We start from the raw sequence: 144,179 nt of genomic DNA on the forward strand, positions 1-144,179 counted from the left end.
TAATGTTGATCCTACATTGTTATTTTCTTGTGATGGTCTTGACGAATCACAAACAAACACTTGGTATTTCGACACCGGTGCAAGTAATCATATTTGTGGAAAAAGAGAATTGTTTGTTGAAGTGAATGAAAGTGTGAAAGGGTGTGTAAAGTTTGGTGACTCCTCAAAGATACCGGTGCTAGGGAAGGTAATATCCTCATTCAACTAAAAAATGGAAAACATAACTACATTTCCGTTGTCTATTATGTTCCCGCAATGAAAAATAATATTTTGAGTTTGGGACAACTTTTAGAAAAAGGTTATGATATAGGATTGAAGGATCTTCATCTCACATTAAGAGATAGAAGTGGAACCCTAATTGCTAAGGTAAAGATGGCAAAGAATAGATTATTTCCCTTGAACATTCAACATGGTGATGCAAAATGCTTAAACTCTATTGTGAAAGATGAATCTTGGTTGTGGCACTTGAGACTTGGGCATCTAAACTTTGATGGGATGAAGACCTTGGCAAGCAAGAATATGGTAAGGGGTTTACCATATATTGATCACCCAAACAAAGTGTGTGAAGGGTGTATCTTTGGCAAGCATCATCGCACAAGTTTTTCTAAAGAAGGGAGGTGGAGAGCATCTAATATATTGGAGCTTGTGCATACCGATGTTTGTGGTCCATTGAAGCCAATGACAAATGGAGGTAACAATTACTTTCTCACTTTTATTGATGATTTTAGTAGAAAAACATGGGTTTATTTCTTAAAAAATAAATCCGAAGTATTTGAGGCATTCAAAGAGTTCAAGAACATGGTTGAGAAATAAAGTGGTTTTATGATAAAGAAACTAAGGTCCGATAGAGGTGGAGAATATACATCAAGAGCATTTGATATGTTTTGTAGAGAACATGGGATTGTTCATGAACTTACTCCGTCATACACACCACAACTAAATGGAGTTGCCGAAAGGAAAAATCGCACCATATTAGACATGGCAAGAAGCATGTTAAAAGAAAAAAGTTTGCCTAGAGAATTTTGGGGTGAAGCCGTTGCATGTGCCGTATACTTGTTAAATAGATGTCCCACTAAAAGTGTCTATATGAAGACCCCACAAGAGGCATGGGGTTATTACAAGCCTAGTGTATCTCATTTAAAGATATTTGGATGTATTGCTTATGCAAAGATACCGGAAGCAAGAAGAACAAAACTTGATGACAAAGGTGAGAAATGTATCTTTCTTGGGTATAATGAGCAAATGAAATGTTACAAGTTGTTTAATCCAATTGTCAATAAAGTTCTATTTAGTAGGGATGTGGTATTTGAAGAAGATTTGGCATGGGAATGGAAAGGAAAAGAAATTGTTCAAGTTGAACTTAGACTTGAAGGAGAAGAAGAAGAAGATTTGTCACAAAGAGAATTTCAAAGAGACCCACAAACACCATCGTCCTCATCTCCATCATCCTCATCTTCGGGGGGAAGTTCTAATGAAGGGCCAATGAAAACAAGAAGTTTGAGAGAGATATATGAAGTTGTGGATAATGACGAAGAATTAAACTTGTGTTGTTTTCTCATGGATTGTGATCCTATTAATTATGAAGAAGCCATCCAAGAAGAAAAATGGGAAAATGCTATGAATGAAGAAATTAATGCAATTGAAAAAAATGATACTTGGGAGTTGACAAATTTGCCAAAAGGATACAAACCTATTGGTGTGAAGTGGGTGTATAAGACAAAGAAGAATGCAAGTGGAGAAGTCCAAAGATACAAAGCAAGACTTGTAGCTAAAGGTTACAAGCAAAGAGCCGGCATTGATTATAGTGAGGTATTTTCTCCCGTTGCTCGTATGGAAACAATTAGATTGTTAATCTCTATAGCGGCTCAATATTCATGGAAAATTTATCAACTTGATGTCAAGTCGACATTCTTGAATGGTATCCTTGAGGAGGAGATATATGTTGAACAACCTTTAGGGTATGTTAGAAAGGGCAAAGAAGATAAAGTATATAAGTTGAAGAAGACCCTTTATGGGTTAAAGCAAGCTCCACGTGCATGGAATGCAAGAATTGATAAGTATTTTCAAGAAAATGGATTTGAAAAGTGTCCTCATGAGCACACTTTATATATGAAAGTGAAAGAAGGTGGAGGTATGTTATTTGTTTGTCTCTATGTTGATGATTTGATATTCACCGGTAATGATTCAAGACTATTTGATGAGTTCAAGAAGAGCATGATTAAGGAATTTGATATGACCGATATTGGGTTGATGGGTCATTTCCTTGGTATTGAAGTGAAGCAAATGGAAAATGGCATATTTATTTCTCAAAGTGGATATGCTAAGGAAGTTCTTAAAAGGTTTAAAATGGAGTCATGTAATCCGGTAAACACCCCTCTTGAAAGTGGAGTGGAGTTGAGAAAATGCTCAAGAAGAAGTGATGTCGATCCTACATATTTCAAAAGTTTGATTGGAAGTTTACGTTATCTTACATGTACAAGACCGGATATTCTTTATGGAGTTGGGCTAGTGAGTAGGTACATGGAGACACCGGATGAATCTCATCTTAATGTTGCAAAGAGGCTCCTTCGATATATTAAAGGTACGCTCAATGATGGTTTATTTTTCTCTTGTGAACAAGATTTTAAGCTTATCGGTTATTCCGATAGTGATTGGGGTAGAGACTTAGATGAAAGAAAGAGTACATCGGGGTTTGTATTTTTTATGGGTTACACGGCATTTACTTGGTCTTCTAAAAAACAACCCATTGTGACTTTATCTACTTGTGAGGCGGAATATGTAGCCGCTAGCTCTATGGTTTGTCATGCAATTTGGTTAAGAAATATGTTGAAGCATCTTCAATGCCCTCAAGTTGGTCCAACCGAAGTGTTCCTTGATAACAAATCGGCTATTGCTTTAGCCAAGAATCCCGTTTGTCATGAAAGAAGCAAGCACATTGATACACGCTACCATTTTATTCGTGAACATGTTAAGGAAGGTGATATTGAAGTGATGTATTGCAAGTCTCAAGATCAAATAGCGGATATATTTACGAAGCCCTTGAAGCATGATGTCTTTGAGAGATTGAAGCGGATGTTAGGTATGAGAAGCTATGGAAATTTGGTTTAAGGGGGGATGTTGAAAAGGGGGCTTTTAAACCAAATTTGGGTTTGGGCCCAATATAAAAGTGTGGGTTTGAGTAAATGGTTTACAAAACTAGAAGGGGTAAAAAAGTAAAAGCCTCATGAAATTAATTAAAAGGGTGTAGAGAGTTTTTTTCTTAGTCAAGTTCAAGAACAATCTAGAGAGAGAAAGTAAAAGGAGAATAGTATACAAGAAATTTGAAGAAGAAGACATAGATCTAGTATGAATATTGTGTTTAAGGTAAGAACTAACTTCAATATCTAGTTTAATATTGTGACAAAACTTCGTGTCTCTTGTTTTATGAGTTTGTGTAGATCTAAAGAAGCTTTATTATATGAAAGTATGTTGATGTGAATCTTTTGAGTTTATTTGAGTGTATTGAAGTATCTATACCTCTAATCCTTAACAAAAATCTATGACCACCCTTCATCACGATACCCGCTCACAACCGACAAACCCCTTCACCGTAACAAGCTCGTTTGCACATTAGCTCAATCGTCGTATTATTCTGTTAGGAACGGAATTCTAGAATTAGGATTTTCTGACAATGGTTATAACTATCTTTTTCATATGGGCGAAATTAAGAAGAGTGGAGGTGGTTCTGCATATTATGAGAACAGTAAAACACAGTTTTATCAAGTTCCTCTTGATGTAAAGGCTTATGATGCTTCAAGCGTAAAAGTTTCAGGACTTGTTCATGATTCAAGTGAACACTCAGACTCATGTATAATGCTACTTCTACGATCGTTGCAATAAAAATTCAAAGAGTTGTTGACGAGGAAGTTACGGCTTTGCTTGATGCTGATGAAGATGACTTATTGAGGTTTGGTTCAGATGTTGAAGAAGATTTTGTGGTAATGGCTAATCTGCCTGATGAAGGAGAGGAAGATGAAATTATCAATGATAAGATAAATCAATAACTTGGAGTACTAAATAGTGAGACTTCTGAATCTGATCATATGGATCCTAAAGAAGGTGAGGTTTTTGGAGCTGATGATTTGAAACTGAACCAGACCGAGGAGGAACCACGATCTCGTCGGCGTCTGGATGAGCAATTTGATATGCTTGCGCTTCAGAAGTATGTCAGGAACAGTGAAAGTGAATATTATAGTTTGATATCCGAGGAAGATGTATTTTTAGCAGTAAAACCTAATCAGCCTCTTAAACACCATGAAATCGATGACTTAGAAATCGATGACGGGTATAAAGTTCCTGCGAATTTTATTCATGGCAATGAAACATTGAGTGATGAGAAACTTGTTAACTCGTCTGCTGATTTGATTCCACGATGTGTGGAGTATGGTGAAAAGTATAATGAAACTCCGGATAACGAAGACTTTGTACTAGTAAAGGAAAGTATTGACGAATCGGGTCACTTTAAGTGTGAGACCATTATATCTACGTATTCAAATCTTGAAAATCACCCTAAAAAAATAGAAACTCAGGCTAGTGGACGAAGGAAGAAATTCATGGAAACCATCCTTGAAGTTCCACGCAATGATGGCGATGTGATTTCTCTTCGAGGACGAGAGAAGCTCCAAGTGGACTTCTTACCTCATAGCAACAAAAATGTAGTACAAAAGGTGACTTAAGTATCAGATTTGAAGGTTGGTGTTATGTTGAGTGATGAGAGTGTGGGTTTGAGGTCAGAGATGACGGAACTTCTCTCCGTTAAATTACATAACGTAGGAAGGGAGGTCGACGAGGAATGCCTCCGGTTTATATGCTTTGCCAATAGATTTGACAAGCATATTGATGTTGATCAATCAAATTACATAAGCTTGTTCATTAATGTCCCTAACATGCTCGATACAATGCTTCTTAGAACGATCATTGCGATTGATATTTTTGCTTCGATACCTTCAACAAAAAGAAAACCTTCGGATAACAATATTATTTATGGTGTTACGTTTGTTCGGAAAGTAATTCAATTTTCGGGTATTGATCAAGTTAGAGTCTATAAACTTCATGAAGATGAACGTGGGAAGATTGATTTTCGGTGTCATCTCAACGCTACATGTTTCAATATCGATAACTTTTTGGGAGTTGGCTATGCTTCTACTTTGGCTCTTGACGAAGAATTTTGCAAATTAGCTACAATTACTCTTACTTTAGATTTGCTCGTATTACATATCACTTTCTTGCAAATTTTTAAGTGGTTACGTCTACCGTGGGAAGATGGTGAGATGAACGTTGTTTATTCACTAACACTAAGTGTGCGATGCCCATTGCAATATGAGATTCAAACTAATGATATAGTCCATGTTGGTGTCTTTTGGTTTTCATGCACCTTTCGTGCAAAGTGGGAATTAAGGATCGGTATGGATGAAATCATCGTATGTGGGTGCATCATATTATTTTCTTCATCGAAATGGTTTGGGACGAACCTTCTGGGGAAAGGGGAGCTGATGCAGGAGCATCCGGGTCGGGCCCGCGTATCCGCGCGCCCATGGCCTAGTCGGTCATTCTAGAAGTTTAGGAGAGTCCTAGTTTAGAAGGATTCATAATGAATCTAGGTTTAGGAAGTTTCATTATTTTAGTATTTCTATTATTTAGGAAAGTCCAGTTTGAGTCTATCTAGGAAAGTCTAATATCCTATAAAAGGATGTCCAGTCTGTCTTTATAGATTCATATTGAAGAGAAAACCCCCATTAAAGTTATTCAAGTTTATAGTTTTATTTAGTTATTTACAGTTCTTTATTCGTTCTTCGTTCTATTTTGTTGTTTTCTTTTAATTCCGCTGCGTCTACATCACAGTCACCTCTAACTGCTTCTCTCTATAATCAAAAACTAGAAACCCATTTAAATTGAAAACAATTCTTTATTAGACTTGGACAAACATTAATTGACATTTTTTTTTTGTTGAACTAACATTAATTGACGTTGCGAGCAAAACATTTGAAAATTTTCTTTCCAATTGCAAGTTGAATTAGATACGCATATTCATATCAGATTCAACAACTTTGAGGGATTGAAATAGAAAATTCTTCTCACGATCTTGTCCTTTCGTTCGACTAGTTTTTTGCTTGACGTGTTGTTTTTGGCTTGACTTGCCTGACGTTTAATGGAGTTAAGACAGTGTGAAAGTTCAAATCGGTCACTATATATAGACTCTTTTTTTTATGAAACTATAGACTTTTAAATATCCCAATTTTTTGGTTATATTGTGACAAACAACAATTAAGGTAAGAAAAGTAATAATAGAAGTAAATAAATAAATAAATAAATTTAGTACAAGAGATTTACGTAATTTGGTTAATGAGACTTTCTTTCACAATTATGAATATATTTCATCGTCATAATCCATCCAAACTAATTGAACATTGTCCTATGATTGTGTACTCTTTTGTTTTTTGACAAAGAAACTTTAATTTCATTTAACGAGATCCAAATACAACTGAGATACTACAATACATGGGATGACAGGGTTATTCCAAACATTATCTAAGTTAAAAGTAAGACTATAATGAGTCAAATTATGGGTTAAAACATTTGCATTTCGATAACAAAAACTAAATTGGAATTCCTCGAAAGGATGCCTCAAGCTATGAATATCTCCAATATTGTTTTTGTATTTCCACGGAAATGAATTCGGACCTTCCAGAATCCACTCTAGGATTGCTTTTGTGTCTGATTCGATTTCCACTAGTTTGAAATTTAACGATGTTGCTAACTCGATACCCTAAAATAACCAAATTGATCTCTGCATATCGCCGCACATGAAGCCCGGTCTGAACTTGTATGATTATATTTTTATTTTATTTTTGAATATGAACTACGATGCACGTTAGTCATTACATGGCATAGATACATCATCAAGATATGGATTCCACCTCCTGCGGTACTTGAACCTGTGACCTCAAGGACTTTGGAGGTCAACACAATCAACCACTTGGGCAACCAGTTATGAATGTATGGTTGTATAGTGTACTAGTCTGATCTTATACTGTTGTTATTTTAAAAAAAAAATTAGGGGACGGACAAGTAGGGTCTCAAAGGTACATAAGCAAGAGATACTAGAAGATCATTAGCCAACAACCCTTGGTTGGAGTGGTAAGAGGTATAATCTTCCACCTAGAGGTCAAGGGTTCGAGGCACACGCTTAACAATTCAAAAAAAAGACTAGAGGATCATTAAGGAGTAGTAAGAAAGTAGAGGATCATTGTGGAAATTGTCCAAATTTAAAGGCCCATGAGAGAAGAAGAAGAAGAAAGGGATTGGAGAGAGAAAATGGGAGAGCATGAGAAGGTGAAAGAGGAGGCATTGAAGATAATAGGTCTCTTCCAAACTCTCCCTCGATTGGTCGTCTTTGATCTTGATTATACTCTTTGGCCCATCTATTGGCCAGCTTCCAGGTATATTGAATCATACTTTTATCACATTAATCCCGAAAGTTAAAGCTCCAGAAAGCCCAATCGACTTTAGACCGATATCTTTATGCAATGTGTTGTATCGGATTGTCACCAAAATTCTAACCAATAGAATGAGACCATTGCTTGGGAATCTCATTTCTCAGGTACAAAACGCCTTTGTGCCAGGACGTCAGATCTCTGACAATATTATAGTAGCCCAAGAATTGTTTCACTCTATTGCACAAACTTCGGCGAAAGATGGGTCTTTTGCCTTAAAAGTTGACATGGCAAAAGCATATGATAGAGTAGATTGGAAATTTCTGAGTTCGGTGCTTAGACGATATGGGATTGTTGCAAATACCCATCTACTGATTATGAATTGTGTTTCGACGGCATCTTTTTCGATATTGTTGAATGGGAGGCCGAAAGGGTACTTCTTCAGTGAGAGAGGAATACGCCAAGGTTGTCCACTCAGCCCATATTTATTCATTTTATGTTCAGAAACTCTAACAAAATTGGTGATTCAGGCTGAAAATAATGGGTTGTATAATGGCCTCAAGGTCAACCGATATGCTCCTAGTATTAGTCATCTTATGTTTGCAGATGATCTCTTCTTCTTCGGAAAAGCTGGGGAGAATAATGTATTGCAACTAAAAGGTATTCTAGACTCATATGCAAGGTACTCAGGTCAACTCATTAATTACCAGAAATCTTCAATACATTTCAGTGCGAATTTTCAACCCGATAGAAGAGATAAAATTTTGAGAATACTTGGTGTTAAGGAGATGACGATAGATGATGTATACCTGGGAAATTATTTATTGAAGCCGAAGCATAAGATTTCTTCTTATGAATTCATCGTACAAAAGATTGAGAAAAAATTGATGGGATGGAAAAGGAACACTTTATCTCATGCAGGACGGACAACTCTTCTCAAGAGTGAATTATCGTCGATTCCAATATACTTCTTATCAACAAATATTGCACCAAAAGGAATTATCGATAGGATTGAAAAAAACAACGAAACTTCTGGTGGGGGCACGACACGGAAAAATCCAAGATGCACTATGTAAATTGGAGGAAGTTGCAAGCAAGTCAAAAGGCAGGGGGATTAGGTATTCGAGATATGGGTACAGTTAATAAATCGATGGTAGGAAAGTTGGTTTGGAGGTTTATTTCAGAACCAGAGGCGTTATGGGTTCGTTTATTGAGAGCCAAATATCTAAAAAGTGAAAACTTCTGGAAACATGTGCCAAAGGCCTCAGGTACAGCTACTTGGAGAAGTATGATGGAGATGAGATGCTTTATTGAAGAAGGAATGTGCTACTCGGTCGGGAATGGTCAGACTATCAAAATTTGGGATGATCCGTGGGTACCAAACATTCGAGGGTTTAGACCAGGAAAGAAGGATAATGGAACAAATGTAAACAATTTATTTCTTGTTCGTGATTTATTTGACATTGATGGAAGGTGGAATAAAGTGCTTATACAAACAACTTTTGACTCTTTATCGGCAGCAGCTATTCTACAGATCCCGATTATGTGTAACAACATTGAAGACAAGCTTATTTGGGTGTTCACAGAAAAAGGTGAGTTTACCTCAAAGTCTCTATACAATTTGATGAAACAGAGGGAACCGTCTTCTTCAAATCAAATGGAATTGCCGCAAGGGCTGAACTGGAGAAGAGTATGGACGAGAGTGACTCTTGCTCCACGGGTGCAAATATTTTTGTGGCGAATCTTGCAAAATGCGTTACCAACAAAAAAACGTGCATTAAGATTCAACACACAAGTATCTAAACTATGCTCGGTGTGCAACAATGAAGAGGAAGATGTTGATCACATATTTCGGAAATGTAAAACTGCTAGGGAGACATGGTTAGCTCATCCATTGAAATTACGACTAGAGGGAGATGATGACTTCACAACTATCCTTTGTAGGTGGATCGGAGGAGATGAAGAAGAAGAGGTTATTGCGTTAAGAATTTATATCGCTTGGTTCATGTGGAAAGCCCGTAACAGGTGTATCTTTGAGGGAGTTACTCCTTGTAGTTATTCTATTATCCAAGAAGCAAAGAGAATGTATGAAGACTTTTCTATTTCTGGATCCACATCAGAGATAAAGGTTGAAGAAGAACATTACCCACTTCCATCGATTTGGTTACCGCCCTCTCAAGAGAACTTAAAGATTAATTGTGATGCCGCTTACAAGGATGGGAAGGCGGCGTTAGCTGCTGTGTGCAGAAATGCCAATGGTGAATTCGTGTTGGCATTAACTCAAAAGACAAGTGCATCTTCAGCAATGGAGGCGGAAGCTAAAGCGACACGATTAGCTGTTCAAATTGCTAGAGATCTTCATCATTATGGAAGTACGATAGAGGGAGATGCCTTGACGGTGATAAATGCGTGTCTTGCGAAAGAAGATAGTGGTCCATGGAAGATTAGACCGATTGTGATGGATATTAAGAGGGAGAGTGCTAATATTCAAAATTGTTGTTTCTCTCATTGTGTTCGTGATGCGAACCAAACAGCGCATCTGTTAGCGCATTATGTGTTTAATTTCGAATTAGAAACAACTGAGGAGATACTACAACCTCCAAGTTGTATTGTAAGGCAATTAGCCATTGATAAGGCAAACTTCTCTAAAGAGAGGGAATGCTAATAAAGAAAGGCTGAGACCTATTTCACCAAAAAAAAAAAAAATTTCCTTATACTGAATTTTCATTCGTGAATGTTAGTGACTGTATTTACCCTAGACAGTAGTTTTCATCAATACCCATTATTTTTATTTAGCAAACAAACACTAGTAGTTATCTGTGTGAAATCATGTATAATTCAGCTATCTTGTATTTTAAAATTCCGCAAAGGATTCCAAAAAGTTGATATTTTTCTTAATCAGGATTAGTTGGATTAATTATCTAGGAGTGTTAGGGATCGAATCAAAGAAATAGAAATATTACAACTTTTTTATAAAAGCTAGTTCAATATCTCATTATTTGGACCTTTTGAGATATATGGGATTAAATTTGCATTTCTATTGTTAAGTTTGTGGTACTTAAAATCAATTGGTAATGAGTGGAGAGGAAGTAGACATTATATTATTGGTTGCCAGATTGTCTTTCTCCCACGAGGGACTATTCTCACATATATCTTTCTGATATATAGAATTATAGATTACTAGAAAATATGCAAGTTGGGTTTGTTGATTTAGAAGTAAAGTAGTGATCATGAAGCGCTTTACTTGTTCGAAACTTGGTATGATTAAGTAAGGCTTTCTATGGGCTGTGTAGAATAGTCGAAATAGAGCTATTCCCGAAGGAGATAAGAGTATAGATTCTGGAGATGAAATCTTCTAAGTTTTCGGAAATATAAATAGCCAAATTGTTGTATTATTCCCTTTTAAGGCATGGTTATATGGAAATATAAATAGCCAAATTGTACACCTACTCTAAGATGTCGTTCGGCAACACTAAGGTGTCGTTTGGCAACCAAAAGTAGAAGTCATTTTACTTGTAGTAGAAGTTCTTTTGCTTTAAAAAAGTAAAAAAAATTCAAATATATATTTGGCAAAAATGTTACTTATAAGTAAAAAAGTTAGTTTGGTAACTCAATTTACTTTTGATAATTTTATTTTTCTTTCTCATAGAGATACTTGATTTTAATTGAATTTGTTTATGATTTCCACGATTACTCTCGTGTACGAAGTAGTGGTGATATTAGTGGTAGTGGTGGTGCCATGAAGGTATGGTTATGGGGTGTGGTGGTGGTTGAGGGTTGATGGTGGTGGTGGTAGAGGTATGATGGTGGCAGCGGTGGTGATTGTGGTGGAGGTATGGGTGGTGGTGGAGGTATGATGGTGGCGCTGGTGGTGGAAGTATGGTGGTGGTCGAAGTACGGTGGTGGTGGATAAGGTATGCGAGTGTTATTGACGGAGTTATGATGGTGGATAAGGTATGAGGTGTAACCTAAACAATTGGAGGTAATTTTGAAAAATATAATCTCAATCATTGAAGATAAGTTTGGGAAATGTAATCTCAACTCTTGAAGATTAGTTTGCGAGTTGTAACCTTAGTCTTTGAAGAGAATGTATATTCTAAAAAAAGATACCCTCCCCCTTTATTATAGAGTAAAGAGAGAAATAAAAATACTTTAATTTAAATTCAAACTGGTAATATGAAATCACAGAATTAAAGTTTATAGAAACACAATATATAAGATTAAAAAAACTACCAAAATCTATTGTTTTTTGTTTTTTCTCTGCAGCAGCCAATCCAGCTAGAAAAGTACTCCTGAATATCAACCAAGTTTAACTTATTGAAAAAAATGAGAAAACTTAGATTTCAAATTAGGGTGCCTTTAAAAGAACCGGGCCAAAAGGTTATTAGCGGCGGCCATTTTGTTGACCCGGGTCCATGACCATTGACCCGAGTTCTCTATAAGCACCGGTTTTTAATGTTGGTAATGTTCAACTTCGTTTGCTTCTTTCATCTTCTTCTTACAAAACAAAAGGAAGCCCAATTCATTATTCTTTTAAAACAAAATCCTAGAAAAGAGTGCAACATTCTCCGGCGACGACACTGACACCTACCGGTGGCCACTCTTTCATCATTCAACTGTGTTATACCTCTTTTATATCTTCTTTATATCGTTTTTTTTATTACTTGACTTGCTTGACGTTTAATGGAGTCAAGACAGTATAAGCTCTTAAATATCCCAATTTTTTTCATACTTATGACGAAGAACAGATAAGTTGAGAGTAGTAATAACGGAAGTAAATAAATAATTTAATAAAAGAGATATATGTAGTTTGGTTGATGAGACCTTTACGAAGAATAATGATGCGATAATTTTCACTATAACTGAAGAACAATATTACTGTGTAACTTACCAAAACCTTCGCACTCAACCACCTCTAACTTTCTCTCTCTCTCTCTCCAAAATAAAAATAAAAAATTATTTTGGAGATTTAAATAATTTAATAAAAGAGATTTATGTAGTAATAACGGAAGTATAAGCTCTTAAATATCCCAAATCTTTTTCATACTTATGACAAAGAACAGATAAGTTGAGAGTAGTAATAACTGAAGTAAATAAATAATTTAATAAAAGAGATTTATGTAGTTTGGTTGATGAGACCTTCTTTACGAAGAACAATGATGCGATAGATTTCACTATAACTGAAGAACAAGATTACTGTGTAACTTACTAAAACCTTCAAACTCAACCACCTCTAACTTTCTCCCTCTCTCTCCAAAATAAAAAAAAATTAGAAACTCATTTGCATTGATAACAACCCATATAAGCTAGGACAAACATGAGTAAACGTAGCGACTCGCAAGCCAAAAATTTAAAAATTATTTCTCGGGTTGCAACTTGGATTAGATACCGGCCCATATTCAGAGCAAGTTCGAAATATTTACTAAGCATCTCAATATATAATGAGAGGCATGTGTTAATCGGTTTTTCCTTCAACTAAGTAGGTAAGAGCAAAGACAATGGAGGCTCCCACGGAATAGGCTCCCCGTCTTATTGTAGGAGTTTGAGAAATTTTGAGAGCCTTGTATTTTTCAGTTCGAATAATGAATTTGTTAATAGGTCTAATGTTATGCCCAATCGGGGTTAATGTGAACAATACGAGTAATCCAAGACAAGCAATAGGAATAGTAAAGAACAATCAAGAACAGAACACAGAGATTTACGTGGTTCGGTTGGTGAGACCTACTCCACGGCCACAACGGCGCGATGATTTCCACTATGATAAGCAAACAAGTTTACACAAGAGATTCGTGAGATTGTGTCTTACTGATATCTCCTTAGGGTTTATTTATATAGGCACTAAACCCTAATCCCACCGCCTCACCGACTCTCTCTCTACAACCGACATTATACACGAATAAACACTAATCACCGACATAAGCCTAGCTTCGCATTCCAGCTCTGTCTCGGAGTCCAGCTTTGCCTCAGAGCACTGCTTCGCATACTAGCTCTGTCTCAGTAATCAGCTCCGCTAATGGGTACAAGCTTCGGTAGGTTTAACCGGGTTCGATACTAATCCATATTCGAGTCACTTCTAACATCTAAAATAATATGTAACTCAACCTTTACTCTCCCCTGAATTTTCTTTCACAATTATGAATATATTTTCATCCTTATAGTGCATCTAAAGTAATTGATTAATGTCGCATGATTGTAAATTGTACTTGATGATGCATAAAATGTTCAGACGTTGACTAACTTCTGAAGAGTCAAGATCAGACCTGAAGTCTACTGGGTTAACCCGGCTTAAGGTAGCAGAACAACTGAGCCCCTGATGGTCCACCGAATACTCCTCTAACTGGGAGGTCGGCCAAAAGAAACCAACTTGATGGGCCTAGAAATTTTCCTAAATAGGTCTACACCCGCAAGTATACGGGCGTCAAGTAGTAAAATCCCGGTAAGACCGGGGTCGATCCTCAGAGACTAGTCAAACCTATTCTAAGACTTGGAAGTATCACGGTTTTTCTATTTTTTGTTTGAAAATGGTTTTGGTGATAAAATATTAAAATACTTGAACAAAAAGAGAATAAATACAAATCATACAAGGAACTCAATGGAGGAGAGGGCCTGGGGTTTCGGAATCCACCGTATAACTCACTTTCAAACACACTAAAGTAACTGACTAACTCTCTCTTTTTTATAACTCAGAACTTCGGATAATGAGCTATCCTGATTCCGGAAGATGTTTTCGTTTAAAACCAATAATCAATACAAATGTAATTGTTTTATTTCGAAAACATAAATCTCTAAACTATTATCTATCAATTAATAAGTAAGCATCGTCAAATGATTTAACCTAAGCACGATGCATCAAATCTAAAAGCATAGATAGTGAAAAGAAGATCGATTTAACAAACTAAAACAAATTAAGCTTTAAGGTATAATCAAAGAAATCAATTAAAAATATGTTTCTAAAAGATCGAATATGGTTTCATCCTAGCCCTAGATTAAAGAAAATTAGCTACTCTTGCTGAAAGAGATAAATACTTAAACATATACAAGTAAGAGAGTAAAGAGAATTAACTTTTCTTGCTGCTTTTCAACCAAACAGACCCTAAGGGAAGTGTTTTCCTTCTGTTTTTACGATTTTCCAGGAAAACCGACCAAACAGACCCTAAGGGAAGTCGTTTCTCGTCTTCTTGGTCTCTGTTGGAAAATAATTTTCTCGTCTTCTCCAACTCTTTTTCTCTCCTTCTATAACTCTCTGTTTCTTGATTTCTCTCACAAAATTTCTCTTTTCTTTTATTTCAATCTAAACACAATTAACACCAACAATTAGAAGAAGACGATTGTATTTGATAAATATTTAGAAAACAATCTTCTGTTTCTCTACAAATCACTATGTTTCTCTACTACTCTCTCTCTCTCTCTCTCTCTCTCTCTCTCTCTCTCTCTCTCTCTCTCTCTCTCTCTCTCTCTCTATTCTGTTTTATTTCTCTCTCACACAATAAGAATATACAGAAGAAGAAAGATATGAAGATGATGGTAACTCTCTGTTTTTCTTCTTTCTTTCACAAAAAGAAGAACAAAACCAGAGGAAGAGAAGATCAGATGATAATTAAACTGATGATGGAATGATGATCAAGAGCAATAATCCTCTTTATTCTCTCTAAATTTTTCTCTCTCTACTCTGTGTTCTTCTCTTCTCTCTAATCTTACATTAATGCCCCAAGAAGAAGAAGGAAAACAGAGCAGTTATGAAATCAAAATAAGAAAACTGCTTCCCTCCAAGATGAGATGATCTCTGCCCTCTTCTGATTCTAACATATATAGGGGAAGAAGAAGAGAATAGTAACAGTCCTTTCTCCCTCTAAATCTATCAATAGAATCCTTTCTTTGTATAAAGATACCAATCAAGCTCTTTCCATTTCTGCCGATATCTCCAAGAAAATCCTCCTTCTTCCTTCTCGGTCTACAGCAGCTCCCTTTCTCTATCTTTCCAACCGAGCAAATCAAAGAAATACTTCCATTAAAGCAGCTTCTCTCTCTAGGAAATATCTCCTTCAATTAACCTCTAGCCGAGCTTTCTCTCCAATCATCTCTGTATATACTCTCTAAAGTGAATCAAATCACAACTATCCTTTTCTTTCCTTCTCTCTCTCTCTCTACGAATATCACAGCCGAATCATCAATCCAATCCTCCAGGATCTCTCCATCTTTCCATAATCTCATCTTTCCTTCTTGGTTTGAATAAATCAGAGAAGAGAAAGAAAGAAAATCTCTTCCATTAATCCTCTCTCTCCAGTAATCTTTAGGGTAATATTCCCATTAAAAGAGAGATAGGATTTCTGTTTTCATAATCAATCTCCTTTCCATTTCTAAAAAAAAGAAAAAACCAATTTTCACTTTCTCTCTCTACTGTAACCGTGAGATAGAGAGAAAGATTGAAAGAATGGGTTCCCATTGATTTGGGGAATCACCCAATCGGGTAAGGTCTTGTTGTCAATAGTAACATCCAGTGTAACAAGGCTTACCAACTTAGAGTGCATGAATGTAGCTAGAGACGTCGGATTTAAAGGATACGAGATCTTTGAGTGAGGTGGCACATGGGGGCACAAAAGTTATCTTGGAACCGTTACACTGAATTGTCAGGTTTGAGACCCATTTCGCTGCTAACCTTGTACACGGAACTCGGATAATCCATGCCTCGATTTGCGCCACCCCATCAATATTACCCCGCCAGCCAGAACCTTGCCCAAAGATATCCCGACGGTCAACCTTGTTTCACTTAGGTCAAGTGACTTTGACCCAAACTTTGACTTGGATTATCTTTCACATGCGGACTCCGATTTGACTTTCGTTTTCGCCGTTGGGTTCATCTTGATTTCTTCTTCTCATCCGAATATCAACATTGGTCAGAATTACCAAAATCTTCAATGACCAAAATGCCCTCAAGTGTGTCTTTCTCTTGATTTTAGCTATTTTCACATCGAAATCCGTAAAAGACACCTGAGAAAGAGAAACACACAATTTATCAGAGTAACTGCCCGAAATAGACTAACTAACCCAGATTAAGAGATTCGGATGAGGCATTTTCAAGACTCATCACAGCTCCGCAAAACGCCCTCAGCGTGGACAGATCAGCCGTGGGGTCTTCAAATGAGTAAGGGGGTCCACACAGGTTCGGCCAACGTCTTACGCCCAGAGCTGGGGAGGCAGCAGCGCCAAGCAACCTACCGACTTAATCCCAAAACTTCTAGAAAGATCTCAGTCGGTTACATATCTCGAACTGTTTAAGCCCGTTTGAACTCCACGTATCTAAAGGATGAAACTTCTCCTTTGGAGTCTATCACACCGGCAAGATATCTACGGAGAATCCTTGAACTTAAGAACTTCCACTTATCAAAGATCCGGGATATACTCTGAGAGAAACCCTAGGTACTCAAGAGAGGAAAAATTTCCTTCGGTTTGACGGCAACCGCCTCACCACCGCCACTGATCACAGTCGGCCTAACATCGCCTATAAAAGGCCCCCCACACCGTCCTTCGCAGGACAGGATCTCTTTACCCCAAAAAGACCACTAGAAACTCAGAGTTCTCATAACTCGCCCCCAAAAGGATCAATCAATATTCATTCTTTTACTGCAAAGAGCACCATTACTGGCTTGAGCATCGGAGCGGTTTTCGAACCCTTTGCAGGTCCCCCCCCCCCTCGGGATCAGAGGAACAAGAATAAGGAGCAGGAGCAATGAGCCAGGAGCCAAGAGCGAGGAGCAGGAGAAGCAGAGAACTAGAGCTGAAAGCAGATTCAACCGCTAGAGTCTGACCTGACTTAACAAAACAATCAACTTAACGGAGGTTGTCATGCATCAACTCCCTGTTTCATGCTGATAAAACGGAAAGTCATTTTTTGACATCAGTGTTTGGCGCTAGAAGGAGAGCATCTCTCCAGCAAAATCATCAATTCGGTAAACTCGAATCCTATTCATTAAACTTTTCAGACTAACTACTTCCCTGAGTCCCTCGGGCAGAATCTCTCCAAGCGAGCACACCCCACACGGGTCACCACACAGGCTCCGCAACCCAGTCGAGCTCATGGCCGAGCTGGAACAAGCCAAGGTCGATTACCTCTAAAGGGATGAGGAGGCAAAACAACTGGAGGAAACCCTTTGCAAAGCAGAGATGGCCAGGAAAACCGCGGCACCCGGAGAAAGAGAAGAAGTAATCAGGAGATACGCACGAGACTTTTCTCACCCGGTAATGCATTCTCTTCCGGATATCTAACCTTACAACCCGGCGATCAGATGCATTTGGAGAAAATCCTGGAGGAATACGGAGCACTGGACCCCAACCGACCATACATCCCTAAAAAGAAAGGGGTTGGCAAAGGGTGCACGAACGACCCAACCGTCTGCGAAGTGCTCATACATCAGGTAGCAGAGCTACTCGAGAAAGAGAAAAGGAGAGACTGTGGGGGAAAGCAGTAATCCATCAACCCCCTCTCTGCCGAGAGATATTAGAATCTGAAAAGCCAAAGAACTTCAAGTGCCCAGCACTAGATCATTACCACAGCCTAGAGGACCCAGTGGCGTTCATCAACAACTACACTGCAGTAATGAACTTGTACATGACCAATCAGAATATATGGTGCGTAGTCTTCGCCACCATCCTTAAAGGACCAGCGCATGCATGGTACCAAGCGCTGGCCCCAGGATCAATCAAATCTTTTGTACAACTCGCCCAGGTTTTCTGCGACGCCTTCCGAGGAAGCACCACAATCAACAGAAAGACCGACGAGCTGTTCAACGTGGTTCAAGGAAAAAATGAGACCCTAGCAATTTATTGGCAAAGATTACGCAACCTCATGGTGCAGGTCCCCGACCTGGAGCCAAAGGTTGCTTTCGTCGTCCTGTTAAGAGGCCTCATGTAGGATGATGTCATCATGGACATCTCTGGCAAGGATCCAGATACCCTGGTAGAGCTAATAGAGAGGATGCAACAATTCATCGGGAAGGAAGAAAACTACCAACAAATGAAGGAGGTGGTCAACATCCCGTATGAAAGTGAACCGATCTGAAAGAAAGAACGAGAGGAAGTTAGGCCTCACAGGGAACGAGAACGAAGCAGAAGACTCATATCTGACTTTGCCACCTATACCCCGTTGGTGAAAGGTAGGGAGGAAATTTTACAGATACTCATAGCGAAAGGAAAGGCGGAACTACCCAGACCCAACGATGATAAGGAGGAGTTCAGGTTCAGAAACATGACCGCGTGGTGCGCCTTCCACCGAGGCTACGGTCACAAAACTCAGACATCTCAAGAACCTCCTCGAAGAAATGGTGAGGAAGGGTGAGTTGGACAAATACGGCCAGAAGGGGCAGCGACCCTACGAATACAAGAATAAAAGGTCATCAAACAGAGCAGGAATCGAATCCGGGCTAGATTCTGGCGAACAGAGCCCGACCATCAAGAAAGCAATCAAAAGCCTAGAAGAACCAGCTGGGGTTATGGGAAACATCAACACTATCTCAGGAGGACCGACCCTCGGCAGAGCTACTAAAGGAGAACAACGCAGATATGCCAACGAGGCGAAAAAACCCACAAGTTCTGTTTATCAAACCCAGTGTGGAAACGCCACCCATCGTCTTCACCGACGATGACTTAGTGGGGGGTAATAATCCCACACGTGGACCCACTAGTGATAACGGCACTGGTAGCCAATTGGAGGGATGGGCGCATCCTAGTCGACACGGGAAGCTCGACTGAAGTCATGTGACGAATATGCTTCTAAAAACTAGGGGTAAGTCTTCACCATCTCAAATCATATAAGTCTTGCTTGACAGGGTTTGGCGACAATCAAGTCGAAATCGATGGGACAGCATCTCCACCCGTACTGATAGGAGAAGGAGAAACGAAGAAGGCGATAATGTTAAATTTTGCCATAGTCGACAAGATGCATGCATACAACATCATACGGGGTAGGAACTTCCTGAGAGAGTCAGGGGCGATAATCTCTATGAACCACCTCATGATGAAGTTCCCAATCCCGGGAACGTATCTCATAGGAGCGATCAGAGGGAATCAAGAAGTATCCCGAGAATATTACCTAATCTCCGCCCAGGGTTGTGAAGAAGAAACCACTAACCCAACCACCGTCGGAGGAGACAAAGTGTTCTACGGAGATCCCACGGCAGAGATGCAGGACTAAAAAGCAAGTACCATCACTTCTGATTTCCTTTTAGTTATTTTGCGAATAAAGTCGTTAGGCGGGAGAAGTAGCGCTACAAGAAACATATTTTATGAATAAACAAAATATTTTAGCAAAAAGGCGACACTATAAAAGGAAGAGTCTTAGTCAAACTCACTTTGCTTTGGCAAAACAGGTAGCTATGGCAACGACCAGGAGACTCAAGGAGCAATCCTAGTTAAACTGAAAATTTACTCGAGTAAAACTGATCTTTCACCAAGGTCCCAAGGAGGAGTCCTAGTTAAACTGGTCGTGCTCACGCCGGCAAATTAGGCAGCTCTGGTAGCCACGACAATGACCAGAAACCTTATAAGGAGAAGTCCTACTTAAACTCACTTTACTCGAGTGAAACGCGGTCAACACTAAGGATCCTAAGGAGAAGTCCTAGTTAACCTACAGCCCTGGCAAAGGTGGCCGGATATAAGGAAAAGTCCTTGCGAAATTAGTCATGCTTAGGCAGACAAAACAGCCCCGGTAGCGTAAGCAACGACCGGGGGTACAGGAGGAGTCCCGACGAAAACTAATTGTGCTCATGCCAACGAAACCAGCCCTGGTAGCGAAAGCAACGACCAGGGGCCCAAGGAGAAGTTCTAGTGAAACTAGTTGCGCTCAAGCCAAAAAAACCAGCCCTGGTAGCGAAAGCAACGACCAGGGGTCTAAGGAGAAGTCCTAGCTAAACTAATTGCGCTCAAGGCAACGAAACCAGCCCTGGTAGCGAGAACGATAACCAAGACCCTAAGGAGAAATCCTAGCTAAACTGGATGCCAACGAAAAACAGCCCTGGGAGCAGCTGCCATGATAAGGGGCAAAGTCCAGACCCGAAAAGCATTCAAAGTTACGCAGTTACACTAATTTGGGTTCTATTTTACAGGAGAAATTAGTAAGCCTATGTCATACTAGGATAAATCTAAATTATTCTTTTTGCAGGGCGGTCATTTGGAGCATGCGTAGTAAGATTGGGGAATTGCATTAGTAAGCATAGGATTTATCAAATTGACTGATTATTTTGGTATATTACATATATAAAAAAAACACGAAAACGTCATTCATGAACAACTATTGCACATCGGAAGAAGAGGAAGAAGCAGCAGCAGGACCGCCAACGACCACCGAGGCTTTGATAATCACGGCAAGTAACCGACCACCCCCACAACGGCGAACCAAAAATCCGACGGTCGAAAAAAGAGCAGGTTCAGAGGCACTCGTGACGCCGGTTAATGAATAAACCAGGGGATAAAGAGGATTGGTTACGGGCAACGCCGAAAGATTGTTGTCATCCAACAGGTCCCGAGGACGAAGAACCTCAATAAAACCTTCACCAGCCACTTCCATGCACAAGTTCTCAACAGAGAAATCATCGTCATTCAGAACCATGTAGAAAGAGACCCTCACGTCGCCACCAGGAAGAGTTCCATTAACCATTAGAAGACTCATGGCGAGAATTGCAAGATACTCGTACTGAACTTTCGGGCATATTTATAGCCCGATAGGTAGTTATGAATGGGCACGGTCACCGAAGAGTCACGACGAACATAAGTGAATGTAAGACCAACAGATTGCCGCGCAAAAAGGAAATACCAAGAGAAACAACATAAAGGAAAAATTACTTCCATTAATTCTTAAAACATGACCTATTACAGAAGAAATTGCAGAAAAAGACACAGAAATTACAACGAGCGTTCAGGTCTATTACCGAAGAAATTGCAAAAACAAAATAAAACCCTCGGAAGGAAGTCGATGGCAAGGAAAAAACCAAAGAACGTGGACGGCTAAGAGAGCAGTCACGCAATTAGGTGGAAGGAAAACTAAGAAGATACCAGGTACCCCTTTCCAAAAGAGCTGCCAAGACAAGAAGACAACCAATGAAAAAATAACCCCTTTGTCATCATCACCTTGCCCTGAGTATCCCAACTAGAGGCAGCACTGGTAAGCCTACTTCCTTGTCGAACCTACCCAAATGGGACATGGGATTACCACGACCATTATGGAGGAGTCCACCCTTAACTATCTCCATTGTCGGAAAAATATTCTTCAAGCAGGCAACTAGTATGAAGTCAAACAGAGGCCTCATCTCGGATCTCTGATGAAGACATAAGGTAAGGAGCTCTGCAAAGGAAGGATCTTCTCTTCTCTGACTTTTGATGATGAGGAATTAAAGAACCAAAGTAGGCTATTTATACTGGAAAGGAATAGCCAAGAGACTTCTTGAAAACAGATGAGGGGCCTTTAAAGCAAAGACCGAAAAAAGCCCGGGAACGCTCAAGGGAATAATGACTAAAGAATACGCATAGCTCGAGATGGATCAGAGTCGAGAGAACATCAGCGGGTTTCGAGGAAACACTTCAACTCCCCTGCTAACAAAACGCCATGTATCCATGCATGGTGACGGAACTGTCGTGCGCAGTTACCTAAAGGATTACCGCCGAAAACGCGTGATCAGAAGATCTGATCTATGACGTGACAGAATTACGTATGGAAAGGAAATTAATGGCTTGAGTAGAAGTCTAAACGTGTCTCGGGAGAACAAACCACGCGTCCTGCAATGCAAGACCTGAATCAGTTCTAAGAAAAAAGGTTTTCCCATCAGCAGTTTCTACCAGCTCGGTGCAGATCAGCTCAGGAATAGGCAGCTCTGGGAAACCAAAAGAAAGACCGAGCTTCACAAAACAGCTCTGGTTCAGGTAAAATCCTTGACTTCAAGGTCTTCAATGTTTAAAAACATACGAGTTACTTCTACTCCTCAGTCTCATTACTTTCGACTAAGGAGTGGCGGGACTCATGATGATGCATAAAATGTCGAGACGTTGACTGATGTCTGAAGAGTTAAGATCAGACCTGGAGTCTACTGGGTCAACCCGGCTTAAGGTAGCAGAACAGCTGACCCCCTGATGGTCCACCGAATACTCCTCTAACTGGGAGGTTGGCCATAAGAAACCAGCTCCGCAAAACGCCCTTGGCATGGACAAGTCAGCCCTGGGATCTTCAAAAGAGTAAGGGGGGTCCACACAGGTTCGGCCAGTGTCTTACGTCTAGAACTGGGGAGGCAGCAGCGCCAAGCGACCTACCGACTGAATCCCGAAACTTCTAGAAAGATCTCACACCGGCAAGATATCTACGGAGAATCCTTGAACTTAGGAACTTCCACTTATCAAAGATTCAGGATAGACTCTGAGAGAAACCCTAGATACTCAAGAGAGAAAACTTTCCCTTCGATTTGACGGCAACCGCCTCACCACCGCCACTAATCACAGTCGGCCTAACATCGCCTATAAAAGGCCCCCCACATCGTCCTTCACAGGACACGATCTTTTAATCCCAAAAAGATCACTAGAAACTCAGAGTTCTCATAATTCGCGCCCCCAAAAGGATCAATCAATATTCATTCTTTTACTGCAAAGTGCACCCTGACTGGCTTGAGCGTCAGAGCGGTTTTCAAACCCTTTGTAGGTCTCCCCCCCCCCCCCCGGATCAGACGATCAGGAACAAGGAACAAGAAGCAGGAGCAAGGAGCAGGAGAACCGGAGAACCAGAGCTGAAAGCAGATTCAACCGCTAGAGTCTGACCTAACTTAACAAAACAATTAACTTAACGGAGGCTGTCATGCATCAACTCCCTGTTTCATGCTGATGAAACGGAAAGCCATTTTTTGACATCAGCAGTATTCGTCTAATCTTGTATTGTTGTTATTTAAAATAGTCAGAATATCTCCAAATGCACGACCCAAGTTGAACATTCAAGGTGCCACTTAGGATTTTTGGGGATTTTTTTGTGCAAAACTCTCTCCAATGCAATATTCAATTTAGATATCAAAATTATGTGAATCCATTTAACATTGAGATATCTCAAGAAGAAACTCAATAATTGAGATTCTTTTCGACATTTCTGTCCTTTCTCTTGATTTGTTTTTCGCTTGACTTGTGTTTTTTTTTTTTTGCTTGACCTACTTGAGGTATATTGAGTCATGGAGTCTTTTCAAATTACTATATAACCTGTTAAATATCCTAATTTTGTGATCATGTTTTGACGGAAAACAAATAATAAATTAAGAAAAATAATAATGAAAATAAATAAATATAATCTAGTAGATTAGCATAGTTTAGTTGACAAGACCTGGTTTACGAGGAACAATGATGTCATGATCTTCGTTACAAATGAAAAATAATGTGTAAAAGCTACTAAAATTTTCCCACTCATTCACCTCTAACTGTTTCTCTCTATAATCGAAAACTTGAAACTCATTTAAATTGATAACAATCTTTTATCAGACTGGGCAAACATTAATTAACGTTGGGAGCAAAAAATTTAATCAAATTAGATACCTATATTCCTGTCAGATTCAACAACTTTGGAGGATTGAAATAGAAATTTCTTCTCACATATCTCGTCCTTTCGCTTAATTTGTTTTTTGCTTGACTCGTTCTTTTTTTCTTGACTTACTTGGAGTTTACTCGCGTCAAGACAGTGTGAAGTTCAATTCAGTCACTATATAGGCTTTTAAATAGAGTTAATTCCTATATGGCCCCCTACTTTGTGACCAGCTTCCTTTATGGCCCCCTTTTTTTCGTAAATTCAAATATGGCCCCCTATTTTCATGTAAATGTCCTAATTGTCCTTCCTATTTATAATTTTTCAAAAAAAAATTAAATACATTCCACCTCATTTCCACCTCACCTCTATCTCCACCTCACATGTCTCTCCACCTCACCTCTCTCTCTCTCTCTCCACCTTTCTTTCTCTCTCTCTCCACCTTTCTTTCTCTCTCTCCACCTTTCTTTCTCTCTCTCTCCACTTTTCTTTCTCTCTCTCTCCACCTTTCTTTCTCTGTCTCTCTCTTTCAACCTCTCCCACTTCGTCTTCCCCGGCAAGGTCGCCGGCCGGAATATTTTCCGGCCGGCGACCTTAAAAAAAAAAAAAAAAAAACTCTCATCTCTCTCTCTCTCAAAAGATACCCTTCGCCGGAATCTGTTGAACCAGACCGGTCTGGTTCAACAGCAGACCTTCAGATCTGAAGGTCTGTTCCGAGCAGACCTTCGAAGGGTCTGCTCGAACAGACCTTCGAAGGGTCTGCTCGAATAGACCCTTGAAGGTCTGTTCCGAGCAGACCTTCAAAGGGTCTGCTCGAACAGACCCTTGAAGGTTTGTTCCGAACAGATCTGAAGGTCTGTTCGGAACAGACCTTCAGATCTGTTGAACCAGACCTTCAGGTCTGGTTCAACAGGTTACCCTTCGCCGGAATCTTTTGAGAGAGAGAGAGAGATGAGAGTTTTTTTTTTTTTTTTTAAGGTCGCCGGTCGGAAAATATTCCGGCCGGCGACCTTGCCGGGGAAGACGAAGTGGGAGAGGTTGAAAGAGAGAGACAGAGAAAGAAAGGTGGAGAGAGAGAGAGAAAGAAAAGTGGAGAGAGAGAGAAAGAGAAGTGGAGAGAGAGAGAAAGAAAGGTGGAGAGAGAGAAAGAAAGGTGGAGAGAGAGAGAAAGAAAGGTGGAGAGAGAGAGGTGAGGTGGAGAGACATGTGAGGTGGAGATAGAGGTGAGGTGGAAATGAGGTGGAATGTATTTAATTTTTTTTTGAAAAATTATAAATAGGAAGGACATTTACATGAAAATAGGGGGCCATATTTGAATTTACGAAAAAAAGGGGGTCATAAAGGAAGCTGGTCACAAAGTAGGGGGCCATATAAGAATTAACTCTTTTAAATATCCCAATTTTTCTGTCACATTATGACAAACAACAGTTAAGTTAAGAAAAGTAATGAAGAACGGAGAGTTTTTTGAGGAGAGAGAGGGTCCGCCATGACGTCAGCATAAGCGAATTCCCCCTTTCCTTTTTACTCAAACCCTAGAAATCCTCGACCATAATTTCCTCCAATTCCCTTCATCAAACGAATCTGCATCATAATAGGATTGGAATTGCATCCAAAGATTTCTATCTTTCTTCAACCACCTGAGAAATCTCTTCATAATACTCCAATATCCACAATCAAACACCCCACAACCTAGGTTCTCTTATTACAAACTCAGATCTACAAAATCAGGAAAATTAATGGCAAGAAGGATGATTGACATCCAAATCTCTGATTAACACTTGCAAAGTTTAAGCTTCATCAGCGAATCGAACCGCAGAGTACAAAGAAGCAGCTTGGAGGTGTTAGATCTTTCATTACTCTAATCATCATTATCATCCATCAAGAGGTTCTTTATATTTAGAGAGGAAATTCACAACAGCAAGCACCATCAACTACATGCAAGGTAGTACCTCTAATCCCCTCTTTATCTTTATGCATACTAATAGCTTATATATTTAGCATCTTCATAGGTTAAACTGCTTCTGGTGATCTGAGTTTTTTTACTTGCTTGTGTAATTTCCATTGCTATTCTTGTATAGCTCGAGTTCTCATTTTCCGATCAAACATGTTTTCACTCTACCTCGCTTCAATATATAGTTCGTACATTCAATTTCTTCGCAAAGTTATTATTAGATTTCAGTAGTTGATGTTTTAGAGGGAGCTTAACCTAGGTTTTTGATTAGTTAATATTGGATTTTCAGTAATTTTTAGTTTAGCTCAACCTAGGTTTTAGTTGGCTTGTTTAAAAAAAAAAAAAAAAAATAAAGGGTTTTAGATAGCTGTTTATATTAGTTGTCTCTTTTAGTTCTTGTGCTTTACATTCTAGATTGTTTTAATAATTACTAGTTCTAGCTGTTTAGTCTAGTTTTATTTGATTTATATGATCTATATTTGCTAGCAATGTTATCTATACTGGTCTGGTGGTATGTTCTCAGTTTAATACATATGTTTAGTTCTCTATTTTGATTCTGTGATTAAGATGCAGTCTAGGCCACCTCCACATCATTCATTAGTACCCTAAGTCACTACTTGTTTATTGTTCTCTGTTAATTAGTTAGTTTTTAGTATTAGAAGAAATATTAAAAGTGATTAGTATACATATATATGTTGTTACTTTTCTGTATATTAATAGATAGTCTTCTTCTTTTCTATTTTTAAGGTAATATATTATTAACCATTAGTATTTATAGTCCTCTGTCTTAGTTGCTATCTTGGTTAATTCCTTACAATCTTCACTAGTCTCCTGGCAGACCCCATGAGGTGTCTTTAGCATCTCACTTAGGGCAGTAATTAGGGTAGGGGACCATAAGTACTTTGATTGAGGCCGTAGACATTTGGGCTTTATAAGGGTTAGTCTATCTAGAGTGCGCCCCTATATTTCCTTACATTCTCGAATTCTTTGGCCTCATCCTTAAGTACTTTGATTGAGGCCTAGTCATTTGGGCTTTATTAGGGTTAGTCTATCTAGAGGGTGCCTCTAGAATTCCTCTCAATTTTCACTAGTCTCCTGGCTGACCCCACGAGGTGCCTTTAGCTTCTCACTTAGTTCAGGAGCCGGGTGAGAATTTATAACAGTACAACTACTAGGTAGACTAAGATGATCAATAATTTAGGGCCTAAAGTCCTCAGCTGGAATGTAAGAGGAATCTCTACTTTTAGTACTCGTAAACACCTTATGAGCCTGATTAACAGGCACAACCCGGACATCATCTTCATAGCCGAAACAAAAACAAAATCATATAACATCAAAAAATATTTTAAAATTAACAAACACTATGATCACTTCTTCGTTGAGCCGACCAATAAATCTGGGGGCCTAGCGATGTTTTGGAATCACAACCTTACCCTTAAAATCCTATACTCGGATAATAATATGATCCACACGGAAATCTATAATAGCAATAAAAACCCTGAATATAGTATTACAGGATTTTACGGTAGCCCATACCATAAAAACAAACTTAAACCATGGAAAATTTTAAATAATCTCAAAATTCAGGAGGAGATTCCTTGGGTTGTCATAGGAGACCTTAACGTTATCCTAGACGTCCAGGATAAAGATGGAGGCAAGGCGATCTCGAATTCTAACACTCACATAATTCAATCATATATTAACAACCTTAATTTAACAGATATGGGTTTTAAAGGTTATCCTTATACGTGGAATAATAGACAATTTGGAGAAAACTTTATCCAGGAAAGATTAGATCGAGCCCTAGCCAACCTCCCCTGGCTTCAAAAATTTCATCTATCTAGTATCTCTCACCTGGAATCTGTAGGTTCCGACCACCTACCAATCCTCTTAGCAGACACAGACTTAAGCTGCAACAAACCTAAACCCTTTAAATTTATTCGTACCTGGATGTCCCACCCTGATTGTCACAAGTTTATTTCGGACAAATGGACTAATCATCAGAATATTCAAGTTAACCTTAAAAATCTCAGTAGACACCTAACGAAATGGAACAAAACGGTCTTTGGAAACATAGAGAATAACATTAAAGAATTAATTACAAAGCTTAATAACATAACTACTAAAAAAGAATTCAACGTAATAAATAATCAACTGGAAGACTTGTATAGGCTTCAAGAATCCTTATGGAAAGAAAAATCTAGGAACAACTTTCTCTCAGTAGGAGATAGAAACACCAAATTTTTCCACTCTCAAGCCATACAACGTAATAGGACTAATAAAATTATAGCTATAAAAGATACCAATGGTGAGTGGCAGGAAGGATTAGAAGAAATCCAAGCTATATTTACATCACATCTTCTCAATATTAGTTCTTCTCAGGGCCATAGTGATAACCACTCCATTCTCAATCTTTTCCATCAAACCATCACGCTAGAACAAAACATAGAGCTTAATAGAATCCCTGACCAGGAAGAAATTAATAGTGTTATTAGTAGCCTTAAAAAAGAAGCGGCCCCGGGTCCCGATGGATACCCCCCTACTTCTTTCAATCTAATTGGGAAACTGTTAGTCCCAATATTTACAGATTAGTGCAAGAATTCTTTGAGACAGCTGAGCTTCCACAAGACACTAATCATACTCATATATGCCTCATCCCGAAAACCACAACCCCCCAAACACCAGCCGACTATAGACCCATTAGCCTTTTAAACACCACCTATAAGATTATTACGAAAATATTGGCTAATAGATTCAAACACTCGCTTCATAATATCATCTCCCCTTTCCAGGCGGCTTATGTACCAGGTAGACAAATCTCTGATAATATTATCATGGGGCAGGAAATCATCCATTCTCTCAAAACCATGAAAGGTGCAACGGGTTACTTTGGACTTAAGCTGGACATGTCCAAAGCTTTTGATAGGATAGAATGGAGTTTCCTAACAGAAATCTTGGCTAAATTGGGATATTCGGATCATTGGATCAATATGATTGCCCAATGCATTACAACCTCCTCAATGGCGGTTTTAGTCAATGGGCGTCCTGGTCCCATATTCCACCCCTCTAGAGGTATCAGACAAGGAGATCCCCTATCCCCTTTTTTGTTCACACTAGCAATGGAGGGGCTTAGTCGTCTGCTTAAAGAGGAACAGGATAGAAATAATTTTAAAGGTTTTCCTACAAAAAACCCTAATCTCTCCATCTCTCATCTTCTTTTCGCAGACGACTGCATTATTTTTGGTCGTAACTCTCTAGATAATATACATACACTCAAGACTATTCTTAATACCTTTTGCAAGGAGTCTGGCCAAATGATCAACTACGCAAAATCTAACATTTTTTACTCTAAAAACTCTCATCCTAAATTCAAACGTATGATAATGCGTTCTCTAAAAGTAAAATACGCCTCCACGTCGGAGAAATATCTAGGAACACAATTATTCATTGGTGCTAATAAAAAACAAATTTTTAATGATATTCTTAATAAAATAAAAATGAAATTAGACAAATGGAATCACAGTTTTCTCTCGCAAGCGGGTCGCACTATAGTCATCTCGACTATAGCTGCAGCCGTACCCCGATACCAAATGCAATGCTTCGCCCTTCCCAAGGGCATATGCAAGAGCATTACGACTTTGCAAAAGTCGTTCTGGTGGGGTAAGTCTAAAGGCATATGTACCAAATCTTGGTCTTCGATATGTCTTCCAAAATACCTGGGTGGTCTTGGAATCCACTCCCCAGAGCTGGATAACCAAGCTATGTTGAGTAAATTAGCATGGAGAATTAAAACTGAGCCGGAGTCCATGTGGGTTCAGCTTTTAAAAGCCAAATACTATGATAATACAGATAACCCAGGCCCGGCGAAATCCTATCATTCATGGATTTGGAAGAATATTAATAAATATCTCAATATAATAGGAAATTATACGATGTGGGAAGTACACAACGGTAAAAGTATAAATATTTGGACCGATAATTGGATTCCCACACTCCCATCTATTCCCTATAACCAGAATTCTAACCTAACTAAGGTATCTCAGCTCATTGACCAAGGTAACTGGAATGAAAACATTCTTAACAATGAATTCGATAATGAGACTAAGAATCTTATTCTAGCGATCCCGATCTCTATAGATAGTGAAGATCAAAGGAAATGGACTCTTACCAAATCAGGAAAATTTAGTGTCAAATCCATGTACCAACACCTATGTATCAGTATGCATACACCCCAACCCCAATCACCTAATTGGAACTTCCTTTGGTCCCTTTCGGTTGTTCCTAGGGTAAAAATGTTTTTATGGAAAATTTGTACTAAAGCACTCCCAGTTAGGGATAGGATAGGAAAATATATTGATAACAACAGAATCTGCCCGAATTGTAATGAGATAGAATCTATAGAACATGCTATCCTTCACTGTCCTCTGGCAAAAAATATTTGGTTCTATTTTAACATAATTTCTGAAAATATTACATCTGTTCGAGATTGGATTTTCTCCTGGGAAATAAATGACCAAAAGGCTTACACAATTAACAACATTCATTACGCTACCATTATGTGGAACATATGGAAAATTAGATGTGACCATTGCTTTCAACACGAAATCAACAAGCTAGACACAATTATTACCATCATTACGACTTTCCCACAAATTCAAATAGTGAATGAAACAAAAACCAAAACAGAACAAGGAAAATGGATCCCCCCTGAAACATCATTTTTAAAGATCAATGTAGATGCATCTTTTATAGACACACAAAGTATCACAGGCATCAGCCTGATCGTCCATGACAATGAATCTAAATTGGTCGAAGCTGCATCATACACCTCAAGAAGCAGAAACGCGGAGGAAGGTGAGGCAATTGCGATCCTCAAAGGAATACAATGGGCAGAATCTCATGAATATAAAAAAATCATTATCGAAAGTGACAACATCAATATCATAAAATATCTTCAGAAAGGAAAGAATAATATTCAATGGCAATCCCTAATACACATCAAAAGAATCCAGGAAATAAAAAGGAGGTTGGAAATAGTTAAATTCTCTCATACAAGCAGGAAATTCAATCAAGCAGCGGACAAATTGGCAAAATGGGCAAGAAAGAAAAACAGATCGAAGGTTTGGAAACAAGTACCTTATTTTCTTTGTAAGTTGTATTGTAATAGAACTCTTATTTCTATCTAATATATATTATCTTTCAACAAAAAAAAAAGTTAAGAAAAGTAATAATAGAAGTACATAAATAAATGAGACTTATGTAGTTTGTCTAATGAGACTTTCTTTGTGACAAATAATGATGTGATGATTATAAATGAAGAAGAAGATTGTCGTGTAACTTACGAAAACCTTCGCATTCAGCTACCAGTAATTTTCTCTCTCCAAAATCGAAAATTAGAAAGTCACTTGCATTGATAACAACCCTGTCCCAAACATGGTATTAAAAAGTTTCTCAAACATGGTATTAAAAAGAATACTTTCAATTCCATTAATAACAACCTTGTAGGGCCGAAAATTAGAAAGTCTGGAATTTTAGAAACTTTGAAAGGCCTAGGCAGAGCAAACACAAAGTTTGAGAAACTCCTTCCACTAGGTAGGTAAGAGCAAACACAATTGGGACTCTCACGGGATGGGCCCTATCCCACTGTGAAGTTTGAGAAACTTTGAAAAGCCTAAAATTTTTTAATTCCATTAATAAATTTGTTAATAGGTCTAAAAGAATATGTTACTCAACTTTTACTCTCGCATGGATTTTTCTTTCACCGATATGAATACTTCATCCTTATAACGCATCCAAACTAATTGATCAATGTCCTATGATTGCGCACTTTTTTTTAATAAAGAAACTTTGGTTTCATTTAACGGAATCCAGATATAACTTGGATGCTACAATATTATACGAGGAGTGCTGGAATTATTCCAACCACTATTTAGGTTAAAAGTAAGACTATAATGAGCCAAATTATGGGCTACAACATTTGCATTTCGATAACAAAAACTAAATTGGAAATCATCGAAAGGATTCATCAGGCTATGAATATATACAATAATGTTTTTGTATTTCTGCGGAATTGAATTCGGGCCTTCCTACATCCACTCTAGGATTGCTTTGCGTCTGATTCGATTTCCACTTGTTTGAAATTTAACAATGTCGCTAACTCGACATCCAGTAGGACTACAATCGATTAATTCACTGGATGGATGATTTTTTTGTGCCCGCCTATAAAATAACTAAACAGGTCTCTACATATCGCCACACATGATGCCCGAGTTGAACTTGTATTTTAATTTTATTTTTTTGAATACGGAATATGATGTATGTTAGTCATTAAATGACATTGATACATGGGGTAATTTCTTTATAGGTCAAAATAATATAGAAAAGCACAAAATATTTGAAAATTATTATTCAGGTCAAAAAGTGTGCAAATACTAAAATACCCCTTTTTATCATTCTGTGTAACTAAATTCTTTTATTTTTCTTTAAACTTTAAATCGATATAACTTTTGTTTGAGATGTCGGATTTCTATAAAAATTATATATTTAGAAATGATTTTTCATTAGCTTTTCAACAAGATCCACTTTCAATACTTTTTTTTCAAAAAAAACCTAGAAAAAAACGTTCGGTTTTCTGCAAACGTGTTTGCAACAAGGGAAATTTTAAAAGGCCCCCCCGTTTTTGTTAAAAGGCCTCCCCGCTAAAAGCGCCCCTCATTATAACCCATTTGGTTATAAGGCCCCCTCTACAAAAGAGCACCTCCTTCATCAATATTTGACCTAACGGCAAAGTTAACGCCGTTAGGTCAAACTTAACCCAAGACCAGAGATGTTGACCACGCCACATCATCATCTTCTCCGGTAGGTCGCCGGCCGGCCGGCGACCTTCAAATTTTTTTTTTTTTTTTTTATTCTCTCTCTTCTCTTTCTCTCTCCAAAAAAAAAATTTTTTTTTTTTTTTTAACTCTCTCTCTCTCTAGAGATCTAGAGAGAGAGAGAGAGCAGATCCAATGGATCTGCGAACAGACCTTCAATGGCTGCACTCTCTCTCTCTCTCTAGATCTATAGAGAGAGAGAGAGTTAAAAAAAAAAAAAAAATTTTTTTTTTGGAGAGAGAGAGAGAAGTGAGAGAATAAAAAAAAAAGAAAAAAAATTTGAAGGTCGCCGGCCGGAAGTTTGGCCGGCCGGCGACCTACCGGAGAAGATGATGATGTGGCAGAGAGAGAAAATGAGATGGATGAGAGAAAATGTGGGTGAAATACACCTTTAAAGGGGGTTTTTTTCACCCATTCAAAGAGGGGGGCCCTTTAACCAAGCTAAGTCAAAGGGTTTTTACTAAGTCAACGAAATCATGGGGAGGCCTTTTAACAAAAACGGGGAGGCCTTTTAAAATCTCCCTTGCAACAATCTGTTCTGTAAATGTGTGTTTGCAAAACATAGATTGCAAACATGATATGCAAGCTTTGTAGAATATAATCTTGAGTTGCATATCTTGTCAACTCGATTTGCAAATCGAGAATATAAACTTTAATGGATAAAAAATCCAGAAATCATGGAACCCCAAAACACATTATCCTTTATTATTAACTTATCAAAGATTAAATGAGCAGAATCAACATCCCCTTGCTTTTCAATAATGAGAAATCATAATAGTCTATGAAACAAGTACTATAACCATCTACAAAGTTGTAACCAAGCATTAAGTTTTAGTCAAGCATCATCAACACATGAGAGATGAAATAAAAGTGATGATAACCATGCATCATTCTCAACGATTCACCATGAAACAAGTACTATAATCATCTACAAAGTTGTAACCACCATTATCATCTCTCTCAAGCATTTCACCATACACATCATGTGCAACATTAGTTATACAAAATTTAATTAGGTCATCCAACAATTGACAATCCATTACAAGCAAAAAACTTAATTAGGTTCATTGGCATTTGATTTAGGAACTTTAGGATGCCAAAGCCTTATAATTTTGTTAAACATCTCTCACTTTGTATACGAACCTTGACTCAAAGTCAGAATCCTAAAAAAATCAAAACTTTCTCCTTTTCCCGATCATTCCACCAACTAATCAAGAAAAAAATTAAAAACTGAACCAGTATCTCTACATTGAAATTTACAAGACTAATAGTACCATAAAACAGAAAGCTTTATCTTCTTCTTTCTATCTATTCAATCTCCTTCTCCCTCTAAAATCTAGAAAGAAGTAAAATGTAGTACCTCTTCAGAATCAAATCTTCAAACGGTACAATCAACTTTCAAACAGAAGAGCTCTTGAAAACTTGACAAAATAGAATGTTAAAAAATCTAAATAAACTTAGTCAATTAACCTAAAGCATTTCAATCATAAACCCATAAATGTTAGTTCAAATCTCGTCTCAAAAAGTAATATAAAACTAAGATAAACCATTTGAATCTAGGTTTTCATAACAAAATTGAAACCATATAGTAGTAATAAACCATAGGAGTAGAGGGAAACTTCTTAGATTTCTTCTTCTGCTTCTTCCTCTTCAACAGTAAGGTTTCTGAAAAGGGAAACGAGCTCCACGACCACCAAATTGGCGAACATCAAGCTAGAGTTATGATAAGGTGTTGAAACTTGGATTCAGAAATGGAGATTGAAACAATAGATTCATCATCATCATCAAATGAAAAATACTAACCTAATGAAAAACCTAATCAGAAGAAGAAGATGAAGAACGGCATTAACGTGAAAGATAGAGAGAGAACATCCTTTTATTGCTTTGGGGGGCATTTTTGGGATAATAAAAAATTCAAAATGACCTGATAAATAAATAAGAATATTTTTTCTTCACTGGTCACCAATTTAAATTATTATTATATCACTATTTACTTATTTATAAAAGAACTTGGCTTTTTGAGTTATTAATCAAAATATTCTGACCTGTACGATCATTTTCCCTTGATACATTATCAAGATGTGATAAGCACAATAACCGTCGTAATTAAACTACTAAAGAAAGAGGCCTAAAATCCAACAACATACTAAAGTGACATAAAGCCCAACAAATTTATTATTTATACTTTTAATAACCCAAACTCAATAACCATAGATTCCACCTCCTGTGGTAACTGAACTTGAAACTCAAAGGTTTTAGAGTTTATGTCAACACAATCACCTACTTCAGCAAACTATATCATTGTATAGTGTACTAGTCCAATCTTGTATTTTTTGTTATTTAAAAAAAAGTTGGGGAAGGGACAAGTAGGGTCTAAAAGGTACATAAGCAACAAAGACTAGAGGATCATTAGGGAGTAGTAAGAAAGTAGAGGATTATTCTGGAATTTGCCCAAATTTAAAGGCCCACGACAGAAGAAGAAGAAGAAGAAGAAGAAGAAGAAGAAGAAGAAACGGGTTAGAGAGAGAAAATGGGAGAGCATGAGAAGGTGAAAGAGGAGGCATTGAAGATAATAGGTCTCTTCGAAACTCTCCCTCAATTGGTCGTCTTCGATCTTGATTATACTCTTTGGCCTTTCTATTGGTAAGTGCTAATCTCTCTCTCTTTAAATTAATGGATTTTATGTTTATAATTTTACTACTTATTAGGGTTTCATTTCATTATACTGATTTTTCATTCGTGAATTTATGTTTAAATTCAGCTATCTTGTATTTGAAAAAATTTCGAAGTATTCCAAAAAGTTGACTTTTCTTAGCAAGGATTAGTTCGATTATTGTCTGGAATGTTAGGGGTTGAATCAAAGAAATGGAAATAGTACTACTTTGTTTAAAAGCTAGTTCAATATCTCATTTATTTGGTTCTTTCAATTGACCTCTTGAGATACATGGGATTAAATTTTGATTTCTATTGTTAAGTTTGTAGTCATCGGACTCAAAACCAATTGGCAACTGGCACGAACTGCTTCCTGGATCCTATTGTGAATAGGATAAAACAGAGATTTGATGCAAAACTGAAGATACTTTCTGGTCTAATGGAGGAGACCACTACCTCACTCAAGCTAATGCTTAAAGTTGATAAAAATTCTGATGCTTTATTCCCATCTTCAAGTGCTATTTATACAAGAAATTGGCAACGGAAGGAAACAAACAAATGCTGAACTTTAGTAACCACTCCTAATTCTAAGGAAACCCCTTTGACTCAAACTCCTAACTTATTTGAATTTAAAAATCATAACAGAATTAAAAACTACCTTAAGGACTTAGTCAATTGATACACAATGCTGTGACAACTCCCCCTCTCTTACTATGCTCTTGTCCTCAAGAGCAAAAATCTGGAAATTGCTGATTGAAGTCTTCAAAAACTTCCCATGTGGCATCGGCAGGTGAATAGCCCTTCCAATGCACTAACACCTCCTTCTTTCTTTCATGAGTTCTGTTATCTAGTATGGCTAAAGGAGTTAGCAATCTTGGACCTTCAGCAGGTAGTTGAGTACTAACAGCAATTTTGTCACCAATATGCCTTTTAAGGAGAGATACATGAAATATGGGATGAACCTTAGCTTCAGGTGGCAACTCCAATTTATATGCTACAGCACCCACACGTTGGACTACTTTAAATGGTCCATAGTATTTAGCTGATAGCTTATGTATTCGGCGACTTATAGAATGTTGTCGATAATCCTGGAGTTTTAAGTAAACTATGTCGCCAATTGCAAATTCCCTTTCTTTATGCTTCCCATCGTAGATCTTCTTCATGCGGTTCTGCGCCACGGCGATCTTCTCCTTTACTTCACGAATTATACCATCTCTTTCAATGAGATGGTCCTCAACCGCAGCCACCTTAGCTGTTCCAGCAACATAGGTGAGTAGAGTCGGAGGTTCTCTCCCATATACAACTTCAAAGGGAGTTTTTCTTGTTGAAGAATGCACGCTGGTGTTATAACAAAATTCAGCCCAAGTTAGCCACTTACTCCACTGTTTTGGTTTAGAGCTTGTGAAACAACGCAAATACATCTCCAAGGTTCGATTAACTGCTTCAGTTTGTCCATCAGTTTGTGGATGGTAAGCGGAGCTGAAGTTGAAGCTTGTTCCGTTCAATCGGAACAATTCCTTCCAAAATAAACTAGTGAAGGTGGGATCTCTATCACACACAATGGAACGTGGCATTCCATGCAGCTTAAAGATGTGATCAAAGAAGCATTGCGCCAAACTAGATGCTGTATATGGATGGGAAATAGGAGTAAAATGTGCATACTTAGACAACCTATCCACTACAACAAATATGGTTGTCTTTCCGTTAGAGTTTGGCAGCCCGTCAATGAAGTCCATGGAGATGTCTTCCCAAATTTGAGTAGGAATAGGTAGAGATTGTAACAGTCCAGCAGGAAGTGTTTGTTCTACCTTGTGTTGTTGACAAACTTCACACCTTCGAATAAAATCTTTGATCTTCCCTCTAAGGCCTGGAAAATAAAAATCAGACCTTACCCGTTGGATGGTTTTATAGAAGCCTTCATGTGTGCTATTGTGGAATTGTTGAATAATCGAGTCCACCAAATCTGAATCTTTTTCTAAGTATATTTTGCCTTTAAAGAAAAGAACTCCATCACGGAAATTCCAGGGACCTATGGCTTCTCCTTCCTTCACCCGTTTAATTAATTCTTGGATTCTTGTATTAGTAGAATTTTCATTCCTCACAGTCTCTAGCCAATTAGGAACAGGTGATGAGAAAGTCATTAGAGACTTAGGTTCACCAACATCAACCTTAGTCTTTCTTGAAAGCGCATCAGCAACCACATTCTCCTTCCCCTTCTTATACTCCACAATGAAATCATAGCCCATTAATTTGAATAACCAACGTTGTTGTGCTGGAGTCGTAATTTTTTGGGTCCATAAGTGCTTCAAACTTTCATGATCGGTTTGAACCACAAATTGTCGTCCCAAAAGATATGGTCTCCATTTCTGTACAGCTAACACCAAGGCGAGAATCTCCTTTTCATATGTTGACAGAAGGAGATGTTTCCCTTGTAAGGCCTGGCTAAAAAAAGCTATAGGTCTTTCTTGGCGTAGAACAGCACCAATACCGTAACCTGACGCATCACACTCCACAATAAATGATTTAGAGAAATCTGGAAGTGCGAGAATTGGGGCGTGAGTCATCACCCGCTTTAATTGAGTGAAGGCCTCTTCTGCATTTGTATTCCATGTAAAGTTATTTGTCTTCAACATGCGAGTGAGAGGAGCAGCAATCTTTCCAAAATTCTGAATGAATTTCCTATAATACCCACAAAGACCAAGAAAACCCCTCATAGCCTTCGTAGTTTTTGGCTTTGGCCAATTCATTACAGCTTCCATTTTATCCGGATCTACAGCCACACCTTGGTTAGTAATAACATGACCAAGGTACTTAACTTCCCTTTGGCCGAAATGACATTTCTCAAGTTTTACAAACAACTTATTCTTTTGTAGAATAGAGAGGGCCAGTTCTAAATGTTTTAAATGATCATTCCAATTTTTACTGTAAATTAGAATGTCATCAAAAAAGACTAGTACGAATTTCCGAAGGTAAGGCTGAAATACCTGGTTCATAAGAGACTGAAAAGTTGATGGTGCATTTGTGAGACCAAAGGGCATCACTAAAAATTCATAGTGCCCTTGATGAGTACGAAATGCTGTTTTCTCAACGTCTGAATGATGCACACGTATTTGATGGTAACCTGATCGGAGGTCCAACTTAGAAAAGAATAGTGCTCCCTGCAACTCGTCAAGAAGTTCGTCTATCACTGGTATTGGGAATCTGTCTTTGATTGTGATTTTGTTGAGTGCTCGATAATCGACACACATTCTCCATGAACCGTCTTGTTTCTTTACTAAAATCACAGGTGAAGAGTATGGGCTCGTGCTCGGTCGGATAACTCCAGATTGCAATAATTCTGCGACGATCTTTTCTATCTCCCCTTTTTGATGATGGGGGTAGCGATATGGCCTAACCGAGACAGGTTGCTCCCCTTTATGCAAAGGTATATGATGATCTTGCAGCCGTAAAGGTGGTAAGCCTGATGGTGTTCGAAATATATTCTCATACCTACTTAATAGTTGTTTTATTTCCGGCATGTAGATTGTAGTAGTAGTTATTGATTCACTTTTCTGAATATGAAGGAGAATTCCCTTACCTTTACAAGTGATTTCACCCATTTGGTCACTGTCCACAATCTGATTTGCAGCCTTCTTTAGACCTTGTAGTAATACTTCTTTGCCGTTTAGTTGGAATTTCATTTCTAAGTGTAAAAAGTCCCAAAGAATTGGGCCTAATGTTTGTAACCATTGGGTGCCCAACACTACATCGTACCCTTCAAGAGGTAGGAGATAGAAATCAGTCTGGAAGGTATAACCTTGTAAATACAGACCCACCTGCTTGCACAACCCTGTACTTGTCAATCGTTCTCCTGAAGCCACCATCACCTTAAACCTTTTACTTTGTCCTGCATTCAGTCCCAATTTAAGAGCTAAACGATCATTAACAAAGTTATGAGAGCTACCTGAATCAAGGAGCACCATTACTGACTTTCCCTTCAAATACCCTCTAACTCTCATGGTCTTCGGATCACAAGTTCCGGAAATTGCATGAAGTGATATGGCTGGGACATCAGTTGGTGATGTCGCCTCAATCTCCATTTCCACATCGTCGTCTTCTGCGTCAATCACGGCTTGGATTGAAAACAGCCTCTTGCACCTGTGTCCTGGTCCATATTGCTCATTACAACGAAAGCAAAGACCAAGTCTTCTTCTCTCGTTGAGTTCTTCCACATTCAGTCTCTTAACATGACTTGTGTTGGAAGATGCATTCGTTGGGAGACGTGGTATCTGCTGCATAATAGGTTTAGGAACGATAATCTTCCTTTGAGAATTGACCTTGGTCTCATAGAGGCGCGCAAGATTAATTGCCGATGAAAGTGTCGTTGGTCTGTTTGCTAATACTTCGGTTCGAATGGAGTCTTTGAGCCCGCTGACGAAGCAACTTACTTGTCTCTCAGTAGATAAGAGTCCTACCTTGGCCAAGAGTCGTTCAAATTGAAGTCGATACTCATTAACCGTTCCTTGTTGCTGCAACTTTGTTAGCTCGCCAAAAAAGTCAATGTTTGGTCCGTATCGAGAATGGAGCCCTTGTTTGAAATCCTCCCAAGATATTGTTGTATATTCTTGTTTTAGCAATTGAAACCATAGTTGTGCTTCGTGTTCCAAATGAAAAGAAGCTACTGAAACTCGTTCTGCCATCGGTGTGTTGTGAAACTGAAAAAATTGCTCAGCACGACAGAGCCAGCTAGTTGGGTCTTCATGTCCATTAAATTTTGGGAAGTCAAGCTTCATCTTTGGAACAAAACCCATGATACTGTTGCTGGATATTGGGTTTTCATGAGGTCCTTTATTAGCAGAACCTTCAGCCTCTCTCTTCGAAATCCTGGCGAATTCCTCAAACTTTGAGTTGAACTGCGAAAGCATTTCATTCATTTGGTTAACAATCGACTGCTGGCTGCTAGATAAGCCTTCAATTGTTGCCTCTAATTTCTCTACCCTTTGGTCCATACCTGTGCTCTGGTACCACTTTGGCACGAACTGCTTCCTGGATCCTATTGTGAATAGGATAAAACAGAGATTTGATGCAAAACTGAAGATACTTTCTGGTCTAATGGAGGAGACCACTACCTCACTCAAGCTAATGCTTAAAGTTGATAAAAATTCTGATGCTTTATTCCCATCTTCAAGTGCTATTTATACAAGAAATTGGCAACGGAAGGAAACAAACAAATGCTGAACTTTAGTAACCACTCCTAATTCTAAGGAAACCCCTTTGACTCAAACTCCTAACTTATTTGAATTTAAAAATCATAACAGAATTAAAAACTACCTTCAGGACTTAGTCAATTGATACACAATGCTGTGACAGCAACCAGAGGAGAGGACATAGACATTATATTCTTGGTTGCTAGATTGTCTTTCTCCCATGTGGGGACTATTCTCACATCTGTCTTCCGGTATATAGATTACTAGAAACTATGCAGGTTGGGTTTGTTGACCTAGAAGTGAAGTAGTGTTCATTAGCGCTTTACTTATTCGAAACTTGGTATGATTAACAACGGCTTTCAATGGGCTGTGTAACGAGTCGAAATAAAGCTATTCCCGGAGGAGATGGAGTCTAGATTCTGACAAGATTAAACTATTATTTCTTCATCTTCTTTATTTGTGGGCTAAAAGGAAGAATTAGACACTTCCTTTTCTATATAAGATGGGGAGTTAACTAATAATTGAGAGGCAGTGATGTCTGATATTTTAAAGTTGTAAGGATTTTTCTATAGAATGTTATAATCTATTGGGCCATGTTTGGTGCGTGGAAAAGTAATGTGATTACCAGGAGAAACGAATTGCACCCCACCCACCTCCTAGGTTTGAGATCCCCCTTTAGGAGGATTGTCAATCCCCAACGGGAACGTGATTCCTGGTGCATTTTTGTGCACTGAATCCCATTACGGAATGTGATTCCTAGTAATTGCATTCTATTTCCTGCACGCCACAGACAAAGTCCACTCAGTAAATTGATTGTGCAAATTATACCTTTGATTTTTATAAACCACTGAGATTTAACAACAGGGGAAAAATGTGTCGGGAAGATGCATAAATCAACTACTGAGTCAAACTCCTAGGACGACTCTACAGGAAAGAAAAAAAAACAGCATTTCTATTTAGTTTTTAGTTTTTAGTTTTTAGTTTTTAGTTTTTAGTTTTTAGTTTTTAGTTTTTAGTTTTTAGTTTTTAGTTTTTAGTTTTCTTCTCGTACATTATTAGTGGGTGTCTAGAACAACATTGACTTTGGTTATACTCTTTGTGTACTAATTAAATGGATGCATATCTATCAGTGAATGTCGATCAAAACGAGAAACGCCGAAGCTTTATCCTCATGCCACAGGCATATTATGTGCACTCAAGGACAAAGGCATCAATATGGCTATTGCTTCCAGATCACCAACTCCTGATATAGCAAAGACATTTCTCGGAAAATTGGATATTCAGTCCATGTTTGTTGCTCAGGTGAATATCTCTCCCTTTCCCTCTTCGTGTTTTTATCTATACATTTACACACACTGACACTGGCATAAGAAGCGTCATATTTTGCTTGTCCTTCACCAGGATCGTGTTAAGTTGAGTCTGATCTATTAAAGAATAGAGTGTTTGCTTGCTAGATATACAAAAACAAACACTTGCACTTCTGGGAAGTTATAACTTGGGAGGAGCTTCTCTTGTTCTGTTCCCTGCTCACGTTTCAATTATTCTGTTGATGGTGCAGGAAATTTTTTCAAGTTGGACCCATAAGACGGAGCATTTCCAAAGAATCCATAAGAAAACTGGGGTTCCCTTCAACTGTATGCTTTTCTTTGACGATGAAGATCGAAATATTGATTCGGTAAAGATTACTATTTACTCAATCCTGCTTTGTTTGACTGTTTTTCCAAGTTTTCTTGAAGTTGTCGATAATTTATAGGTATCAAAAATGGGAGTAACAAGCATTTTGGTGGGTGATGGGGTAAACCTTGGATCTTTGAGACAGGGACTGACTTGCTTCACTCAGAATTCAGGTTCATCTAGCAGTACCAGAAGCGAATCAAAATGAGATTTCCTCCTTTTTGGTGTAAAACTAGAACAAGGTTGTCTCTTTGATTTATAGGTATACAAAATATTATACCCTTATGTGCAATTGATGTACTCAATATGTTGCTAATCTACAACATCAATATTTTTGAATAATGAATCAATGATTGTGATTCCGATTAACGTTGTGATAACTGTTGTAAGAAAAAAAAAACGTCGATTGTTTAGCGATGATCCTCAATTCACTGTTACCATTTTTCTTGTACTTCACATACATACATCCATAATATAAGTTCAGAGATTTTTCTAGTAGGTGCATAGGTATAGTGGTCTTTATCGGGCTGGGACAGGTGAGCCTTAAACTTTTTTACTTTTGATCATTAGTTTTTATTTCATATTTCATTTCTCATGCTTAATCCAGTGTTGTTGTCTTTGGATTTTCTTCTGCTGCAAGAAGCAATAAATTTGTGGAAAAGTGGCTCTATTCTCTTGACAAGACAATGCTGAAGAATCTGGCTTGAAGTGCATCTTCTCTTCTTCTATCTCCGGTTTTCGCCGAAAAGTGTAAAATTTGGAATTTGGTATAAGAAGAGGCCGCTCGATTTTCAGCTCATGGAGCATATTGGAGAAGTAGAATTAGTTTCACATACTTTAAGATTTAGCTACAGTTATAGTTCAGGAGAAGACACCAATTCACTTATTTATTTGGTTTTTCTTGTCGTATGTCCAATTTTTCCCTTCTCTAAGTGGGGAGGGACTTAGACAGAGAATTCTTGAAGCAACATGATATTCTAAACGCAACCAACGACTTGACTATAGGGAAGCCTGAGGCACCGAACGCCAAGGACTTGGGTGTATGCGCGGCTCGCGTATCCATGTGAGGAAGACAACCTACTTCACCGAGCTGTCTCATGCCCTGTCTAAATCAACAAATAATTGAAATCGAAATCACTCATGGTGCCTATAGCTAACCAAACGTGCCTACCGAATTTCCCACCTTTAGTTTACCCACCCTGGAGAAAATGAATTCCCATGGGGGTGAACAAGATTTTGGTTTCTTTGTCAAAAACACATTATGTTCTATAATATACTCGTAGTGTTGGGCAATCTTAGGTTTATGGCTGGTTAATTAGTCAAATAAATGAAAAGAAAATCTACTGACATTTTGAAATGATTGTTTGGTCGGAAAAATGTGAAATGACAAGAAAAATCCATATATGTAAGTTATGACCTCATAGTAAATATTTAGCTTCTACAAAACTTAGGTATCTCAAAGTTGCAAGATTGCATATTCATTTAACTTTGGATATGATTAGAATATAGAGCAAACCTAATTTTTGGTACTATGCTAATATCATAAGATGCAGGGAATAGAGATTGCAAACATAAGATAGTTGTATTATTCCCTTTTAAGCCATGGTTATATGGAAACATAATCTAGGAGCTTAACCACAATATCTGCCACTCGTCCTACTACTTTTCAACCTATATATTTATTTGAAGTTCTCAAAATTATCTTACTCAAATACAGATACCAGGTTCTAAAGTAATGTTTAATACATGCATGAGAACACATCAGGAATCACATTTCTAGAACAATAAGATTTTGTCATTAGAAACATAAATCACATCATTTGCAGATAAAATCAATATCTACCAATCTTATCGATTTCGAAATCCAAGTTTAAAATGTTACAAAGTATGTGATTGTTACTCTAATCACATACTATCTTTCCGGCTCGCTAAACATTGCTCGAAGGACCTAGTGAATTTAATGGAGTGAGGCCCACTCATGCAATCCACCCATTACCATACCAACCAGACAACTAAACCGAAACCATGCACCATACATGCATAATGACCAACTATATGGATGCCATACGTAATAAATTATTAATTGATCTTCTTGTTCTTAATTCATTTTTCTTATCAACAAATATATCAAAATTTATGAGCATCTTATCAATAAATATATGAATTATCTCAACAACAAAAAATATATATATATATATATATATATATATATATATATATATATATGAATTAAATTATGAGCATCTTTTATTGATATACCAGTTTGATTGGTAGTTTGGGATCTAAGTTAATGATTGGCAGATTATAATAGGGACAAGGTTAATATAATACATTAATACAGATGATAAAACTTGACAAAACAAATAAAGAAAAAAATGGTCTATAAGTAAACAAAAAATGAAAGAGCAATATGGGTGCATGTGACAGTGTATGCATAAAATTATGTATGTTTAAAAATTAAACATTGAGCTAACAATCAAAGATCAAAAGTTATTTTATTGACCTAGTTTACAATATATCTATATAATTTACATAAAGTTAGCAGAAATAGAAACCCTAAACTACTGCAACAACAATTGATTCTCGAAGATGGATGTTAGCCGTTGGATTTGAAGCTTCTTAGGATCGATTCCTTGAGGTCCTTTGTCGTTGACGTTTGGTGTTATCATCGGTATTGTTTGTGAGAATAGTCCCACATAAACTTAACATTGTTTACCAGTCGTTCGACTTAGATATATAATGCTCATTAGAATAACTTTAAAACAGAAGTTGAAAGTTTTAAACTTAATTAACAACTTCATTATTGTGATGCATGTATATGGCTAATACTAATCTCCATTCTCTTCTTTTTCTCTTTTGTTTTAAGCTCTCAAACTACCCATAAATTTGTAGTTATGGATCAAAACAGAAAAATAATTCTAACTTCATTATACTCTAAATTATTGGACTAGTAAGTCAATTATTATTTTGTCTTCTCTTATAACAGAAAATAACTGACAAAAAGATAGTTTGTTGGCAGAAGGAGGCTGATCTTGGATTCTTAATTGATTAATTTATTAGCTTCATATGATGTTAATAAGTTAGCTTATGGGAATTCCCATGTTAGGTATAATGGTTTAATCAAACTCCTTTTATTAGTTCACATGGGTTTCAAGACAAAATCCATTTTATATTTTTCATGTCATTTTCATCATTTTCCATAACTAACAAAATACTATATATATATATATATATATATATATATATACAATCCCAAATAGAAATTGAAGTATATTGCTACTTGTGAATGTTTAAAAAGTTTGTGGCTAGCAACAAATAACCCAATTGATCAAGAACATTTACTACGAAAAAGAATATACTTATAGATGATTTTACCCTTTGTCCCCGTAAGGATGGGTACTTTTTCTACTTTAAACTAGGTTTTACTCTAAAAGAGACCAGGGCCTTGCACCTTTGCTTAGTTACAATTATCGTTCTTGAAGCGCATGCTAGCTTAAGTTGGAATCACTCTGCCATATTCAATAATCTTACTATGCGAATTTCTACAAATGTTTTAGTCTTTAACTTTTTTAAGACATGCACGAGAAGAACTGAATACGGCAATGCAACATATCCGTCTTTTGTTTACTTCGTATTTTTCGTAAAGGAATTAATTGTAACCCTAAGATATTATGTAATGGAGCTATACATATATCTTAATTTGTCCCTTCATTTAGAAAATCCAAATATAATTTTACAAAATTGAGGTGGTCTATGTATATAATCATCCAAATAACTACTTAGACACACATAACATGCAAGGATTTGAAAAATTAAGTCGGTCCTAATCACAGCCATAAAAAATTTCGACAAAGTAAACATCATATATAGCATGAAAAGAAATATTCTTCCCAAGAATTCAACTTGACAATAAATTTTTTTTCCACCAAATATATGTCATGTGGCATGTCCTAAACGTGGGTCATGTTATCAATCATTATAATATTTATTTTATTTTTATTTGTTTATTATTTCTTTATTTAAGAAAAATAGTAAACCTAGGTTTTTTTTTTTTTGTTGAAAGAAATAGTAAACCTATGTAATGGGTTACCTGGCTAAACCCAATCTGACTCATGAATCACCACTATTGTAACCACCATTGGGAATAAATTAGCTTGTATGGCATTTTATTTGTTTAGTATGTTGCTTAAGTATTACATTTTACATTTTTTTCCTATTTATTTGAGCTAGCTCTGAAAACGAAACTTTGTCTCAAATATACAAGATCTGATTTTATTAGAGACAGAAAAAAAACGTGCATCAAAACATGTTCAAATATATATGTACATGACGCATAATATAGAGTTAGATTAAGACGCTTGAAATGGCGAAAACTACTAATGTTCATCTATTATTGGAAACAAGATATTCTCTGCACAGAAGATATTCTCTGCACAATTCCCTATATATCATTCCTTTTTATTTAGTCTCTATGTTTAGCAACCTTCTATATCATTCCTTTTCATTTAGTCTCTATGTTTAGCAACCTTCTATATTTTGCATTCCCAATTCTGTATTTATTTCCTTGGTCTTGGTATGTTTTGTATCAATCAAAAACATAAACTAAATAACAAGAACTCTTACCATCGAATTCTTGATGGCATTAGAGCAGTACTAAACCGATCCTGACCAGCACCTCCTCGCAATGGCAGGAGACAAGAATGAAGCTAACCCAAAAACAGAAGTCGGTTTGGATGTGAGTTCGCCTCTATACATCCATCCGTCTGACTACCCAAAACAACTTCATGTCAATGACAACCTCACCGACAGCAACTACGTTGATTGGTCCCAAGAGATGCTCAACTTCCTCTTTGCCAAAAACAAAGTAGGACTCATTGACGGTACCCTGAAGAAACCCGACAAGACAGCCCCAAACTACATGGCCTGGATGCGAGCAGACGCCATGGTGAAGGGCTGGTTAACCACAGCCATGGAAAAAGATATCAGAAGCAGTGTGAAGTATGCTAATACCAGTGCTGAGATTTGGAATGACCTTCTTGAGAGATTTGGAAAAGAAAGTGCCCCTAGGGCATATGAATTGAAACAAACGCTTACCGGTGTGAAACAAGACGGTTCCTCTGTCTCCTCATACTACACACGACTCCGTAGCCTATGGGATGAAATACAATCTGTGTTACCTATTCCTCGGTGCACCTGCAACGGTTGTACGTGTGAAGTTGGGAAGAAATTAAGTGAACATTTTGAGAAGGAAAAGCTGTATCAGTTTCTGATGGGGTTAGACAGTGAATTTTCTGTCATAAAAACCCAAATCCTTGCCCTAAAACCCACACCGAATCTGGGAAGTGCCTACCACCTTGTTGCCGAGGATGAGCGACAAAGAATCATATCCGCAGAAAAGAGAGCGACACCTGAGACCATTGCTCTCAAGGCCTACACACCCAACCGGCGCGACACGAATCGGAAGGATAAGGCTGCCTTTAAGGAACCGAAACATGGAGAAGTTGTTGAGCACTGTGATTTCTGTAATAAAGATGGGCACAACAAGAATGGATGCTTCAAGAAGATTGGGTACCCAGATTGGTGGCCAGGTATTAAAGGGAAACGAGAAGAAGCTAAACCGAAGGCATCATGCGTCGTGACCGATTCCAGCCCCATACCAGGTCTGACAAACAATCAATACCAGATTCTTTTGAACCATTTTTCTGATGATGGAGATGGCACTAAAGACAACGCCCCTCACATAGCCAATATGGCAGGTAAGTTTTATCAGAACGACGAATGGGTAGTGGACTCGGGAGCCACCGAACACATTACCCATAAAATTGAAATACTTGAAAACAAAACAATTAGTAGAAAAGAGCAACCTGTCTATATTCCCAATGGGGATGCCGTACCCGTAAAGGGAAAGGGTGATTGCACCTTACAAGATGGGGTTAAAATAAAAGATGTCCTTTATGTTCCTGATTTCAATTGTAATCTTCTTTCGGTTGGACGGTTAACCGACAATCTTCAGTGCTTCGTGACCTTTTTCCCTGGTTTTTGTATCATGCAGAAGCTCAACACGAGGGACTTGATTGGTGCGGGTAAGCGGATAGAGGGTCTATACCGAATGGAGATGGTTGACAATAAAAGACGAGCTATGATGATAACTGGAGACGTTTGGCATAAAAGGTTGGGTCATGCCTCTGCTGAAAAACTCAATGGGATTGATTTTATTGAGCGTATTTCCTTTAATGAATTTTGTGACTCTTGTTCTAAGGCAAAACTTACTAGATGTCCTTTTCCAACTAGTGTTTCAAAGACCAATGAATGTTTTGAATTATTGCATTGCGACATTTGGGGAAGGTATCGCACACCTTCTTTTACAGGAGCACGTTATTTTTTAACTTTGGTTGATGATTATAGTAGAAGTGTTTGGGTGTTCCTTTTAAAGCACAAATATCAAGCAAGTGATAGTTTAAAATCTTTCTGTAATATGGTTAAAACACAATTTGGGAAAACGATCAAGCGGATTAGAAGTGACAACGGGGGTGAGTTCACATCCAATGACATGTCTTTCTTTTACAAGGAACAAGGGATATTACTTGAAACAACTTGCCCCCACACCCCTCAACAAAATGGGGTGGTGGAGCGGAAGCACAGACACTTACTCGAAATCGCTCGAGCATTAAGGTTTGAAGCCTGTCTTCCCAAAAGATTCTGGGGTGAGTGCGTGCTGACAGCCGCGTACATTATAAACCGGCTTCCCTCTAGAGTAACCAACAACAAAACCCCCTATGAGCTTCTATACAATCAAAAACCCGACTATGATCTTATGAGAGTTTTTGGTTGTCTCACATACTATTGGAACACCGATACGAAAGGGGACAAGCTCGAATTGAGGGGGAAGCCCGGCGTGCTTCTAGGATATCCACATGGTACGAAGGGATACAAAGTTCTTGACATCAAAACAGGAAAAATTATTGTCTCTAGAGATGTAAAGTTTTACGAAGACAAATTCCCTTTTAGTGAGTTTAAAAAGGAAAAGGATGAGGTAGATGTCTTTGAATGGCCATACAAACCTTACTGTTCAGAAAATCAAAGGGGTCCATATGAAGAAAATAGAAATGAAGAAGACATTGGGCCAAATGAAGATGAAAGCCCACATGATGAACCGGACCCAGTTTTGCAGGTTGAGCCCGCTGTCATTGATCAAAATACTCAGGCCTCCATTGAGCCGAGTGTTGAGGGCCAACATGAAGCCCCACCGCCTGATCAGTCTAGGCCTGAACTGTCTAGGCCCAAAAGGAACCGATCACAGCCAGCTCGTCTCAGTGATTACAATGTCAACCTCCCTCCATCGGTAGACCATACCATCCCCGCATCAACTCAAGAATCCTCAACGGTACACCCCTTGTCCAACTTTGTTTCTTATTCAAAATTTTCTAATACTCACAAAGCTTTCTTGGCGGCCATCGACTCCAATGATGAGCCAAGAAATTTTAGACAAGCTGTACAGGATAACAGATGGAAGGAAGCCATGATAAAAGAAATCCAAGCTCTTGAAAAGAATGGTACGTGGACTCTTGAAAACTTACCGGAAGGAAAACGGGTCATTGATTCGAAATGGGTTTATAAAGTTAAGTATAAGCCAAGTGGAGAAGTTGAACGATACAAGGCGCGTCTCGTGGCCAAAGGTTTTACCCAAATGGAAGGAGTAGACTACCATGACACTTTTGCCCCAGTTGCCAAGATTGTCACGGTTAGAACACTCCTTGCTGTTGCAGTCAAAAGAAATTGGATGATCCACCAACTCGACGTCAATAACGCCTTTCTTCATGGAGATCTACATGAAGAGGTTTATATGAAGATACCACAGGGTTTTTCAAGGGAAGGAGAAACAAGGGTCTGTAGATTGAGAAAGTCCCTCTACGGGTTGAAGCAAGCCTCCCGAAATTGGTACCAAAGATTCACTAGTTTTCTTCTTGCTCTCGGATTCAAACAATCCAAGGCCGACCACTCACTCTTCACGTTTAAAGAAGGGAACAGCTTCATGGCTGCCTTGATATATGTGGATGATGTTATTGTTGCAGGCAATGACCCTAAAAAAATCAGTGATACCAAAGACAAACTCAATAAAGAGTTCAGTATTAAGGATTTGGGGAATCTAAAATACTTCCTCGGCATTGAGGTTGCTCGCACATCTGAAGGTATTGTTCTAAGTCAACGAAAATATACCTTAGACATACTGGAAGATTGTGGCCTTCAAGGATGCAGACCGAGTGCCTTCCCAATGGAACAGAATCTGAAGTTGGAAAAGGATAGTGTCGAACGTAAAGTGGATGCCAGCCGTTATCGTCGCATAGTGGGAAGATTATTGTACTTGCAAGCTACGAGACCTGACATCGCTTACTCTGTAAATGTCCTAAGTCAATTTGTTGCTGATCCGAGACAAAACCACCTGGACGCTGCATATCGCGTCTTGAGGTACTTAAAGGGGACACCGGGACAAGGCATTCTTCTCCCTCGTGAAGGAGGATACAATCTCACGGCCTACAGTGACTCAGACTGGCTTGGATGTCCTTTCACTAGAAAGTCACGAACAGGGTACCTAGTCCTTCTTGGAGGTGCACCAATTTCCTGGAAAACCAAGAAACAGTCCGTGGTCTCACGCTCTTCCGCAGAAGCAGAATACCGTTCTATGGCAGCTACAGTCAGTGAAGTCTTGTGGTTAAGATGGCTCCTAAGTGAATTGGATATTACATCTAACGGACCAACTCCCCTTTTCTGTGACAATCAGGCGGCTAGACACATTGCTAACAATCCCGTCTTTCATGAAAGAACGAAACACGTCGAAATGGATTGTTATTTTGTTCGAGAACGAGTAGAGTCCAAGGAAGTTCAACCGATGGCCATTAGTACAAAACTACAGATAGCCGATCTTCTCACCAAAGGATTGGGGACACAACAACTCAGATCACTACTTGACAAGCTGGGCGTTAAAGACTTACACGCTCCACCTTGAGGGGGAATATTGGAAACAAGATATTCTCTGCACAGAAGATATTCTCTGCACAATTCCCTATATATCATTCCTTTTTATTTAGTCTCTATGTTTAGCAACCTTCTATATCATTCCTTTTCATTTAGTCTCTATGTTTAGCAACCTTCTATATTTTGCATTCCCAATTCTGTATTTATTTCCTTGGTCTTGGTATGTTTTGTATCAATCAAAAACATAAACTAAATAACAAGAACTCTTACCATCGAATTCTTGATCTATATGTTTTGTTCTAGTCTCTAAGATGCTTTATGTTCGAACAATAGCATTAGTGTGTGTTCATCTTGCTTACGATGGTTAGAAAATTACACGCTAGAGTTGATATTCCACTTATTTACACCGTAAAAATCAAGAACGATGGTGGATTTCTTTGAGAATGAATAACGAGATCATTCTGATTTTACCTGCAGACAAATCACTATGTGTTCTAATTATTGGTCATAAGTAATAGTTCTGGGTCATACCTAACCAGACTCATAAATTCATATGTTAACCTAAAATAGTGAGAGAGGGACAATTTGCATTCTATATATAACAATGCAAGAGTTATGATGGGATATTTGTCCCTGCAGTAATAGTGTTGTATTTTAAAGATAAGGACGATATCATAATGACATTTTCAAATTTTCCGAAATTAGAGTTTTTTTTCGATATAACTATGTCGGTTTCATTTCAACACTTGTGATGGGATTTTTGTCCCTACAATAGTATTCTTGTATGTTAAAGATAAGTACGATAAAGACAAATTCAAATTTTCTGAAATTAGGGTTTTTGCCGATATAACTATGTCGGTTTCAATATAGCAATAGGGCTTATAATGTACAACTTCCAAAACATATTTCTCGGTGCGACGGTGCACAACAATGTATATTCTTGGTGTATGAGTCCAATAGTTTATCTATGAATGTTTTTTAAATTACTCTCCAGTAATTTCAGCTGCGATAACTCTTGGTTAGACCGGGGTTTGAAATACTAACTCGATTAGAAAAATAATAAAATTCAAGCCAAGTCAATGAAATTACCACAGACCCCTTATTAGGTCAATAGTTGTCTTACCCCAAGGTATGAATATATAGTCAAATCATAAATGTACTATTGCCCTGGCTAGAAGAATCCAATGTGAGTAGAAACCTTGAAGCAAATAAGGTTGTAAAATATGCCACATCTAACTGATTTGAACTACAAGCTAAGCACTTAAAGTTGATGAGTTTTAAGGTCTTATATTAAGCCACATTGACCTTGCACAGTCTCACTGGGTCATCCATTGAAATTTATGGTTGTTGGTTTGGAAAGAGTTATATCAATTTTTTCCCTGTAATCGTCGTGGGGTCGTCTTGTTTGGTTTATTCGTTCACAGCACAGCAAAATAGCCGAAATATGCGGAATGCATGACACCTAAATCATCATAGATCTTACTAAGCCTAGAGTTTTAATGTGTGTAGCTTTTGAATTTGATTGGGGATGGAGAGAAGTGGTTATCCTGTTGTTTGTCTTTGCTATGAGAAATGGGTCACTTTCTAAAATCTACATAAACTTCCAATGCCAGACGCATTCGAATTGAAAGCAATGTTGATCCTCAGACAAAGGCACAAGCCTTAGGTTTTTTGGCCCTTGAAGCAACACAACTAGGCGAATGAATAGATACAAGGTTTTCTGAATATTATACGATCAGGACGAGATGTGCAAACAAAGGACTCCAAAGTGATTACCCATATCTACGCTCTATTAATCAACCCGTTAATCAATAAAGCTCGAATTACCAGTATACCTTTGAAGCGGACTTAAATACTACAATTCTCCATTTTTCAGCAAACAATCAAACTTTTCTTTCCCTCACTTTGAAAATGTTTTCTTTGTATTTGGTAATAAACAGGCCATGACAACATTGGTAGGTGCTCTTCAAACCTATATATGAAATTCTATCTTTGTTCTCTCCTAAAAGAGAGAAAGTAGATTAGAAGGGTGGGAAGCATTATTAGTACAAATAAAATAAAATAATATCATTTTTTTATTCATTTACAGTTAGGACATTAAATTCTTATTAAATTATTTAGAAGGACTAAATTAATATTTTATAGGTTGATGGGGACGAGGAAAATAAGCGACAATGTGGGGCCAGTGTTGACCACGTGGCAGACAGCATCGTCTAACGTTCCAAAGGTGGGGCCTAGCCCAATTGGTCAATCAGTCCACGTTGGGCCCATCACATGGGACTTTTACACTCCCATTTTTCATCAACAGGTCCCTGTCCCCTCACCCAACATCAATATTTATATCTCTTTTATTGATTGAAAAATTATATTTTAATTATTTAATTATTAGGACTATGACTTGTAATAATTAAAATAATGGATTTTAAGAGGGTTTGATGTCTCCTTTGGCTGTGGTCAACTTTCGGTTTAGTTTATAAGTGTTGTCATGTAAGTTTTCTCTTTATCTCTTATGTAAGTTTCTTTATTTAAGATGTAGTTTTTAACATAATAACATATTGTTGATGACTTGTTTAATAGTTTCAGACACAAAGGATGTAATTTGCTCCTTTTAATAGGATCTCAAAAATGGTGTCCATTAATGGGATCTCAAAATGTGATGTTCGACCGTATCCAAGGGCGGAGCCAGGATTTGAACCTATACCGGACTAGCCTAAATTTTTTTCGAATCAAATTCTTCTTACAGTAAATATAGGTCGAGTTTTTTCCTTCGTTTGGATACTTAAAGGATCTACGGGCATTCAATTTTTGGAGAAGGCCCAACTTAATTATCTTGACAATACTTAATACTTTATAAGAACACTTCGGATTTGCTGTCTGAACTTAGAATCAAAAGAAACAGACAAAATCGGAACTTTTAGATGAATGCTAGTGTAAGTACTCAAAATGGGTTCAACAAAAAAAAAATACTCAAAATGGTTGAAATTGGGGACAGCCAATACACATTATTAATCACAAAAGTAGTCAAGTATCAGATCACATAGGGTTTTCAAAAGATGATTAGTTATCAGAAAAAGTGTAAAAGAATTCTTACCCAAGTGTTTCTAGATGTAGGGTTTTATTTAAGCAATGAAGAAGATGAGGATTCAATTTGGAGAAGAAGAAATGTTGTCTTTCATGGATTTATTATTAATCAGAAACATATAGAGTTGCTAAAATCCTATATGATCTAATGGTATACTTGAGTGTCAGATTTTCAGCAACTTTCTTTTGATTAACATCACTACATGTACTAATGGCGGTGATGGCACACAAAGTTAGATAAATAGAGAGAGAGAGAAATTTTTCTCACAGATGATAAAAGGCTGGAATCCAAGATCTCAGACTCATCATCAAAATTATAGACATAATAATGCTTAAAGAAACATTGCTTACCTAGATAGTAGATAATCAAGTCTTAATCACTGATTAGTTGATTTATAGGTTTTATTTACAAAATAAAAGATGAAGAACCCTAGATTTCACTTTGAATCTTTAATTTATATAACCATTAGAAAAAGATGATAATGTTAGGGAAGCAGAGAAGGAGAAACTGATGAAGTTGTGAAGATCTCTCGGTCATATTCAAGATTTGATCTCTCTATCTTTCTCTTCGATTGGAATGAAGTCGCCCACGACTCTTTCTCTCTCTTGTTCTTCCTTGTTAGCCGAGATATGTAAAACAGAAAGAAAAAAAAGACCCCTGGCTTGCTTTACTAAATTGACCCTATCCCTTTGACAATTTAACGGAACTACCCCTGGCTTTAGCCAGGGATAGTCTACTAGTGGCTCCGCCCTTGACCGTATCTCTTTTTGCCTTAGACTTTCAGTTTTTGTTTGAATTATAAAAATATAGACACGGTGTTTTACTTCAGAGTTTACTGTAGTCTAATGTGGTAGAAGTTCATCAAGTAAAACACTACATAACTAAAGAACAAAGTACATATAGTGGTTAGTGTTGTCTCTGTACACGCAAACGTTTCATATTTCAATGTAATTTTTTGTTGCCACGTGAAAATGATGGTAAGTGATCACATTCAAACCCCAAATTTTACGTGCAAATTCGAGAGTAAGCCACACAATTTTATTAAAAAATACTATTCTAACATGATTGTAATTATTTTTTATTCAAAAGACAGATTAAAGATACTACAAAAATAGATCTCCTCCGTATAGGAATAAGTAGTTTTTATTTTTATTTTGTTGAAAAAATAAGTTGTTACTCCACAAGATAAAATGTTCATCAAATGAGAGACACAGAGAGGGAGGGGGATCTAAAAGTAAAGACCGATAGTTTTGTTTGGGAACGAAAAAAAATTATTTATTATTTTCTACCATTACTCTCTTTATAAACTAATTTATTCTAGTATTTCACTAATTATTGTTTCTTTTTTGTTGAAAGATCACTAATTGTCGTTTGAGTAGTTAAAGATGAATGACAGTGGGCGTCGATCAAACGTGTCACTAAGAAATTCACTGGCGAAAAGGAAGATGATTATCAACTATTATTTGTGATTAGATAATAATTAAGGAATTATTAGAAGACTTGTTAGGAAAGTTTTAATAGACACGATTCCCTTGACGTGTGTCTTTTTACCCTTGGCTTTTTTCAACTCCCCAAAAGAGAGAGTCAGCCTAGAGAGAGAAAGCTGTGACAGAGAGGTAACTTTTCATACAAGAAAGGTTAGCAGAGTATCATAAACCTAATCGCGTTGTAATTACCGACAACGTCATGCTTAAGCTCATTCTGACTTTCGGTAAAAATAAAGAATCTTTTCACGTTCGACTTTTACTTCACTGATTTTCGCGCCCAACCCAATCTAACGGTTACATATTTTTTTGTAAAAAAATCAATCTTACGGCTCACAATAATTCACTTACTATGAGGTGATAGTTTTCTCTTTTTTTTTGTGAGTTTGATTTGTTCGACTTTGATTCAATTGTTTTTATGTCGTGACTAAATAGGTCCAACACTGGTTGAAATGAATTATTATAACGAGTCATACATTTTATTTCAAACAAAATTTAGTATACATTTCAATTGAGTTAATATTTCGATTTAAATTTTTGTATCCGACTTAACAACACTGTTTAAAATTGTCGTCTTTTTTTATGAGAAAAAGTTTTGATCCAAAGTAAGTTCCTTAAATTGTAGAAAAATAATCAATCATATGATTTGCACAATATTACATTTTTACGTACAATTACAAATTACGTCCAAACTTGAGTTGATAAACGAAGATTATATCATGATACCAGTAAATGCAAAACAATATACCATACGGTGGGAACACATATGACCTATTAAATAAGTTTGAAAATGTGTAGGGTGAATATGAACATGTAAGGTCATATTTCATGGAGACCTGTGACCTCCCATAAGTTCATTATTATCTTTATTAATCTTATTACAAATATACTGTTCTAAACTTATAATTTTGTAGACTTTCATGGCATGTAAGATATAATAAGAATCCTATGTATCATTGCAATAAAAAGCATATTACTTCACAATATACCTTAGTTATCGGCAGAAACACACACACTCATCACATAATAAGTTCTTCTTATACAACTAATGTAATATAAAGGAAATAAGATAACATAATGTTAGAGTTGGTAAGTTGGTGAGCTCAAAACTATATAGTTGTCTTATTTATTTTGGTGTAAATGACAAATATAATCTTGTTTAAAAGAATGAGTTAGGTTAACCTTTTAGTATGACAAAGAAACAAACCCTAATAATAATAGTATTTCTTTCTTGTAAGATATAGAAGCACAAAACAAGGTCAAAAAGTAGCCGTTGCGTCATTGTCTTTCAGATTCATCCACTACTTCCAATACAAACGCGGCTCCTCAATCTGATCTGTCAGCAGCCTTTAATTCCTTGAAACCGCCCCACAACCTTCTCCCCTCAAAACCCTCTCTCTATCTCTCCTCCTCCACATCTTGGTCAACCAAATCTTATTTTAATAAGGTTAATTGCATTTACCCCCACAATTATCACCTATTCTAGAAAATAACCTTCTAATATGACCAACCCTCACTGATAATCTCATTTAGCTTGGATTAGCAACAGAGACCCAGCAATGACATTTTTCCCACGACAATTTATTTTGTCGTATCCTTCTCCAACATTCTTAGATACCGGTGTTGCGTTGAATCAATGTTTATTTCCTCATCTTTAGTAATTGAATACGAATAGAAAAACCCCACTTTTGGGGAGCCATATAAAAAACAAAGAATCTTGCGTTCCTTCTAATAGACTAATTGTGAGTGAAACGCGTGTCATCTTATATTGACCAACGCCACAAAGATATTGTTCTCGCTTAATTGACTACAATGAAACGTTGCATTCAACTAAGGTCGGGACTGCGCTATTATCCAGGAACGTCTTAATTTAGAATTTCTTTGGGGGAGTTTAGAACAATACTGAAGTAGAGTTCCAAACAAAGGGTGTATATCTCCCCGAAAGGAGTAGACACTTGAAAGCATTTGTTACACAATTGGGATTGTGCGATGGTACTTGACCAAATGGTACACTTATGTAGGAAGCCGGCCATCTTTGGGAGATCATTTTAGCGAATCCGTCATTACCAGGGGCCAAAATTGAATTAACCTAAATTACTACCCTCACTCACTTTCTCTTTCTAAAACCTTTATAATAACCCAACTATCATTCTTCCATCTCCATCCAAAAAGAGAAACAAAAACCCTTTTTTCCTTCTCTTTTAGCCATGGACATAGAAAACCTTTTTCCTTCTGATAGTGATCTTGATCTTAGCTTCACTAGTTGTGCTTCTTCTAACACTTCTACTGATAGAACTTTCACTTGTTCTAGTGGTCGAAGTAGTCTAACCCTAAGTTTCAATGAATCTCGTCCTACACCCACTGGAGTTCATCGTCCTCATCGGAAATCTGACCCACATTGGTCAGCTATCAACGCTGTTTCAAATCTCTCCTCCGACGGAAACCTACATCTCAACCACCTCAAACTCATCCGCCACCTCGGAAGTGGAAATCTCGGCCGTGTCTTTCTTTGCCGGCTTAAAGATTACGATGAATCTGCAGCCACTTTTGCCCTAAAAGTTATTGATAGAGATGCTCTCACTAATAAAAAACTATCTCATGTTATGATGGAATCTCAAATTTTATCAACCGTTGATCACCCTTTTCTTCCTACTCTTTATGCGCATCTCGAGGTTTCTCATTATACTTGTCTTCTTATTGATTACTGTCCTGGTGGCGATCTTCACTCTCTACTTTTAAAACAACCGGAAAACCGCTTTCGGGTCGATGCCGTTAGATTTTTCGCATCGGAAGTTCTAGTTGGTTTGGAGTATTTACATGCTCTTGGAGTGGTTTACCGGGACTTAAAACCGGAAAACATCTTAATCAGAGAAGACGGTCATATCATGTTATCAGATTTCGACTTATGTTTTACTTCTGATGTGGTCCCCACACTTCAAAAGCGGTTTAGTTCAAAAAAGAAGTCAAACAAAAGCCGGTTTAGTTGTTTCGAAGCGGTTTTCCGACGAAACAAGGTGATAACTGAGGCGGAGATGATGGAGTTCGTGGCGGAGCCGACGGCGGCGCATTCTCGATCTTGTGTTGGAACTCATGAATATTTAGCACCGGAGTTAGTCAACGGTAACGGTCACGGTAACGGAGTTGACTGGTGGGCTTTCGGTATTTTTCTGTACGAATTGTTATATGGTCGAACGCCGTTCAAGGGTTCGACTAAAGAACACACACTGCGCAATATAGCATCGTCAAGACCGTTTATGTTTCCAGAGTCTGACGTGGATGTGGTGGAGGATAGTAAAGTTGCGCAGGTTAAGGATTTAATAACTAGGTTATTAGTGAAGGATCCAAGGCGGAGGCTAGGATGCGCATGGGGTGCGTCGGATATCAAACGTCACCCCTTTTTTGAAGGGATTAAGTGGCCGTTGATCAGGACCTATAGTCCTCCTCAGGTACAAGGGTTAATGAGGAAGAAAAGTCACGTGAAGAATCATGTGAGTGGTGGTGGTGGGAAATCATTTTCCAGGGGGAAAAGTTTTGTTGGAAAAAATTGGTCATGGAGGGGTATTAAGAAATTTATAAAAGGGAAGGGGGTGAATCTAAATTGAATAAGAATGGTTATTAGTGATATATTAAGAGAGTGAAATGTTGGTGAGTTTTTCATGTAAAGAAAAAGTAGTAGAGAGTACAAAGAAGATTTATTTGTGAAAAAACTAGAGAGAGAGAAATTTTGAGTTTTGGTTGTGTTTTTTTAGAGAGAGAAAGAACCCAAATGAATTGTGAGGTTGTTAGTTACTACTACACTTTTAGGTTGATGGTGTATATGATTTGTAAATTGAGAGAATAATAAATGTTACTTATAGGGGCTTTTTAGCTCTACATATCAAGAAATTCTTTACAATCTTATGTTATTTATTTTTGTTAGATGTGTATTTGTGGTACTTGAGTTACTTAGTTTTGATTAATAAGACAAACTTATTTTGGAACCATATAAAGTTGATGGATCCATTTTTGTTTAACAAAATCAGTTTCTTAGCATTTCAAGTAATCAATAAGACATTAAAGCTTATGATGCAAGAAATTTTGAACTTTGATATAGAAACACTGGTCGGGCTACATCGCCTAAAGTTTGAAGTAAAGATGGACCATAGGCCGAATGTTAATGTGGCCAACTCCAAGTTGTTAATCCATGTGGAGAAAAATTGGCTGACATAAAATATCCTCATTCCCTCCAAACTCACCCTCACTGCCTCACATTTGTCTTGAGAGAGATGCTTTTAAGAGTTGCAGGGGCTTCTTCAAAGCTTTCCTACTTTAAGTAGATCAATCACTCAAATCTTATTAACAATTTCATTTTGTCTAAACTTCTCGCCAAGCATAAGACTATTAATTGGCTATTTGTGAGTTTTTTTGTGTACATTGTGCGCAGTTGGTGCAGTCTTTGCATTTCATCAATATATTTCTACTAAAGAACATCTTAGGTTGGTGCATGGTTTCCTAGACACCCAGAAGTTCGACGCCTTTGGCACACAGCCGAAGGTAAAGACTAAAGAGAGTGCTATTATCATATCTTAGTGTCTATATAATTTTCCATCTTTGTGAAAGACATATCTTAAGAGCACTACTGGAATTACTGGGCCACCAACAATGGCAAGCCAACCGGGCTGGCCAACCTCAACATAAATACTTTCTGAGGAATTTCAAAAGTGACCCCTACTTTTGTTAAAGGCGCCTCCTTTCCTTATATGCGGGAAGTTCGAAAGATACCTCCATAATATTAGGTTATCCTAACGTGCCCCCAACATGATGACACCCCTTGACCTTTTGTTCTTGCCAAATTTGTTTTAGTTGTGATATGGGTCAAAAATCTCAACCAAGATAAATGTCAGAGATTTTTAACTTGGGAAATGATAAAGTTACAAAACAAAAAAAAGGTTCCCAGCTGATGTGGTGGGTGTGGTTTCAAACTTTGACCAAATCTAGGCCGTTGAGAGATGAAAATCACAACCGCCACATCAGCTGGGAATTTTTTTTTGTCAAAATCTTTTGTGATTCTAGCATCTCTCTTTTAACTTTTCTAGAAATTAAAATGCAAGTGCCAGAGCGAGAGAAAGAGAGTTAATCATCGTCCATTCATTTGTTTTCGCATGTGGGACGTTCGCGACTTTTCTTCCACTGTCATTTTCTTTATTATTTAGATCCAGATACAGTGGGAAAAAGACTTGATAATAATAATAATAATAAATATAGCAACATAAGAAAAATCATAAATAAATAGTTGCCGCCTGATACAGCATTGAGGTTGGTAATTTGTTCTTTCCTGTGCCAAGATAGACATGATACTTTATTGTAAAAATGGAATCTTTTCATAGGGTGAAACTACAATATGTCAAGCTCTACCAAGTTGATATTTCATGTGGCTCTCTCTTGAAAAGGATAACTTCATCCCCACAACCCTTTCTGGCTTTGTCTCTCTCTTCTTGGTTCTTGCAGCCATGGACACCAAACAAGATCTTCATGTAGTTATGTTTCCATGGTTAGCCATGGGCCATCTAATTCCCTTTTTTCATCTCTCTAAATCCTTAGCTTCAAAGGGTATTAGAATCTCATTCATTTCCACCCCAAGAAACATCCAAAGACTTCCCAAAATCCCATCAAATCTCTCTTCTCTCATTACTCTCATCAGCCTTCCCTTCTCCTACGAGCACATCCAAAATTTACCCGAAAACGCCGAGTGTTCTACCGACCTTCCTATTGAAAAAGCACAACTACTTAGGAAAGCTTTTGATGGATTACAACCTTCTCTCTCAACTTTCATTGGAAGCACTAAACCAGAGTGGATTATCCATGATCTTGCTTCTTATTGGTTACCAAAAATCTCTGAAAATTTGGGTATTCCTTGTATTTACTTTTGTGTTTTTCCTGCACCTGTAATGGCTTTTCTTGGTTCACCATCTGAGCTTCTTAGCGGCAGTCGTACCAAACCCGAGGACTATACGACCGTGCCAAAGTGGATCCCATTCGATGCGAATATAGCTTATCGGTTACATGAAGTGTTGGAGTACTTCAAGGGAGCTCCACAAGATGAAAGTGGTGTTCCTGATACACACAGGTTTGCGATGGTAATTAGAGATAGCCCATTTGTTTGTATTAGAGGTTGTACTGAGTTTGAATCTGAATGGTTGAGTCTACTCAATCAGCTATTTGAAAAACCCGTAATTCCGGTCGGATTACTTCCTCCATTAATGGAAGAAAGTGAGGATGAAGAAGCACAAGATAATGGAACTTGGGTGGAAATAAAGGAATGGTTAGATAAGCATAAAGAGGGGTGTGTAGTTTATGTTGCATTAGGTACCGAATCGGTGTTAACTCAGGAACAAGTGAACGAGTTGGCTCTTGGTTTGGAATCCTCCGAGCTACCTTTCTTTTGGGTATTAAGAATACCTCCTGGATCGGTTGAAAATTCAACTAGTTTACCACTAGGGTTTGAGGAAAGAACAAAAGGTCGTGGGATTGTATACATGAGGTGGGCGCCCCAAATAAAAATATTGAGGCACTCAAGTATAGGTGGGTTCTTGACTCACTGTGGGTTCAACTCAGTGATTGAGGGTCTTTCACTCGGCCGAGTTTTAATTCTTCTACCCATGTTAAATGATCAAGGTTTGAATGCTAGGATTTTTGAAGGGAAAAAAGTTGGTTTGGAGATACCAAGGAATGAACAAGACGGATCTTTTAGGTGTGAGTCAGTGTCCGAGTCATTGAGGTTTGTAATGGTGAGCGAAGAAGGTGAGGTGTTGAGGAAGAAAGCCAGAGAGATGAGTCAAGTTTTTGGGAATGAGAAATTGCATGACTCTTATGTGACCAATTTTGTTCGCTACCTCAAATCTCAACATAAAAACTACTCACCAACTTCAACCTTACAATAAACCAACATCGGTAGAAAGGAAGACTTTTGAGTTGTTTAAATAGTATAGGAGGTGGAATGATTGGGAGCGTCTATCTGCTCCTCTTTTTTATTCAAACCCGCTTTCCCTCTTCATTCCCCACGGACTAGGCAAGTCCAAGGGCACTCGAACTGGGCCTAATTTGTACTGGACTTGAATTGTGCGGATTAAGGTCAGTTTGGGTGCCCTCAGACTGCATGGTCCGTGGGCTTCAGATTGCTCAGTCTAAGGGCCACAAGAAGTGCCAAAGGGTGGTTACCTTAAGAGGCACCCATAATAATATTAGGGCAAGCAACACTAGTACAAGATTTACTTTTTTATGGACACAATTTTCTTACTGTTGGAATTCCAAAATTTGTTGAAAACAATATGAATCACAGGATAAATTTGTTGTATAAATATTGTAATATTTGTTGTATCAGTAAAATAAGTCAAAAATAAAAATACTTATTGGAGGTCTAAAGTTATTTGTACAGCTAATTTAATCAAATCATTCGAGGAAAAGGACTTGGGAGTTTCTTCTGCAGTTAAAAACTTCATTGAACACACCTTGACAGCAGTAGGTTTTGTGCATTAGCAGCTTAGACCACCTCCTGTACCTGCAATGAGTGATCGATCATTGTTCAAATTCTCCATCAGGCAATGTTTTCATATCGAGCTGGTATCGAAGAATTCCCCCTATACCATCAAACCCCGAGCAAAACTGCGAATCCTCTACGGATTTGTTAGTGACAAACTCAAGACTACAACCAAATTGTCTGTACTCATTTTCCAACCACTCTAAAAGAGAGTTTATCTTCAACTTTCCAATCAGCATTACCCCAAGGCTCACTGAAATTGCTCCGAGTGGTTTCCTCTTTTTTGTTGTAGTGCTTAATGGTAATTTCACCTGTTACGCTGTTTTTTTTAGCACGTATCGGTTGAGACCAAGATTTTCCCGCAGAATTAAGTTTTCGACAGCACCCACTTTTAATGCTCTCGGTGTGTGGTACATGCCAAAGACATACTTTCCTGTATCTTGACTGATCTCTCCAAAGTATTTCTTGATTAATTGCTTTTCGTGAACAAAGTTTTCGTTGGATAGAGTTCAATTGCTTGGTTGAACCCATTTTCACCACTAGAAGAAACGTTAACGACGTTCAATATAGTCACACAAAGATAAGAATCAAACTGATCAGATTGGATTAACTCGGTCTTGAAATCAGCAGACGGAGCAAGGAGTAATCCTGATACCTTTGGCTCGCAAGTGGCTGGATCTATATGCAACTGTGTTGCTAACTCCACTGCTTTCCTCACATAATTTTGACGTTCCTCCATTCGATGACGAGCAAAACGTAGAACTGATTGACCTTCATCCTGCCCATTCGGAGGAACCTTGTTATAAAGCTTCACCTTTCCTGAGCATCCAACACAGATTGACTATCAAGCCTACTGTTGATGTTTGACACAGCACCCAACATTCTTACAATTCGATCAATCTCATCACAAGGATGCACGATAACAGAAATCATGCTAATTCCATTCCCTTTAGCAGCTCCGAGGGCTTTAATCAATTTTTCATCTTCCGTATCTCGATCTTCTTGTCAGTTATGTCACCTTCCCACATTGTAATTTTCGAATACCAGTGTACCACAACCTTCCAATCACAAGGGCGGAACCAGGATTTCATATTAGGCAGGGCAAGCCTAAAGTCTCTATGAAGTAAACTTCTACATATAATACGTATGGTTTTACAAGTTACACCACAAGACAATTTTTTTAAGAACATCCTTTCATATCACGAGTTTTACAATTATCTTAATAATCTAAATAAAACAATAGAAGTGATCTTTTGACTTAAATTTACAAATTAACGTAACATTGGATAACTCAATTGAGTACCAAAACATCAATAGATCTTTATCAATTATTTTACATCTTATAGAACAAAAAAAATCACATAATTTTGTTAACTTTAATCTAAGGTCTTTGTGTTATAATTATTCAATAACACTTGAAGTCGAAAAAATTACATAGCTCAAGAGTATACCCAAGCAAAAAACAAGACTTTCTCTAGCTATTGGGCACTTATTTTAGCTTTGAAACAAAAATGCAAAAAAGAATGAGCTTGAAGCAAGGAGAGGGGTTTGAACCTGAGTCTTTGGGTTGGAAATGTACAATGTCAACCACAAGAGCTCAAGAGCTAAGATGAGCTGTTGAAATTAGTGGAAGCTTGTGTTGTATATGTGGAGACCAGGCCGGGCAACTGCCCAGCCTGGTCTCCACATAGATCCGCCCCTAATCACAACTATGTACATACTTGTAAAACCCTAAGGGTGTGTTTGATATCTCCTATTTCCATGTAAATAAAAGAATTTCTGTGGAAATATATAGGTATTTCCACCAGTTGATACGAAGTGTAATTCCATTGTTTTAATTCCCCAGAGATACTATTTCCATGAAATAGTCCACTTTTAATTCCTTGCTTCCCCCTCGGAATTAGTTTCCGTGGAAAGTCAAAAATCAAAATAAAAATATTTTAATATATTTGGATACTTGAAACCCAATATTTATCTCCATACATTGAGCAAATGACATTTTTGTCCTTCTTACCAAATGACATGTTTACAAAGTTGTCAAAATGACATTTTGGCTTTATATAGCCAAAATTACATTTTTGCACTTTTATAATATCAAATTGACATTTTACCCTTATGTTGTCGAAATGACATTTTTACCCTTATCTTGTCAAAATGACATTTTTATCGTTGCTAATATCAAAATGACATTTTTAACCTTATGTGGTCGACATTCTTACCTTTATCTTGTAAAAATGGCATCTCCACACTTTTACATTAAAATGACAATTTTACCCTTGTAAAAATGGCATCATTTTGAAAACATAAGAGTAAAAGTGTAATTTCGACAACATAAGGATGAAAATGTAATTTTGGCAACATAAAAGTTAAAAGTGTCATTTTTTACTACATAAATAGTGAATAAAAAATCTTAATTAATTGAATATTATATTCGTAGAAATTAGTTGTCAACCAAATAACAGAGTTCGTAATTCGCAGGATAATAAATGACTATCAAACGAAAGAATTTTTATTTCTATGAAATAAATTCCGTGAAAGACTTTCCATGAAACTCTTTTATTTCCGTGGAATTATTTCCCCGACATCAAACAAAAAAAGACTTCTCCAAACGACAAAGTGAAAAAGATCAATAAACTGTATTATGCATATAAAATCAGTGAATTTTGGCATTTGGTTTATTCATAATGGGACTATTAACCAATTTGGAGACATTGTAGGGTGTTTTGTGCCAACAAGTGGTGGATAACTATTACGTTTTGTAGAGTTATAAAGTGTTATCCTTAATTAGTTGTTCAATTCTTTTTTTGAGTATTGGTTACAATTGGTCATTACAAAGGCATTGATACATGGATACGATGTGATAAGCACGATAATTACCGAATTACTACTGGCCTAAATCTCGACGAATTAAATGGCCTAAAATCCACATAAACTACTTTATTTATACTCAAGTTCAATATTCCTGGATTTTCACATTCATAGGATCAAACCTAGGTCCTTCGCATTACGAAATAGATGCACTTACCAATTAGTAGTCCAGTTGTTGGCTGATTAGTTGTTCAATTGAACACATAAGTTCCAGATGATCAGTTATTGTTCCTCCGATTTCGCCAAATAGGAACATGATTGAAACAGTAATTGTTTGACCAACTTGCAATGGGTATCTTATGCATATAAACCAGAGGCATATATATATACTTATATGTTGTTTAGATATAGGATATTTGCACAAAGACGAGGCGGTGGACTTGCTTCACATGAAATGTATTGCCAATGTATTTTTAGACTAACTAATAGACATTGACAACCGTAAAATGCGATTGTGATTTCATTCAAGTTGTAATCTAGTTATTTAGTTGATATATTTACATTAATTCACCTTTTTAAGCATTTTTTTCGTTCATACCATTTTAACAGTAAGACCTGCACCTAGTGCTCTTGTCCCTGTCCGTACTGGTGAGATTATAACAAAGTGGAGGCTTTTATTCCTGGGTCATACAGGTGCTGGTGTCTACACTTCCTTACGGGCCAGGTGGATGATCTAACATTCCACCAATGTGAGGAAATAGCAGAATACAATGATCTGCAGAATTGGTAAGTTCTTTTTTTCTTACCAGAATTGTGTACCTTTCACTTTGTCTAATATTTCATTTTCGGACAGTCATACCATACAATAGGAAGGTAAAATAACTAAGTTATATTATCGATTGCATACACGACAAGATTTTGACTTTTCTGTTCACATAAACTATAGAGCTCTTGATGTTTTAGGGTATCCACTGAATAGAGCCTCTAACACTTCCAAGTCTATGTAATGTGGGTTCAGTATTAATTAGTCTTCGATGTCCAAACACTGTGGAAGGTGTAGGATATGACTACAGACTACGTAACAGAATCTCGGTATGAGGACACGTGTGAAGAGGTATCAACCTCTGACAACGATGATCTCGGTTGAGGCCGAGAGATAGAGAGATCGAGTGAGCGAGAGAGCTCGACTCGGTTGAGGCCGAGAGATAGAGAGATCGAGTGAGGGAGAGAGCTTGACTCGGTTGGAAGCCGAGAGTGAGAGAGATAGAGAAATCGTGGAGGAGAGATAGAGATGGAAGAGATCAAGTACAAAGAGTTGGTTAGTTACAGTTAACAATTGTATTCTCTTTGTATTGATGAATAATGAAGTTTACACAAGTAGTATATATAGGGTTACAATGAATATAGGGTTTCCTATTCTAAATATATTGTTTCTATGACTAAAGATACTAGGAATATATATTATGGAAGTTTCCATTATGTACACAAGATGGCCCACTCGGTTGGCCGAGTGGACTTGGGGCGGTATCCCCTAATACTCCCCCTCAAGTTGGAGCAGTAATCGAAGTAATGCCCAACTTGCCAATAATAGTCTTGAATGAGTCAGCTCCTAAAGGTTTTGTGAATATGTCGGCAAGCTGATTGTCTGAAGATGTGAAGCGTGTGGCAATTATATTATCTTTGATCTTCTCGCGAACAATGTGGCAGTCGATTTCGATGTGCTTGGTGCGTTCATGGAAGACCGGATTGTCTGCAATGTGGAGGGCCGCCCGATTGTCACAGTAAACTGTCATCGGGCTAGAATGGTCGGTGCCAAAATCGAGTAAGAGATATTTGAGCCATTGGAGCTCACAAGTGAGAAAGGCGAGAGCACGATATTCTGCTTCAGCAGAAGATTTAGCAACCGTATGTTGCTTCTTGGATTTCCATGATAATGGACTTGAACCAAGCATGGTAAAGTAGCCGGTGGTAGAGCGGCGAGTAGTTGGGCAACCAGCCCAATCAGAATCACAGTAGCCTGTGATGTGAAGAGAGCTGTCAGCGGATAAAAAAATTCCATTATTAAGGGAACCTTTGAGATAACGGACCACACGATGAGCAGCATCTAAGTGGACTTGACTTGGAGTCTGCATAAATTGACTCAAATTATTTACCGCATAGGAGATATCGGGCCGTGTAACGGTGAGATAGATGAGTCGACCGATTAGTCGACGGTAGACTGAAGGATCCTTTAAAGGAACTCCATCAGTGGGACTTAGACGCAATTTTTGTTCCATAGGAAAATCCGAGGGACGAGAAGCGGTGAGTCCGGAATCTTTGATAATGTCAAGGGCATATTTGCGTTGACCAAGAAATATGCCTTTGGAAGAACGGGAAACTTCGATACCGAGGAAGTATTGTAATCGTCCCAAATCTTTGAGGGAGAATGTATGGTCAAGGAAGGACTTGAGTTTGGAAATGGCAACTTCGTTATTTCCTGTAATGATGATGTCGTCGACGTAGACGAGAACGAATATTTGCGTGGATTTCGAAGAATATGTGAATAGGGAGTAATCACTTTTGGATTGAGAAAAGCCTTTATCTAAGAGGACTGAGGAAAATTTGGAAAACCATTGTCTAGATGCCTGTTTAAGGCCATAGAGCGATTTTTGTAGACGACAGACTTTGGACTCCCCCTGAGTGGAGAATCCGGGAGGAAGTTTCATATAGACCTCTTCATTCAAGTCACCCTGAAGGAAGGCATTATTGACATCAAGTTGGTGGAGTGACCACCCTTTGATGGCTGCAATGGAAAGAAAGACCCGAACAGTTGCTAGCTTAGCTACCGGGGCAAATGTATCGGTATAGTCTAAGCCTTCAACTTGAGTGTAGCCTTTGGCGACAAGGCGAGCCTTAAAGCGCTCGATAGAGCCATCAGACTTGAATTTTACTTTATATACCCATTTGCAACCAATTGGGCGTTTTCCTGGGGGTAGGGGAACGATGGACCATGTATTGTTAGCTTCCAAAGCGGAGATTTCTTTGGACATAGCTTCTCGCCAATGAGGAGATTTCATGGCTTGAGTGAAAGAAGTAGGTTCAACCGTGGATAAGACGGAAGAGAGAAAAATTTGATGAGACGTTGAGAAAGAATTGATAGAAAAATAGTTCTCGATTGGATACTTGATGTTGACGGATGGAGCGGAACAAACATAGTCCTTTAAATGTCTTGGCGGACGATGTTGACGGGTAGGTCGTTCCACGATGATGGGAGATGGTTCGGCGACCTCCACTGGTGCTTCCGGTGTAGCCGATGAAGTCTCGCGTTGAACCGAGACTTCCGGTGTAGCCGATGAAGTCTCGGTTTGAGCCGAGGGAGATGAATCGGGTGGTGCTATAGGCACCACCATAGGATTTGACAAAGGAGGTGATGGAGTCACCTCTGTCGGTTGGCCGATCGGGGAATTGGAATCGGTAATCACCGATGGGACCGAAGGCGGGATAGCCGGAAATGTGAACGAACCATCGTCCGGAATGGAGATGAAGTGACGAAGTGAATCGGTCGACGGTGAGAGGGAGGTTAATGGCCGAGACATCGGAAATCTTGTTTCATGAAATATGACATCCCGAGATGTATAAATTCGACGAGAATGAAGGTCATATACACGGTATCCCTTTTGACCATTAGGGTAACCAAGAAATATACCGGCGGAAGCACGGGGATCCATTTTTGTTTTGACTAACGGGATACGGGCATAACAGAGACACCCAAACACACGTAAGTGTGAAAGATCGGGTGGAGAACCCATTAAGACTTCATGTGGGGAAAGGCCACGAAGGATTGGAGTAGGCAGTTTATTGATTAAATAGACTGCAGTTAAGACACACTCTCCCCAAAAAGAGAGAGGAAGATGAGCCTGTAAACGGATCGAACGAGCCACTTCAAGAATGTGGCGATGTTTTCTTTCCACCACCCCATTTTGTTGAGGTGTATGGGTACAACTTCTTTGGTGAATAACTCCTTTGGAAAGGAACCAAGATTGTAAGTGATTATTCATGAATTCAGTACCGTTGTCTGAACGGAATACTTTGATTTTAGTATTAAATTGGGTGGAGACGTAATTGAAAAAATTTGTTATTATTTTGAATGTGTCGGATTTTGAACACATGAGGAAAATCCACGTACAACGAGAGAAATCGTCTACGAGGGTAAGAAAATATCGACAGCCGGTAGTTGAGGGAACCGGAAAAGGTCCCCAAACATCGGCATGAATTAAATCAAAAGAATTAGCGGAAGTTGAATTATGAGATGGAAACGGTAAACGGGTTTGTTTAGAACGGGGACAAACATCGCACGGCACTTTATTATTAATATTAATAGAATTCATACATGGAATGCGAGAAATAAAATATTGAAGACGAGACATAGATGGGTGGCCAAGACGCCAATGCCATAAATTAGATGAAATACTACTAGGACTACTATCCAAACTAGTAATTGAAAAAACTGGACGCTCCGTGCGAAGGAAATAGAGATCGTCGTGAAGACTACCATGCCCAATCGTTTTCCTCGTCCTTCTGTCCTGAAAGATACATAAGTCAGAGTCAAATAAGATGGTGCATTGTAGAGATTTAGATAGTTGAGAAATTGAGATAAGATTGACTTGAAAAGATGGGATATGTAACACATCTTGTAAAAATAAATCATTAGAAAAAAAAATTGATCCTATATGGAGAACACGGACTCGAGAACCATCCGGTAATCTAACAAAAAGGTTAGGAGGAGCGCTTGAATACGTAGAAAAACGAGTAAGTGTCGAACATATGTGTTTCGCGGCACCGGAGTCTATAACCCAAGGAGGAGAAAAGGAAGAAGAAAACGTACCCGTGAGATTAATTCGAGGAGAGTCGACCGGATTAGCCGATTGCTTTTGTTGATCCAAGAGAGCAATGAGCGATTTGAATTGATCGGCGGTGAGAGAGGAGACGTTTGGAGTCGAGTTGCCGGATTGGTCTTGAACGGCGGCGGCTAGAGGACCCGTTCGGTTTCGGGTACGAGGACGATCACCGGATTGAGGTGGATAACCATGGAGTTGATAACATGTTGATATAGTATGTCCATGGATTTTGCAATGATCACAAAACGGGCGAGGACGTTTTGGGCGTTGTTTATCCGATCGATCAAAAGAGGAACGTCCATTGTCATGGGAGCCGACGGCAAGAGTAGCAGCTTCATTGTTGTTAATGGTGTTTAATAAACTTTGCTGAATTTCTTCTTGCTTAACAAGGGAATGAATACGGAGGATGGATGGAAAAGGGTCCATTAATAAGATTTGGCTTCGAATAGCCGAAAACCGGTCGTCAAGACCTTGAAGGAATTCCATAGCTCTATCTTGATTAGTACGATCAAGAAGAGATCTTGCATGTCCGCAAATACATGTTTCAGTAGTCATGAGAGAATTCAATTCATCTTGGAGAGATTTTAGATTAGTGAAATAAGTGGAGACATCGGAACCACTTTGCTTGAGTGAGGAAATAGCCCGTTTGAGTTGAAAAACCTTCGGAGCATTGGTTTGATAAAACCGGTCATGGAGATCTTTCCAAACATCATAAGCATTGTCATCATAAAGAATTGATGAACGAAGAGAAGGGTCAACGGAGTTGACGAGCCAACTTGAAACTAAGTCGTTGCAACGACTCCAAACATGTAATTCAATAGGATCGGTAGGTTTTGGGATAGTTCCGTCAACAAAACCTAACTTGTCCTTTGCCCGAAGAGCCTTGATCATTCCTCGAGACCATGAAGAATAGTTATCACCCGTAAGAAGTGGTGTGATAAGGACAGTAGTAGGAGAATCCGAATGGTGAACATCGAATGGACCACCAGGAGTTGGTTGAGAAGTAACAACGGTTTCAGAATCGTTGGTAGACATGATGAGAAAAAAAAATAACTAGCTCTTATACCATGTGAAGAGGTATCAACCTCTGACAACGATGATCTCGGTTGAGGCCGAGAGATAGAGAGATCGAGTGAGAGAGAGAGCTCGACTCGGTTGAGGCCGAGAGATAGAGAGATCGAGTGAGGGAGAGAGCTTGACTCGGTTGGAAGCCGAGAGTGAGAGAGATAGAGAAATCGTGGAGGAGAGATAGAGATGGAAGAGATCAAGTACAAAGAGTTGGTTAGTTACAGTTAACAATTGTATTCTCTTTGTATTGATGAATAATGAAGTTTACACAAGTAGTATATATAGGGTTACAATGAATAGAGGGTTTCCTATTCTAAATATATTGTTTCTATGACTAAAGATACTAGGAATATATATTATGGAAGTTTCCATTATGTACACAAGATGGCCCACTCGGTTGGCCGAGTGGACTTGGGGCGGTATCCCCTAATATTTCATTTTCGGACAGTCATACCATACAATAGGAAGGTAAAATAACTAAGTTATATTATCGATTGCATTCACGACAAGATTTTGACTTTTCTGTTCACATAAACTATAGAGCTCTTGATGTTTTAGGGTATCCACTGAATAGAGCCTCTAACACTTCCAAGTCTATGTAATGTGGGTTCAGTATTAATTAGTCTTCGATGTCCAAACACTGTGGAAGGTGTAGGATATGACTACAGACTACGTAACAGAATCTCGGTATGAGGACACGTGTGCAACTTCATAAGGAAGATGATGGTGGTGCCAATATACAATTGTTGTGCCTTTATGATTTCTTAATCACAAGGATATGACTACAGACTACGTAACACAGTCGAGATTCTTCAGAGAGAGTAGAATCACTCCTTCCTCTACAGGACCCAATCATTTCTTAATCAAACCCAGGAACCTCATAGCTCTCAATGAGATAAACCAAGGTCGACCATGGGTGATCAGAGGATATCTCATTGTAATGCAAGAAGTAGACTTCCCATTCCAAGGTGAGGTCCCAAGTTTGATGAGTGAACCAATGTGGTGTAGTCTGTCTGGGTTACCCTCTTCTATCCAAAATAAGCATGACCTAGACATAATCTTCTCTTGTATGGGCTTCATTCTTCAAATTCAGCCTCGGAATTTTAGCAAAGTCACAAACTCCACTCTTAGGATCCAGTTCATGTACGACGTCCGTACTCCATTGCTAGCCACTCTCAACTCGGTATTTTCAGATGGAGGTAAGCCGATAAACTTCAGCTATCTAAAGTTTCCTAAGGCCATTTGTCACAAGTGTCGGATAGTGGAGCACCCACTCAATCCTTGCCTCCCCATGCATGATCCTAATATCAATGTCCCAATGGAAGTGAATTTCATTGGCCATGGTCCATCTGAAAATTGGGCACTCACTGTCGTCCCCCCAAACACTGCTCCACCACCCACAGTCCCCCCTCATGAGATTTTTAAACAAAAAGGAAAGAGGAAGGACTTAGAAAAATTGATGGATGTTAAAATAGAAATTGAAGACCATCATCAATTTCTGAGCAAGAAGCTCAAGGAGCAAAGTTTGGGCATAGGTTCTTCAGTCCCGGGTTATCTGCATGGTTGGAGTTCGAGTCAATCATCAGGGTCTTCCTCATTCACTGGCTATGGTCCTTCAAGCTGGTATACCCCTCCTCCGGAGTCGATAGATAGTCAGGAAGAGCGTCGAAGGCACATGTTTGCAGACCAACTCTTGGAACCCCCTCGACAATTCAGGGCAAATAGAAGTGATGGAGACAATGAGTAGCCTGCAGTCTTGGTTCAAGTCTTTCGGATTGTGGGTGATTAGTAGTTATTAGTTCTGTTCATGCTAGTTTGATATACTTTTGTGGTAATTTGCATGTGTTTATCTTTTATCTTCAATCCTTAAGTTAGTCATTATCCCTGCCAATAGCATAGGCAGAGAGAAGAATAGGTTTAAGTATTTTGATTAGTAGTTATGATGTATGTTAAGCTGTTTTAAGCACACTATAGGTGCTAACTGTAAGTAATTTCTTTTCAGTTTTTATTTCTCCTGTCTTCTCTTTCTCGTCTTATAATCTTTATTCTTATATTAGTTAGCTTCTAGTGAGACTGGATAATCTTTTATTAGATATTCTCCTTTGGCTCTCGCTCTTAGGTTTCTCTGCTCAACTGTAAGAGAATACTCTAGGTCTCTTAGTGATTGGAGTTAGAGAGGAATCCCTAGTGTTAACCCCTCCCTGTTAAGCAGAGAGCGCCTTTAGATTTCCCTCCTTCAACCCTAGCCCAAATATCCAACCCTTCAGCAGAATCTAGGAGCCCCAAATAGAACCCACCTGTCTTGACCCCTAGAAACAATCTCTCTAATAGAAGTCGAGGCCCTATTTCCGGTTCGAGTCTTTTTCCGTAGTCTCCTGGGCCTTCCGAGCATCAGGCGTGCCCCTATATCCCTCATCCCACACCATTCTCGTGGCTTGAATCATAGGGAGGGGCCTTTAGAGTTATCGACTCAGAAAAGGGGGGGTCCTTAGATTCGCTCTGGGCCACCCTTCTACTGGATCATCGTGACTGATTTCTAGCCCAGTATGACTACAAACAGTGTGGGCCCAGTGTCCTTAGCTGGAACATTAGAGGTATCAACTCGTTCAACACTCGCAAACACCTCATGAGTATGATTAATAGACATAACCCAGACATTATCTTCATCTCTGAGACTAAAACTAAATCAAACAATATTAATAAAAACATTAGAATAAATAAACAATATGATCACTTCTTCGTGGAGCCGAATAACAAGGCCGGGGGTCTAGCTCTGTACTGGAAACACAACCTCAAACTTAAAATTACATACTCAGACTCAAATATGATTCATATGGATATCTATAACAACTCTCTAGATCCTGATTACACTTTAACAGGGTTCTATGGCTGCCCGTACAATAATAATAAACTGAAACCCTGGAAAACCTTAGCGAGACTTAAAATAAACGAAGCGACCCCTTGGCTAGTTATAGGGGATCTAAATGTGATCCTAGATGACAAGGACAAAGAAGGAGGTAAACAGGGCATGAACTCTAGCAGCCATAGTATTCAAACGTTAATCAACAACCTAAACTTAACAGACATAGGTTTTAAGGGCTACCCCTACACCTGGAACAACAGACAATTCGGAGAAAACTTCATCCAGGAAAGGTTGGACAGAGCTCTCGCCAACCTCCCCTGGCTTAATAAATACCAACAATCGAACATTACACACTTAGAGAGTGTTGGATCAGACCACCTCCCCATTCTCCTAGAAGATACAGACCCTAGCAACAGCAAACCTAAACTGTTTAAATTTTTACGCACTTGGATGTCTCACCCGGATTGTCACAAGTTCATTGCTGACAAATGGACATCTCACAACAACATCCAAGTAAATCTTAAAACTCTAAGTAGACACCTCACGAAATGGAACAAGACAGTCTTTGGCAATATAGAAAACAACATTAAAAACCTAACAACCAAATTGAATAACATAAAAACAAAACAAGAATACCACGCCATTCACAAGCAACTGGAAGAACTTTATAATCTCCAAGAATCTCTTTGGAAAGAAAAATCTAGGAATAACTTTATCACAGTAGGAGACAAAAACACTAAATACTTTCACTCTCAGGCCATTCAACGGAACAGAATAAATAAAATCTCAGCCATAAAAGACTCCAATGGTGACTGGCAAGAAGGCTTAGATAATATCCAAGCTACATTCACTTCTCACCTCCTAAATATTAGCACGTCTCAAGGCAGCAATGATAATCAGGACATCCTTAATCTTTTCCAGACTTCTATAACTCAGGAGCAAAACATAGATCTCTCCCGCACTCCAGATCAGGAAGAGATTAACAGTGCTATTAAAAGCCTTAAAAAAGAAGCTGCCCCGGGGCCAGATGGTTACCCTCCATTCTTCTTTCAATCTAACTGGGATACTGTCAGTCCCAATATCTACAAGTTAGTTCAAGATTTCTTTGTGGAAGCGGAGCTCCCACAGAACACTAATCATACCCACATCTGCCTTATACCAAAAACCACTACCCCCCAATCCCCAGCAGATTTCAGACCTATCAGTCTTTTGAACACAACATATAAAATCATCACGAAAATCTTGGCCAATAGATTCAAAAATACGTTACATGACATCATATCCCCTTTTCAGGCAGCTTTTGTCCCCGGTAGGCAAATATCGGACAATATCGTAATGGGGCAGGAAATCATCCACTCCTTCAAAAATATGAGAGGAGCGACAGGCTACTTTGGTCTCAAGCTGGACATGTCAAAGGCATTTGATAGGATCGAGTGGAACTTCCTCACGGGTATCATGGCTAAATTGGGATATTCGGACCATTGGATCAAAATGATAACCCAATGTATTACCACTTCCTCGATGGCGGTTTTAGTCAACGGTCGCCCAGGACCGCTTTTCCATCCTTCTAGAGGAATCAGACAGGGGGACCCCCTATCCCCATTCTTATTCACCCTAGCAATGGAGGGGCTTAGCAGACTCCTGATACAGGAACAAGATAAGGAGAACTTCATAGGATTCCCTACCAAAGATCCTAACCTTTCTATCTCTCATCTTCTTTTCGCTGACGACTGCATCATCTTTGGCCGCAACTCGCTGGATAATATCCACTCCCTTAAGTCGATCCTTAAGATCTTTTGCGAGGCCTCGGGTCAGATGATCAACTACGCTAAGTCTAACATCTTTTACTCTAAAAACTCTCATCCTAAATTCAAACGCATGATAATGCGGGCTCTGAAGGTCAAATACGCCTCCACTTCCGAAAAATACCTAGGTGCACAACTTTTCATAGGCGCTAACAAAAAGCAAATATTTAATGACATCCTACTTAAAGTTAAAAGGAAACTAGATAACTGGAACCACAGCTTTTTATCTCAAGCAGGCCGCACGATAGTCATTTCGACTATAGCAGCGGCCGTACCCCGATACCAAATGCAATGCTTTGCCCTTCCTAAGGGCACATGCAAGAGCATTACGGCTTTACAAAAGTCGTTCTGGTGGGGTAAGTCCAAAGGTATATGCACCAAATCCTGGTCCTCCATATGCCTTCCCAAATCCATGGGTGGTCTGGGTATTCACTCCACCGAGGTGGACAACCAAGCTATGTTAAGCAAACTAGCTTGGAGAATCCAAACTGAACCGGAATCAATGTGGGTCAAACTATTAAAAGCCAAATATTTTGATAGATCGGATAACCCGGGACCGACAAAACCGTATCATTCATGGATATGGAAGAACATCAATAGAAACCTCAAAATGATTGAGAACTTCACCATCTGGGAAGTACATAATGGGAAGAGCATTAATATTTGGACTGATAACTGGATTCCCTATATCCCGTCGGTACCACATAACATAAACTCTAACCTTACCAAGGTGGCACAGCTCATTAACCACGGAAAATGGGACGAACATTTACTAACCCAAGAATTTGATAATGAGACTAAAAATAATATACTTACCATCCCAATTAGGACGGACAGTGAAGACCAAAGAAAATGGTCCCTCACGAATAACGGCAAATTCAGTGTCAAATCGATGTATAAACATCTGAGGCTCAGCATGAACTCCCCCCAGCCCTGGTCCCCCAACTGGAACTTCATTTGGTCCCTTCCAGTGGTACCCAGAGTTCAAATCTTCATTTGGAAAATTTGTAATAATGCGATCCCCACCAGGGATAGAATCGGGAAATACACTAATATCAATCACAATTGCCCTAACTGTAATGAAGCGGAAACCATTGAACATGATACACTGCCCTATTGCAAAAAATATTTGGTTCTATTTTAATATTATCTCTGAAAACATCTCTTCAGTTAGAGACTGGATCTTCTCCTGGGAAAACGATAATATGGCAGACCAAACGGTAAATAATATCCACTTTGCCACCATTACGTGGAACATATGGAAAATTAGATGTGACCATTGCTTCCAACACGAAATCAACAAACTGGACCATATGATCTCGATCATTACGACATACCCTCAGGTGCAAAAGGAACACAAACCAGAGAACAAAACAGAACAAGGCAAATGGGTCCCCCCAAATCCGCCTTTCGTCAAAATTAACGTCGATGCCTCGTTTGTAGATATACAGCATATAACAGGTATCAGTCTAGTCATCCATGACAATGAATCCAAACTGATTGAAGCGGCAACTTTCACTGCTAGAAGCAGAAACGCAGAGGAAGGTGAGGCAATTGCAATCCTTCAAGGAATAAAATGGGCAGAATCTCATGAATATAAACAAATCATAATTGAAAGCGACAACATGAATATTATAAACTTCCTCCAACACGGAAAGAACAATACCAATTGGCAATCTCAAGTGCATCTGAACAAAATCGCAGAAATTAAACACAGATTGGAAACGGTCAAGTTCACTCATACTAGCAGAAAATTCAATGAAGTAGCAGATAAGTTGGCAAAATGGGCTCGCAAGAAAAATAGATCGAAAGCTTGGAAACATGTTCCTTATTTTCTTTGTAAAATGTATTGTAATAGAACTCTTATTTCCTTCTAATATATGATACCTTTTCAACAAAAAAAAAAAAAAGTTGTAAACAGACGAATCTCACGTCTATAATTAAGAGGGAATCAACATAATGCTTTACTCCCCATGACCCCATCGATTTTCCTTTGGTTCATCTAATTTTTTTTTGTTCTTGTAAAATTGTTTTAGTTGCATTTTTAGTGGAATAATAAGTTGATTGATATACATTCAGGGAAGGATCTACAGTCAGGCCAAGAGGGGCCATGGCCCCCCTTGGCTGGCTGCAAATCCACTTAAGATGGCTCACTGTAATGAAGGGAGTTGTGATTGTGAAGGATTCGAGTTCGAACCCTTGCATGCTCAATGTTTCTGATCTTTTAAAGGTTTTTGGTTCGAACCCAACAAAAGCAATTCTTGTTGTTACATTTTTTTCTTGTAATTTTTCTTCTTAATGTAGTACTTTATTAGACACAAATTAGTTAATCAATTTTATCTAATGATTCGATTCTAAAATAAATGAAAATTTCATATAAACCCACAAATTTTCATATTTCGATTATGATTTTTTATTCAAGTAAAAATTTAGACGCAAAATTTCATTTTTAAAATTTTTTGAAAGGACAAATGAAATATAACAAAAAGTTATTTATTTTAGTTCATTAGACCAACTGCATTTCTTAGGACCAACAAGTTGTGAATTAAATTGTGCTTTAAAATTTAAATCGTCAATTTTATCATATAAGTCAATGAATATGAAGAAATATGGTTTAATAACGACCCCTCTAGACTTCTAGTCTTGATTCCGTCCCCAGGTATAATGAATTTGAGATATGTCGCATTCACTAGCATATTATGGTGTTCAAAAGTTGTCTTTATTGTTCTTTAGTGTTGGGAAAACATGGCTCAACTACGCAGCGGAAATAAAGTTTTCCCCCCACTTATGTTAGTCCATGAGGAAGATATATAAAAGTATCAAACAATGACAGGAATAGTCGAAGAACAGAAAGTTTTCCCCCATAGAGGGGTCGGATGCGATTTACAAGATCAAATCCATCTCGGTTTCCCCACTAGGAGGAAAATCCAAAACTTAGGGCTTTGGATAAGAGAGAATATGATGAGGACATCTTGGTCTCACTTGCTAATTAGATTAAGAAATTATTTTATTTACAGTTCTGTTTTTGTATTTTTAGTTGTAAGTTTTGGTTAGTTACTTGCATGACATGTGTAAGAGACACGTTGAAATATGGGTGGACCCACGTTGGGGCCTATAGGGGCGCGTGCCCTCACGACCCCAATTTAAACACATCTCAATTGCACCAAGCTATATAAATGTAATTGCACTAACTCAGCAGTAAAGAATCTTTGGCTCACTGAGTAATGCAGTGTTTATCACGGAGCAGATCCTAAGTTCAACCTCCACCATCCTCTTTTCCTTTGTTTTTCTTACATAATCTGTTTTGGTGATTTTAAATGCGCCCTTCCAAGTGGGACTAGCGCACTTCTAAACGCAAACATTAGAGGGTTGAGTATGAAGAAATGACCGCCGATAACCTTCGGAAACTCCTTCAAAATTACCCATTTGCTTTTGCTCCAAATTTTTGTGGTTATCATTTGACACTTTAAATTTTCTTTTTAACTCCTACTCTAATCAGATTTTATTTTTGTAATATCGTTTTGTAAATTCAAGTTTGACTTCTAGCTGGTATTAATCTAACCTCCAGTAGAGTTATCTGTATCCCCTAATTACTCATATGCCCTTTTCATCTTTCAATTTTATATACATTTTTCTTACAATATTCTTATTAAATTCACCTTTATCTTTCTTGCACTCCTTAATTTCTTTGCAACATATGGATTATGAGAATTTTTTAAGATAAAAAGTCCACTTATTAAAATACTAGGTTATTGCCCGTGCCTCCGGCACGGTGAAATAAGTAAATATGGATAAATTATTGAGAAAATAAAACATTGAAAAAAAATAGAAATATGGAACCTTTTTCTTTTCAATAAGCAAGATTTCAATATACTATAAAGCTTTCTAACGTGAGTATCGCTAATATCAAGGGATTTGGGCTTTCAACCAGATTCCAATTATCATATGAAGATAAAGAAATTGGGCTAATTGATTCTTCACTACAAGATCGACGACAGAAAAAAAAATCAAATGTTCATTACTCCCCTCACATTATCTCTAATGTGAGAGACGATGTTTAGATAGGTCAAGGAACTTCATATTCTCAACAACAAAAAAAGGAACGTCATGTTCTCAACAACAAAAAAAGGAACTTCATATTCTGAATTTTTATAAATGACACGCTCACTCGACCACATCTCAATGGCTGACTCTACGTTAAGCATGGAGGCATGAGTCTCATTGTCCTCCGGTGAGTGTGCTAATATTGCTCGTAAATATGTTAAAGTGAAAATGACAGTTTTGCCAAAATGAAAATATTTCATGTTCGTAGGCCATGAACAATTTTCCATCCTCCATTCAAATGAAGATAAATCTAAAAAGCGAAAAGATAATCTAAAATCAACGCTCACAAATTAAATTGCGATGTGAAGTTGTGCAACTTGAATTTATTATACTTAGGGACTAAAAGACAAGAACAACATACGAAAATTCATAAACACAAGAAATTCAAGTTAAAAATATGTGGAACATACTTTCTTCTCAAATTTGGAGACCATATATAATTTGATATCGTTGTTGTTTTTTAGAGTTTTTCCTATCGGACTCGTTATAGGGTTGAGTATTAAAGTTAACCATGTACGTTTTCATGTAGCTCGAGAATGTCAACAAATCAATTACCATCACACATGAACATCCTAATATATTCTTTTCATGTTATAATTGTACAAAAACTACTTATAAATCATAACAATTCTTCAAAGACATGTTCCTCCATGAAAGAATGTACCTCCCAGCTTCCACCTTTTCATTTTCCTGTGTTCATAGGTTCATGGTACAAAACTAAGAAACTTCATAAAAAAATCATGGATCTATCTACTCAAACATGCTCCATGAAATTCCTCCTACATAACACATGATGTGTAACAAATTGAAGAAGTTACTCTTTAAATTGTTCAAAAGCAAAAGCTAACATAACAGCTTATGCACATAGATGTTAGTAACAGTCAAGTGACCCTAAACCAGTACAGCATGCTGATTACTCTCCCTCTTCGTATGTGCTTAAATGCTTTTCGCCATGCTTATACCAGTAAACAAAGGTTGGGATCTAGATTCAAACCCTTCTGTTATCAACACTACTATCTTTGTTTTCTCTAACACCTGAAATACTCAACTAAAATTTACTCAGTTACTAATTAATTACAGAAATGAACTTAACTCTTTTGTTCCAAACTCATAGCTATATACTCATTTTAGATTTGGATGAAACTAAAGTCATCATTAGACCCACTATTCCATTTGATAACCTCTAATGATTCAGTAAAGAAGAAAATTTCAAAATGGTAAAGACATACAAAATTCATATTCAAGCAAATGAATTATAGCTTTCCAACATTAAATCCAAATGAACATGAATGCAACAAAAAAACAAAAAACACCAATGAATATAGTTGATGGAGCTCACCTAGATTCTAAGATCGGAATAACTTGCATGAATGTTTTCTATCAATTGGGATAAGTCTTTTTCCGAGGGTGAAGGGAGAATCTATATTTTATTATGTCAACCAGCTAATTGTTTTACATACTTCATTTACAGACAATTCATTATTAGATAGTACAAAACCCACAACTAAGTTTCCGGAACTTAGATCAAGACAAATTCACTATGAACACAAACTAAAAGCTCGAGAATCTCATAAAAAATCAACCTACTTTGTCAAGAAAAGAAGATTAATCAAATAATCTAAACATTAATCAAATAATCTAAACATTAATCAAATAATCTCTCTAAACCACCAAGAACAAACTGAAATCCAAATCAGATTAAGGTTTGCCAATGGAGAAAAAGAAGATTTAAAAAAGTATCTGATGTAGACGCAGCGGAAATATAAAAACGATAAATAAAGTAAAGGAAGAACGGTAAAATAACTGAATAAACTTAATAAACTATAAACTTTGATTTGGTTTTCTCTTCAATCTGAATAATAAAATAGACTAGACCTCCTTTTATAGGATAATAGACTTTCCTAGATAGACTCAAACTAGGATTCCTAAAATAATAAAATACTCAAAACATAGAAACTTCAAAATAAAGAAATATCAAATTAAAGTAACTTCCTAATCCTATACTAATTAAAACTACTATTATGGCCGAATAGGATGTGGGCACGCGTGGACGTGGGCCCACATGTCATGCGCCTGCATCAGCACCCTGTTCCCCAGAAGGTTCGTCCCGAACCGATTTCGATGAAGAAAATAAGTTGATGCACCCGCAGACGATGAACTTTGTCATGGCGATCCGTAATTCCCACTTCGAACGAAGTTTGCACTGGAATGGAAGGATACTAATGTGCAAGTCAACCTCGTACCCAAACTCATATGCCAATGATTCTCGCAAAATTACTTTAGTGAATAAATAATGTTCATCTCGCCATCTTCCCACGGTAGGCTCAACCACTTAATCTTCAAGAAAGTGTGAAGTACTATGAGCAAGTGTGAATTAAGAGTAATTGTAACAAATATCCAAAATACTTCATCAATAGCCAAAGTATAAGCATAACCATCGCCAACTAAGTGATCGATATGGAACCATGTAGTGTAGATATGCCACGCAAAATTGACTTTTCAACGTTCATCTTCATGAAGTTTATGAACTCTAACGTGATCAATACCTGGAGCCCACTGTTTGTTTTCAATTGATATGTGAAACCTAGATGGAAGTTGTTCAATTGGTATGTGATCTTTGACCATTGAGTATAGGTTCAGTGTAAGAATTGAGAAATTGATCCTTTTTTTCTTAATTGTTTGAAGAAAATTTTGTAGGAAGAGATTTGATAGAGAAAGCGGCGATGTGGGACAAAATTGATTCGGAAAAATTATATGATTTGAACCATCATAAGTAGGCACTTCCATACGAATAGGATAGGAAAAAGATGAAGAAGAACCAGTACCATAAACGACATCATCGTGGGATAGTGGGGTCGAAAAAGGAATTGGATATCCTGAAGGTGGTTGACGGTTTAGGTTTGGGATAGTAGGTGGAGTTCGGGTTTGGTTGGGTTGTGCTGAGTTATGTGTTAGGGTCTGTTGGGAAAAGACGGCATGAGGTGGTGGGTTACATATGGTATTGAAAGGTGTGTTGATTGTAGGGTTGCTCGTATGATGTGTGTATGGTGTTGTGAGTGGGTAAGAACCGGTGGGTTCCTGTTGGTATGGGGTTCGGTGAAGTGGATACTCGGGTGGTCGTGATGATTCGTGTTCGCGGGTTTGTGTGGTTTCAAATGGACGAGTATAAGGGATTTCAGGTGGTGCTGTTGGGTATTGGAAACGTGGGTAATCGGTTCGGGTATAGTGACGTGGCTGATAATGTGTTGAAGGGTCAATGTATTGTTCGGGTATGGCTGAATGTGGGTTGTGGAATTGATGGTTGATTTGTGGTATGTGGCTGCCTAGGTTTGGGTTACCTGAATCATGGAAAAATAAGGGAGTTGTAGTTGGGTGGTGAGTGAGGTTTTCAATGATGATTGGTGGTGGTTGTTGTGATGAGGTGGTTGTTGTGTTTGGAGGTGATTGTTGTGATGAGGTTGGGATCGTAGTGGAAGATGAAGGAGTGGTGGTAAAAGAGGGAGACTTACATATGCCTTCGATTTGTTTAGATAGCTTCATGATCGATTCATTGACATGATCGAATTTGTCCATGGTTTCCTTCTTGAAATTTTCGAAAGATTCTTCCAAATTTGTAACCGAGGATAACTTCTTACTGATGTTATCCCATTCGGAGGCAAAAGTTGGTGTCTTCTCTTTGATTGTTGGAGTAGGAACGGTAGGATTAACCATTGTGATTGGTTAAAAAAAATTGGCTCTAGATACCACTTGATGTAGACGCAGCGGAAATATAAAAACGATAAATAAAGTAAAGGAAGAACGGTAAAATAACAGAATAAACTTAATAAACTATAAACTTTGATTTGGTTTTCTCTTCAATCTGAATAATAAAATAGACTAGACCTCCTTTTATAGGATAATAGACTTTCCTAGATAGAATCAAACTAGGATTCCTAAAATAATAAAATACTCAAAACATTGAAACTTCAAAATAAAGAAATATCAAATTAAAGTAACTTCCTAATCCTATACTAATTAAAACTACTATTATGGCCGAATAGGATGTGGGCACGCGTGGACGTGGGCCCACATGTCATGCGCCTGCATCAGTATCACATACCTTCTCTGATTTTGGATGATTGATTGAGCGATTTTCAAGCTCTAACCATCAATTTAAGAAAAATAACGATACACCGTCACAATATAACCAAAGAACATTCGAATACCAAACATCTATCAAACTTGAACTAAACATTAATCAAATAATCTCTCTAAAACACCAAAAATAAACTGAAATTCAAATCAGATTAAGGTTCGCAGATGAAGAAAAAGAAGATTTCAAAAGGTATCACATACCTTCTCTGATTTCAGATGATTGATTGAGGGATTTTCAAGCTCTAACCATCAATTTAAGGTTTTAATTTCGAACTCTGTCTTTTTTATTCTCTTTAACCCTAAAAGCCCTTTTGTTTCAACAGTGAAAATTCGACTGGCTTCCTCTTTAAAATCCAAACATCTAACCCTAGAAAATTCAACTGGTGTCCTCTCTAAAAAAACAAAAGAAAAAATGAAACAAATGAGGGAGAAGTCACCTTTTTACAAGGATAGGAAATGAGAAGATACGTCTAGTGGAACTGAGAAGATATGTCCTTTCGTTGTTTAAGGCGTCCCAGTGCCAACATTAGATTTTGCTCAATCCAAGGTTGATGATATTTTTCTAGTCTCAAATATCTTCGCTTGCCTAAATTTGTTTCAAACTTTTTCCACTGTAGTTATCTGAAATTATTGAGACATTTTATCAAAACTTGGAGCATATGAAATCTAGTCTAGCCAACAACGGTAAGATAACTTGGATTTTAAACTTGGAGCATATGAACTCTACTCTAGCCAATAACAGTAAGATAAATTGGATTTTAAAGTGTTTGAGACATTTTATCAAACACGTTGTGAGCATACTAACCTTGGATTTTGTTTGTGAGCATATAACTCTGGTCTATATAATAAAAACAGTAAGATAAACCAAAACTGGAATTGGATTTTGAGAAGAAAACACAAACCTCAAACACAATCAAAATCGAGAACAGTAGAATCAATGCTACTGCATATTCATTTCTATCAATGAGACTTTTGTGTTGAGATGGGTGAGAATTTGTTGCTCCATTTGCATATGAATAGTAAAATCAATGCTCACGTAGAAGATTTCAAAAATATAGAAACTATAAATGAGACTTTTTCCATGTTTGTAATCTAAAATTATTGAGACATTTTATCAAACAATGAGAATATCTTCACATTCTTGATCGAAAATTAAGATAACTTGGATTTTGAAGTGTTTGGGACATTTTATCAAACACTTTGAGAGCATATGAACTTTAGTCTAATGAACAACAATAAGATAAACCCAAACCGAAATTGGAGAAAATACAAACCTCAAACACAATCAAGACCGAAATTGGATAAACTCAATGCTACTAAATATTCATTTCTATCATCTCACATGGAAGATTTCAAAAAAATAGAAACATATATTTTTTAATAAAATAGATGAACAGAAGCAAACTGGCCGATATTTTTTATTTCATTAAGATTGATGAACAGAATCAAAGATTAACAGAAGCAAAGATAAACATAACCAAACTGACCTTGCCTCCCTGCAAGGAAAAATCTGAGTAACGAAGAAAAATAAGTCTCGATCTTGATATGCTATTGTTTTAATAGAGAAAACTGAGAAGAAATGTCTCTCGAGGAAAACAGATGTGTCGGTCTAGAAATCTGGGAAACAGATGTGTCCGTCTATATATGTAAATTTCCTTAAATGACGTAGGTGAATCCAAGGGTGTAGGTGAATGCTGATGTGGGACGGACGACCGGATTTATCCAGGAGTTTGTCCCAGTCAGCACCCATCCACCTGTTTTATTATATAGATAGTTTGTAAATATTTGTTTTTGTATAATTTAACTACACTAATTATTTATTTAAACTTCTCGGCCTAATTAGTTGAGAGCATTCTTATGACATATATGACTCATTAATCTGAAAGTTTTTCTAGTGATGTACTTATAATTAATTTCAGTAGAGGTTTTTAATGATGCTCGCTAATTTGTCATTGGTGATGGCATTTTTTTTACTATTTAATATAATCAAATGTGCCTCCACAAAAAAAAATTTGTGGGTCTGCTAGTGTGTGGAAACAAGGGGTGGTTATAGGTGGTTTGTCATGTGTGCATGACATGTGTAAAGTAGGTAATGTAGGTAGTTATTCCCTAAATATATAAATATGGCAGTTATTGACTAATCAAAACTCGGTACTTCGGTAGTTACCTTATTTTTGAAAACCAAATATTTAGGAAACACTTCTTTTTGGAGGGTTACAAAAAAGGCAACTGCCTCCACTTTTTGGAATGAACTGCTTGATATAAGAGATATAGTTCGGTCTCAATTTTTATAAGAAGTGAGTAATGAAAAGTCTATCTCCAACTTCAACGATCCTTGGATTCCATCTCTAACTAATGAACTTCTTGCTCCCCCTCCCAACTGACCTGATAATATTTCAAAAGTTAGTGATCTAATGGAAGACAATGGAAAAAAGTGGAACGAAAACTTGCTTCAGGTATTTTTATCGGATGAATTAATAACAGAAATCAAGAATATAAGAATCCATAAAGACCCCGGTGAAGGACAAACTCAGATGGCAACCAACTGATTCAGGTATTCTCACTTCAAACTCTCTTTACTCAACTCTACTTGATGTTTCAGGAACAAATAACTCCAATCAAGTTGCCAACTGGAAGATCTATCACAACAACAAAATTCTTCTTCTAAAGATAATATTATTTATATGAAAGATTATACATATTGGTCTACCAGTCAGAGCAAGACTAGGAGAAATCCTATTCTCCATCGATATTGAACGTCTCTGTTGCAACTCTTCACCAGAAACCATATCCCACAAACTATTTAAATGTCATTACTGCAAGTTATGTTATTCTCATTTTGGATTTCAATTCCCTACAAGTATTTCTGACTCTACTATGGCTGAGGAAATCAACAGATGGTTTCCAAATAATGGTAACTATTAGGGGTGTGCAAAAATAGACCGAACCAATCAAACCAAATCGATCCAAACCGGTCCAATCGGTTTTCAAACCAAACCAACCAACGAGTGGTTTGGTATGGTTGTAGATTTTCAAAAACTAGCTGGTTTGGTTCGGTAAGTGGATGTAATTTTTAGGAACTATTAAAACCAAACTGAACCAGTTAAGTTCAATTAATATATAATTATATATTTACATTTTTTTTTTCTAAAATATATCTATCATATCTCCATAATTTCATACAAATACAACAACACCACTACAATATAATGTTACTAGCTAGTATTATATTAAAACAATTCATGTATCGATAATGTTACTAGCTACTACATAATATTTCAGTCGGTGGCATGCACATGTCTTTAATGTTTCAAATGTTTCTCGACGTATTATATGTTAGTTTGATTGTTTCTCCAGATTGTTAAGGAGTGTTGTCTTGATTTTATACGTCAATGTATGAAGAAAGTAACTCGATTCGCCAATTTTCATGGAGAACAAATTGTTTTTATGGATGGTTCAGCATCCAGTAGTATCCAAACCGCTTATGATGGTTTGGTTAGTAACCAAACCATGAGCGGTTTGGTAACGATTTGAAAAATCACTAACCAAATCATGAGCGGTTTGGTAACGGATGATTCCAAATTACCGGATATCGAACCAACGAACACCCTTAGTAACTACAACAATTTCAATGTCAAAGCTATAATTTTATGGGAATGTTGGAAATAGAGGAATATGGTAGTGTTTGACCATTCACATTACAACTCGGTTAAGGTTATCACTGAAATAAAAAGGAGTTTAGAAGAGATCAGATCTAAATCACAGGTAACATGGTTACTTCACCTACATCGGATAATCCAATCAATATACTAAAGTGGATTCCGCCACTTGAAACTTTTCATAAAATCAATGTAGACGGCGGAACTAGAGAAAACTTCTCAGGCATTAGAGTTATTGTAAGAGATGTGGAAGGAAACTTAATTAAGGGTATGCCCATAATACTACCACCGACAACAACAACATTTACAGAAGCCAGGGCTATATTACAAGGCATGGAACTAGCGAAGCATCTACACTTGGAAGATATTATATTAGAATCGAATGCCAATGCTATTCTCGACGGGATGCAGGAAGCCCCACACTCTATCCCATGGAAGTACAGAGCTTTAGTGAAGGACATTAACTACTTCGCTAATTTATTTTCTACCATCCAATCCTCTTATTGTAATAGAGTTAACAACAAAAGTGCACACTTACTCGTGAAACACGCTCTTGAAAACAATGAAGCTAAACTATGAGACAATTCTGATATACTCGTAGCTATAGCTCACCAACTGTACTATGATATTAATTAATGTATTTTTATTAGTTTCAAAAAAAATAGATTAGAAGTAAAAGTTTGAAAATTTTGGAGTGATTCCTTAACTTTGGTGTGAAGTCACTTGGAGTGATTCAAAGAAACTGTTATTGGTGTGAATTCATTAATATTACTAGTATGTATTTGATGTTTGACTATAATAAACGAAGAAACTTTTTTTTTGTTGAAAAAACGAAGAAACGTATTGTTGTCCAAAGATATTTCCTGCATTTGCTTTCTCTCATCCACTAGTTAGGCAAGACTTTATGTCTGTACTTATGTCCCATATTTAGTTGGTGCCTCAGACTTGTTATTGACCATTGTTGCAGACTTTAACATCTTCGAGTTACGTATGAAATCAACATTGCTTTTAATCTTTTTTTTTGTCCATGTTAATGCGTGATTGATCTTACATTTGCATAACATAGCCATTTACATTGTCCTACATCAGAAAATATTCTTTTTTATTTGAAATTGATAGGTTTAGTACCATCTCGTTGACCTTAAACAACATTATTGAAATTCAATTACTCTTTACGTAGTACATTTTTTAATTAATTGACGAGATATCATAAAATTTTATTTTAATAAACATAAATGAAAATAGAAATATCTTTGTTATAAAACTAAATAATTTATTACAAAAAGTTATGAAAATATAATCAAAGAAACTAAAATAAATATTTGTGTTTATTAAAGTCGAATGTCGTTACAGATTTATACTTATTATCATGTGGCTACACTAAGACAAATATTTATTTTAATTCCTTACCTACTGTTTTAATAATTTTTACAATAAATTATTTAGTGTTTTAAATTAAGTTATATTTATATTTAGATTTGTTCATTAAAATAAAAGTTTTAGATATCTTTATTAAATTAACTATACTAATGTCGTAATTAAAAGGGTTATTTCCCTAATAGCCCCTAACTTTGTGACCAGCTTCCTGCCTAGCCCCTAACTTTATAAAAAATTCTCAGATGACCCTTTTTTAGTTGCCGTTAGAACACCGTTAACCAGTCAGCAACTCTCTCTCCTACATCTCATCAACTCTCTCTGCCACCTCATCTTCTCGCCACCTCATCGTCTTCTCTGGCGAAGGTCGCCGACCGGCAATTTTCCGGTCGACGACCTTCAAACATAAAAAAAAAAAGAAAAAAAGTGATTATTTTAAAAAAACTCTTCCCTCTATCTCTCTCTTCACAAAATTTTTTTTTGTTCCTCTCTCTCTCTCCAAACAGATCTAGAGAGAGAGGTAGTTCACCAGAAGGAAGCTGTGGTCGAACAGAGCTCCTGTTCGAACATATCTGGTTCGCCAGATCTTCTGATCTAGTGAACCACCTCTCTCTAGATCTGTTTAGAGAGAGAGGAACAAAAAGAATTTCTTTTTGTTTTTTTAGAGAGAGAGAGGAGAGTTTTTTAAAAAAAAGTTTTTTTTTTTGTTTGAAGGTCGTCGACCAGAAAATTGGTCGGCCGTCGACCTTCGCCGGAGAAGACGATGAGGTGGCGAGAAGATGAGGTGGTAGAGAGAGGTGATGAGATGTAGGAGAGAGAGAGTTGATGACTGGTTAACGGTGTCCTAACGGTAACTGAAAAAAGGTCATCTGAGAATTTTTGATAAAGTTAGGGGCTAGGCAGGAAGCTGGTCACAAAGTTAGGGGCTAGGCAGGAAGCTGGTCTCAAAGTTAGGGGCTATTAGGGAAATAATCCTAATTAAAATAAGTTTAGTATATTAACTCAGTGATGGAGATCTTTCGCTCGACCGAGTTTGAATTCATCTACTTATGTCAAATGACCAAAGATTGAATGCTAAGGTTTTTTAAGGGAAAAAAATACGCTTGAAAACACCAAGGAATAAGACAGATCATTTAGTTGTGAGTTAGTGGTCGAGTCATTAAGAATTGTAATGGTGAGCGAGGAAGATAAGGTGTTGAGGAAGAAAGCCAAGAAGACGAGTGAAGTGTTTGCGAACGATAAATTGCATGATTTTTATGTGATCGATTTGGTTAACTATCGCAAGTCTCAACGTGAACTCTAGAACTCTAAAGCCTAAGATAAATTCAAAACTCCAACAATTTAGTACTAAAGAATCTTAGTTGTTCAACCGTTACATGTACAATTCAAACGTTAGAGTGAAATATGATCTTATCATTAATTATTTACTAAATGTCACGTTTCATATTGAAATATGTTACATGAAACTTGAAAGTGCGTTTATTTGCATGAGCACCACTTGTGAATCTATGAGGGAAACAAAGATATTTATTACGTAGAATTGTTTAACACCGCGTTTTTTTGGTGTATTTTAAGTTCATGGGGCCACCTCTGTGGAGTGAACTTGCAGCCAAACAATGGAGACTAGTTTATATCTTTTGAATACGCTCGTTTACTTTCTAGAAAGAAGAAAAATTTGATATTATGTGAAGGTGGAGTCATTTTCGGAACTTTCCTCCTTTTCACGACAGAACTTTTCGCAGACATTTTATCATTTTAGTTTAATTTTTCTATTATCTTATTGTGATCTGTTTGTTAATTGATCAAGACTTCCACTGACAACACGAAGGTGAAAGAGGAAATGTAATGCAGTCAAAAGTTTTTATTCATTGATTTTGCTATTAATATTAACAAAAGGAGGATACAAAAGGAGGACACCCAAACTAATTTTTTTTAAGAGCACCACCAATGCAGGACTCAATCTTAAAACCGTAAGTATCACCTAGTGCTTTAAAGTTTCTCCAAGGAAAAACCCAATTGAAATTTTAAGATAATTTTGAAGCATTTAATTTTAAGATATCTCATTTACAAACTTTATTTTTGAGACCTATTTGAGTATCTTATTATCAAATTTAGTTTTAGGACCACTAGAAAGTCTTTCTCTCTCTCAACTACTTGTTCCTCTTAAATGTATGCGTGACATGTGGAATAGTTTCAGCTTTTTTGAGTGCTCTGTAGGAGAAGGGCTTGAATTAAAAACACTCGGTTGTATAGAAAAAAGAATCTCAATTGAGACTTGACACATAAGTCAATTAGAATTTTTTTTGAAGTTTTGGATTAATCTCGTTTTCCCCCAACTTTGTGACCAATTGGCTAAATTGACACCTATAAGTGTTTGACAGCTCACTTGTCCCCCAATTGTGTCCAACATTTCAGTTTGACTCCTAATTCTTGTCAAACCTTCCGGTTCTACCTTGAAAGTATTTTTGTTATCACAACTTTTTAACTGCCCACCTCGTATTCATTTCTCTAAATCCACTTCATCTTTCCCTCTCCTCCACTTCACATTCTTGATTTTTGTACTTTATTTTTGTCATTTTGGTAATTTACATTTAATGGCCTAAACAACCATTACAAAAAGACAGTAGCTGTTTTTGCCATTACAATTTTTTTTTTGTCGAATCTGCCATCAAACTCATAATTAGTACACAAGTAAGGTTGAAAAATCTAAATAAATTCGAAACATAGTTCCGACGAAATCTCAAGGGTTCAAAATAGAATTTCTCAAACGATCAATGACCAAATAAGAAGGTAGTGACAAACTACAGGGCCACTTGAGAATATATACACACAAAAAAAATAAAATAAAAATACAAAAAAAAAAGAAAGAAAAGAAATAAAGAAAACAGTATTCTTCATCTCATTCTAAATTCTCAATAGAACCAGCACTGAAAATCCCACAAATAAACACAGTTTATAGAGAAGCATCCATCGACTCTATTTCTAGGGCACTTTTTATCTTCTACATCAAAACATACATATTTTCATCCTATATTTCCTTTTCCTGCTTAAATTATTCTTCCCCATCTCAACAATCTTCTTCCTTTTTCTCATCTAATTAAATTCTCACCGACTCCATTAAACTACTTTCAAACAAAACCCAGATCTGTTCAGCCGATTCTGATCAGGTACTAATCTTATTCTTCTATTTAATTATCACCCCTTTTGTTAATCTTTTAGGTTATATACAATCTTATACTTTGATTGAACTAATTGAGTAATAATCAGAAATTGTCTGATTTTTCCAATTAGTTTAGTTTGTTTTGTTTGTGTATGTTGTGTTTTGATTGATCTGTTTACAATGATGTCATTTATGAATCTATAAAAGTTAAGGGTTTTATTCTTGTGAGGATTAATGGGTGAATTAAGTTGATTGATTAGTGAAATGATGTTTAGTTAAGGGGAGTTTCTGTGAGGATAGTCCTACATGGGAGACAGGTGATCTAGCAGCCAAGAATATAATGTCTCGTCCCTCTCCACTCGTTGCCGATTAGTTTTGAGTCGGATGCCCACAAATTTAACAGTTTCAACATTTCTTTTTGTTATTCAATCTAATCTATCAAGGGTAGTTTTTTTTTTGTATTGGGTACTAATTCGAGCTACTTCGTTTTTTAGGAAATTTCATTGTAGGTTCTCATGGTTTGTATTTATGGAAATAAATGCTGTAACTTGGTGGAAGCGATTCACTCAGATGAGTAATTGTAACGTATCAATCGTTGAAGTTGAAGCTTTTGATGTCTCATGATATTACACTTGAAGTATGAATATAGTTAAGGGTGTTGCGGACCTTATTCGGAGGACATCAAGTGTCCAATCTGGAGAATCTGGTCATTGGTCACAATCGGAGAAGTTCTCTGTTCCCTCCCCGAGAATTTGCTTCAGGTATTTCTTGTCATGCTCTCTTACGCTCGGTTGCATTTGTATATGAATATCAGAACTGTAAAATATATAGGACGACTCAAATGCGGATAGCCTATATGTATTTAAATCAAATGTTGATGACACTCTTGTTGCGTTTACGTTTTCATTCTCCTAATTTCTTCCTATCTTTCGTATTTCTAGCGAAGATGGTGATGAGGCAATTTTGAATACACTCTGGAAGAAACATGAAATTGCAAGTGATAAGGTATTTCCAGTAATAACTATAGTGAGGTTTTCTGTTTTTACATATATATGGTTAATCTTAAGCAGAAAGTATGTCTCATCTCTATACCAGTCACTATATAGTTTGACTCGCTAAATGGTAGATATGTTGAGAAGGTAGAGAATAAAAAGAGGAGAGGCAGGGGTACACAATTAGATGAGGTAATCAGGGACTGTCTGGGCAAGAAACCAAACAGACAGCTTAACGGAATAGGTTTACTGGCCTTTTTGTTTTGTGAAACTCCCTACTCTTGTACACCGAATTCTTCCTTTATATTCAGCTTTTAGTGTAACAACAGCCGTTTACAAGAATATTTCTTAGGAAGTCTTTTTTCCTTCAGTGCGAATACTTTTCTTCTTTGCCAGGAACTCATATTCTGTAATTTTCCTTCTTACCTTCTGCTTGTTTGTAGCTTGTGTTCACTCAGGGTAAAGAATTACTCACCTCTTATTATTTGGTAGTCGATAGTCTGTAGATTGTGATTTACTGCTTAGTTGGTCTTTGTTCACCCAGACAGTACTTATCTGATATTTAAGGTATTCTGGAACTTTATATTTATGATAAATTTGCAGGTGGAAAAGAGAAGGCTGTATCATATTTTTCTCAAGCAATTCCTGCTTGTATACGAGAACTGGGAGCCTACACATTCTGGTCACTTGCCAGAAGCTGGTTTTCTTTCCTCCTTGACTGTGGAGTCTTCATCAGGTTATCATGATACAGTTGTAGGCTGCTCTGCTGGACATCCTGCTGAAATAATTCTTTTCTTAACTCAAGAGATCCAACAGTTGACTTCTCGTGTTACTGAAAGTAAGTTGATCTACTATGTCGCACAGATGTACATGACTATATTCTAGTTGCGTTGCTTATATATCTTTTTCTTGCCTTCGTCATCTTTCGGGTAAAAAGAAGAGTCTCATCTGAGAGCCTTTAGAAGAGTTTCATGTTATTCTGTTAGATACATTGTAAAGTGCATACACGGTTTATGCAGGAGTCAAGATATAGTAGCAAGCTGTTCTTGCGTAACTGATAAGATGCACGAAAAGTGCGACATACAACATATTAGTTGCTTTTGACGTTGTATGTTGGCTGAATATTTTATAACATTAATGCATAGTTCAGAATCAATTTGATCTTGTAATCAGACAAGTTATGATTTGTAATGGATAGTCTTGCTAGGATCAGTATTTTCTTTTAGCGCATAAACTATACATTGAGGTCACTTTATGTTTTTTCCTCAATCCAGTGAGCAGCAACACAGCACAATCTAAAGCAGATGTTTTAGGGGCTTCTCTCAGCTTGAATGATATTGCAGATGGGTTGATTGTCTTAGATGCCTTGACAATTATAACTCGCTCAATGCACAACTGCAGAATTTTCGGCTACTATGGAGGGATACAAAAGCTGACCGCATTGATGAAGGGTACTTATCATATTTCTGCTCTTCATTCCCTTTTGCCCTTTCTAGTTCTTATTTTCATTTCTAGTTTTGTTGCAGTATATCTGACCTTTCGTAATTCATAATTATTTTGGATCCATTAGATAACATAAGCAAGATCTTCTAGTTTAAACCTCAGTTACAGAAAGCTGGTACTCTAGCTAGAGCTCCCCTTTTGTTGCTCCAAAATTTTGGTTGCTCACCCTCTTCAAGATGATTCAAAAAATTTGCAATAACTGCACCTGGATGCCCGAACACATAACCTTGCTTGATAATAAGTGCCTCCTTTTCTGCTTTATGTGGCTGGGTGTTCGAACTGATTATATCGTATGCTGCCATATGATTATAAGGGCCTTTTGGATTTTATGAAGAAAATCTAGTTATCTCCATGTGCTGTTGTTAAGAGAGGCAGATCCACACCTTTATCGAGTTACTATGTCTTCTCGACATTTATGTAAAGTAGCAATAATTGGATTTGCAAATCAGTTGCTCTAGATTTTCTTTATGTCATGGTGAACTAAGTCACCTATTAGTTTTGAAGAAGCTCCTTGATTTCTGTTACACGAACCTCCTCCTATGTCTTACGCTCTTACATTAATTTTTTTTATATATTAATTGATTTACCTTGTCCTATTTGGTCTCATTCAGCTGCAGTTGTCCAACTCAAAACTCTAAGTGGTGCTCTGACTGCCGATGAAAACTTATCTGAGCTTCAAGTGGAGAAGACTAAAGTCTTGCAAAAGATACTTATGTGTGTTGTATCAGTGACGTGTACTTTCATTAATTTGAAATCAAATTTATACGAGAGGGCCAAGTCATGCGCAACTTCTGCCGATTTTTCTCTTCTGAGTGTAGACACATCCAAAACTGACCTTTCTGGTAGTATAGGGGGCTCTTTCACGGAGTTAAGACTCAATTGGCATCAGAAGGCGATTGTTTCTGTTATGGAAGCAGGTGGCCTTAATTGGTTAGTAGGTAAGGTATGCTACTATCTGATTCTTGATATATATATGTTTCAATTGGTACCAACTCAAGATTTATAGACTGCCGCATCTGAAAAATTGATATATTCCACAAAGTTATTATTACTAGATGGCCTTGTTATCACCTGTAAACACATGATGAACTGTCTTTTGCATTTCGGACCTTCATGGCATGGCATGCCAAACAGTGTTTGTATCTGAATCATATGTACCAAAAAGTTTTAGGCTGAAATATATTAATTGTTATGCGTGCAGAAATGTCTATGCTCTAAAATAATCTTCTTATAATCTTCTTTTGTAGCTTGACTTTAACATATTATTTTCATGGGATGATATATGAAGAAATATTCTTAGTCTTCTCTAGATGTTTTTATACCACTAGTGGTTTGAGTTTAATAAAATAGAAAATAAATAAATAAAATAAGCAATCTGATTGTCACGATTTAATCAAATATCCCTTATTTCTTTGGCGAGTCCATCTCTAGATGTCTTACTCGTTACAAACCTATTAGTACTTGTCGATTTGACATGAAAATGGAATTGAATTGGTTACCAATACTTGTACTAGGTGTCAGACACAGTGAACTAAAAAATGCCAAAACACGAACTTGGCTGTGTGTGTGTATATATATATATATATATATGTTGTTATCTTACTTATTAGGTCCTTCCGTCCTTTGCCTTTCTTTGCTAATCGAATGAGCCGGAATGAACCACTCTCTTCTCTTCCTAGTGAAATATGAACGTTCAACTTAGTTATTGACTTATTGAACAACCTAGCAGGCTAGCACCCAACGAACTAAAGATTGACATCGATAGAAGCATAGTCTTCCAAATCAAAATAAAATATCTATTAGACACTAACACTGTCGAATGTTTCCTCTTTGTTGAAAGAATAACAACCGTAATTTATATACATTGATATATCTGTGGTGGCGTGTTACATTATAAACAGAAGATGTTAACCTAGAGTAGTATTTTGTGGCACTAATATGATTGTATTCGGTTGTGTGCAACTAGTCCCAAGTCCCAAGCTGTACTAAACAAACAAAGCATTGCATTATACTTACTTAAGTGCTCCAGTGAATGTGAGTTTTCGGCAAGAGTTTCAAGTGTCCTACCCAAGTATTCGATTGGGCAAAAAGAAATACTAATAGAGTACCTCATATAGCTACTTATCGTATTCCATATTGTTTTATATTTACTCTATATCGATGTTTATTCAATTTCATGGTAAAAAGTGGTATCTCATTTCAGAACTTTTACGCGTCATCAGAAGATTGGGCATGAAAGAACAATGGACAGATGTGTCACTTCAGTATTTGACTTTGACCACTCTTCAGACAGCGTTGTCTGAAAATCCACGGGCTCAGAATCATTTTAGAAGTATTGGTGGTCTTGAAGTTCTATTAGATGGGCTTGGGTTTTCATCAACTAATACATTAGCAGTGAAAAATAATTTAGTTGCAGATAAAGAGAGGTAAGTCGCCTTTTATTATATTCTTAGATTCCTCTATTTTCTTCTTCTCTTTTTGTTTTGATTCAACTATTTATTTGGGCTTGCTTGAAACCTTGATGAGCAGTAAAAGTTTGCAAGGTTCCGTGCACACAATATCTTCACATGGGATTTAGTCTTCTATTTCGTTGTGGTAACTACTTTAGGGTTTAGGTTTTGAGGTTTAGAGAAAGCAGTATTAGCCATAATACTACTTTCTTAAATATAAGCATTTATTTTTAAATGAACAGTGGCACTAAGTAAACAGAAGAGATGGCATAATTGTAAGATATGCGTTTCATTAGATATTTGAGTATTTGGTTCTCAGAACGCCATGATTGTGTTTTATCGAGTGAAGTAATCTGTTGTATTTGCACCACCAATCTACAAGTACACATTTTGTAAGTAGGCTTAGCAACCAGGGAACTGTTGTTTGCCGTATCACTTATTGCAATACCAATTGTCAATTGAAGATGCCTTTATTGTATAATTCTTAGAAAGGTAGAATTGTTTGATATACTTGCTATTTCTAAAGACTGAGTCCTTTTTAATTCCTTTGCAGGAACGAAAATCCTTTTTTGGCTATAATGCAGCTTCAAGTTCTCTCCTTGGAGGTCCTTCGAGAAGCTGTGTATCCTTGATATCGTTCTGGTGGAGAATGGTTTCCTTTTTTATAAAAGAACATTGGAACACACTAGGTAGAAAACTGCTCAAAGAATTTTAACAAAACATAAAAATAAAGTTGAAAACATGCCAATAATAAAGTTGTATTAATATTGCAGGAATAAATGCATTTTGGGTTTGTAGAGTGGACCTCACTTTCAATGGGTAGTTACATTCTGACAACACTAACTACTGGCAGGTCCTAATTGAGCATGGGCCTTGTCATTCTTTGTTAAAAATGTTAAGTTGTAGGGTCATATACACAAAATCTGATTTGAGTGGTTGACATATATTAGATGCAATGAAGCAAATGCATGCATGAAATTTCAGAAGTCGATAGGTTTTTATGACTATATAGGGATGCCAGTTAGATTGTGTAAATGCCACTGCCTCACCGATAATAGTTATTGTTGTTTCTGTCGAAAGTTGAACACCTTAACGACGGCTTCAGCTTTGGAAATTTGAGCAACTTGCAATTTCTTTGTGAAATTGGAAGAGTTCATAAATTTGCAAATAGCATATGTTGGCCTGCTTTCATGCTTCAAGAGTTCCAGCGCCAGAGGCTGGAGTTAGTTCTAAATGCTGAAAAAAATGCTAGTGGCAGTATTCCTTCAATGGAGCCTGCCTTTCCGTTAGATAATGGCTCATATCCTCAATATTGGAAAGATTACGCTGTTAAATTGAGCAGAGTGCTTTGTTCTTTCCTTCTGGCCCTTGAGGATATCAAATTTCATCATGTCCAGGCGTCAGTTGGCCGAAGTACTGTACCAGTATCGTCATTGTATTGGGAGCTTTCCATAAAATGGATTGTGAAGGTCCTTTCTACCGTGTTTCCATGTATTAAGGCTTGCTCTAATCAGAATGACCTGCCAAACCATTTAAGGTAAACGGCTGATACTCTTATTTACATTCAAATTTTGCAAAGGCTGCAACTCTCGCCCTTGTTATCTTCAGGATTTTGATAGGAGGTTCAGCATTGCTACATATATACTAATATCTGAGAAGCTCGTTTTGTAATCATTAATGTTAGAACCTTTTGTGGTTTATAAACACTTCATTCAAAATCGGGATCGTATCTTAGAGAAATGGTACGTTGTGAAGATAAACATTTCGCAATTTTAAATTATGTTATGCATATATTTGTATTCATTTGTTCCGTTATCTTGCTCAGCTGTAGAAGTTAGAATAGGGCTCTAATCAGTGAAACGGGATAGCGGCTACAAGTAGTAGTTGCTCGTATACATACACTGATACACATTATATTACCATAATAACGACACAACACAAATGAAGTGCAATATATTACGTTAAGATGAGACATTACCAGTGCACCACATAGTTACCCGAAATCCAGTCTAAATCTGTATAATTAGTTCATCAACGATCAGATAATCCACGGCAATAAATTGAAACGGATAATGGAATCGCTGGTCCTTGGAATTCATGTACATCTACCATCTACAAATGTTAGTATTAATAAAACATTTACTTTTCTTGATTAAAAGGGGAAAGGATGAGAGGAAGTTTAGTAATAGCTAGTCCCGAAAACATAGTGTGTTAATTTGGACACAAATTGGTAATAAATTGGTTTGAGAACCTAAGTGTCCAAGTACAACTATTCGAGCTGGTCAAGTTGGGAGTAGAGACTAGTCAGGCTAATCAATAGTAGCAGGAGACTTTAACGACATAGTTTTCTTGTATAAAGTATTAAAGAACAGAAGGATTTCATATTATTGATAAATAATGACCTGTAGATGTAATTACTTGTCGTAGTTTAAAGATGGGGTGTGTAACTTGTGCAAGGGGTTCATGAGGTTGACTAGCGTCCTCCTGTTACTGATAGATATGCTTTGTTTTGAAGTGTATGTGTAGAGTGCAGTTTCTGTTTACTTGCTACACGTCTTGCCTTCTTCGCTATTAGTTGCTTGTGGACCTCGGACGACTAGAGTAGAGCGTAGTCAATTGAAACTTGAAAGAGGTGCAAATGGACTGGACATTTTAGATTGACGAACATGTGCATTTTAGCTTTACGTGTTTAGTAACTGATTACTGGCATGACTTCATAATCTGCATGCTACATCATCCACAGTTCTAGTTAGTTCATCCATATATAAAGCAACTCACTTTTGACATTTGGATGTGTTTTATTTTGATCTGCTGCAGGATATTCGTGAACACCTTGCAACATTACGTCCTCTATGCATTTAGGAAGGTTCTGATTTCCTTGCCAACATTGCTCGATGTATTTCGAGAAGAGGGCATATGGGATCTCATCTTCTCAGAGAATTTTTTCTATTTTGGCCCAACCTCAGAAGAAGCTACAGGAAATTTTGGCAGTCATTCTGATGGAGCTTCTACAAAATTAGAACAGAACTCCAGTTTTGGTTTCACGAACATTTATATAAAGGCGGGTGAAGTTGAAATTCTTCAAATGGAAATAATTTCATTTGTGGAGTTTGCTGCAACTTTTAATGGAAGTACACATAACTTGGTAGTGTCTTCTTCTTCTGCCTTTACAGTATCTTGTTTTTGTGCATTATACATCTTCAGTATACGATTTTTATGTGAGTTTTAATGATTCCTTTTCTGTATTCATGCTGAGGGGCAGATAGACCAATCCATGCCAATTTTTAGATTTAGATTTGATTATAGCTTAGAACTCCATTTTTCTCACGAGAATGAATGAAGTAATCACACCCCATCTTGATGCAAGTTGTGTAGCAGGCATATATATATATATATATATATATATATATATATATATATATATATATACTAATGCAAGGTTTTAAGAAAAATTTGACAATGTAAGATGGTTTTAGAGGAACATGAATATGACAACAATTATTGAGGGATAGTTTCTGAGTGATATCAGAAGCTATACGCCGATCCCGTCATATAGTTGCAGGACTTTTGGGTGGTATATAAACTTAAAGCATGAATCATCCAAAATTTGGAAGATGAATTAGTAATAGAGCATTAGTAGTACATTATATACTTTTTTTGTTAGTTTTTTTTTTCTGGCTCTTACCTATATTTTATCCTGTTTTGACAGCCTGAGTGTTCCATTTTGTTGGATGCCCTTGAGCAATCCGCCTGTAATCCTGAGCTTGCCAGTGCTCTTGGAAAGAGTTTGCATCGTATCTTACAGTTGGCAGTCGAGCAAACTGTTGCTTCTTTCAAGACTTTAGATGCTATTCCTAGAGTGCTCAAAGTTGCCTGTGTTCAAGCACATGAGTTCCAAAGGTCCGAAGGTTTGAGCTCTCCTGTGGCGAATGAATATGCCGAAGAGACGAGTTCATCTGAGATGGATCATAGTTGGCCTAAATGCATGGAAACGTCCATGGAACTGTTTAATGCATTTCTTTCAATGGCTGAAGATGCAAACACTTGGGTTTTGCATAATTCGTCATGTATAGATTGCTTATTTGAATTGTTTTGGGAAGCAGGATTCCAGAAGCAAGTATTAGCACATATTCTTGACCTAATGAAGGTACAGCTTATCCAATTTCTGAGAATCCTATTTTCTTCTAAAGCAATTATAAAGAAAGGGATTAACATCTTCCGCATGTTCGAAAAACCCTATTTTGCAGCTTCCACCCTCTTGTGAGGAAGATCAGATGGCAAAATTACGTTTATGTTCTAAATATTTAGAAACATTCACTTGTATAAAAGAACGAAAACAGAACTTCGCAGAATTATCAATAGATCTATTAGTTGGTGTGAGAGATATGCTTCTGACTAATCAGCTGGTATGACATTAATATTCTTTCTATTGTTCTTGGATTCCTGATCTCGACTCATGAGTACTTCTTACATAAATAAATGTTTAATGTTCTGATAACGTGCACAAATTTGTTTTTCCTTCAGTATTACCAGGCTCTGTTTCGTGATGGTGAATGCTTTTTGCATGTTGTCTCTTTGTTAAATGGTAATTTAGACGAAGAAAGAGGAGAGCAGCTGCTCTTGAATGTCCTCCAAACACTGACTTGTTTGGTTATGGGAAATGACGCTTCAAAGGTAATTAGCTTTTCTCTTTGCCCTTGGGAAGAAAACTATGTTATCATATTAGTGGGTTACTTAATATCCATTAAATAAGTTAGTGAAGAGATGAATCATATTGCCTTGTATTTCTTCTGTTGGAACCGGAAGATCAGGAGACACTTTCTCCCCATGATTGTCTGCGTAATAACTTTTCCAATTGCTCTCTGCTGGAGCTGGCGAACTGCAGAAGTATAAAGTTTGTCTCTAAAATAGTTTTTAACCATCAAACTTTTAGACTTAAAATTTAATTTGCCTTCTGTTATGTTGTAGAAGTGTTATCCCGTTCTATATTTGAAAACAAAATATTTAATTTAAACTCTGAAGTTGTTTGTTTTAAATTTCAGTTCTTTACTTGAGGACAATTTTCTAATGTTTTATCGCATCAAGAGTTTCTCATATCTAGCTGTTACAAAAATATCTCTGGACCTGTCTTGCATCTCCAGCAACTTATTTGAGATTTAGGTGTCGTTTGGCAACGAAAAGTAGAAGTACTTTTGCTTGTAGTAGAAGTTCTTCTGCTTTAAAAAAGTAAAAAAGTTTTAAAAGTATATTTGGCAAAAATGTTACTTACAAGTAAAAAAGTCAAAAAGTTAGTTTGGTAATTCAATTTACTTTTGATAATTTTATTTTTCTTTCTCACAGAGATACTTGATTTTAATTGAATTTATTTATGATTTCCACATTTACTCTCGTATACGAAGTAGTGGTGAATACTGGTGGTACTGGTGGTGCCATGAAGGGGTGTGGTGGTGGTTGAGGTTTGATGGTGGTGCTAGAGGTACGATGGTGGCAAAGACGGTGGTTGTGAAGGTATGGGTGGTGGTGGTATGATGGTGGCGATGGTGGTGGAAGTATGGTGGTGGTGGAAGTACGGTGGTGGTGATTGTGGAAATACGGTGGTGGTGGTGGATAAGGTAAGATGGTTGCAGCGGTGGTGGTTGTGGTGGAGGTATGGGTGGTGGTGGAGGTATGATTGTGGCGATGGTGGTGGAAGTATGGTGGTGGTGATGGTTGGGATACGGTGGTGGTAGTGGATAAGGTACGTGAGTGATAGTGACGGAGTTATGGTGGTGGTGGTGGTATGGTGATGGTGGTAAAAGTGGTGGATAAGATATGTAGGTGGTAATGATGGAGGTATCGTGGTGGTGGTGGTGAAGGTACCGTGTTGGTGGTGAAAGTATGGTGGTGGTGGTGAAGGTACCGTGGTGGTGGTGGAGATACGAGGTGGTTGTTGTCGAGGTGTGGTGGTATATGGTGGTGGTGGTACGAAGGTGGTAGTTAAGGTGTGGCGGTGGTAGTTGAGGTAGAGTGGTGAAATGCTTGTTGTGGTGGTGGTGGGTGTAGAATGGTACGGTAGAAGGTTAGTTGCGGTAGTGGAGCGAAGATACACAAAAAGAAATTCGTGAAATAAAATTCATGCATGTCTCAAAAAAAAGTTACTTTACTTTGAAGTCAAAAGCTAAAAATTTTAACTTTCAAAGAAAGTCAAATTTTAACTTAAAAGAAGTCAGTAATTTTTGCGTACCAAACTGACTTTTTGACTTTTCTACTTAAATAAACAAAAAAGTAACTTATTTTAGTGTTGCCAAACGACACCTTAAGAGCCAATGTACAGAGTACAACTATTTATATATTAGACCACATCTGGTGGATGAAATCATAGTTATTCCTTAAAGCGTATGAACTGAAATGTAGTTAGAAGAATATCTTCGATTGCCTAAATTATTCTCGTACAATCCCCAGAAAAATCATGTCAATATAATCTTGGCTCTCTTAGTGTGGTCCTGAACTCCTGATCATATCTTATCTACATCTATGCACGTAGTTTTCCCATTATGAAGCTCGTATCATATGATCTTATGTCTAATGCATTTTTAGCTTTGTTGTGCTATCAGCTATTATAATTCCCGATGGTCCTCATTCTGCTGTCTAGTTCCCAATAAATGTTATTTGGCTTCTTTACTTTTACTTCTGTTTGCAGCTATGACCATGAGTTATTGTGCATCAATATTTATTTTTCTTCACTTACAGGAAGCATTTCGAGCTCTTGTTGGTAATGGTTATCAGACATTGCAACGCTTGCTCTTGGATTTTTGCCAGTGTCAGCCTACTGAAGGTCTTGTAAACGCTTTGCTTGATATGCTTGTGGATGGAAACTTTGATGTTAAAGTGAACCCTGTAATAAAGGTGATTTATTGATGGAACCATTATATAACTTTTTCCGTGTTGTATCTTTGCTTAAATAGCTACTGCTTACTATAGTTGCACTTCTGTTGCCCCCTAAGTACAGATTACGTATTATGTTTGATTGCCTGCTCTAGAAATTTGTGGCTTGGTTGTACGAGGAAATGGCATTTTAATGACTTTCTTTTGTTTGTTATTTGTAGAATGAAGATGTGATTGTACTTTTCTTGAGTGTTCTACAAAAGGTTTGTAATAGCATCCTCTGTTTTTTCCCTCTTTAGTCATTACATTTTTCTTCTGTTGTTGGATTTCATGCTTTTCTGAATCCTTTCTTGGCTGACTTTATGGTTGGGCAGAGCAGTAACTCATTGCAGCAATACGGGCTTGATGCACTTCAGCAGCTCCTAAGAGATTCCATCTCTAATCGAGCTTCATGTGTCAGAGCAGGAATGCTTAGTTTCCTTCTTGATTGGTTCTCCCAAGAAGAACAAGAAAATGTGATTTTGAAAATTGCACAACTAATTCAGGTCATTGGTGGACATAGCATATCTGGAAAGGACATACGCAAAATTTTTGCCCTTCTCCGTGATCAGGAAATTGGGTCAAGGCAACAGCATTGCTCCTTGTTGTTGACCAGCATCCGCTCTATGCTTAATGAAAAGGGCCCAACTGCTTTTTTTGATCTGAATGGAAATGACTCTGTATGTTCTTACATGAATTTCATTTCTTACTTCCAAATTGTACGTTTCATGTTAGTTTCTCCTTTTATATTAAAAAAAATACTTGTATTCTTTTCCACTTGTAGCCTAAGAAAGCTTAGTTGGGATAATTAATCCTCTTATTCTCTTATTTTAGCATGCCATCACACCGTTGCCTTCTCTGCTCTAGATTTTTATGAAGCTTGTAACTTTGTATCCATCAATGTCACCCATTTTAAGAAAGTAATCTGTAATTTTTTTTGAAACTAAAGGTGTTAGAGAGATCTACAGAATAATTGGTTGTATGTAGTTTTGCAAGTAGATAGTCTAGAGAAGATTGACTATGAGATAAGTCTAGTTGCTTATTTTGTAAGTTACAATGTGAAATTCTCTAGGCCTTGCTAGTTGGGTTAAAACATCTAGTATAAATAGAGATGGTTTCTAATGTGTTTGAACAAGCAAAAAAAAGAGTTATCTAGCAATTATAAGATCATTTTAAGAGATAAATATCCATCATCATCCTTCCACCCATCATTCATTACCACCCCATTCAGTTCTGATTGATTATATTGTGTTCGCAGTGACTCAGTGACTGAATTCTTCTTGTCATTATTATGATGATGTTCACTTAACTGATAGTTTGTTCTTTTTTCTTATCGGTTTTGTAGGGGATTGTAATAAACACACCATTGCAGTGGCCTCTCAATAAGGGGTTTTCCTTTTCATGCTGGGTCAGGATTGAGAACTTTCCTAGGACTGGGACTGTGGGTCTTTTCAGTTTTCTCACCGAAAACGGAAGAGGGTGCTTTGCTATGCTTGGTAAAGACAAGTTAGTTTATGAGGTGAAAGCTTCTTCTCATCTTTATTCTGTTTCCCGCTGATAATTAAGCATATACTGACCGTTTTAATTGGATTTGTACGATCTATCTTAAGAGTTTATCTTCTGTTTTGGGCAGTCTTTCAACCAGAAAAGGCAATCTGTTTCTTTGCCTCTCAATCTTGTCACAAAGAAATGGCATTTTCTTTGTGTTACTCATAGCATTGGGAGGGCATTTTCTGGGGGAAGCCAATTGCGGTGTTATCTTGACGGTGATCTAGTAGCATCTGAGAAATGCAGGTGCTATGCATCTTCTAGTCAACCGTTTTATATGGTTCGTTAGGTATATCTCGAAGTGGAATATATTCTTACTTTAATTTATCTTGCTTCAGGTATGCAAAAGTAACCGATTCCATTACACGTTGTAGAATTGGAACAAAAATATCTCCACCTCTCTGTGAAGAAGAGAAGTCAATGTTCTCTGTTGAGAATTCAGCTCATTTGCTTGGTCAGATTGGTCCAGTGTACATGTTTAGTGATGCCATTTCTTCAGAGCAAATCGTAGGCATCTACTCCTTAGGACCAAGTTATATGTATTCCTTTCTTGATAATGAGGTTGCCGTAGCCTCGGTCAACCCATTGCCCAATGGACTTCTTGATGTGAAGGATGGCCTAGCATCCAAAATAATTTTTGGTCTGAACGCACAGGTTCTCTCTCTCTCTTTCTTCTCGATTGATGCTAGTTCACAATTAATTTTTGTTTTGGATGATTAAGGAACTGAAACAGATATCTATTCGTGCAGGCTAGTAATGGTAAGGCTCTGTTTAATGTTTCACCAATGCAAGACCATGCCATGGATAAGAATTCTTTTCGAGCTTTGGTTATGGCTGGAACACAACTCTGTTCCCGCCGTTTATTGCAGCAGATCATTTACTGTGTAGGCGGTGTTTCAGTATTTTTCCCTTTGTTGACCCAATTTGATAGGTTCGGTACACCAGAAAGTGAACAACTTGGAGATAAGTTGCTTAGGTCAGTTGTAAGGGATTGCCTTACTGCTGAAGTGATTGAGCTCATTGCTTCTGTTTTAGATGAGAGTCTCGCAAATCAGCAGCAAATGCATCTTCTTTCTGGATTGAAGATCTTGGGGTTTTTATTACAGTCAGTTCCTCCTCTGAAACTTAATTTGGAAACACTCTCTGCTTTGAGGCATTTGTTCAACGTTGTGGCAAACTGTGGTAATGTGACTTTTTCTTTCTGTCTTACTATTATAAGCTTTCATGCCTTATCTTATGTTCTTACATCCTTTCTAATAAGTAGAAGGCATGGTCATTCAAAGCTTTGAACTTAATGTTCTAATTGTTTCTAATCTTGTTATTTTGTCTTCTTTCTTCTCCTCCAACTAGGCTTGTCGGAGCTGTTAGTGAAAGATGCTATTTCGAGCATATTTCTTAATCCATTTATCTGGGTGTACACGGATTACAAGGTTCAACGCGAACTATACATGTTCCTGGTCCAGCAATTTGATAATGATCCAAGATTGCTTACGGGCCTGTGTCAGCTTCCACGTGTTATTGATATAATACGCCAGTTCTACTGGGATAAAATTACACCTCGTTCTTCTTATGGGAGCAGGCCTCTTTTGCATCCTATAACAAAACAAGTGCTTGGCAAGAGACCAAGTCAAGATGATATTCGTAAAGTACGCCTTCTTTTACTAAGCCTTGGCGAAATGAGCCTAAGGTAGAGTCTCCTGCACCCTTCCCCCTTCACTGTTATTAAATAATACAGAAGTTAAACAAAAAGTTACAAGCTGGGATTGGCAAAATAAAACAATTATTGAATGCATCCAGAGGTTCTAATGCCATTTGCTGTGGTCATATACATGTTCATGATTGACCATGTTGCATTATCCTAGATTACTTGAGATAACTAGTTTTTATATGTAAAATGTAAATTTGGATTTCAGTGAGTTGTTGTTCAATATTTGATCTGGAAACTTCTGCAATATGCAGGCAGAACGTTGCAGCATCAGATATAAAAGCCTTAACGGCTTTTTTTGAGACAAGTGAGGACATGTCATGCATTGAGGATGTGCTACACATGGTTCTACGAGCTGTTTCTCAAAAGCCTCTGCTTTCATCGCTTCTTGAACAAGTCAATTTACTTGGTGGTTGTCACATTTTCCTTAATCTTCTTCACCGGTATGTCATCTCTATAATTAAGGTCTCAATAAGTAATCCTATATACTTCTTTGCTTCAGCTGTGCTTCATAAGAATAATTTAATCTCTAAACTCGAAGTTCCAAAAGAAAAGAGTATTGGATGCTTCAGTTGTCATTTTTCAACTTGAAGCATGGTCTGCTGCTACAGTCACAACCTATGTTGAAAAAGTCCTGACTAGTCCCCTGCTAGTCCCCGACTACTCCTCAGTCCCCACTTTGCCGACTCGCCTAGGATTGAAAACACTAGTCGGGCCTAATTTTGCCTAAAGCCCCGACTCGGGCCGACTACGGTCGAGCTGACTAGTCCGACTAGTCGGGACTTATAAGAGAGTTTTTTTTTTTCTATTTTCCAATGAGAAGGCTGCCCTAGGGTTTGAAGGTTTGGCTTCTTCACTCATATTCTCATCTCAACATCAATCAAACAAGATTCAAGTAGATTTTGAAGATATCCTCCTCATCAAACCAGATTTCAAGCACATCTCTCTCTATATCTTCTTCATTATTCTTTTAACTACTCTTTCTCTCTCTCTAGAGACCATGTTGTTTTTTCTATAAAAACACAAATTAGTAAGTCTATTTTGATCGTTAATGTTTTATATAATTAGCTGATTTTGTTGTTTTTTTTGTTGATTCGAAAAAATACAGTCCTTTTTTTTACTGTTTTCTTAGTCTTTTACTGTTGAAAGCATGTTTGTAATTGGAATGTAGTTATTAGGGTTTGAATATATCTGTGATTGTTGAATGATTTCATAGTGTTTCATTTAGCATGCTTTTAGAATACTTTGGTTGGTCTGAATTTATTCATATTTGTCTCAAATGTTTATATTTATACCTATACATAATTACTTATACAAACAAAATTATATATTTATATTATACGACTAGTCCCGTGTAAATACGACTATTAGCGACTAAGCCTAGTCCCGGGTCCGTCGACTAGTCCCCGTTGCCGACTTTTTCAACATAGGTCACAACCTCGTGAAAAATGCAGAGATTTCATTTAGTTGACCTAGGGCGGCTTATAACTTCTGCCTGTATACATACAATGCCGTAAGGTGTATTAGATGATAATTGTGCTGATATTTTTCCTATATATATATTAATTGATGTGGAGTTTTTGGTTGTTTCTGTTATGAATAGTAGTGAAAGAGACACTTGATAAGTTCATTCAAGTCACTTGACCTTTCCAAATGGTATAACTTAATAGAAAGGAGTATGAGGAACAGTTGGATCCCTGCTGTTGAAGTAGATCCCCCAACTGTAGCATCTATCCGTTAATTTATTTCCATTTGTTCATAGGGATTTTGAACCAGTGAGGCTACTGGCGTTGCAATTTTTAGGAAGACTTTTGGTTGGTCTTCCATCTGAAAAGAAGGGGGCAAGGTTTTTCAATCTCGCAGTTGGAAGATCCAGATCTCCAGAAGATCAGAGGAAGATTGATATAAGATTGCAACCCATTTTTCCTGCCATATCCGATAGACTTTTCAAGTTTCCATTGACCGATATTTTGTGTGCTACCATTTTTGATGTTCTTCTTGGTGGTGCTAGCCCTAAGCAGGTAGGTATCTGCTTCTGAGTAAGATAGGGTTCCTGCTAGCGTGGTGTTAACTATTCTGCTGCTGATGCAAACGTAATTAAAGGTTTGCATTTGACTGAATTGACGTGCGTTGTCTGCCACAGGTTTTGCAAAAACAGAGTCAGCCTGAAAAACACCGGAGTAAGAGCAATAATTCCCAATTCATCCTACCTCAGATGTTGGTGCTCATTTTCAGATTCTTGTCAAGCTGTGATGATGTGTTTTCTAGAGTGAAAATACTAAGAGATTTACTTGATCTTCTTGACTCAAATCCTTCAAATATTGAAGCTCTCATGGTATGCCGTGATTTTCATTGTTGGAACTATCACTACTTTTTCAAGGATTCTTCTAATTGCATGCATTTTAAATAGGAACATGGTTGGAGTTCCTGGTTAACGACGTCGGTGAGGCTTGATTTGCTTAAGAACTACAAACCCGTGTCACAAGATCGATCTGAGAATAGGATATCCGAGCACAATCTCTCGAGAAACTTATTCTGTGTTGTTCTTTCCCACTATACAAATTCGGTAAAAGGTGGATGGAATCAATTAGAAGAGACTCTGAATTTCCTACTTGTGCATAATCAAGTATTCTACTAATCTCTGTTCTGTGTAATTTTGATATTTATCATACCTCTGTCTGTCTCCATTAACTTACATAATAGTCAAACTGACATGCAACGTCTCAATTTTATTCATTTTTCCTGCAGGAGGACCTTGTATTCCGGAAATTTTTGCGTGATATCTTTGAGGATTTAACAGGAAAGCTCATAGAGTTATCTTCTGGGGATAGCATCTTTGTCTCACAACCAACTCGGGACAATACTTTGTACCTATTGACCCTGATTGATGAGATGCTCATCTTTGATATGGAAATTAAGCTCCCGGTATTTCAACTACCTTTTTAGACTTTATGTTTGTGTTCTGCTTCTTTTTTGTAGTGTTTAATGATCACTAGATTAAGCTTAATTTCGAAATAACACTCCATTTTAGTGATTAGTAATAATACTAGATTATTTTTTGAAACTTTGAATCAATATATTGAAAAAACTAAACAAGCTACACAATAGGGAGGCTACGTTACATGTTAAGACATCCAAGCCTCCCAATTACAGGTTACATGTTACGTCATGTTCTACTAAGTTGCTGCAGCTGTTCTCCTCCTTGAAGATTTTGTTGTTTCTATCTGTCCAAACTCCAAATGCTCCAAATTATGGCTTTTGGGACCATGTTCTTGATTTCTTTGCACCCTTTACTTTTTTTTTTCCGAACCTTGCCAGTGATCTCGATTTTGACTGTCTTCGCTACACCAGCTTACCTTGAGTGTACTGAATAAAGTAGCTACACATGCCTGTGGCGACAGTGGATGAATCTGTGGTTTATCGACTCTGATGCCTCTTTACACATGATGCATCTTTTCATCAGGCTGAATCCCCATCTATTCAATGCATCGTACAAGATAAAATAAATAAATGTAATACAGCTATAACTTAAAATCCCAGGAAGATGTGAAAATACATTTCTTGCACAAGTACAGTAGCATCATATCTCAATTTTAGTCTTCTAGTTTTAACTCAAAAGTATGCACTTCTCTATTTCACACTTCGCAGTATGTCAAAACTCAAAAGTACGTACCCACTGCTTTTCATATTTCAACTTATAATATCAGATTAGTGGTTATATTTGGTAAAGATATATAGGTTTTCTTTCATTTCTTCACTACCCAACTCCCATCATCTTGGAGGCTTCCTGTTTGCGTAGTTGGATGTGCAAGCAGATTCTTATTTTAAACCTTTACTTGATAAAGGAAGGAAGTGCGGCAATTGGTCCCAGCTGCCATTGTCTGGAATATTTGGAAGGATAGAAACAACAAAATTTTCAAGGAGAGGACCTATCGAGCAACATAGATATGGAAGACATCAAAGGAACCTTGTTCTCTTGGATTAGGAAGATAGACAAATTTAAGAATGTTTCTTTTTCGGATGTAGTTTTACATTGGGAGGCTTGGGTATCGTGAGAGATCCCAAGACCTTCTCAATCTCTTTTGTACATAATATTTTTTTTTCTTGTATAGTTCATTCAAAGTTTCAAAAAATAAAATAAATATAACATCGTGTACTTGACAATGTTATAGAGATAGGTTTTGGAGCTTACACAAGGGGTAAGAAATGCTGCTTGAGTGGGGTATGATCATTGGGCTATTCATACCCTTGCCTTAGTGATCATTTATCATCTCCGTTCATATTGCTTCTTTCTATAATGACTGAAACTAGTAGCAATATGTTCCATTATTCAGGCTAGAATACTTCACATTTATTAACAGGAATCTTTTTTCTTGAGACATTTTGTTACCGCAATCTCAAGAAAAAGTTGTCTTTGCTGCAGTATCCTGGAAGCAGCTCAGATTTTCCTCCAGAATGCCTACAGGTTGAAAGTCATAAAGAGCTTAGCCCTTCTTTGACGAAGTATGTTCATCATGATGCCGATGATGAAGTTCCTAGGTACCTACCCTCTCTTGTATGTTTACCTTGCATATAACTGATTCAATGATATCTATCTGATATCACCTATATGTAGTTTATTGTCGCATGGTATTCTGAGTGTCTGATATCAACTACGTAATTGCCTGGTAATGTAGAATAAATCCTGAGTGACGATTGTTGTATCACTTGGCCTGTGACGCTAATAGTGTATCGAATCTAAGACTGAGTCTGCTCTAATTGATGATTGTCGTTCGAATGTGATCACGAAGTCTTCAAAGTTTGGTCTGGTTTTACTTTCTCAAGTTGATAGCCTTTCATTTTTTTCTGAGCATAAGGGTTTACAGAGAGCTTTGAATTGGTCGGTAAGTTAAGTTTTATGATCCAATATCTGAACTCAGTTGGGTTCAACGAATTGCTAAGCGGGATTGGGTCTACTCAATACGGTTCCCACAGTAATAGACGTTGTTGTAGTCACAGGGTGTAGCTTGAACTGCACAATGATGTTTCGATGCGATCTAAATGTCATGTCATTTGGCACGCATGATGATTGGTCCAAGGACAAAGAAGTAAATATAATTGATTGGCTGATGCAAGTCTAGGTTAGATAAATTATAGACGTCGGATTAGTGGTTAAGGGATTCTACGATAATTTGTATATGAAGGTATTTTTGTAACTTGCCTTCTGGGGGAGTATCCAATTGTTAGCATTTGGTGGAACTTACCCATAACGATTCGAGTTGGTCCAAAGCTCAAAGAGTTTTGAGCTTGGCCCAAACCCAGTTAAGAGCTTTATAGAGGGAAAGCACATTGGACTTAGATGTGAGACCGATTCAGTTACAGATGAAGGAACTGTCCGTTAGGTTAGAGGCACTTCAATTAGTTAGAGTACACCCACTAACTGGGGTGCCATAAGGTGGGTGAAGGGAGGTTATAAATGGGTCAATTATGGTTGTTGACATTAATGGTGTGTATTTAATGGACCGTTTTTATGATAGCCTTGGTGGGGTTTTAAGGGCGCCTAAAGTGTAATCTCCCATTAGTTTGTGCATTGAGTATGCATATGAAGGGACTTTTTGCGTATAAATAAATGAAGGCGGCAACTGTTCTGGAACATACAACACACAAGAAGTGGTAGTCCTCCATCTCTCCTTGGTGACAAAACCATAAACCCCTTCCCTATTTCCCATAGCTTTTGGTCCATCACTCCTATCTCCAATTGGGTGATCAAGAAGGCTAAGTTACTAGGAGCATTTGGTGAAGGAGGAACACAGCATCAGAAGGAGGTACCCATCCAAAAGAACCAATAGATTTCATGGTGTTGGTCTTGATTTTGTTCTTGTTATTTTATGTAAATTATTTCGTGGGTGATTCGTATTCAAGATACTTGGGCAATAATTTTTTGTTATTCCGTTGCATCATGGCTTTAAGATGTTTTAATTTCCTGAAAAAATGTTGAAGTAAAGCTTTTTGAGCAAGATAGGGGTCCATTGGAATAACAAAAATAAAATGCTCGAAGCCTTAGATTATATGATTCGACATAATAACTACACATAAAATGACAAAGTTCAAGAAAGAGCTTTATACCTTCTTTGTATTGGTTGATTCCTTTGAACTCCTGTTAATCTTCACGAACAAAAGATCACAAGATGAGACATATACCTCTCGTGTAAAAAGTACTTGTCAAGGCACCAATTAAGTATTATGGCAATGAACGATTCACTAGTAAAATAGATTCTACACACAATGTTAATGTAGGACACAGACACTGGGGCCAAAAGTCATTAAAAATATCCCACTCGGACTGCATTACATGAAACCTATGCGTAATACTCATCTTGTTTACATATGACTCAAATGCATTAGGCAATCATTTGGTGAAAGAATCTGCCACATTCTGCTTAGAATCAGTCCTTGGGTTTGCTCTCTAATGCCTATTTAAAGATGGACGGTTTGCTTCATTGATAAGTGTATTATTTCATCGGAGTGTCTAGAAATGATATCTTTGTAGATATTATGAGTTCCTCTGAATTTTTCTTGATGATGCAGGGGCATCTTTGGGATGCACCTGCCAACTAAAGAGAGCAGCCTAGATCAGTAGTTGCTAGGGCATTTTGGGTATATCTCGGGTAGTGTTTCAGGAATTTAGGTCTTTAAGCAGTTCCCAACTCATGTGGAGTTATCTAATTATTGTTTACCCTGTTATTTATCTATTTTAGTTGGGTAAACTTGTTATTCAAGTTAGATATAAGGTAGGAGTCTCTTATGTTAGAGTTTTAGTGAGATTAGGATTCTCTTGTGCTGTTGTCCATCAGCGCTAACAGTGGAAGGTATATAAATATGACTATTATCATGAATTTTAAAATCTTTTGATCAATAAAAAACCGAAGTTGCTAGTTACCTTTTATTTTCACCATTTTTATGCTTTTGTACTTTTTGTCATGCTCTTTAGTTGTTAGGCCTAGCTTCATTTTCAGTATATCTAACTCTTCCGCGACTGTACATTAGACTGTCTGGCCAAGTGCCTCAAAGCCAAGTTAGACGAAGATATCTACTGTCAATGACGTAAATATTAGTGGTAGTTGTAAAGGGATAAAAAATTCAAGTGGGTTGTAAGTTCATATGCAGTAACAAAAATTTCTTATGTGATGAACATGTTTATGTATACAATGTGGTATTTTAATGCCTCGAAACATGCTTCAAGTGTTCTATAATATATCCCTAACGTGTTAACTTGTTTCGGTGTTTATATTATGTACACCAGCTTCAACTTGGCAGTTGTACCAATAAACCATCCGACAGGGTTTAATGGCCACATAGTTGGTAGTACACTTAACCAGTTTAGTAACTTCTGCTGTCACTTGGGTCATCTTGCCTCAGTCCTAGCCATCCCAGGTGGGAGGAAGAAAATGGTTGGTTCAAATATTTGCATTAGGTGGAACCTACCATGGTTGAACATTTGGAGTATCTTGAACTCTCACCGAGTCACTGTTTAAGTGGTGATTGAAATTTGAAACAATATTTAACTGAAAATAACATTTTATCTAAACCTAATTATGTTGTGTATCAGTGATTCATATCCTTCTTCCCTATTCATTATATGGCTTTCCTATTAGCACCATGTTTTCAGATCTTCTGCACTAACTTGTGGTTCGGAATTATCCTCCTTCTAGAGATCCACAAGCTAGCTCCAATGTGGTTGACATAATTGATGAAGAGTGGTGGAGTCTGTATGACAAGCTGTGGGTTATAATCAGTGAGATGTATGGGAAGGGGCTAAATAAGATGTTACCCAAGTCTTCGTCATCAGTAGGCCCGTCTATTGGACAAAGAGCACGCGGTTTAGTAGAGTCATTGAACATTCCCGCCGCTGAAATGGCTGCAGTTGTTGTGTCAGGTGGTATTGGCAACGCATTGGGTGGAAAACCAAATAAAATTGTGGATAAGGCTATGTTACTTAGAGGGGATAAGTGCCCAAGAATAGTTTTCCGACTTGTTATTCTATATCTATGCAAAGCTTCTATTGAAAGAGCATCCAGATGTGTTCAGCTTGTGAATTCGCTCCTGCCTTGTTTTCTGGTTGTTAGTGACGAGCAAAGCAAGAGCAGACTGCAGTACTTTATCTGGTATGATACTTTTCAAGTTTTGAAGTGCTAAATTGGTTTTACAATTTTACACTCGTCTTTTCTACTTGTATTCTAATTTGTTAGTATGAAAAATAGATTCACAGTTTTTGTACATGTATGGCATTTCTTCCACGTAACATGGTTTTCTGTTGCAAATACTATAGGTCGTTGCTCAATGTCAGATTGCAATACGGGATGCTTGATAATGGGGCTCGTTTTCACGTTATATCACACTTGATCCGGGAAACAGTGAACTGTGGGAAGGTAATGCTTGCTACTAGCATCGTTGGTAAAGATGATCCATCAGATTCAGGCAGCAATGCAAAGGAAACTGACTCCATAAACGCTTTAATTCAAAGAGACAGAGTTCTTATGGCAGTGAGTTCAAAACTTAATTATCTCTTATCTCTAGTAACAGATAGTATGTCATCTTATTGTGGGGTTAATATGAACCAGACTACTGAAAGGCCCCTTAACTATTTGAGGGGTCAACAGAATGAATCACACTACCACATCTAAACTATATAATGCAGGCCCCTTAATTATGGAGTTAACTATGAAAGCAAGAAAGCAATAAGTATATAAAAAAGTGTTAATTTCAAAGATTTCGGGCTGAAATGGCTAAAATCTGTCGGTTTCAAGGGCAGTGTACACAAAAACATACCTACATAAAAGAAATGCAAGGTTTCTTACGAAATTGTTGAAATATTTTGACATACTCTGTTTATCCCAACTTTGAGCAGAAAAATGCTGCAAATCCCATCACAAATACCTTGATTTGAAGTAAGTATGAAACAGAAAGGGCATAGTTAAAAGATTCAGTCCCTATCTTCTTCAATCTTTTATTCGTTTCATCTTCTTCTTAAGCTATGTCATGATCTTCTTATGGGAACAAATCCTAAAAGGGGTTAAGGAGAACTCGCGTAGGAGAAACCCTAAAAGGGCGGCTGGTTTCAAGAAATAAGTTTTTGACTAGAAAGGCGAACACATGCCTACTAAACCAAAAATCTATTATTTTTTGGTTATTTATCATGTACATCAACTTTGATGTACCATGGTGGTAAGAAATATAAAAGTAAAGGGTTAGGGCTAGAATAGTTTTGAACCTAGGTCTTTCGGGACAGCAACTCTCTTCATCAACTAAGCTACTCAGTTTATTATTCTTATTATATTTAATTAGTAGTTAATACCATCACTTAATAAAACGTTAATAATTTATATTCTACCTTAATCAATTGTTGTTAGAGTAAGGTAACATAATTTTTATGGTTCTTTATAATTATATAATCTTGTGACGAAGAATTGCATCATATTTCTATCACTTACACAACTCCATCATTTTTATGGATCTGTTAATATTTCCACATTGACGGAAGTATTTCCACGAATCGACCCACCGAACTATAGGTTGAAATCGACATTCAGTTCGTTTATAGCAAATAATAATGAAATATAAAATTGCGACCAAAGGGATTATTGTATTTCATTTTGATGATGAAGAAAACATGAGGCATCCCTTTGTAAAGTTTGTATATGGTTCCACTTGGGCTTATTGTCATCTAACGAGGACTTTTAATTTGACTGCAATTCTCATATTTAGAAAATCTAGAATTCCTGATTTAGGCATATAAGCTACTAATAGATTTTTCCCAAAGCGAGTTCGTCATCAACTGTAGCAGAACCATCCCCATCCACTAAATTTATCCCTTTTTAATGTACAACTCTTTTGATTGCTGCGAAAGTACTTAATTAGTAAGGCGTTAAGGGGGGTTCAGCTGGGCCATCAATGAGTGGATCGACTCCCACTAGATGGTTCCATCACTATACCTGCTAGGCTGCTGGGATGTAATAGCAGACAGCCCATTTGTCCAGTTGGAATGGTAATTTTCCTTGCGGAATGGATCATTTCCTGTGATCCTTTTAAACCAGGACCAATACAGCCTGATATCTCTAAATGAGTTCCAGAGTCAATTGGGTTCAAATTTACTTCCAGTTAGTTGTTTGAGCACCATTTTACATGTATGATGTTCTATCAGGCGCTCTATCTCATTTTCACCTGTCACACTCAGGTAGTCGATGAGGCGAAGTACGTGAATAACGCACAAGCAGATCGAGCAAAGCAGTTGCAAGAGTTACGTGTTAAGCTGAATGAGAATTCTGTTGCAGAATCTAATAACATAAAATTATTTGAGGATGAAATAGCGAGTAGCTTGAGCTTCATTGTTTCTTCGGATGAGGGCAGAAGGGCTGCTTCCCAACTTGCTCATGAGGAAGAACAACAAATTGCTGCAGTAAGGACACACTTCGCTGTTTTAACTTGGTATTGAACAATGAAGTGGTATAGTCCGCCAGGTGTTAATATGGTTCTCATGTGACACTTGGCGAATCTACTGGAATTTCCATCATCTTTTTTAGAAGATTAATTATATACGAAAACAAAATAATGTAAATACTTCTTCTAACAGGAAAAATGGATCCATATGTTCCGCACGTTGATTGATGAGAGAGGTCCGTGGTCTGCCAATCCTTTTCCAAATAGCATTGTAACACATTGGAAACTTGACAAGACAGAAGATTTATGGAGAAGGCGACTGAAACTGAAACGTAATTATGGTTTTGATGAAAAGCTATGTCATCCTCCATCGGTTAACCCAAATAACGAAGTCAATCAGGTAGGTGAATCAAAAACTGGGTTAGCTAGCCATATTCCTGAGCAAGTGAAGCGTCTTCTATTAAAGGGGGTGCGCAGGATTACTGACGAGGGAAGCTCAGAATCTGAAATTGCTGACTCAATGGAGCAGGATACCTCTCCGCCAGATGGTTCTTCAGAGAAGTACCCTGAGCATTTGAAAGACGACGCACTTCAGAAGGATGGTGTTCAAGATAGAAAGGAGTCTTCTTCCTCTCCACCTGACGCAGAGACTAGTGAGGTATGATTGCATCAAGCTGTATTACACTGGAGCACTTTCAGGATGGAGGGGCCAGTTCTTAACATATCTTGGCTTTTCCAGTAGTGTAAACCTATTGTTTATTCCTTGAGGTTAATTGTCCTCTTCACTGGAAAGTTTTTCAATCGACTTGCACGTGATCTTTCAGGTTCTTATGTCAGTTTTTTGTCTACTTGTGACACCAAAGAGAAAAGTAGCTGGACATTTAGCAATCATGAGAAATGTTCTCCATTTCTTTGGCGAAGATTTGGTGGAGGGAACTGGAGGGTCGTCAGTTTTTAGTAAAATCTGTGTTCCAAGCAATTTAGATTCGAGCAAGCCTGATCATTTGGCAATTCATAATGAAAAGTTTCCCAAATGGACTGGGAATCTGGAAGCGGAAAATGAGAAAGGCCTGACGAGCAATACCAAAGTCACTGATCATAAAGCTTCGCTAAAAAAACAACCCAAAGACATTAAACGACACCGAAGATGGAAATTCTGCAAGGTATAAATCTTTTGTTCAAAGTGACCCGATTCGCTTGTTGCTTTAACTATTCCATTAACTGATGCTTCTTACTAACATTATTTTGGTAGATAAAATCTGTTCACTGGACGCGTTATTTGCTAAGATACACAGCAATCGAGATTTTCTTCAGTGATTCCGTTGCCCCTGTATTTTTCAACTTTGCGTCGCAAAAAGATGCCAAGGATGTCGGAATGTTTATCGTCTCCTCAAGAAATGAATCCTTGTTTCCAAAGGGAACTTCCAGGGACAGGAGTGGAGTTATTTCCTTCATTGATAGACGTTTGGCACTAGAGATGGCAGAAAGTGCACAAGATAGCTGGAGAAGAAGGGATATGACTAACTTCGAATATTTAATGATACTTAACACACTTTCAGGTAGATCATATAATGATCTGACTCAGTATCCTATATTCCCTTGGGTGTTGGCTGATTATTCATCAGATAAACTTGACTTCAACAAATCGTCAACCTTTCGAGACCTCTCAAAACCTGTGGGAGCTCTTGATCGGAAGCGGTTTGAGGTAGCATTCCTCTACTATTTCATAGTAGCACATTTCTTACTATAACATTTTATGAGGGATTACTCTATTCATGTCAAAACTACCTCATCCCTATGTTTCAATTGCTCTACAGGTTTTCGATGATAGGTATAGGAACTTTTGTGATCCTGATATTCCCAGGTTATTATCAAATCATATTTCATAACACTCAGCTGTTACTTTGATAGAGGTCTAGCTACTTCGATGATTTAGCTTCATATCCGATGACATTGCTCTTGCTATCTTTTGCAGTTTCTACTATGGGTCTCATTATTCAAGCATGGGGATTGTACTCTTTTACCTACTTAGGTTAGAGCCCTTCACCGCTCTGCACCGTAATTTGCAGGTACTTAACTTTGGAAGCAACTTCTTTATCGTTGAATTTTTTAAGAGTGTGTTAGTTCTCTAATGGGTAAGTTTGTCTAGATATCCAAATTTTACATTTCAATCTTTCCATAGAAGGAGAAAATTCCTTTCTTTCGGTTTTTTCACTTTTGGTCTTAATGAAACCGTCCTCTCTGGCTATCATGGCAGTACTTTTTATTGCCACTATTAATAGGTTAGTGTGTACTGAATCGCACCCAAACTAATCTAGGTCTTGTTTGACGCTCAATCTTTTCTTTTAACACAAAATGTTCTTGTTTGCTGAAAACCTATATAATATTCCTAAGTCAGTTTTTGATATGCAAAATGTAAACTAGTTTCCAAAAACAAGTTCTTGGATCACGAACTAAATGGGCTTATCGTACTTGCTTATTTTCCAAAGTTTAGGGGTCAGAAAGGGATGGTGCGAATTGGCCAAAAGACGCCTCTAATGGCTTAGTCTTTAGGTATCTGGATCATTTACTAAATCATTGATCAAGGACTTTGATTACAACAACTATCTTCTTCTGTTGTGGTACAGGGGGGTAAATTTGATCATGCAGACCGCCTCTTCCAAAGCATTGAGGCAACTTATAGGAACTGCCTTTCCAATACTAGTGATGTGAAGGAACTAATTCCTGAATTCTTTTACATGCCTGAGTTTCTTGTAAATTCAAATTCTTATCATCTTGGTGTCAAACAAGATGGTGAACCGTTAGCTGACGTTTGTCTCCCACCTTGGGCCAAGGTATGTTTTCATATGTATATGAATATGAGTAATTGTACATAGATTGTATTAATTTCATTTTGTTCTTTTTTTTGTGTATTTTAAACTGATTATCACTCAAAATGTTAAAACACCTTTAGCTCAACATTTTTCAAAGAACCTTCCTATTATTACTTAAAGTAGTAGGTTTGAAATTAATTTTTACAGGGATCCCCTGAAGAGTTCATACAGAAAAATCGGGAAGCTCTTGAAAGTGAATATGTGAGTTCTAATCTCCATCACTGGATTGATTTGATATTTGGTTACAAACAGCGTGGAAAACCTGCAGTTGAGGTATACCGATAATTTAATAATTATTCAACATTACCACTAGAAATCTGTCTGCAACATATTAATCGTTGAGGATGAAATGTTAATTACAGGCAGCAAACATTTTTTATTACTTGACATATGAAGGTGCTGTGGATCTGGAGAAAATGGAAGATGATTTGCAGAGAGCTTCTATTGAAGATCAGATAGCAAATTTCGGTCAGACGCCAATTCAGATCTTCCGTAAAAGGCATCCTAGAAGAGGGCCGCCAATCCCAATTGCTCATCCTTTGTATTTCGCTCCTGGTTCAATCAATCTGACTTCTGTTGTTTCTAATGCTATTTATCCACCTTCCGCTGTATTATTCATCGGTGTATTGGACTCAAACATCATTTTAGTAAACCAAGGTCTCACCATGTTAGTCAAGATGTGGTTGACCACCCAACTTCAATCTGGAGGGAATTTCACCTTTTCTGGTTCACAGGTTTGACACATGATGCTTCAAAATTTCCACATCATTTTATGGTTTGATCTCTTGGTTATCAATAGTTATTGTCTTTAGACTGAATGTAGCTAATCAAATTTTTACAGGATCCATTTTTCGGTATTGGTTCAGATGTTCTTTCTCCTAGGAAAATTGGTAGTCCACTGGCAGAAAATGTTGTGCTTGGATCCCAATGTTTTGCTACAATGCAAACTCCATCAGAGAACTTTTTGATTTCATGTGGAAATTGGGAAAATAGTTTCCAGGTGATATCTTTAAACGATGGAAGAATGGTGCAGAGTATTCGCCAGCACAAGGATATAGTGAGCTGTATTGCAGGTCTCTCTCTCTCTCCTGTGTAACTTTGTTAGTTGATGCATGCTTTTTACCAGATAAGTTTAATTGTTAGTCGCAGCTTCTTGTTTGTCAACCTTATGTCTTATGAAACTCCGTTTATCTTGTAGTGACATCTGATGGAGGTATCCTTGCTACTGGAAGTTATGACACAACAGTAATGGTATGGGAAGTGTTTCGCTCCAAATCCACAGAGAAGAAAGTTCGAAATGCACAAACGGAGATGCCCAGAAAAGACTACGTCGTCATTGAATCTCCATTTCATATTCTTTGTGGACATGATGATATAATTACATGTTTATTTGTTAGTGCAGAACTTGATATAGTTATCAGTGGCTCAAAAGATGGAACTTGTGTTTTCCATACTTTACGGGAAGGAAGATATGTAAGATCTCTTCGACATCCATCTGGTAGTGCCTTGACAAAGCTTGTTGCTTCTCAACATGGTCGAATTATCTTTTATGCCGAAGACGATCTCAGTTTACATATGTACTCTATTAATGGGAAGCACATTAGCTCTTCTGAATCTAATGGCCGCCTAAACTGTATTGAGCTCAGCAGTTGTGGTGAGTTCCTGGTCTGTGCAGGAGACCAGGGTCAAATAATTGTTCGTTCTATGAGTTCACTCGATATTGTAAGGAAGTATGATGGAGTTGGAAAGATAATAACATCTTTGAAAGTGACAGCAGAAGAGTGCTTTTTAGCTGGGACGAAGGATGGAAGCCTTCTTGTATATTCTATAGAAAACCAGCTTCGGAAAACAAGCCTTTCCCGAAATACAAAATACAGAACTTCAGCGTCATGACGTCATCAATTTTGAATTGTTGCTGTTATTGCTAAATCCCTGCTTACTCCCGAGGTATTCTATTTTGATACTGCTTTAGTTTAATTTATGCGTCTACATCACAAATTGACGATAGTTTTGGTTCACATGGACTACTGTTGGTTCTGTGTGCTATCTAGTTTCCTGACTTGATATCTATTTGTGCATACTTCTCATGAGTGTTTATAATGATAAATAATTCAACTCCCTAAGATCCTGAAAAGACTAACAAGAAATTTATAAATCCTTTTTTAGAATCACTAAGGTTCAGTTCTCGAATCATAGCAACAAAATCTAGACAGTTGAAGTCTGTGCTATATTGTATTGGATTCCATGACTGAAGACATAGCACACCTGGAGTCTTTATACTGATTAATCCGAAAACATCATACTCATACTTGATTGAGGTTGTTTAATCGAATAACACGCCACAAGTCATTCTTACCCTAGTAATTTGTATGTATGTTTTGGGAAATTATTTTCGTCTGGACTGTGCCATTATTGATGTAAATATCTAACTGAGTTATTACTTTTTCTTAGGAAAACACCGAGAGAAAGAAAGTCGAGCCCTTCCCAACAGGGCGTGCCTCCCCAGTACCTTGTTGAAGACTTTCATCTCTTTGACCTTCACTACACCAGCAGGATGATATCGTAAATTGATATTAATGACAGGTAACATCGCTGGGACTTCCAAATTTGTACATATAGCCTCTGAACCCTAATTCGCTCGATAAAACAATAATTTTCTTGCCTTCTCAATTAACCAAACTAGAGAAGGTTGTAATATGTATATGCGGGTTGCGATTCATTCATCCTGTGTGTTGTTCAGGAGGTAACCCGAACAGGAGATACAATGATTTTCTCATAGCATTGAGTTAGAAATTTGATTTCTGTTACATTAGATTTCATACTTCTTTTTTAAACTTTTAAAGTGGCAAGATTAGGTTTTATACCAGATTTTTTGTATTCTAGTAGGGTTGGTCACTTATGCTGCTCTTTTAATACTATAATCAGTTCAATCTGAAACCTTGTAGCTTAAGAGTAGAGTTAATTCCTATATGGCCCCCTACTTTGTGACCAGCTTCCTTTATGGCCCCCAAATTTCTGTAAATTCAAATATGGCCCCCTATTTTCATGGAAATGTCATACTACCCTTCCCATTAATATATTTTCAAAATAAAATAAAAAACAAAAACCTAAATTCCACCTCACTTCCCTCTCCACCACTCATCTCTCTCCACGTCACCTCTCTCTCCAACTCACCTCTCTCTCTCTCCAAGTCAGCACTCTCATGAAGGTCGCCGGCCGGCGACCTTCAAACTTAAAAAAAAAATAAAAAATTTCACTCACCTCTCTCTCTCTCCAAGTTAGCACTATCATGAAGGTCGCCGGCCGAAAAATTTTCCGGCCGGGCGACCTTCAAACTTTTAAAATTCGGCCGGGCGACCTTCAAACTTTTAAAAAAAAAAATTTCACTCATCTCTCTCTCTCTCTAAAAATTCCGGCGAAGGGAAAGCCCCTTCGCCGGAATTTTTAGAGAGAGAGAGAGAGATGAGTGAAAAAAAAAAAAAAAATTTTTTTTTTAAGTTTGAAGGTCGCCGGCCGGAAAATTTTTCGGCCGGCGACCTTCATGATAGTGCTGACTTGGAGAGAGAGAGAGGTGAGTGAAATTTTTTTTTTTTTAAGTTTGAAGGTCGCCGGCCGGAAAATTACCTTCAATGAGAGTGCTGACTTGGAGAGAGAGAGAGAGAGAGGTGAGTTGGAGAGAGAGGTGACGTGGAGAGAGATGAGTGGTGGAGAGGGAAGTGAGGTGGAATTTAGGTTTTTGTTTTTAATTTTATTTTGAAAATATATTAATGGGAAGGGTAGTTATGACATTTCCATGAAAATAGGGGGCCATATTTGAATTTACAGAAATTTGGGGGCCATAAAGGAAGCTGGTCACAAAGTAGGGGGCCATATAGGAATTAACTCTTAAGAGTATTTGCTATCAGTTGAGCTGAATCTCAAAAAATTGTTATTTGAAGAGAATTTGTGCTATGTCATTGAATTCATAGGAAAGTTCGCTTTCCAAAACCGAAATTCGGTTAGTTCATGTGAAAAGACTTTTTGATCGAAAGTCATATCTTAGAGGAATTTTTGCTTTAAGCCTAAATTGTATAGTTAAAGCTTTTAAAATCAGATCAATTTTTTAAATGTGCGAGATTTCCTTTATATTCGAAGGCGCTACTGTACAAGAATCTTCTTTGAACTAGGGGTTTGAGTCTTCAAACAATGGAATTTGGTATTAGAAGTTAAAATTCCTCGTCGCGAAGTTATGAATCTTTATCAGGAAGTAATTTTACATCAGCAGCTGAATTTCATGTGATTGTGACACTGGTGGGATTTGTGTCAAAACTGAATTTTGACATTGGTGAGGTTTGTTTCAAAGCTGACATCACGCAAATTTCATTGAAATACGATTTAAAATGTTTAGATAATTGGAATCGGTTCTAAGAGTTAAAATTCCAAGGAGAGAGAAGCTATGATGTTATAGACAAACCCAAATTTTGTCGTCGAAATTTCATTTAGAATTTAAAGCTATAGCACCGATCCTCGAAATTTCTTTTAAAATTTAAAGCTATAGCACACCAATTTATGGATCTTGCTCGAAAAGACAATTCACATGAAAAGTAGGGGTGGCAATGGGTACCCGTTTACCCGAGAACCGAACCGACCCCGAGTCTAAATGGGTAGGTACTGGGTATAGGTTTTAGATCCATTAAGGAAATCGGGTCTTAAATGGGTATACCCGAAAGGACCCGACTAGGAGGCGGGTCCTTATCGGGTATATCCGCCGGGTACCCGACGGGTAATGGGTACCCGAGATAATACGAAAAAATACCCTAGATTATATAGTATTCTTGTACGTCAGGGTTTTTCTCACCAAGTTACCAACTCACCAAGTTATGAAATTTCTCAAATCCTCTTTTGCTTGGTTGAAAACTAATTTATAAAACACAAAAGTGAGCGAGTTAATATAACATAAAGGTTCATTTCTTCTTTCTTAATTCCCCTAATCTCTAATCTCTTATACTCATCAACTATTGTACCCGAGATATTAGCTTATTTAAGGATCTATGTCGTTTATGATATTTCTTTTCACTAGATTCATGCAAATTCTTCTCTTTAAGAAATATTTGATATACTTTTGTGAATACCCAATGGGTACCCGATACCCGATGGGTACCCGAGAATTTTAAAGGTTCCGGTTCTGGATCCTTTGATTGAGGTACCGGTACCGGAACCGTCAAGAACCGAAACCGTTACGATTTATAGGTTCCGGTTCTGGATAGTTAAATACCCGAACCGGAACCGACCCGTTGACACCCCTAATGAAAAGTCTGTATTTTGTACTAGGTGGCCAATACGCGGACAACCGTTTCTCTTATATGGACAACTATCTTATGTGGACAACGCAAAAAAATTAAATTTTTATATGGACATCGATTTCAAAGGGGACAACTCTCTATTATTTTCACTGAAGTCCTCTTAGAATCAGATGTATTATTTGATGACCTCCCTCTTTCTCCATAAACCCTAGGTTAGTTTAGTCTTCATCTTTTCTATTACTTGTTCTTCATCATCACCCAAATTTTTAGAGAGAGAAATTCCTTGGAGAAGCATTGGTGGTTATGGCATCAAACAAATGCAAGGGAGTTGTTGTAGAATCTTTCCAAAGACAAAGGTTAGAACCCTCAAACTCTAAAACCAACCATGAAGAAGAAAATGGTACTGATGGCAGAGAAAATTAGAGAAGATGTGGAAGACGAAGATGGATCTGTTGGTTCCGACTCTGAAAACGATGTTGAAGAGGACGATGAATCTGGTAACTCGGGTTGTGCAAAAATATGGCATAACAGAACATCGCTTGCGGCATAATCAGAAAACTTGCAGATTTTCGTTGGTTTTCTGCGAAAATATGGCATAACTGAAGTTAAGTTGCGACGAAAATCTGGAAAATTGTCCGATTTTGCCAGATTTTCGTCGCAAGTTATGTTCTGTTTTACCTCATCAATGTCATTAATGCCTATTATGGAAACGCCTGGAAAAACTTCTTCAGGTGCAGATTGAGGGATTTTGTCTTCTTCATCCATCTAGGGTTTGATAAAAAAAAAATGGTAGAAACTACAATTTACTTTTAGTAGAAGCAGGGCCGTGCCTGAGAATTTAGGGGCCCAGTGCAAAAATTTAGTTTGGGCTCTTCGTGTATTCCAAATATAAAAAAAATTACAAACAAAATGATAACGAATTCAAAATAATTTGACTATAAAGATAGTCGGTCGTTTATTTATCAACTCAAAATGTATTTAAAAAGTACTTGAAGCAAAAAATATTACTTAAAATTTTTTCTCCTTACATTTTTTGAAGCAAAATCATCAACTAAATTAAAGCGACTGATGTAACAAGTCAACAATGAGTTATTGCTCTAGTAGCTAATAAATTAAGACGATTGCCAAGTTTCATTAAAAACAAATTATAACGACTAAATAACAACAAGAAGAGAAATAAAAATAGCAAAAAAGATATATTACCCTGTGATATTGATGCAATTATTTCAACTTCAATATATCAATACACTAGTAGTAATTTGGAAGAAGACTTGAGTAGGATAATAAAAACTTGTTGCACCCACAATTTATAAAAAAAAAATAACAATCTAAACAACACACAAACGGACTATGCCCATTCTAAAAAAAAAGAAACAAATTAGCCTACTTTTTAGTATCTAGGAAAGTGCTTTTGGAAAGGAGAGAATAAAATCAATAGCAATAAAAAAATTAGAGAGAGAGAATAATATGGTGGAGAGAGAAAGGAAAGTAGAGTGAGAAAAGGTAATAACCTAGAGAGAGAACGGAAAATACCGATGTGGGAGAGTGGGCGGTGGGCCCCATACGTACTAAATATCCCTATATTTCTTCTTCTTTTTCAAACTGCCCCAGTTTTCTTGTAAGTTTGACCGTTTCAAGCTTTTCTTTCTTAATTAAAAACAGACTAGTATACACTATGGATAGTTGAAAAATTTTGGGCCCACGTGAGTGGGGGGCCCAGTGCGGGCGCCCTGCCCGCACTGGGCACCGCACGGCCCTGAGTAGAAGTGAAGAAAGAAGAATAAGACTAAGAAGAGATTTTGTCTTCTTCATCCATCTAGGGTTTGATAAAAAAAAAATGATAGAAACTACAGTTTACTTTTAGTAGAAGTGAAGAAAGAAGAATAAGACTAACAAGAAGGAAGAAGATGAAGAAGAAGACAGTTTAGGTTTTCAATCTTTAACTATTATTTTTGTTAGTAGTCCACAAGTTACTAATTATTAGTATTTAAGACTTTATGGTGTTGTCCCCTTATTAAATCAAAGTCAACTAAGTCAAGCATAATTGACTCGCATCGGGCCCGAAAATAGTTGTCCATATAAGAAAAACAGTTGTCCGCGTATTGGCCACCTTGTACTATCCAGACTAGGGAAATTCAATTCAAAACTCGAAGACTGTCATGCACATTTCCAGGATGCCACTTCATGGAAAAGTTACCGATGGACTTGTTTTTTTTTTTTTGTTGAATACCGATGGACCTTGGTTGGAGAACCATTTCCCAATTGAATTTGGAGTGATTTCGAGATTAAATCAAAATTCAAAGTTATATCCCACAAACTTCTTTTCGGAATGCGGTTTTCAATGTAAAGCTACATATATCATCCAACAGTCATCGTACATGAACAGGTTGAATATTGTGCAATTCTAAAATGGATGAAATTTTGTTCACCATTCGAATGTAATATAACATGCCAATTTGCTTAAAAGACTGTTTTCAATGTAAAACATTAAAATTCGTCCTAAAATTACTCATATTGGAATCCTAGATCTTTAGATGGAAAATCATTTTACATGAACGGGCTAAATTTTATAGAAAATCGAAATCGGTGAGATTTTCTTCAGAAAGTTATAAATAACAACCCATTCGGAAAGGAAAAAGTACTACCACTACATATGTAAACTTTGCAGTTCGGGTGTAGTTGCTATGGTCAACTTTGAAGTAGTTAACAAAATAGTGGAGCAATTCAACAAAAAAAAAATAGTGGAGGTCTGGCAAAGTGATCTAACAATTCATATAACCATTTTTTTTGGCTACCTCAAATTTCAAAATGAGAACTACTCTCAATAGGTGTAACAACTTTAATACTAAAAGTCAACAACCCTTGGTTGGAGTGTAAGGGGTATCGTATTCCATTCTAGAGATCAAGGGTTCGTGACATGCTGAAATGTTTTTGAGTTGTTTGAGTAGTATAACGCAGCATAGTATTAGGGCAAGCAACCGAAGTACAAGATTCTTGTTTTATGGACACAATTTTTTCAACTTATTTATGTTAAATACTTTTCTAATTCCAAAATTTGTTGATAACAATTGTTAAAAACTCTGGGCAAATTGTTATTTGTTTTTTTTTTTGAGAAATCGATTACGATTTACGCTAGTCGTTACAAGGCATTAAAGATGTCACGATAACCGCCTAAGTTAAACCAACAGATAAAGAGGCTTAAAGTTCGACAACATATTCTTTATTTAGTACCTAAATTACACGAAATAAATCTTGGTGGTAAACTGCTTCCACCGAGACTCAATCCTACAACTTCATGGACTTAAGAGTCGTCCTACCATTACACCGAAGGGTGGTAGTCAGCCAAAAAGTTATTAATTGTTAGAACAATTCATATTTCTTTAGTGCTATTTCAGCACTATAATGGCTACAGTTAAAAGATCACATAGGATTTAGAGTTTACGCTGAGATTTGAGGTAGTTAACAAAATCGGTCACGTAAGAGTCATTCAATTTGTTATTCCCGAACACTTCACTCATCTCTTTGGCTTTCTTCCTCAACACTTCACCTTCTTCACTCACCATTGCAACCTTCAATGACTTGGCCACTGACTCACTACTAAACGATCCGTCTTGTTCATTCCTTGGTATCTCCAAACCAACTTTTTTCCCTTCGAAAATCCTAGCATTCAAACCTTGATCATTTAACATGGGTAGAAGAATTAAAACTCGGCCGAGTGAAAGACCCTCAATCAGTGAGTTGAACCCACAGTGAGTCAGAAACCCACCTATACTCGGATGCCTCAATATTTTTACTTGGGGCATCCACCCCATGTAGACAACACCACGACCTCTTGTTCTTTCTTCAAACCCTAATGGTAAACTAATCGACTTTTCGACCAATCCAGGAGGCTTTCTCAGTACCCAGAAGAAAGGTAACTCGGACGATTCCAAACCAAGAGCCAACTCATTCACTTGTTCTTGAGTTAATTCTGATTCAGTCCCTAATGCCACATAAACTACGCACCCTTCTTCCTGCTTGTCTAACCATTCCTTTATTTCCACCCAACTTCCATTATCTTGTGCTTTTTCATCCTCACTTTCTCCCATTAATGGAGGAAGCAATCCGATCGGAATTAAGGGTTTTTGGTAGAGCTGACCGAGTAGACTCAACCATTTAGATTCAAACTCGGTACAACTTCTAATACAGATAAAGGTGCTATCTCTAATTACCATCCCAAGCCTCTGTGCATCAGGAACACCATTTTCATCTTGTGGAGCTCCCTTGGAGTATAACAATTCATGTAACCGATAAACAATATCAGAGTCGAAGGGGACCCACTTCGGCACGGTCGTATAATCCTCAAGATTCACACGGGTGTTGCTAAGAAGCTCAGATGGTGGGCCAATAAAAGCCATTGTAGCTGCAGGAAAAACAGAGAAGTGAACACAAGGAACACCCAAGTTTTCAGAGATTTTTGGTAACCAATAAGAAGCAAAGTCATGGATAATCCAATCTGGTTTAGAGTTTTCAATGAAAGAAGAAAAAGAAGATTGTAATCCATCAAAAGCTCTTTTAAGGACTTGTAGTTTTTCGATAGGAACGTCGGTAGAACACTCTGCATTTTCGGGTAAATTTTGGATGTGGTCGTGAGAGAAGGGAAGGGTGATAAGAGTAATGAGAGAAGAGAGATTTGATGGGATTTGGGGAAGTCTTTGGATGTTTCTTGGAGTGGAGATGAAGGAGATTCTAATACCCTTCAAAGCTAAGGATTTGGATAGATGAAAAAAGGGGATAAGATGACCCATGGCTAACCATGGAAACATGACCACATGAACATCTTGTCCTCGTTGTTCTTTAGTATCCATGGCTGCAAGAAGAGACTAGGTATGAAGAAGATGAAGTTGACCTCTTCAAGATGAGGCACATGAATTTGTTAACTTAAAGTTTGTCTTAAATATGAAATTACATGTCTATGAAAAGATGCCTTGCAACAATAAAATATGAAAAGATGCCATTTTTATTATAAAAAGATATCTTGCAACAACAAAAAATAAAAACACCTGTTTTTCTGACATAGCATTCCCCACCTTCATAATTTCAAAGTTGAGAGATTTTATAGGCCCCAAGTGAAATGGTTCATGGAGAGGCCCTGTAAAACTTCCCCGTTAACATTCTTACAAGCAATAATGGTATGTACATAAATATGCAATGGTTCTATTTTTCTATTAAATTTCACTATATTCTCTTTTTTCCCATCAATTTACTTTCTTAAGGGACCGTTTGATGCGTGTGAAAATCACTTTTTTCTGATGGGAAAGAAAACTAAGGTTTTCTCACACAAATGCATTTTTTGTACGGTTGGAAAACATTTGAGATAAACTTTTAAGAGCACACGAAGATATTACTGTTAGCGCTCTTATTTTACATCTAAAGAGGTGCTAGTTATAAAAAACTGGGGCGCCTTTAGTTCCCAATTCTATCTCCCCTTCCCAGCTACTTCTCTCGTTCTCATTTCTGTATCTCTCATTCTCAGTTCTCTATTTGTCTAGTTGTCAGATCAAAAAAATGTGATGGTGTGTTTGGTTGCAGGATTCCTAAGTAGGATTCCTATCAAAAGTGGAATTTAGTAGGAATCATGAATCCTTGGTCTGTTTGGCTACCAAGAATCCTATGACTCTTGAATCCTAAGGATTCCTAATTCCAAAATTTGTATTGGACCAAAATCCCACCCTGCCCCCTAGGATTTGCTAGGATTTTGGATTAATGAACCTAAATTTCAAACTTAAAATCAACAAAAAAATATTTCTTTTTACAAAATCATTATTTTTTTTCAAAATCATTGTTTTTTTTCAAAAATCATATTTTTTCTAAAGACGTTTAAAAATACTCAAATAATAGTAAGTCATAGGATTCTTAGTTACCAAACAAGCCAATAAATATTACTTGGATTCATGAATCCGTGGAATCATGAATCCCAAGGACTCATGAATCCGGGGATTCATGATTCCGCCATCCAAACACACCATGAATAGAATACATAAACTTCCCAGCTACATAAACTATGTCAGTATTGTATACATCTGTTATGAAAAAAAACTCACCATCTATTATCAAACAATCATTTCACACGAACTGATCGAATATTGCGATTCCAAGATCGATGAAATTTCGTTCAAAATTTAAAGGTAGTACAGCACCCGAATTTCCTTAAAAGATTTTCAATGTAAAGACATAAAAATTCGTCTTTTTTTCATTGAAAAGACATTTTTCAAAATTCAAAACCCAAACAAATTTTCTTCAAAAAAAAAGAAAAGAGGTTTTGAATGCACTCTTGAACTTACGACTTTATTGCAAATTTCCATTTTTTCGATATAGTTATATGGTCCGTGCAGTATCAAAACGGTCCAAGTAGTCGAGCAAGCTAGTATTGTTCCTCCTTTACAATCATCTATATTTAGACCAAACATAAAAAAGAATAAGCAAGATTAGTAACATCCTAAATGGGTTTTTCTGTTTCTAAAGCTCCATATGACATGATATTTTTTGTTTTCCTTTATACCCATGTCTAAACAAAGAATAGAGTAAAGATCACTTTATTCTTATGCACTTGATCGTTTCATCCCGAGTATCTCCAAGTACTACTATTACAGTTGTAAACTTGCAGTTCAGGCGATTATTATGTTCAAGTTTGAGGTAATTAGTTCACATATAAGAAGTACAAGATTCTTGTTTTATGGACACAATTTTTTCTTTTGTGTTAATCACTTTTCTTATTCCAAAATTTGTTGAAAACACTTGTGCACATTCTGGGCTATTTGTTACTAATCGCTACAACATTTCGTATTTCTTTAGTGATATTTCAGTACTATAATTGCTAGAGTTTAAAAGTTCACAGAGGTTTTAGGCTTTAAGGTTTACGTTGAGATTTGAGGTAGTTAACAAAATCGGTCACATAAGAATCATTCAATTTGTTATTCCCAAACACTTCACTCATCTCGTTGGCTTTCTTCCTCAACACCTCACCTTCTTCACTCACCATTGCAACCTTCAATGACTTAGCCACAGACTCACTACTAAACGTTCCGTCTTGTTCATTCCTCGGTATCTCCAAACCAACTTTTTTCTCTTCGAAAATCCTAGCATTCAAACCTTGATCATTTAACATCGGCAGAAGAATTAAAACTCGGCCAAGTGAAAGACCCTCAATCACTGAGTTGAACCCACAGTGAGTCAGAAATCCACCTATACTCGGGTGCCTCAATATTTTTACTTGGAGCACCCACCCCCTGTAGACAACACCACGACCTCTTGTTCTTTCTTCGAACCCTAATGGTAAACTAGTTGACTTTTCGACCAATCCAGGAGGCTTTCTCATAACCCAGAAGAAAGGTAACTGGGACAATTCCAAACCAAGAGCTAACTCGTTCGCTTGTTCTTGAGTTAATACCGATTCAGTACCTAGTGCCACGTAAACTACACGCCCTTCTTTCTGCTTGTCTAACCATTCCTTTATTTCCACCCAACTTCCATTATCTTGTGCTTCTTCATCCTCACTTTCTCCACTTAATGGAGGAAGCAATCCGATTGGGATTACGGGTTTTTGGTAGAGCTGACCGAGTAGACTCAACCATTTAGATTCAAACTCGGTACAACTTCTAATACAGATAAAGGTGCTATCTCTAATTACCATCCCAAGCCTCTGTGCATCAGGAACACCATTTTCATCTTGTGGAGCTCTCTTGGAGTATAACAATTCATGTGACCGATAAACAATATCAGAGTCGAAGGGGACCCACTTCGGCACGGTCGTATAATCCTCAAGATTCACACGGCTGTTGCTAAGAAGCTCAGAAGGTGGGCCAATAAAAGCCATTGTAGCTGCAGGAAAAACAGAGAAGTGAACACAAGGAACTCCCAAGTTTTCAGAGATTTTTGGTAACCAATAAGAAGCAAAGTCATGGATAATCCAATCTGGTTTAGAGTTCTCAATGAAAGTAGATAGAGAAGATTGTAATCCATCAAAAGCTCTTTTAAGGACTTGTAGTTTTTCGATAGGAACGTCGGTAGCACACTCATTATTTTCGGGTAAATTTTGGATGTGATCATGAGAGAAGGGAAGGGTGATAAGAGTAATGAGAGAAGAGAGATTTGATGGGATTTGGGGAAGTCTTTGGATGTTTCTTGGAGTGGAGATGAAGGAGATTCTAATACCCTTCAAAGCTAAGGATTTGGATAAATGAAAAAAGGGGATAAGATGACCCATGGCTAACCATGGAAACATGACCACATGAACATCTTGTCCTCGTTGTTCTTTAGTATCCATGGCTGCAAGAAGAGACTAGGTATGAAGAAGATGAAGTTGACCTCTTCAAGATGAGGCACATGAATTTGTTAACTAAAAGTTTGTCTTAAATATGAAGTTATTCGTGTCTATGAAAAGATGCCTTGCAACAATAAAATATGAAAAGATGCCATTTTTATTATAAAAAGATATCTTGCAACAACAAAAAAGTGAAAACATGTGTTTTTCTGACATAGCATTCCCCACATTCATAATTTCAAAGTTAGAGAGATTTTATAGGCGCGAAGTGAAATGGTTCATGGGGAGGCCTTATAAAACTTCCCCGTTATAGTCTCTCTCTCTCTTCAACTTTCTTCTTCTTCTTCCTTCTCGTTATAGTTTTAGTGTAACCCTCGCCAGATTCGGCGAGGGTTACACCTCTCTTTCCCTTTATTCCTCTCTCTCGTTGTTCCTCTTCCATCTTCTCTCGTTATCAAACCCCGTCTCTTTTTCTCCGATTTTCAGTCTAGTAAACCATTTAAATCCTTTTCCCCCTCTCACTCTCTCTTGATTTTACTGTAAATCTGTTCGCGGTGGGCTATTAGATCATGCAAGATCTGGTAGTGGTGGAGTATTTCAGATCTACTGGTTTCGAGTGATCTTTGGTGCGAATGGGTTGTCTGTCGATGTGATGGTGGTGGAGTGCTTCAGATCTGGTAGACTTTTCCGGTGAAGGGTGGAAATGACTTTGGTTATGGTTTATATATGATTAACAATGAAGATCTGGGTTGAAAGAACAAGGAATCACTTTCATCAATAACAAATAAGAAGGAATTGACTCGTTGAGACTTTCTGAGTTGATTATTCCTTCCGGTGATGACGGCGGTTTTTTCTACAGTGGTAACGGTTATCCGGTGAAGACGGCGGTGGTTTTCCGGCGACAATGGCAGTTTTCCGGCGAAAACGAAGGGGATGTAAATTTAGTATTTTCTTAATTTGTATTTTCAATTATTATTGTTGTAATTTGCTTTTAGTCAGACCTTTAGGGTCTCCTTTCACGGATCTTTAGGATCCTTTTTGTCAAACCTTTAGGGTCTTTTTTCTCGGATCTTTAGGATCCCAATAGTGTCTGTGTCTAGTCTAATTTCTTTCTCTTCATGAGGCACTTTGCATTTAAAGGCATGCAACTCTCATGAAGTTTTCAGAGGAGAGAAATAAGAATTCATCCATGTAAACATTGTGTGTCAATCACTTACTAATGGAATTTGCTCCCTTGGTTTCAAAAAAAAAAGAAATATGCAACGGTTCTATTTTTCTATTAAATTTCACTATAATCTCTTTTTTCCCATCAATTTTCTTTCTTAAGGGACCGTTTGATGCGTGTGAAAATACTTGATGTGAAAATCACTTTTTTCTGATGGTTTCTCACACAAATGCAATTTTTGTACGGCCGGAAAACATTTGAGAGAAACTTTTAAGAGCACCCGAAGATATTATTGTTGGCGCTCTTATTTTACATCTAAAGAGGTGCTAGTTATAAAAAACTAGGGCGCCTTTAGTTCTCAATTCTATCTCCCCTTCCCAGCTACTTCTCTCGTTCTCATTTCGGTATCTCTCATTCTCAGTTCTCTATCTGTCTCGTTGTCAGATCAAAAAAATGTGAATAGAATACATAAACTTCCCAGCTACATAAACTATGTCAGTATTGTGTACATCTGTTATGAAAAAAAACTCACCATCTATTATCAAACAATCATTTCACACGAACTGATCGAATATTGCGATTCCAAGATCGATGAAATTTCGTTCAAAATTTAAAGGTAGTATAGCACCCGAATTTCCTTAAAAGATTTTCAATGTAAAGACCTAAAAAATTCGTCTTTTTTTCATTGAAAAGACATTTTTCAAAATTCAAAACCCAAACAAATTTTCTTCAAAAAAAAGAAAAGAGGTTTTGAATGCACTCTTGAACTTACGACTTTATTGCAAAATTCAATTTTTTTCGATATAGTTATATGGTCCGTGCAGTATCAAAACGGTCTAAGTAGTCGAGCAAGCTAGTATTGTTCCTCTTTTACAATCATCTATATTTAGACCAAACATAAAAAAGAATAAGCAAAATTAGTAACATCCTAAATGGGTTTTTCTGTTCCCAAAGCTCCATATGACATGATATTTTTTGTTTTCCTTTATACCCATGTCTAAACAAAGAATAGAGTAAAGATCACTTTATTCTTATGCACTTGATCGTTTCATCCCGAGTATCTCCAAGTACTACTATTACAGTTGTAAACTTGCAGTTCAGGCGATTATTATGTTCAAGTTTGAGGTAATTAGTTCACATATAAGAAGTACAAGATTCTTGTTTTATGGACACAATTTTTTCTTTTGTGTTAATCACTTTTCTTATTCCAAAATTTGTTGAAAACAATTGTTGCACATTCTGGGCTATTTGTTACTAATCGCTACAACAATTCATATTTCTTTAGTGATATTTCAGTACTATAATTGCTAGAGTTTAAAAGTTCACAGAGGTTTTAGGCTTTAAGGTTTACGTTGAGATTTGAAGTAGTTAACAAAATCGGTCACATAAGAATCATTCAATTTGTTATTCCCAAACACTTCACTCATCTTGTTGGCTTTCTTCCTCAACACCTCACCTTCTTCACTCACCATTGCAACCTTCAATGACTTAGCCACAGACTCACTACTAAACGTTCCGTCTTGTTCATTCCTTGGTATCTCCAAACCAACTTTTTTCTCTTCGAAAATCCTAGCATTCAAACCTTGATCATTTAACATGGGTAGAAGAATTAAAACTCGGCCGAATGAAAGACCCTCAATCACTGAGTTGAACCCACAGTGAGTCAAAAACCCACCTATACTCGGGTGCCTCAATATTTTTACTTGGGGCACCCACCCCCTGTAGACAACACCACGACCTCTTGTTCTTTCTTCGAACCCTAATGGTAAACTAGTTGACTTTTCGACCAATCCAGGAGGCTTTCTCATAACCCAGAAGAAAGGTAACTGGGACAATTCCAAACCAAGAGCTAACTCGTTCGCTTGTTCTTGAGTTAATACCGATTCAGTACCTAGTGCCACGTAAACTACACGCCCTTCTTTCTGCTTGTCTAACCATTCCTTTATTTCCACCCAACTTCCATTATCTTGTGCTCCTTCATCCTCACTTTCTCCACTTAATGGAGGAAGCAATCCGATTGGGATTACGGGTTTTTGGTAAAGCTGACCGAGTAGATTCAACCATTTAGATTCAAACTCGTTACAACTTCTAATACAGATAAACGAACTATCTCTAATTACCATCCCAAACCTGTGTGTATCAGGAACACCATTTTCATCTTGTGGAGCTCCCTTGAAGTACTCTGACAATTCATGTAACCGATAAACAATATCGGAGTGGAAGGGGACCCACTTCGGCACGGTCGTATAATCTTCAAGATTCACACGGTTGGTTTTAAGAAGCTCAGATGGTGGGCCACCAAAAGCCAATATAGCTGCAGGAAAAACAGAGAAGTAAACACAAGGGACACCCAAGTTTTCAGAGATTTTTGGTAACCAATAAGAAGCAAAATCATGGATAATCCAATCTGGTTTAGAGTTTTCAATGAATGTAGAAAAAGAAGATTGTAATCCATCAAAAGCTCTTTTAAGGACTTGTGTTTTTTCGATAGGAACGTCAGTAGTACACTCGGCGTTTTCGGGTAAATTTTTGATGTGATCATGAGAGAGGGGAAGGGTGATAAGAGTAATGAGAGAAGAGAGATTTGATGGGATTTGGGGAAGTCTTTGGATGTTTCTCGGGGTGGAGATGAAGGAGATTCTAATACCCTTTGAAGCTAAGGATTTGGATAAGTGAAAGAAGGGGATAAGATGACCCATGGCTAACCATGGAAACATGACCACATGGACATCTTGCCCTGGTTTTTCTTTAGTATCCATGGCTGCAAGAAGAGACTAGGTATGAAGAAGATGAAGTTAGACGACTACTTCAGGATGAGGTACATGAAATTGTTAACCAAAAGTTTGTCTTAAATCTTAAATTATTCATGTCCTATGAAAAGATGCCTTGCAACAACAAAAAAAATGAAAAGATGCCATTTTGATTATATAAAATAGGAACAATATATTACCTTTTATTAGACTAATGTTATCTTGACAGAGAAAAAACAATGTGCCAAACATGGAAGTATGTGGTGGCCAATTATTATTATTCTTACTAAGTGCACATATAACACTCAAAATGTTAACTTTGACTTACTGAAAATTTCTAAATGCATATCTTAGAAGAGTTCTATTATCATTTCTATTAACATGTGTTTTTCGGAGTAGATTTAACTATTAAGAACCTAATTTTAAGAAATCAAGTTTTAATTATCCTCTATGGTTGTCTAAATATTGGGTTTTCCTCGGTTAAAAGTAAAAAAGCATTCGTGTCTTAACATATCAATTCAGAATACATGTTAGGAAAAAAATTTGTGACATCAAGTTCTATAGAGAAGCTTTGATCCAACTTGTTGAATCCACCATTAGTTTAGGGTTCATTGTCATGGATAGAAGTGGAGCCCTTTTTGGAACATTAAGTGGAAGGGCGCCCGAAATCCTTAAGAGATTCATTGTGAATCTTGTTGGAATTTAAAATTACTAATCTCTAAATCTATTATATAAAACAGAAGGGAAAACGATGACTGGGACAAACACCCTTTTTTAATTATGCATATTGTCTAGAGGCCCTTCTCAAAATTTAAAATATATTCCTTCGTAGAGATAAAGTTACCTATTTAAAAAATAATAACTGTATCCTTCTTAGAAATAAAAATCTTTTTTTAATAAAGGATATTGTCTAAACAATAATCATTTCCGTGAAAGGAATAAAAATCTTTTTTTTTATAAAAGATATTGTCTAGAAGCCCTTCTCAAAATTTAAGATATAGTCTTTCGTAGACATAAAGTTACCTATTTAAAAAATAATAATCTTTTCATTCTTAGAAATAAAAATTTTAATTTAAGAAAAAAATAAACAAAATAAATTTCAAGGGTTAAAAAAAGAAATTAAAATATCTCTCTCTCAATAAAATAATAACTAATTTAAGAAAAAAGAAACAAAGAAATAATAACTAATAAAAATCTCTCTCTCTCTCTCAATAAAATATAAAAATAAATTTCGTAACATTTGATTGATACAATGTCCGTGCCCTAGGGCACGGGATATACCCTAGTAATAAAAGAAAAATAGAATGCTAGGCTAAGACAAATAAAAATGGAGAAGAAGAATTGAATATGATTACTTCACTTGACTTGAAATTAAACTACAAATACTGACTTATTTATAGACTAAAATTTTAACTCACTAACTATAACCACTACTAACATGATCTCCATCAAAGAAAATAACTTAATTACCACTAAATTGACCACTAATATGTATAGATAAGAAGAAAATTTATTTAATAAAAATAATCTCTTATCACAGTTCATTGCCCTGATATTAATCTAGGTGCCTCTAAAGGTGCGTTACCTTTTCTACTCAATTTCGCTTTCATTCTTGGCACTTCTCTTGAGCATCGGTTGAGCAGTACGAGATCCATGAACCACGCAGTTCGGGGCACTCAGGGCTTCTTTAATCCTCGGGGTGCAAAGAGAGAAAGCGGGTCTGAGCAAAAGAAGGGTGCCTATAGACACTCCATATTATCTCACGCCCTATAATCTATTATATAAAACAGAAGGGAAAACGATGACTGGGACAAACATCCTTTATTAATAAAGCATATTGTCTAGGAGTCCTTTTCAAAATTTAAGATATAGTCCTTCGTAGAAATAAAGTTACCTATTTAAAAAACAATAATCGTTTCCTTCTTAAAAATAAAAAAACTAATTTAAGAAAAAAAGAAACAAAATAAATTTCAAGGGTTAAAAGAAGAAATTAAAATCTCTCTCTCAATAAAATAATAACTAATTTAAGAGAAAATAAATTAAAAACTAATAACTAATAAAAATCTCTTTATTTCTCAATAAAATAATAACTAATTAAAATCTCTCTCTCAAGTGTCCGTGCCTTAGGGCACGGGATATACCCTAGTATCTAGAAAAATTAAAACTCATCATTGTTACTTTATTGTGAATTTGAAGTTCGAGAGTAGGTTTTATGTTCAGATTTGAGGTAGCAAACAAAATTGGTCACATAAGAGTCTTGCAATTTCTCGTTCCCAAACACTTGACTCATCTCCTTGGCTTTCTTCCTCGAAACCTCACCTTCTTCACTCACCATTACAATCCTCAATGTCTCTGCCACTGATTCGCTACTAAACGACCCATCCTCTTCATTCCTTGGTATCTCCAAACCAACCTTTTTCCCTTCAAAAACCCTAGCTTCCAATCCTTGTTCATTTAACATGGGTAGAAGAATCAAAACTCGGCCGAGTGAAAGACCCTCAATCACTGAGTTGAACCCGCAGTGAGTCAAGAAGCCACCTATACTTGGATGCCTCAATACTTTTACTTGGGGCACCCACCTCATGTAAACAACACCACGACCTTTTGTTCTTTCCTCAAACCCTAATGGTAAACTAGTTGACTTATCGACGGATCCAGGGGGCCTTCTAAGTACCCAAAAGAAAGGTAACTCAGACGACTCCAAACCAAGAGCCAACTTGTTTATTTGTTTCTGAGTTAATACTGATTCAGTACCTAACGCAACATAAACTACACACCCTTCTTTCTGTTTATCTAACCAGTCTTTTATTTCCACCCAAATTCCATTATCATCTCCTTCTTCATCTTGACTTTGTTCAACGGATGGAGGAAGCAACCCGATCGGAATTACGGGTTTTTGATAAAGCTGACTGAGTAGACTCAACCATTTCGATTCAAACTCAGTGCAACTTCTTATACAAACAAATGGGCTATCTCTAATTACCATCTTAAACCTTTGTGGATCTGGAATACCATCTTCATCCTTTGGAGCTCCCTTGAAATAATCCAACAATTCATGTGCTCGAAACACAATATTGGAATCGAAAGGGACCCATTTTGGGACGGTCATGAAGTCTTCCGGTTTCGTACGAGGTTTGTTAAGAAGCTCAGATGGTGGGCCAACATAAGCCATTATAGCTGCGGGAAAAACACAAAAGTAAACACAAGGAACATCCAACTTTTCACAGATTTTTGGTAACCAATAAGAAGCATAGTCATGGATAATCCAATCTGGTTTAGAGTTTTCAATGAAAGTGGAAAGAGAAGATTGTAATCCATCAAAAGCTCTCTTAAGGATTTGTGTTTTTTCTATAGGAATGTCCGTAGAGCACTCAGCGTTCTCGGGTAGTTTTTGGATGTGCTCATGGGAGAATGGAAGGCTGATAAGAGTAATGAGAGAAGAGAGATTTGATGGGATTTTGGGAAGTCTTTGGATGTTTCTTGGAGTGGAAATGAAGGAGATTCTGATACCCTTTGAAGCTAAGGATTTGGAGAGATGAAAAAAGGGGATTAGATGACCCATGGCCAACCATGGAAACATAACTACATGAAGATCTTGCTCTTGTTTGGTGTTCATGGCTGCAAGAAGAGAGAAAGTGTGAAGAAGATGAAATTGACCTCTTCAAGATGAGGCACATGAATTTATTAACAAAAAATTTGTCTTAAATCTTAAATTATTCATGTCCTATGAAAAGATGCCATTTTTTATATAAAATAATGCATTACCTTCTATTAGACTTTTTTTTTTTTTTTTTTTGTTGAGAAACCTTCTATTAGACTATTAATTTTTGAGTTTATAGCCCAAAAAACGGGTCTTAATAGGAGATTTAGTCCTCTATAATCCTATAAAGGTTTTCAAAACCAAAATAATAATATAAATGGATATCTAGTCCATTTGGTCTCATCTAGAGAGAAATCACAAATCTCTATAATACTTAATCTTTCTTATTACCGAATATAACCTTCCTTATCTAATGTAACCGATTAACCATAAAAATCGTAGCATATCTCCTTCCCTTTTTTATCTCCCTCGTTCTCTCTCCAATCACATTTCTATTCAAAGTAATCTTAGCTTCATTATATTCTATAACGGAAAGTTTTTATTTCCTCTCTCTTAAACTCGAAGCTAGTTGTTAAACCTCCATTAATCTCAGAAGTTTTCTTTCCTCTTCATTAGAATGCTCGAAAATCGTTCATCATTTATAAGGTTTAAAATTTTCAGTTTTGTATTAACACCATTGTTAAGATCTAATGATGATTCTTATTTTTTCATTATCAGATTACGATGCTCTATTATTGAACATATTACATTTGTGATTCAACTACATAAGATCTGTTTCCATCTTAACTAGCTTCGAATGGAAGATTTATAGTTTCTCTCTCTAAAACTTTCATAACTCTTTAAGATCTTTGATGTTTTATTTCTTATTTAATGATTTGTTCAATTTTAGTATGTTATTTCTCCTTCCAATGTTCATTGTATATTTCTTCAGATCTACGTTAAATCCTCTTTTTTTTTTTTTTTTTTTTTTTTTTTTTTTTTTTTTTTTTTTTGCAGATCAGAATCATCTGTCCGTACAATTCTTGATCTTTGTGATTATCCACACTTATTCTTATAACAGAATATAAAGTACAGGTACTTTACGATTACTTTCCATACTTTCTGATTTAATTTGCTAATAATATCTTGATGTTTATCCTTTCTGATTCTTGTAACAGAATAAAAATTACAGTTACTTACGATAACTTACCATACTTTCTGATACAATCTATATACATTTCACGTAAGATGATAGTATTAATGAACAAAGGTGCGGAAAGTATGAAAAATTTATCCAACATTATACGTCCTTTTTTTACCAGAACAGTGGTCATGACAAGCATATAAAACTTCTCTTAACCTAATAAACAATTGTACTTTTCCATACATTATACATAATTTTTTTATCTGTACCTGTTATTTATGATCCATCTCATTTGTTTTTTATTAAATGTTTCATTATTAA

General features: G+C 37.2%; 5 protein-coding genes and 5 pseudogenes across 14 annotated transcripts; 5 read left to right on the top strand and 5 right to left on the bottom strand.

Annotated features, from left to right (window-relative positions):
* Positions 1-4,082: 4,082 nt before the first annotated feature.
* On the top strand, positions 4,083-4,715 carry LOC147564877 (uncharacterized). Its single transcript, XM_086641812.1, has one exon. The coding sequence runs from the start codon at positions 4,083-4,085 to the stop codon at positions 4,713-4,715; it is 633 nt and encodes a 210-aa protein (XP_086497938.1).
* Positions 4,716-7,298: 2,583 nt separating this feature from the next.
* Positions 7,299-42,674, top strand: LOC147564878 (uncharacterized). 2 transcript variants are annotated; one of them, XM_086650811.1, is made up of 4 exons: positions 7,299-7,466; positions 41,795-41,966; positions 42,223-42,339; positions 42,418-42,674. In XM_086650811.1, exons 1-4 carry the CDS (start codon positions 7,315-7,317, stop codon positions 42,544-42,546), a joined length of 570 nt encoding a protein of 189 aa, XP_086506937.1. In that variant the 5' UTR covers positions 7,299-7,314; the 3' UTR covers positions 42,547-42,674. The 2 variants fall into 2 exon arrangements, with proteins under 2 accessions (XP_086506937.1, XP_086506928.1); XM_086650802.1 differs by lacking the exon at positions 7,299-7,466 and adding an exon at positions 35,176-35,469.
* A 15,360-nt stretch (positions 42,675-58,034) lies between these two features.
* Positions 58,035-59,762, top strand: LOC147564879 (serine/threonine-protein kinase WAG2-like). The gene has a single exon (XM_086650824.1). It carries the CDS (start codon positions 58,085-58,087, stop codon positions 59,477-59,479), a length of 1,395 nt encoding a protein of 464 aa, XP_086506950.1. The 5' UTR covers positions 58,035-58,084; the 3' UTR covers positions 59,480-59,762.
* Positions 59,763-61,293: 1,531 nt separating this feature from the next.
* Positions 61,294-63,278, top strand: LOC147564880 (UDP-glycosyltransferase 91C1 pseudogene; annotated as a pseudogene). The gene has a single exon (XR_015236969.1). The product of XR_015236969.1 is annotated as a UDP-glycosyltransferase 91C1 pseudogene (transcript).
* A 7,450-nt stretch (positions 63,279-70,728) lies between these two features.
* On the bottom strand, positions 70,729-72,113 carry LOC147564881 (uncharacterized). Its single transcript, XM_086642028.1, has 2 exons — positions 71,066-72,113; positions 70,729-70,763 (listed from the first exon to the last, which is right to left on the bottom strand). Exons 1-2 carry the CDS (start codon positions 72,111-72,113, stop codon positions 70,729-70,731), a joined length of 1,083 nt encoding a protein of 360 aa, XP_086498154.1.
* Positions 72,114-92,946: 20,833 nt separating this feature from the next.
* Positions 92,947-124,501, top strand: LOC147564882 (binding protein). 4 transcript variants are annotated; one of them, XR_015228347.1, is made up of 41 exons: positions 92,947-93,252; positions 93,740-94,006; positions 94,187-94,250; positions 94,841-95,075; positions 95,512-95,688; positions 96,352-96,683; positions 97,944-98,166; positions 98,744-98,812; positions 99,296-99,727; positions 101,008-101,335; positions 101,900-102,337; positions 102,438-102,596; positions 102,715-102,864; positions 104,920-105,075; positions 105,276-105,317; positions 105,429-105,773; positions 106,439-106,612; positions 106,727-106,887; positions 106,980-107,295; positions 107,391-107,823; positions 107,992-108,328; positions 108,601-108,789; positions 110,109-110,367; positions 110,490-110,681; positions 110,757-110,972; positions 111,095-111,271; positions 112,770-112,885; positions 116,038-116,490; positions 116,655-116,868; positions 118,560-118,781; positions 118,956-119,420; positions 119,587-119,925; positions 120,015-120,467; positions 120,580-120,626; positions 120,738-120,831; positions 121,390-121,596; positions 121,783-121,908; positions 121,998-122,369; positions 122,477-122,708; positions 122,834-123,582; positions 124,087-124,501. XR_015228347.1 is itself a non-coding variant. In XM_086650838.1 (40 exons), the coding sequence occupies exons 2-40, from the start codon at positions 93,885-93,887 to the stop codon at positions 123,526-123,528; spliced, it is 9,756 nt and encodes a 3,251-aa protein (XP_086506964.1). In that variant the 5' UTR covers positions 92,949-93,252; positions 93,740-93,884; the 3' UTR covers positions 123,529-123,583. The 4 variants fall into 4 exon arrangements, 1 of the variants encoding a protein (XP_086506964.1); XR_015228342.1 differs by having other exon boundaries at positions 92,949-93,252; positions 96,352-96,678; XR_015228346.1 differs by having other exon boundaries at positions 92,963-93,252; positions 94,192-94,250; positions 96,352-96,678.
* Positions 124,502-130,121: 5,620 nt separating this feature from the next.
* LOC147564883 (UDP-glycosyltransferase 91C1 pseudogene) lies at positions 130,122-131,885 on the bottom strand (annotated as a pseudogene). The gene has a single exon (XR_015228349.1). The product of XR_015228349.1 is annotated as a UDP-glycosyltransferase 91C1 pseudogene (transcript).
* A 1,866-nt stretch (positions 131,886-133,751) lies between these two features.
* On the bottom strand, positions 133,752-135,277 carry LOC147564884 (UDP-glycosyltransferase 91C1 pseudogene; annotated as a pseudogene). The gene has a single exon (XR_015228353.1). The product of XR_015228353.1 is annotated as a UDP-glycosyltransferase 91C1 pseudogene (transcript).
* A 2,420-nt stretch (positions 135,278-137,697) lies between these two features.
* Positions 137,698-139,258, bottom strand: LOC147564885 (UDP-glycosyltransferase 91C1 pseudogene; annotated as a pseudogene). Its single transcript, XR_015236971.1, has one exon. The product of XR_015236971.1 is annotated as a UDP-glycosyltransferase 91C1 pseudogene (transcript).
* A 1,923-nt stretch (positions 139,259-141,181) lies between these two features.
* LOC147564886 (UDP-glycosyltransferase 91C1 pseudogene) lies at positions 141,182-142,891 on the bottom strand (annotated as a pseudogene). The gene has a single exon (XR_015228358.1). The product of XR_015228358.1 is annotated as a UDP-glycosyltransferase 91C1 pseudogene (transcript).
* Positions 142,892-144,179: the final 1,288 nt, after the last annotated feature.

The sequence above is a fragment of the Eschscholzia californica genome, unplaced genomic scaffold (genome assembly GCF_041429995.1).
Source record: "Eschscholzia californica isolate CP2 unplaced genomic scaffold, dmEscCali1.0.p SCAF_1, whole genome shotgun sequence".
Classification (NCBI taxonomy): domain Eukaryota; kingdom Viridiplantae; phylum Streptophyta; class Magnoliopsida; order Ranunculales; family Papaveraceae; genus Eschscholzia; species Eschscholzia californica.

What these genes read in the sequence shown, in the direction of transcription:
- LOC147564877 (XM_086641812.1), top strand. Translation starts at nt 4,083, where the DNA reads ATGGATCCTAAAGAAGGTGAGGTTTTTGGAGCTGATGATTTGAAACTG.
- LOC147564878 (XM_086650811.1), top strand. Translation starts at nt 7,315, where the DNA reads ATGAGAGAAGAAGAAGAAGAAAGGGATTGGAGAGAGAAAATGGGAGAG. An exon ending in AGTCCATGTTTGTTGCTCAG is followed by an intron (nt 41,967 to 42,222) that starts GTGAATATCTCT and finishes TTGATGGTGCAG; the next exon opens with GAAATTTTTTCAAGTTGGAC. An exon ending in AAGATCGAAATATTGATTCG is followed by an intron (nt 42,340 to 42,417) that starts GTAAAGATTACT and finishes GATAATTTATAG; the next exon opens with GTATCAAAAATGGGAGTAAC.
- LOC147564879 (XM_086650824.1), top strand. Translation starts at nt 58,085, where the DNA reads ATGGACATAGAAAACCTTTTTCCTTCTGATAGTGATCTTGATCTTAGC.
- LOC147564881 (XM_086642028.1), bottom strand. Translation starts at nt 72,113, where the DNA reads ATGTCTACCAACGATTCTGAAACCGTTGTTACTTCTCAACCAACTCCT. An exon ending in TCCTCGAATTAATCTCACGG is followed by an intron (nt 70,764 to 71,065) that starts GTACGTTTTCTT and finishes TGTATCTTTCAG; the next exon opens with GACAGAAGGACGAGGAAAAC.
- LOC147564882 (XM_086650838.1), top strand. Translation starts at nt 93,885, where the DNA reads ATGAATATAGTTAAGGGTGTTGCGGACCTTATTCGGAGGACATCAAGT. An exon ending in CTTGGCGAAATGAGCCTAAG is followed by an intron (nt 108,329 to 108,600) that starts GTAGAGTCTCCT and finishes TGCAATATGCAG; the next exon opens with GCAGAACGTTGCAGCATCAG. An exon ending in CTGACGCAGAGACTAGTGAG is followed by an intron (nt 119,421 to 119,586) that starts GTATGATTGCAT and finishes GTGATCTTTCAG; the next exon opens with GTTCTTATGTCAGTTTTTTG.